The sequence below is a fragment of the Semicossyphus pulcher genome, unplaced genomic scaffold (genome assembly GCF_022749685.1).
Source record: "Semicossyphus pulcher isolate SPU_LCO1_2020_fin unplaced genomic scaffold, fSemPul1.0.p SCAF_8, whole genome shotgun sequence".
In the NCBI taxonomy this organism is placed as follows: Eukaryota; Metazoa; Chordata; class Actinopteri; order Labriformes; family Labridae; genus Semicossyphus; species Semicossyphus pulcher.
In genome coordinates this window covers 3,842,627-3,952,911 of record NW_027211759.1, presented here as the reverse complement: position 1 = coordinate 3,952,911, position 110,285 = coordinate 3,842,627, and the positions used below count along the sequence as shown (strand labels likewise).

At 40.9% G+C, this 110,285-nt stretch overlaps 5 protein-coding genes across 5 annotated transcripts; 1 reads left to right on the top strand and 4 right to left on the bottom strand.

The window, feature by feature from the left end:
- Positions 1 to 2,725: 2,725 nt before the first annotated feature.
- drd4a (dopamine receptor D4a) lies at positions 2,726 to 18,279 on the bottom strand. Its single transcript, XM_069686807.1, has 4 exons — positions 18,019 to 18,279; positions 14,037 to 14,149; positions 7,689 to 8,278; positions 2,726 to 2,943 (listed from the first exon to the last, which is right to left on the bottom strand). Exons 1-4 carry the CDS (start codon positions 18,277 to 18,279, stop codon positions 2,726 to 2,728), a joined length of 1,182 nt encoding a protein of 393 aa, XP_069542908.1.
- A 7,176-nt stretch (positions 18,280 to 25,455) lies between these two features.
- Positions 25,456 to 29,108, bottom strand: LOC138613448 (cytosolic 5'-nucleotidase 1B). The gene is made up of 6 exons (XM_069687124.1): positions 28,976 to 29,108; positions 28,038 to 28,151; positions 27,734 to 27,869; positions 27,040 to 27,162; positions 26,449 to 26,579; positions 25,456 to 26,352 (listed from the first exon to the last, which is right to left on the bottom strand). Exons 1-6 carry the CDS (start codon positions 29,009 to 29,011, stop codon positions 26,128 to 26,130), a joined length of 765 nt encoding a protein of 254 aa, XP_069543225.1. The 5' UTR covers positions 29,012 to 29,108; the 3' UTR covers positions 25,456 to 26,127.
- Positions 29,109 to 29,567: 459 nt separating this feature from the next.
- LOC138613318 (GRAM domain-containing protein 4-like) lies at positions 29,568 to 49,864 on the top strand. The gene is made up of 19 exons (XM_069686969.1): positions 29,568 to 29,736; positions 31,876 to 32,110; positions 33,228 to 33,333; positions 35,708 to 35,828; positions 35,902 to 35,969; positions 36,175 to 36,313; positions 37,342 to 37,367; positions 37,497 to 37,588; positions 37,928 to 38,019; positions 38,592 to 38,640; positions 39,163 to 39,234; positions 39,338 to 39,381; positions 39,467 to 39,576; positions 40,720 to 40,874; positions 42,585 to 42,732; positions 43,017 to 43,110; positions 43,581 to 43,671; positions 44,838 to 44,906; positions 46,216 to 49,864. The coding sequence occupies exons 2-19, from the start codon at positions 31,925 to 31,927 to the stop codon at positions 46,321 to 46,323; spliced, it is 1,770 nt and encodes a 589-aa protein (XP_069543070.1). The 5' UTR covers positions 29,568 to 29,736; positions 31,876 to 31,924; the 3' UTR covers positions 46,324 to 49,864.
- Positions 49,865 to 52,079: 2,215 nt separating this feature from the next.
- cdhr5b (cadherin-related family member 5b) lies at positions 52,080 to 63,978 on the bottom strand. The gene is made up of 14 exons (XM_069685995.1): positions 63,900 to 63,978; positions 61,771 to 61,940; positions 61,065 to 61,154; positions 60,783 to 60,878; positions 60,481 to 60,582; positions 59,915 to 60,091; positions 57,846 to 57,936; positions 57,639 to 57,736; positions 57,227 to 57,430; positions 56,144 to 56,254; positions 55,473 to 55,539; positions 54,444 to 54,620; positions 52,866 to 53,035; positions 52,080 to 52,634 (listed from the first exon to the last, which is right to left on the bottom strand). Exons 1-14 carry the CDS (start codon positions 63,976 to 63,978, stop codon positions 52,080 to 52,082), a joined length of 2,187 nt encoding a protein of 728 aa, XP_069542096.1.
- Positions 63,979 to 71,909: 7,931 nt separating this feature from the next.
- On the bottom strand, positions 71,910 to 87,630 carry LOC138613058 (ceramide kinase-like). The gene is made up of 13 exons (XM_069686632.1): positions 87,324 to 87,630; positions 84,827 to 84,970; positions 84,461 to 84,583; positions 84,015 to 84,140; positions 83,850 to 83,916; positions 82,645 to 82,790; positions 80,123 to 80,197; positions 79,176 to 79,328; positions 78,934 to 79,039; positions 78,748 to 78,827; positions 77,881 to 78,086; positions 77,541 to 77,761; positions 71,910 to 77,459 (listed from the first exon to the last, which is right to left on the bottom strand). Exons 1-13 carry the CDS (start codon positions 87,457 to 87,459, stop codon positions 77,372 to 77,374), a joined length of 1,671 nt encoding a protein of 556 aa, XP_069542733.1. The 5' UTR covers positions 87,460 to 87,630; the 3' UTR covers positions 71,910 to 77,371.
- Positions 87,631 to 110,285: the final 22,655 nt, after the last annotated feature.

The window sequence follows — 110,285 nt, the reverse complement described above, 5'->3', positions numbered from 1 at the left end:
TATCCTGTTGTTTGGGGGGGAACTGCGAGGACAGCCGAGCACGCGCTCTGTGGATTGTCACATGGAACCAAACGACAGCCAACCAGGAAGCAACAACCGCAGCCATGGCGGCAAAAGAAAACGCCTTCTGTCTTCATTTTTCTCCTCTTTAATTAGTTAATTTCAGGTATTTTTATCTGACGACAGTCTCAGAGGGAAAACTCTGCGTCCCTCTTGCAGACAGATTTGTGTGTTCAGTGTCAGGATCACGTCTTGAGTTCAGTTTTCGTGTTTAACAGTTTCGCTTTTTAAAAATATTCCTTACAGTCAGCAGTCAGGTGACCTGTCAGACCGGCTTCACCTGAATCACCTCAGACATGATGACATTTGATTCTGCAGCATCGCAGGCCCAGCGGCGCTCAGGTGTCTGCTGCTGCTCAGAGACAGTGAAGTGGACCCTCCCAGGACCAGACATTTCCTACATTTACCTGAACTGTAAACGCTGAAGGACACATAATGTCTCCTTCAGGGTAGATTCACAGTTTTACCTACTTTCTGTGCTCATACATATATACATATATAATCAGATTGGGTATTTTCCATGTGTGAGTGTGTGTGGGCATGTGATACTCACATTCTTGGGACCTAAATCTGTTATCAAGTTGTGGGAACTTCTTGTACTTAAAGGGGTCGTATCTTTTGAATGGATGTTCTCGTATTTTCACATTTTTGGCTGTTTATCGTTCACAGTGAAAAAGTGAAAACTGCATAATTCTGTGTTTTTCCAGAATCACATTTAAAAAGGTCGCCTCTGAAACAGGCCGTTCAGAACAGCTGCAGGTTTCTACATAGAACCTCGCTTTCACTGAAATCAACCAATCATTCACCGTCGTTTACCTCAGGCTGCCTTCTTGCACAAGCTTGTTGTCAAGTCTTTGTCAAGATTTCCACGTACCATTCCGATTCTGGCTCGTACATTTAAGACCGAATAACCGATCCTAGAGCGGCCATGTTTTCTATAACTTTGGAGTGAGGTCTGACCTTTGAATGGCAAAACTGCTGGTTCGTTTCAGGAGGAAGGAGAGTCTCTGAAAAATAATTTGTATACTGTTTTTAAAATGAAGCAGACATCACCAACGTGATTCAAAGACACAGACTTGGTTTAAGGTTAGTGTAACTTAATCTAATATCCTCTGAAGGGACGGGGACACAACTTTGTGTGTGTGTGTGTGTGTGTGCACATGTAATACCTACATTGTGGGGACATAAATCTGTTTACACTCTCTTGTGAGAGAGACTTGCTGTACTGGGACAAAAATGCAAGTCCTTATTCTGATTCAATAACATTTTAGGGGGAAGACTTGGTTTAAAGTATAATTGAATGTAATGTCCTCTAAAGGTCTGACACAACTTTGTGTGTGTGTGTAGACATATACTGACAATGTGGGGACATAAATCTGTTAACACACTCAAACAGTTGGGACTTACTTAAGGAGACAAAGATGCGAGTCCTTGAACTGAAATGAATCACATTTCAGGGGGAGGACTTGGTTTGCGTTAAGACGTGTAAGTCGATGTAAAATCCTCTGAAGGGACAGAGACGTGACCGTGTGTGTTGTCGCTGTCAGTCTGTCCGTCAGTCTGACATCTGCTGAGAAGCTTTTAAAGCTTCACTTCTGTTTGTTTCCTCTGAACATAAAACTTTAATGACCTTCAGGTGACTTTGTGGAGGAACCCTGGACACTGAGGTCAACCTGGGACATGCAGAGGAGATTGTACGTAGTTTAATAATGAGCTTATTGTGTGTGGACAACTCGCTACACATTCATTTCAATCGTCTCTATTAATGTCACAAGTTTCTGTCTGTAGCTGAAGTGACTTTAGTGAGTTTATCCTTCAGACTGCACTGTTCCTCGTGACTGAAGCTTTCCAGGGCTGAAGGAAAGATCTATGTATGATTATTCGGCAGTGTGTGATTTTAATGCTAGTCAGGCACAGGTGTGGAGACTGTCGTGATAGTAACACCTGTTTGCTCCTCTTTGGCATGTTAAAAAAAAAATGCAAAAGAGCAAACATTGGAAGGTCACTTATGTTAGCATTATTTATAAACACGATCTAATTCAGAAACTCGAAAGGTAAGATAAGTTAAGTGTAATAATCAAGCTAGGCTGCATAAGAATTGTGGTTTGAAAATGGTATGGTCCACTTTAGGGGTGTCTGAAATCATGTTACCAGTTTCTTCCAGGCATGAATGTGGGAAATATAATCTAATATTTATGATTAAGGTAAGAAGGATATATAAATCTTTGGACCATCGTGGCCTGTTGTTTTTATTTCTTTTGGCCAAGTCTTTATAAAGGGGTCAGACCACCAGCAACCTCCCTGTAATTCGAACCACGCAGAATTTTCCAAACTGATCGTGTAATTGTTACGTCCCCAAGCAGACGTCTCTTACCACACTTATTTTTAGTGAAAACTTTTATTTTGAAAAGATGAATTTCAACATATAAAACCCTGTCTCGTCGTTGCTGATCCTCTGAACGCTTTGCTCTTCAGACTGAAGCTTCTTTGCAGCAAACATGAAGCTCAAACAAACTTTTGCTGTCGTCACATGTAGAAAAATAAAAACCTCGCAAAGGACTTAAAGAAGAGCAAAGAACATGGACGACAGACACTAAATCCGCTGTCAGTAGCGTCTCTTGCAGCTGTTGTGCGTTTAAAAATCGCCCAGGCAGCAGCGGCGTCCTCAGCGGGGCTGCTTGGAGCAGCAGCCATGAAGGAACTTCTTGAAAAAGTTCCTGAACTCGGTGTTGAAGACGGTGTAGATGACAGGGTTGAGAGCGCTGTTGACGTAGCCGAGCCACGTCACTATGCTCATCAGGGCCGGCGGGACGTGGCAGTCCTCACAGCGAGCTCGCATCGTGTGGAGGACAAAGAAGGGGGTCCAGCAGAACAGGAAGGCACCTGCAGGAGAAGAATCAAAGATCAGGTGAGTTTAAATACTTTGTTTTTCTCTTTCAGATGTTTCAGGTTTATTTCAGTTTCAGCCAAGTAGAAAACTTAGGGGCTGAGGAATGGAGCCAACGCTGAAGTGCCAAAAACTGCAGTTCCTCAAGTGGCCACTTGAGGCTGGCTCCAAAAGTGAGTCAATCTCTATAGAGCCCCATATTAAAATCCCCCAAACTTTACAGCAGAATTCAACATGTTTATCTCTATAGCTCATTTCTCTCTTCATGACAACTGCACAGAGAATGAACTGTAATATAAATCACCTGTTTGAATTATATAAAGCCTTAAAGTTATCAGAGGCATGATCGCTTTGAGTGACATGTGGGTGCTGCTAGCTGTCTGATTGACATCAACACAACCAGTTCAGTCACTGATCTTAACCTCTCTGTTGTGTCTTTGGTACCTTTTATGTATTTTTTCATGCAGAAACCTCACAAATAATTTTGTTTGCTGTGTGAGAAACTAACTTGTCATCTAAGAAGTCTCCAGCTCTTTTGGTTCGTAAATTCTTGTATTATTTTCTTGATATTTTATGGTCTGTTGCACTTGGCATACTTGGCTTGTTAGTCAGCTCTGTCCCTTTAAGAAACCCCGCCCCTACAGGCCCGCTTTCTTCTGATTGGCCAGCTCTCTGAAGCCTAGCGTGTAGAACAAACTGTGTGAAACCTGGCCTTGCAGCAGCCTGCAGACTGAGCTGAGAAGCCTGGGGATTACTCCAACATACTTTTACCTGCAGATCTGAAACTTCACCCACGTTTAGTCTGGACATCCAACATTGTAACATTAAATATGTGTCTTAAAATGTGAAACAGACTAACACCCCCTCTTTAAGCTCACCTGGTACGTGCCGCTCACGAGCTGCTAGTCCGCTACGTTCCACAAACTCTCTTAGCTTCTTTAGTCTTATGTTTTTTAAAGATTATTTTTTGGGCCTTTGATGCCTTCATTTTATAGAGAGGACAGTGGATAGTGTTGGAAACAGGGGAAGACAGAATGGGGGCTAACCTGAGCTAATCGCACTCTGTGGGAAACCGAACGGTTAACTAGCTCGTTCATCACTTCACGAGTTACCACACAGGCACACAGGAGTGGTTAGCTTTGAGTTGGCATTAACAACCCGTTGTTCCTCTCCAGCTCCACCCACTTGTTAAAAATGGTCACTTGTAAAACCAGAGCTCCAGAAAACCAACATGGCGGCGGCCTGTATGCCGAACTCCAGGCTTCATAAGCGCAGTCAAGAAACCAATGGGTGACGTCAGGGTTGCTGCTTCCATTATTCATACAGTCTATGATTGTGTGTTCAGAGAGAGGTCCAGGATGTGTTTAGCCTAGCTTAGCATAAAGATAAGAAGCAGGAGGTATTCTAGCTCCACCAAAAACTCTCACAGGCTTTCAATGTATGAGGCATTCATCAGTTTAAGAACACAGGTGTGAACAGTGCTGTAGTTTAAAACAGGTCATGTATCTGACTTTGACTTTTCTTAGGAACCTTCTAACAGGAGCAAGAACAACTTTAAGAACCTCAATTTACACAAACTATGCTTAAACTAGTTCTCTTTATACTTCCGTGCCAAACTCTGCGGCCGCCTCCTGAACCATCAGGTGAGCACATGATGACGAATGAGAACTACCTGCACACTGAAAAGTGTGTCTGACCAAGCTTTACGTAATAATTGGATTTCAGATTAAGGAGCTGCAGGATTAGCTGCTGTGTGCTAAAGGGAAGCACTTCTGCGCATTAGGACCAACACTGGGTGCTATTAATAGGCCAACCTTTTCTTACTGATGTGTGAAGAGACATCAGAGGTGAAGGTCAGGCGTTCAGATACCTGCAGGGCTCAACACATCACTTTTATTACAGGCATGTGATCGGATGGACGGATAACTTTTTATCTACTCTTTCATCATGAGTTACTTTATTATGATTCATTTAAATGTTTGACGCTTGTGAGCTGTTGGCTGATGATTTTTAGTCCCTTTTTTTTGAAGGTCAAACAAAGAAGAATTTCACATTTTTTGCAGCTCTTGTGAAATAAAGAACTTTTCTTCTTCTGGCCTTCGTCAGGGCTTGAATTTTGAGACTAGAAGTGAAATGAATAAAGTCCATATTTGAGTTGAAGTGCCTGACAATAGAAAAAATGAATCATAGGAGGATTTTTTAAAATCAGAAAAGTCGAGGTGAAATGAAAAATGTAATTTTAATCCTTTTCGATCACATCCCCGGTAATATTGTGCATCTATTTGACAATATAGGTAAAAAAAATACAGAAAATTCATTTCTTCGTATTCTTATATCAAAATCCGATCATTTTTTCTTCCGGTAAAACTAAATTTCACGCGTGCTTACGTAAGTTAGCACCAAACAATTTCAACCAATCAATCTGCAACATTTAGCCGCAGAGCACCAAGAACGCTCGGTCAGTTAGCTAGCTGCTGCGCTGCGGAGAACGTCTGTCTACGCCCACTTCTCAACGATCAAATCAAATCCCTCTAATGATATGTCCCGCCTGCACGTCCTGTTTCACTCGGAAATACGTCACGATACGAAAGCTAGATACTCTCGAAAAGCTGTTTCAGCTCGACTTTAAGTAACACATAACTTTCAATAACAGTTGTTCAAGGGATGATACCTTATAGTTACTAAACTCTTGGACATTTTGGGCCTTGTTCACAGCATAGACTGTATAAAAAGATGGATGACATGACAGCTCCCTAAAAGTGAAGCCAAACCCTCTCTATTGCCCCCTGCTGACTGGCTGCTGTATAGCTCATAAAGCCCGCCTCCTCCATGTTAACAGATGGGACATGAGTCAAACTATAAAATCAAAATACACGTCAAATACATTTTTCTCAAACATGGTTTCTGTTATTATAGTTAGTTCTTATCATGCTGATTTATGTCCAAGTGTTCATTTTTCTGACACTTTTAATTAGTTATTTGATGCTGTAAAAAGGGGGTGTGGCCTCATGATTGACAGCTCTGTGGACAAATGGGGCTCCTGCGGCGTTCTGTTCCCGAGTAGCAGAGTAGAGGAGGAACGGCGAGAGGAGACGTAACTAACATGAACACTATAGTCATTGAACTTTCCATCAGCGTGAATATCTGCTTCAGACCGACACAAGAAGCTGTTCTGCTGCAGACTGAGCCCACCTGAGGGCTCCAACATGGCAAGCACACAAGGTAAAGGTGTGTGTACGTTAGAGGAAGGGGCGGGACGTTGATACCGCGGCTCCACCAGTCGACCTCTACTGCACAGTGTCCAGCTCTTTACATACAGTCTTTTGTTCACAGTTCTTCCAGGTGTTGTCTGTGAGTTCAGTTGACTTTTCCAGGACGTGTTAATCCGGGTGGACAATGCACAGATTAGGCCTCTTTTAACCCTGAATAGGTTGCTCTAATCTGAGGATGAATTTTCCACAATATTGGCAGTTGTTTGATGCTCAGTTTGAGGTAGATCCTTATGCCTGACTGATCACTAATGGGGCTTTTTGACCGTGCTGAAAAACAATATTGCGTGCATCTTCAGAGAACCTGCAGCTAGATATGATCTGAAACAGAAATGCACAAAAGAATACTGGATTTGTTCTTTTATTGTTGAGGACACGGTCGTCTTGTTGGTGGCCAATGGAGCCGGCCTATTTGTGGTCTGATAAGTATTGACTGATCAGGTTTCAGCGGGCTTTGATTGTATTTAGGAAAACCATCAATGTAGAGAGCAGAAGAGGCAGAAATAAGTGGCTGGAATGCAAGAACAGCTGTCATTGGACGACATTTAAGCTCTTTATCAATCTCTAAAATCACACATCTGCATACGAGTGCAGTAACCAGCAACAATGCAGTTGTTGACCGTTAGACACAAGGGGAAGCCTGGAACAAATGATACTAGCTGGCTACATCGGAAGCCCTGACATGTTAGTGGTCTGATCAAAGGCCAAGGCAGACACATGTTTTGTTTGGAATAAAAAAGTTTGGACTCTTGGAAGCCCAGTGGTTCTCCCTCAGGCCTCAGTTTACCTCCCACTCCTTGTGACACCTGACACAGGGCCAACAGCTTTTCTTATTTTGGATCGTTTAATCTCTGGTCCAGTAGCCCAGTTTTTTGTTAATCCAGCCGTGTGTGGCAGTGATGTAGCTGATGGCATTGCTGCAGTTAAACAGGAAGTGACCTCACCGTGAGCTGGTTTAGTTTAGTTGGTGGGTCCATGGTGAGTCCTCACCACAGCGGCTCTGGGTTTGAATCATAGACCGTATAAAAAGATGGACGCCATGACAGCTCCCTAAAAGTGAAGCCAAACCCTCTCTATCGCCCCCTGCTGACTGGCTGCAGTATAGCTCATAAAGCCCGCCTCCTCCATGTTAACAGATGGGACATGAGTCAAACTATAAAATCAAAATACACGTCAAATACATTTTTCTCAAACATGGTTTCTGTCTTTATAGTTAGTTCTTATCATGCTGATTTATGTCCAAGTGTTCATTTTTCTGACAAGTTAACCTTTAATTAGTTATTTGATGCTATAAAAAGGGGGTGTGGCCTCATGATTGACAGCTCTATTGACAAATGGGGCTCCTGCAGCGTTCTGTTCCCAAGTATCTCTGCTTTCTCTTCCCAATGTTTCCTGTCTCTTCTCAGCTGTTTTAACCAATTTAGGCAAAATGGCATAAAAAAAAAGGTCAAATCAAAAGGAAGTGAACTCACCCACAACGACAGGAAGCACCTTCATGGCCTTCCTCTCCCGGCTGTTGATCTTGGCCGTCTTCCTCCGGCGGGGTTCAGGGTTGAACTTGATCTCTGCGAAGCTGACCGTCCGCACGGGGCCGTCTATGTACTCCGTCGAGTTGAAGGGAGGTTCCTGAGACGGGAATGTGGACTGATCCTCCGGAGTATCTGTAAGTTCTCGCTCTATGATGGGCGGCAGCGGCGGTGGCAGTGAGGCCAGCGGGGGCAGCGCGGCGGCGGCCTCCTGCAGCTTGCGGCAGGCCTGGATGCTGTTCCTCAGCTTGGCTTTCCGCGCCTCCTCCCAGCGCCGCAGGCCGCGAAACATGCCGCAGTACAGCAGCAGCATGATGGGACAGGGGATGAAGAAGGAGCACACGGACGAGTACAGGACGTAGTCGTTGTTCTCCAGTTTACACTCCGTGGGGTCGCGTCCCGGCACGTTGTTGATGCCGAACATGACGGGCGAGGCGACGGCCAAGGCCAGGATCCAGGTGGCCGACAGCAGCACAGTCTGCCGCAGGTCCACGTGCTTCCTGTTGTAGTTCAAAGGGATCAACACGGCGATGAACCTGCAACGAGAGAAAATGATGAAGAGGAACAACTTGTGTTCGTCTCATGAACATATTCTTATGATTCAACGTCCCAGCTCGGTATTTCTTTTAATTTATTATCCATAGAATCATTTTTATAAACCTGTTACTTTTTCATGCTTTGAGTTTCTGCAATATATTTGTCTGATGTTCAATTCTGATGTTTTTTAAAGAAGCTAAAAAGACACAGTAGCTTTTCATCCCGCACTGAGAAATGTCTGTAGGTGTCCCAACAACCTTTATCGATAAAGTAGGGCAGTGTGTCCGACACCTGAGAGGTGATACTCAGGGCAAGACAAAAAAAAGCCTGTTAAGCACTCAGTGCTGCCTGTTAAGGTCATGTCTGAGTTTCACGACTCTACTTTACACGGCAGCTTTTAAACCACCATGAAGCAAAAAGTGCTCCACATGATCACAGCCAAAGAGACGGAAAACTAGGACGACAAAAGACAAAGAAACATCAATAAAACAATAACATGTTAAGGACCGGGAAATGAAAGACAAGATGCCAGGGATAAGAAGCAGGTAGAAAAAACGACTGACGCCGTTACTTTAATCGCCAGAAAGGTCTTAAAGACACAGAGAGAAAAGGCACTCTGACTGGTGCTTATGTCGGATATTTGAGGAACATAGTTTTCTGTCTGGCACACAAAATAAAAGATCTCTGATATTTGGAGGAGTGAGGTCATTTAAAGCGTCAAAAACAAGTTAAAGAACTTTAAAATTTATCGCAGCGGTGAAATGTGACTTATTGCCTTTATTGTCGTGTTTTAGACCTTCTAGTCTCTTTTTTAAAGGGGAGTTATAATAGTCTGTACAGTTTGTACTGATAGCGTGACTTAGTGTTTCATACGGTGGCCCTGAAGTGCAAATCACAACGGCAAATCAGAAAACACAACGACATTAACCAAGCGGGAAAAGGTAGGTACCCTCGGGCGACATGAAGCGTTGCTGATTGGTCCGTCCTTTGAACCGGAAGGACATGGTTTACATGTTGTGAAAATATGAGCGCCGCCAGTGACAACGTAGTAAGTTTACTTTGATGCAGGACATAGATATGATGTGATACTGGATATGCTGTCGACAATTTCTTTCTGTTTGACTGGTGGTGTTGTCCTTCCGGTTTAAAGGACGGACCAGCCCAATCAGCGACGATTCATGTCGCTCGAGGGTACCTACCTTTTCCGGTTTGGTTAATGTCGTTGTGTTTTCTGATTTGCCGTTGTGATTTGCACTTCAGGGCCACCGTAGTTTCATCATCTTTCTGAGTTAAACAAAAGGTCTAACTTTGACTTTATGATCTTGTTAAAATGATGAGTAAAATCTGAATGAGAGTACAAATCAATCCTAAGTTTTTTAGGACCTTGGAGCATTGAGTGAAGGTTTCCTCTGGCTGCTTGTGTCCTGTTGTAAGTTTTTCTTTTGTCGTGTAGTTTGAAAAAGGTTTTGGAGCAATAACTGAGCATTTTTATTGTCTTAATTTAACTTCTCTAATGCGGACTGGACAGTAGGAACAATCATCCTGACACCAAAAAGCTGAGGAGGAAAACTAGGAAACATTTATATTTGGCTGCAGCAGTTTATCCCCTGAGGGAGACAAGTTTGACTTTACGTCAGCCATGTTGATATTCTGAATTTACAACAGTTAGTTCTGACCAAGTAATCTAATTGGACTAGAGGCATTCCATGAGTGAGAACAACGTCACTGGGACTTTTCACTCTGTGTATCACTCCGCCTCAGCCACATGTTCTGAATACTGTTAATCAACATCACAGCAGAGCGTGTATGTCTACATTACTCACGCTGGTACCTCTGAATCACACAGCAGACTCTTACTTCACTGGTTGATGATCAATTAAAACAAACAGATAAATGTTCATGATAAAAACAGCTGATGTGTGGTAACCTGTAGACACAGAGTGATAAGGAGGAGAATGTTTGGGTTGCTTGGCAACCACAGTCCAGTGTCTGTTAAGTTGTGGAACTAGTTGAGTTGGTGGAGCAGAAAATAATCTGTAGTTGATTCAAATCTAATTGATGAGTTATTTTCGTTTCTTCTTTGTTAAATCTTTCTATCGTGTCCTTTATAACGACAATGTTGATGATTATAATACTGATTTTGTTTTTGCACCGTTTACTGCAAAAGGTGCATGAAAGACTAAAGACAAAAAAGGAGCAGACAGAATACTTTAAAAGGAAATGGAATAAAAGATAACATCTAACAATAATCAAATGTATAATAAAAACAGGAACAACCACATCCATCAATCATCTTAATTTTCGCAGTCCTTAGAGTCCTAAGATGCTTGTTTTTCTGTCCAAATAAATCTTCCTAACCTGAATCTTGACAGAATCAGAGCACCTTTCCTCTTTATCGTTCCCAAGTGAATCAGACTCGCACACTTTGTTTTTTTACCGCTGACACTTTGATCTTTCATAGCTGGAGAATCACACATGGAACAAATCACATTAAAGATGCTTCCTTCCAGTCTTTATAGCAACGGAGGAGTTAATAATGTTATTAGTTTCACTTGTGATTGACAGGTCAAAGTGTCTGGTGTGACAGTTATTTATTCAATCCTTTATTTGAACAGGGAGTGAGATGTCTTTACTGTCACATCATACCTTTTTTTATCATCTATTTGAATCTAAATGGGACTACAATTAACAAAAACGACATGCTGTGTTCAAGAAGACTGGAAACTAGAGATTGACATCATAAAATTATTAGGAAAATATTCAATGAGGTCATAAATTAATGAGAAGGTGGCTCGTTTTCCCATCTGGTTTCATACAAGCAGCTGCTGGACATCATACACCCCCTGCTGGACATGAGAAAGAATGCAGGTTTAAGGCACTTAGCATTAGCCTAATATTTAAAACCAGAGCCTATGACCACTTCTTTTATGCAGTCCATTATTTTAACACTGTTTTTTATGCAACTGAAATAATCAAAATATAACATGCTATGCGTGTATCCCTACAAAAGTCTAATGTTCATTTATTAGCACGACATACTGTGTTTATTAGAGTTGCAGCTTTTGTTATCGTAAGATAGAGCCAGGCTCGCTGTTTTTTCTAGTATCTCTGCTAAGCTAATTAATAGACATGGATGGTATCAATCTTTTCATCTAATTCTCTGCAAGAAGGTAATGATTGAAATGTAACATGCTAATAACAGAACATTGGAAGTACTGGTAGGGGGTTTTGTTACTGTTGGATGGAGCCAGGCTAGCTGTTTCTCCCGGTTTCCAGTCTTTACCCGAAGCTAAGCTAACCTGCTATTGTCTTTGGCTTGGAATATAATGGAAACACATGGACAGTATAACTCTTATTATCTAAATCTCTGCAAGGAAGCTAACGTGATAATTAGTAAACATGAGATGCGATGGTAGGCGGTTTTGTTAATGTTGAAAAGAGCTAGGCTAGCAGTTTCCCCCTGTTTCCAGTCTTTATGCTAAGCTAGGCTAATAGATAGACATGTACGGTATCAACCTTTTCATCTAACTCTCTTCAAGAAAGCTAATAATTGGAACATAAGAGGTACTGGTAAGCGTTTTTGTTAGCATTAGATGTAGCCAGGCTAGCTGTTTCCCCCTGTTTCCAGTCTTTATGCTAAGCTAAGCTAAACTAATTGAGACACATGGACAATGTCACTCTTCCTTAAAACTCTTTGCAAGAAAGCTAATAATTCATTTGTAAAAAGCTAATTAGCAAACATAAGAGGTACTGGTAGGAGTTTATTGTTATAGAGCCAGGCTAGCTGTTGCTAAGCTAAGATAGCCAGCTATTGGCTGTTGCTTCTTATGAAATGGATAGACGTGTATGATATCAATCTTCTCATCTAACTCTGCAAAAAAAGCTAATAATTGATATATAACATGCTAATTAGTGAAATTCATAGGTGCTGCCAGGCTAGCTGTTTCCAGTCTTTATGCTAAGGTAAGCTAATTTATAGACATGGCTGTCATCTTTTCATCTAAAGATATTCCATCTAATTCTCTGCAAGAAAGCTAATAACTGGATGTTGAAATAGTCCATCAAGGGGCTTAGATCACGATCAGGTCAAATCATGTGATGAGGACAAACAACGAACTATAGTGACCCCTTTGACTTTCAGGAACAAGAATTATTAATAACAGTAGCTTCACTGAGGGGCCCCTCAGCCCTCTGGTCCCTGCTCCTGTTCAGCAATCCATCCATGAGTGGCAGCCGGTCATCATTGAGTTTGTTGATAAAACCATCAAACCTGCACAGAGAGCAGAAGATTTCCCCCTTCAGCAGCAGGTGGACTCTCCGCGGACCTTCAGGATTTGTTTCCTACCTCCTCTGTTGAATTATTCAGACTCTGTCATCCAGTTAAACCTCTAACTGCTGCCGGCTGCCTCAAAAAGCTTCAGATCATCACCATCAGTCCACGTTAGCCTCACTGCCTCCATAAGTCTTTGATGTAATCATATTTCCCAGAGTTTGGACATCAGATTTGAGGAGCGGCTCACGGTTTCTGCTCAGATTTTCATCCTTCAACATCAGCAGAGAAATTCAGATAATCTCATTGAGTCAAACAAAGCAAAGCCGGCAGTTCATCCCCGCAGACGCGTCCTTCATTTGGGACTCTAAAAGCTCTTAATTTGTCTTATTTTGGAGCTTTTACAGGAAACAGACAAATTTAATGATATTTTTTCAGAGTGAATCGTTTTGTGACTGTCTGACCCCAACGACCTTCAGATGGAGCCCTGAAACTCACAGTGAGGCTTCCTCAGGGTTTGATTAATCAGCTGGTTGTTTCTGGGCGACCCTGACCCCAGGCCGATTAAAGCTCTGAGTGTCTGAGTTATGGCTGAACTTTGACCTCTTCATTTTAATCAACTGCACCTTTGATATCCCTGCAGGAGTTTCAGGGTTTGTTTGGCTGCAGAGCTGCGTCTGAATGACTGCATCCTCCTCATTGCAACTATCCCCAACTGACGCTGACTTAAATGACATCACTTGAGGCAGACTCCACACAGCTACATCTGCAGCCATAGAAGGCTTTGTAAGTCTTTTATCACATGTGTAGTATCACACCTCAACACCTGGAAGATTAGCTGAACAAAAGGATGTTTTTGTAAGTAAGGAGTTACTGTCACTTTAAAAACCTGCAGCAGATCAAAGGAAAGGCAATTAAATTCTGATATTGCGGCTTTTGTTAGCATTGGATGGAGCTAGGCTAGCTGCTAGCTAAAATGCTAGACATGTATGGTATCAATCTTCTCATCTAACTCTCTGCAAGAAAGCCAATGATTGAAATATAACACATGTTAATTGGTGAACATTAAAAGGTGCTGGTTGGAGATTTTAAGTTAAACAGAGCCAGGTTAGCTGTGTCCCCCTGTTTTCAGTCTTTATGCTAAGCTAAGCCAATTGATGGACATAGATATCAATCTTCTTATCTAACTCTCTGCATGGAAGCTAATAATTTAAAAATATGCTGATTCATGAACATTAAAGCCGGCTTAGGTTGCTGTTAGATGTAGCCAGGCTAGCTGTTTTCCCCTGTTTCCAGTCTCCATGCTAAGCTAAGCTAACCAGCTATTGGCTGTAGCTTCATATGAAAAGAATAGACATGGACGGTAAAAATCCTTTCATCTAAATCTCTACTAAAAAACAGTTTAGACAGTTAACTGTTTTAAATCATACTTTCACATCTCTGGCCGACCAGCTGTGTTGCGTTTACCTGTGCAGGTGAGCACTGACCTGTCGATGCTGATGGCGCAGAGGTTGAAGATGGAGGCGGTGCACAGCATCACGTCCATGGTCATCAGGCCGTCACAGATGGTGGTGCTGAGGGTCCAAATGCCGTCCTCGAACTGAAACACAAAGAAACACTCTCAGTACGTTCACTCACACTCAGCACATAAACTGTACGAACACGTCATACATCACAGGTTCACGGGGCTTTTATTTTGAAATTTTCAAGACATGCTATGATGTCCTTTGTGTTTACATAATGGTTTATCTATAATTAGATTAAATTTGAATTCTTATACATATATCTTTTTAAATGCCTTTTTCATTTACCCCTGAAAATATGCTATGTCTTATGTCTGCTGTGTTTTGGGTCTTTCGTCTTATTTCTTGTCTTATTTTTATATTCCACTGTTTAACCTCAGCTTGTAATGTTCAGTAATAATAAAGTAATTATATTATTGATTTGGACACCAATAAAAACCCAGCAAAATGCCTCTTCCCTAAATGGAGGCATCTGTGTTTGTCTTTTTCCTTTAATATTTTCCCCGTGTGTTGAAGCAGCTGACCCGCCCTGATTTAATTAGTTTAGTCTCGGTGTTCGGTTGATTTTGAGAGGATAAAAACAGTCACAGTTTTGGTTACAAAGCTGAACTGTGAGGGGGAAACGCTGATGAATGGATAAATGAACAGACAAATAAAATGAGGGGCAGAGGATAGAAGAGTGAACACTAACTGACAAACATGTTTTCATTGTTTTCCTCAGATCTATTGTTGTCGTGGGGCCCCTTGCCTGACCTCTGACCTCAGGAGGAATGTACAGACCGGACTATTTTAGCTCACAAGGACAGACTGTACCAGGAAGTATACGGTACCAAGGTTCATTTACATTTTCCTGCCTCTGTCATGATGTGTGTGTAAAGAAAGGGATTAAAGTAGGGATATAAAACAGGTAAAACAAACACAGGTAGTCCTGAGTCTGTTCCTATAATGTCACAGAAAGGGGCGGAGTTAATACAACAGGGGGCGTGGCTTCATCTGAAGGTCATCTCGAGTTCAGAGCTGACAGTTAAAGGGACAGTTCACAAACATCCAAGAGTTAAGACACTGAAGACCAAAGAAAACTTATTGATCTGATTGATGGATAATGATGGAAAATAACTACAAAAATAAATAAAATATCAGTAATTAAAAACAAATCATACAAATATAAAAAATAAAGTCTAAATATATGCAAAAATTAATAAAGCATATAATGAATAAACGTTACATACAAGTACAAAAATATAATATTTACATTATCTAAACACTGAAATTAAAAAAGATACGCAAAATACATGGACACAAAAAACAAATAAAATACTAATGAATCAATGCAAATCATACAAAATATTAATTACTTAATGAATTAATAATGAAGACACACTGAATGAATAACATACAAGTTATTAAGAATATGAATAAACAATATCTAAACTTTCAGATGTTTAAAAGATAAATAAATATAACAGTTAAAGTAATATAATATATAAATATAAAATAATAAAGATACATTCTCAAATTAAAACAAATGATAAATTAATTTATCATCTAAAAAACAATGAGATGTAACTAAATAATAAAGGCCACGTGGACTGAATGGTTGGAAAATGAACTTACAAATAAATAAAAATATGTATAAACAATATTTTAACTTTGAAAAAGGATAAATAAATACATACATATAAATGTTTAACTAAAAAAACAAATTCACACATTATAGACACATTATTAATTCCAATATGTAAAAACATTAAAAATACAATGTCATAAATAAATGATGCCAATGAAAAAAAATAACAGTTAAAATAGAAATTAATGTCATCAAAAGAAGCTAAACCAGAATAAGTAACTGGGTCATATTGATTGATGCTTACACACCTTGATTAATTTATAGATTTGTGTTTTGTATTAATAATCTGAATTCACAAAGAAACTCGAGCTGTCACATGTTGTGGAGTAAAGTACAAAACTTGTCCCTGAGAAAAGGTGACGAATAGCAGAAAAACATTTTAACATTAAAGTACAAGAACATCAAAGAGGGACGAATCTGACTTTAATTCTGACACACAAACATTTCGTCTTTGCTTCTTGTTTTGTGTGAAATTCTGTAAAATGATTTTTTAAAAGCCTCCAAAACAGAAATAAAAATCTAATTAAGAACAACGTCTCACTCTCAGTTAATAGATTATTTTTACTGTAACTCCTCTTTGTGTGTTAAAGTAATCCAAGAGCATGTGAGCGTCACAGTTTGGTTGTTTCGCATTCATGCGATGAGGCTTTGAACTACACACATTCTAGCTGCTGACCTTTGACCTATATGAAGTCGAAAAGATTAGTGACACAGTTTAATTTGGGTGAAAGTTTCTGTGTTAATCTTTGTTGTTATACTTCATCAGTTCCGGTCATTCATCATAGATAGAAGAGAATATTTGAACAGGTATGGATGGATGGATGGATGGATGGGTCGTTGGTCGTGGTTGGAAGTGCAACAGGACATTGTGTATTTTGTAATAGACTTAATTGGTGAATGCCTCAGCAGGACAGAACAGCACACTGTAATGATTGTATACATGTGTGTTTATTTGTTAATCAATGTTTAATTACACTTTTATTGACACTAATGGACACATGTATAACAGAATACGCAGACTTTCCTCTTTTGCATGAATATAAGAAACAGAGCTTCTGAAAGTGCATCAGGTTCATGTTTTGGTGCAGTTAAACTCTGAGCTCAGCACGTTCTCTCATTGGTGTCGTTTCTCCTCATCACTGTTAATGTCTTTAAATGTGTTTGCTTTACGGCGACGTGTATTTCCTCTTGTGGGACGATAAAGATCCAAACTGAGAGATCGTGTCATAAGATTTGAGCAACAAATATCCTGAACTGAATCACATGACCTTTAAAATCTCCCCTCATGTACCCTCTCAGTACAATAAAGATGTAATTAAGGCGTTTCCAATTGGATTTAGAGGGCATAATTAACGGTCGGATGCATTGTTTGTGATACATTAAGGGGGTTTAATGGGTCATCTGCACAGTTTAAGGTGATTATAAAGGTGTAAAAAATGACAGCCGTCCTTTAATAAAATTCCTAATATAAATTACTTTGATTACTTTTGTTTAATTAACCGTCAAACTCCCGTAAACCACACAGATGATGCTTTAAAACACTCCTAATTCATTATAATTTGTTAATTGAAGCTGATGCTGATTGAGGTAGTTAATGTTATTTAAGGGGAATTGGACCCCTTAACATCTACTTAGTTATAATTAACGTCTCTGGAAATCAAGGTGATTTAAGGAGTTTTGCCTCGTGATGATCTTTCATAAACTAGTGAACAGAAGTTGGGTTACTCACACGCCAATTAAGGGAAAGTCAAGCACCTTTAAAGGCCTTTTAATTAGAGGATATTTAAGGGGCTTTCCTGTTTCCTTCTCAAATTAATTGACACATTAAAGGCTCCCTTTTAATTTAAGGCTTATTTTGGAACTTTAAGGGTTTTTTTGTTGTACTTTAAATAAGATGACAGTTCTAAAATGAGAGAAGGTGAACATCATTTGACTGGTTTTGTTTTACTTTGCTTCAAACCCCTGTAAACCCCACAGATAATCCTTTCAAACACACTTAATTTCTTATAATTAATGGACAAATTAAGGGATCTCTGGTTACCACCTTCATTAAGATTAAGTCTGATGTGTTTAAGAGGTAAATCAAGTTTTTTGGGGGAACTTTAAGAGTTACTTGTACTTTCGACAGTTCCAGGATGAGAGAGAGACTCGACAGACCTGCATCTGGACTCTGCAGCAGGTCTTTGGGGCCCCTGCAACAGCTGGGGGTCCCTGAAGCTCTGGATGCAGCTTTGTAGCAGTTTAAAGTAATGAAAGAATCTCACCTGTACTCACACTAATTCGTAATATGTCCCCACAGTGTGTTCCGGTTGGTCTCACCTCGGAGTAGACGAAGAGCGGCAGCACGAGCACCGCGAGCATCAGGTCCGCCACCGCCAGACTGACGATGAAGTAGTTGGTGGTGGTCTTCAGCGCCTTCTCTGAGAACACGCTCAGACACACCAGCAGGTTCCCGCAGATGATCACCACGATCAGCAGCACCCCGAACACCAGGGCCGGCAGGTTGTGTCCCCTCGCGGCCGCCTCCGGGGCTGCAGCTGCCGCTTCCGCCACCGCAGCCGCGCTCAGGTTGGCCGCCATCTCCGCCGCGGCTCCTCCGTTCCGTCCCGGTCCGAGCCACAGCAGCGCGGCCAGCGGGCTCTCATGAAGGCCGGGCCGGACTCTGGTCCCCGCACTGTGATGTCATCCTCGACTCAAGCTCTACCGCGGAGCTCCAGGGCGCTCCGGTGCGCACTTTACGCAAAAGAATCTGCGCGTAAAACAGGATGGAAACAGGTGAAGTTTGGTCCTTTTTAGAAGGTAAAACACTTTAACTCATAATTATGAAACAGATGCTGATAAAGTTCCGTCTGTCCTCTAGAGGGAGGATCATTTTAAGCCATGAGGATGAACACACTGAGCCGAAGCTGACCGAGAGCGCTTAAAATCCTCGAACCGTCAGAAAGTTGAGGAGGAAATCCATGCCTCCTCAAAGCTCCGGTTGTTGAGATGAAGACCATCCGGAGCGTCTTAGGGGTCAGACCGCGGTGAATGTGTCGGATTTGAGCTCCGGTGCGTTTACCTGCAGCCTGCTAAAGGCCACCGGGCAAAATTAGCCGATTAAAGCCGCTTATCAGCTGCGCTTTGCGGTGTCCTTCAGTCCTTGAGCTCCAGCAGGAGATAGTCTGTCCATCTGTCTGGCTGTATGTCCGCCTGTGAGCGTGTCAGAGAGAGAGAGGGAGAGTGAGAGAGAGAGAGGAGCGGCCACTGCAAAAAATATCCAACAGGTAATTACATTTTTAAAAAGGACAGTAAAGATCACAGAGAAGAACAAACACATTTAAAGCAGAGCTGTATGAACAATTATAACCTGATTTTATTTATTATCAGAATATTTAAAGTAACAACTGAAGCTGGCATATTAATGAAGTGGATTAGAATAAGTCAAGTCAAACTTTATTTGTAAAGCACATTTAAAAACAACTGCAGTTGGCCAAAGTGCTGAACAGGCTCAAAGAATACAAACAGGTTAAGAGAATACAAAGTACAAACAGATAAGAATAAAAGAATGAAAACGAGGTGTTACACTCAACTCGAGTCGTCAGCAGGGACTGAAAGGTTTCTAGGGTCTGAGCAGTTTTTACATGAACAGGTAAACTGTTGAGATTAGGGGCAGCCACCGCTCATAATATAGAATAAAGTAGAGAATAAATATTTAAGTATTTAAGTATCAGAGTAAATGTATTGAGTTACGTTAAGTTTTCACTACGAGAAAGTGATCAATTAAATACCAATTAATCATTAACTTACCCATAAAAATACACTAAGCTTAAAACGTTGAGGTCTGTTGTTTTGTGAGTCGGCCAGAGATCTGAAAATTAATTTGAAAAAGGCAAAAACCTCCTTAAAATCACTTAATTGTCCAGGAAGTAGATTAGAGGCCTGTAAATTCCCCGTTAATTAAAGCCTTAAACTTCTCCTGATAACCGATTTGACTGAATCTGCAGCAGCACCAACTCAGATCAATAAATAAGAAGGTTTAATTCATTTTCTTCACTTTTTAAAAGGTGTAAAAACGCCTGAAATTCGACCAAAAAGAAAACAAAACCTGAATGTTCTCTTTGGTGTTAAAAAAAAAAGAGAAGTCATTTTAAGGTGTGATTTAAGTGATAGCTGTCGTGTGATGTGAAACCATTAACCACTGACAATTAGTCCCCATTAAAATTAAGTTTTATTTCCTTTAATCCAAAGAATCTGTGGGATTTAAGAGTGTCAGAGTAAAAGCCTCAGAGGAAGAGATGTCGGTGTGACATTTTTTACAGTGTAGCCTGAAGGACTGACGGTTACCCTGAGCAGCGGGCTGCAGGGCAGAGAGGAGGAACCCCCCCCCCAGACAGCAAACTCAGGAACTCTCTGCTGCTGTCAAGTGTCAACACCTGCACAGAACACTCACACTTACTGTACAGGTTAGAGATGATGTTTATATTTTTATAGTTAAACTGATTTAATTTGAAACAGGAGTGCTGTTTTTCTTTGTATGTTGAACCTTCTTTGTGTGGCAGGGTGGTGGGGAGACACTCAGCCGTCTAAGGGTAGGCTTAGTGTATGATAAACCAGAGACTATAATAAAACGAACCCCACAACGCCACCCGGGGAATTTCACCCCAGGAAATATAAAAACACCTTAACCAGACAAAGGCAACACAGGTTCTATAACCGAAGTAAGACAGAGACGTGGTTCCAAAAAGACAATGTAAATTTATCAATGATTTAGACTGGAAGTATCTGTGAAGAGAGGGTGTTAGTTATTGCTGTAAGGAGATAAATTAGTCAATTTAGGAAAAAATCTCTTTTTTTAAGTTTATTACAATAATTGGTATATTTTATGCTAAAAACACACTTATAATCCAAGTTAATTTAAAAATAGCAAAATGGGAAGGGAACGTGAGGGGTGTCGGCAGAGGGCAGGCAGCCCAACATCAAAGGGAGTGTTCCAGGAGTGCAACTTACTCACCACTCGTGAACTCATAGCAAACGGCAATCACAGCAAACAGGTGCAAACTATTGTGTTCGGTGCGCTTACCGCTACAAACAGTGCAGGGAACCACCTCGAGTGCCTAGCCTCCACCCGCAGCCGGCAACCACTTCACTATGAGGGGAGATAACAAAAGGATTAAGCAAAGAAAGGCAAATAAACCAGTTGGTTCAGTTTACAAAATACATCAAGTCAAAAACATCAATCTAGGCAAAACAGCAGCCGATAAATATTATAATATTAGCTGGCTTCACTAATACACTGAAACAAGGTGACAGCTAGCCAGACTTCAAGTCTTTATACCTCAGGTAAAGGACCAGCAGGAAAACAGACACTAAACACGAGAAATAAAAGGGGTCCTTTAAAATATCTTCACCTCTCAGAATGGGTTAACAATATTTTAAAAAGACAAACCTTAAACCGGACACCACATGAAGCAGAGAGGCAGGCAGACAAGGGACTCTTTCAAGACAAATAAACTTTGTAAGTTTTAAGTGAATGCAAAATCTGAATCAGGGGCTGGGCCAGAGGAGGAGTTGATCTACTTTCAAGAGGCTGCATTCAAGACCAACAATGAAAAACTCAGGCTAGAACCACTACTCCCACTACAATCGCAATAAAGCCCAATTCTGAATGATCGTATGAAGGTCTCGATGTGTTGCCATAAATATAAATATTTACCCTTACAAAGTAGTGGCACTATAGACTGTATAAACAGATGGACGACATGACAGCTCCCTAAAAGTGAAGCCAAACCCTCTCTATCGCCCCCTGCTGACTGGCTGCAGTATAGCTCATAAAGCCCGCCTCCTCCATGTTAACAGATGGGACATGATTCAAACTATAAAATCAAAATACACGTCAAACACATTTTTCTCAAACATGGTTTTGTTGTGTCAGAAAGGTCCGGCCATGAGGGCCAGATCAAAGCCAGGACCCCCTGCACACAACGTAATTCATGGTATTCTTAAAAATATAGTCAAAGTCTTCAAAAACGGTTCAGCAGACAAGCAGGCAGGAGACTGACAGAATCTGATGCAGAGAGAGTTTATTCTACACAAGCAAAGCAACTCTGAGTCACTCCGGAAAGTTACCAACTAGGCAGTTTACAACTTGGGTTTTTATACCGTGTGAAGCTCCCCGTCTCTACTCGGTCTTCTTTCCCTTTTAGAATCTAACCAGTCCTAAACCTGAAATCAATGGTGTCACACAAATTTGGGATTGTATTTGTCTCAAATTTAAAGTACTGCTTCATTTGCATAATGCTGACTCAGCAGTTTTTTTTAGGATGACCTCAGTTCCTCGGGGCTTTCCAAGTCCGCCTGATCTTCTCGTGGCCTTATGAGGTGTTACATCAGGTGTGATATCAGGCACAGCGACAAGGCTGCCTTATCTTGCAGGTGCAACACTTGGTGTCAGGAAAGATCAGATTTCATAGTGTTCAAAAATAGCTTCTGTCATTATAGTTAGTTCTTATCATGCTGATTTATGTCCAAGTGTTCATTTTTCTGACACTTTTAATTAGTTACTTGATGCTATAAAAAGGGGGTGTGACCTCATGATTGACAGCTCTGTTGACAAATGGGGCTCCTGCAGCGTTCTGTCCCTGAGTAGCAGAGTAGAGGAGGAACGGCGAGAGGAGACGTAACTAACACTAACACTACAGTCATTGAACTTTCCATAAGGACACAAGGTAAAGGTGTGTTTTGGGGTGGAGGAAGGGGCGGGACGTCGACACTTCGGCTCCACCAGACGATCTCTACTGCACACACTCTGGATACAGATGAGCAAGATGGCAGCGCCCGCTCCAGGGGTACTTTAGCTTAATTCTTATACAACCAGAGGAGGTGGAGATGTGTCGTCCATCTTTATATACAGTCATTGTTTGATACGTGGTGTTGATTCATGGCTGGGTTGGTAGCAAACGTGTGCTACAGAGCGACAAAGTGGGAGGAGTTATCTCTGCCCAATACATTATTGGCTGACTGTGTGACTGACTGAGTGAGTGAGTGAGTGAACTTTTTTTGTCATCGGCCTCATAAGGACAGTCCTTCTAACACATTGCCCACAAAAACGCACACTGACCTGATGCGGTCAGCCACAATATATAGCTATAACAATTGTTGTGTGACTTGCAGTTGGACCACTTTTACAGCTCGGCTGCTGCTGAAACCTAATAGTGGAATCGATTATAATATGCGTCGGTAATTATCATTTGTTAACTAAGTTGTCAACAGGAGGCTAAAAATAGTCCTGAGAGTGATGGAGGTCACCGAGTCCCTGAGGGAGACGGCTCAGGCAGACGGGCTGCTGGGCTCCTCCTCTCTGTGTTTCCTGTTCATCAGACGTGTGAACGGGTGTGACGATTCAGATTCAGACAAGAAGGCAGGTAGACTAAACGTCTGACAATCAGTTTGCCTAACAGGAAAGGTGAGGTGAGGTCCGCTGACACGATGCAGTCACATGACCTCAGGTGACACATTCTCAGTGATGTAAAAATGTCATAACTAAACAAAGAGAAGTCCATCCTGTAAATTACAGGTTTTTTATTTTAGCTTTTTGCTTTTTTTAAATCAAATATTAGGGGGACAGTACAAGAACACGATGGGACTCCATGAGGTAACGTTGTTGAGGTTTTTATTTATACCGAACGTATAGTAAACATGACTTTGATTGTTTAAGAATTAAAGGATATGATAAAAGAAACGGTCATAAATCTCACTCAGTCAATCCCTTAACTTATGTTTATAATAGATTGTAAGATATGTTTTGCTTTTAATGTTTTAAGTTGTTTTTAAAATATCAATACAGCGATATATCGTCGTCCCGACTCGTGCAATACAATTAAAAATAGGCTGGCACCAAATATCAATATTTTAATTTACAAATATTTGGCACTCTGACAGATTTCCTTACAGTTAGCCTCAGCGTGTCACAACTTCATGACTCCTCTGGAGGGTGCTTATGACGTAAATGAGGGTAACGTGAACGGAAAAGAAGAAGACAGCGTGATAATGTCGGACAGCGGTGAAAAGAAGTTAAGAGATGCGTCAGCCACTTTCAAATCCAAAGTCCTAATTTGTTCTATAGTTGTGTAAATGTAATTTACAGACTGAAAACACGTTGATTCATCTCATCTCCACGGCTGGGCCTGTCTGCTTTTAACCTGCAGCGCACCAAGGACAGGCTGAACAACACGTGTTCAGATTGGCAGGTTTGAGACGTCACAAACCTAAGGAGCCAATCCTGTTAACGGACGGGGCGACGCTATGCATATCATTATGTGTAACCTATGGCAACCACTTGGGCGATGCTCGAGCCAGCTGTAACCGCAATTATAATTTTTGCAAACTCACTACTGACTGCTAACGCTAACGTTTCTACTGCTAATTACTACATTTCAAGCTAGCTAAGTTTCAACAAGTTGCCGCTAAACGACGGCGGAGACGCCCCCTCCGTCGCAAAGACTCTGCCATCGTTCAGGTTGGACATTTACACAGTGGGCGGGGACTATGCAGATTTGTGAATTTTTAATGAGGGACAAGGAAGAGAGGACTTGGGAAGATTTTCATAAAATAATTACGTATTTTACTTACTAAAAAAACATATCAGTCACAAGCAGAACATTTTATATGTCTGAAAACAGACTGGAGCTGCTCTTTAATAACACCTTTATGAGTTAAAGTCCATTCTTGCAGTACTTTCAGACACCACGTGTTTTATCGCCGTCTTTTTCTCACTGCAGGAACTCTCCAACTTGTGATAAAGTTCTTGCCACATCCTGAACTTGAAATTTGAAACTTTTTCTACTTAAATGAAAAAATCTGGACATTTCAGATGATTGAAAGGCGACACACCGCCATGCTTGTGTTCCGTTTGGTAGGAGTGTGAAGTCAACGGTTGTGGAAACAATGAGATCAATGAGAATATGTGGAGCTGCTGTTGTTATTGATTTTCCATCACGTTTAATTCAGGGCCCTGTTTAGAACAACACAAGCTGGTGTGGATTCATCCCCTCGTAGTTTCACACTTTGTTTCACTGCAGCTTTGTCACCCTTTATTTTATATCCTCTGGTTTATCTCTTCTTCTTCCTGCTCTCCACAAACTCTCTCGTCTAATCTGGTCTGAAGGTTGCGAGTTGTGTTTCTAATTTGTAACTTTAAGGCCATGTCTGCTGTGATGATGGATCATCTGAGCAGTCATGTCAGCCAAACCTCAGGGGACACCAGCGCAGACACACCTCCTGTCTGTTTTCAAGATAATACACATCTTCACGGAGCCTTGGAAACATGTGAAGGAGCCCTGTAACCCTGTAGGACTTCTGGAGACTTTTCCAAGGCCCCTGGAAACTTCTCAAGGACCTCTTGAGAAGGGACCTCTGTCGTGTCAACTACATATATGACTTGTCCAGCTCTTCTATTTCTGCTCAGAGGTGCATTAAGGGATAATAGACATCCTAAAACTTCCTGAAAAACACCAGGAAACTTCTCAAGAAGCACTGTGACCCCTCTGTGAAACAAGGAGCCTCTTCAAGGACCCCTGGAGCCAAGACCCCGACAATAGAAAGACAATTCTAGCTCCATTCTGATGTTTAGGACTTTCTGCTTCTTTTAATGCGTTTGTATCTTAAATGCTCTTTTTCTTAACTAAAGCTCTCTGCTGCCACCTGCAGGTCCTCCTTAAATATCACAGAAATAAAACAAACAAACACCAACAATATTCTCCCTTTTCATTTTAATGATTTAATGGCCGAGTTCCATAACAATTAAGACCAAAGCTGGGAGGCCGGCCCTCTGTGTGCACAAGATATTAAAATACATTTTAGAGACTTCGGTAATATCTTCCTGCATTCAGGGCTTCAGAAAATAAAGATCAGACACTGAACTCTCTCTCAATATAGACAATTATCTGCAGAATAGTGACTGTAACCAACTGAGCAGCTCTGAGTCTAAGAGACGGAGCAGCAGGCGACATGAACAGGCCTAAGAACAGTCGGTAAACACACATACAGCTGCTGCAGGTAAACACAAAGAAAAGGCAGAGAGGCACAAAGTGTAATCAACAAGTTAAATTGATGGTGTGCCCAGCAGCTTTAAGGGTCAAAGGTTAATGCTGAATTTATATGATCTCATTTTAAAGCTATTTTTCTCTATAATATGCTAAAATTCAAGTTTCTTAACATTAAATAAACCATTCTACTGCCGTGTAACATCAACCAATCCTGTGGTTTATATTTTGGTGGTGGGCGGGGCTTCACTCTGGATCTCTGATTGGCTCCCTGAAGCTAAAGGCGCTGTAACGGTTTGTTCAAGCTGTTTAACTTTAAGTTCAGTCTGAAGGTTTGGCAGCTTCTTCAAGAGACACGGTGAGATTTTTGTGAGGTCATGTGACAGCACGTCCCGTCATGATGTCATCACTCCTCCAGCATGAAGTGAGGTTGGAGCAGGGACAGGATGGGGCCTCGGGGGGCCCCAGCCAGGCAGTACGCCTCGTCCACGCTCACACCACTGGAGTGCAGAGTTAGCATGGAGCCGACGCAGCTTTCCCTGCCGCCATGTGAGGTCAACAAGACGAAGCAGAGAGGGCTGTCGTTCAGGCTGAACCTCCGCTGCATCTCGCCCAGCTGAGCCCAGAAACTCTGCAGAAGAACAACCAGAATTCGCCTTAATATATGAATGAATGAATATGAATAAAAAGTAAAGTTCATGTATCAGCAGGATGTTGCTGAGTGTACCTGAGCAGCCCGTCGGCTCGCCAGCATTGTGTCAGTGTCGGGCTGGATGGCGGCGTCCCCGCAGAACACTACACGGAGCTGATCTGACGGACACAGAGCTACCTGCTGGTCCAGCAGCGCAGAGAGAACACCTAGACCAGTGACAAGGAGGATGATTCAACTTCTAACATCACAAACACCTGAACTATCAAAACATTATCAATTATTATTAATACATGTTGAATTCTGATTTGACTTTGAGCTTTTGGGAGGAAACAACACAGGTTAAATGACCGACGTGCTTATAATGACGTTCCCATCAAGCTCAGCTGGACTTTGAGTTCAGTGCTTAAAGCCTGCTGGCATGCTAAAAATGTATATTAAGGTGCTTTACACATCAGTACTTTAGCATTAACCTCAAAGCAACACTGTGTCTAAGTACAGCCTCACAGAGCAGCTGGGGGGACTTCAGAGAAAGTCTATTCTATTCATGTGTCTTTTTTTATGGCATATTTTGTACGTCTTACTCCAGAACCTCAAACATCTCTGGAGTGTCATATTCATCACACATCAGCCATCATTAATGACAGAGAAGAATAAACCTGACCTGACCTTTCTGTGATGCCTGCGACGCCTCGTTCTTGTCTGTCGTCAGAAAGAGCTGCACGTTATTGTTCTGTAAACTCTCGATAAAATCCTCCTCGCTGGAAAAACAGAACCTGCTGATTTCAAGACCTGCAACAGGATGGGAGGGGGGGGGCAACACTGTCATCAGGACTGCAAACACTGATCAGCAGCTGACTGTTATAGTTAAATTACCGTAATGTCTGGCACTGCTGGTGGTGGTTAAAGGTAAAAATTACTATAATGTCTGGTGCGGCTGGTAATAGTAGAAGAAATTTACCATAATGTCCAGTGGTGCGTAAACCGGTTAATGTAAAATGACCGTAATGTCTGGTACCAATAATCAAGGTTAAGAAAAATTAATGTAACATCTGGGGGTGCTTAAACTGTTAGAGTTTAATAACCGTATGTCTGGTAATGTTGAAAAAAATTACTGTAACGTCTGATAGTGCTTAGAAACGTAAAATATAAATTACCGTAATGTCTGATGTGGCTTAAACAGTTAAAGTAAAATTACTGTGATGTCTGGTTTTGTTGGTAATGATGGATTTTATAAAATTATTGTAATATCTGTTGCCTTGACTGATGTTTAAATTTCAACCACCGTAATGCCTGGTGCTGCTGAATGTCAAAGTTAAATTACCGTAATGTATGGTGCTGCTGAATGTTAAAGTTAAATTACCGTAATGTCTGGTGCTGCTAATGATGTTGGAGCTCTGCTGCTGTTGCTGACTGTCTGTGGTAATCAGGACGACATCAAACAGAAGCGACTCTGCAGGATTTTCCTCCAGCAGACGTTCATTGACTCTCTGCAGTGCCTGAAAACAGGACAGTGTTCATTTGTTAGGGACTATTTTCAGAGGCGGATAAATCCACATTTAGCACTCAGGGTGGTGTATCGAGTAAATAAAAATAGGGTGTATGTTTGTGTTTACTGAGAATTATTTATGTATTTTTATTGATTCTATTAGTTTTTTCATTTTGACCTTCAGCAGCTGGAAAGCCACGCCTACTCCGTACACGTCATCGCCATCACCAGCTCCAGATTCAAACACTGCACGAGACGTTATTGCGACAACCACCGCCCGATCAGCATCTTTCTGCAGAGGAGACACAGAAACTACATCTTTAAACGCACTTTTTCTTGAACATTTAAATCATACAGGACACAAAACCCACACCGAACGAACAGGAAACCGAAACAGAACAAATATGAGCTAAAAAGAAGAACAAAACAACACCAACAGGGATATCTGCGTACAGTATGTTAAAAATGAAAACATTTTAAGTGGAACACGGCATCTCATTCTCTGTTTTCCAACAAATATTAAAAAAACGTTATACATTTGTACTGTACATCTTGTTTATGTCCTAGAGAATAGTTTAGTTTCCTCTGAGCAACAAGATTATTTTCTGTCTTTCCAGACATTGCCCTCCTTTTGGACTTAAATTTAGTGTTCAAAATGTTCAATTTAAGAGTTTGGTCGCTAATTGGGGAAATAATTACACAGTTATAACATGACCTCGGGCGTACTTTTTATTCTTTGGTCCCGCTGATCATTCGGATTCGTTGTATACAATATACAGCCATTCTTCATCTAAATTAAACTTTTAAAAAATGTTTGTCACTGCAAGATCAAAGAGTTAAAATTTAAGTGCAATAGTTGGCTGCATGTTTTTATTATGAAAGAGCTGAATTTGCCAGAGGACAGAGAAGTCTGGAGTTATAGGATTTGAGTCATGTTCATGTGTAAACGAGAAAAATGCATTAAATCCCACATTATTTACATGTAGTCTGGTGAAGAACTCTGAAAAAATGGTCCAACATACATTGTGATCTTTCTATTGTATGCCAGGACTGGGTGGTATATTCTGCAGGCATGTCTCTCGTGGAATGAGGCAGCCCTCCTCAGGTGAGTCTTACCTGTTTCACGTCGGTGTTCTGAATCGTGAAGACCATGGCCGCCTCTCAGATGTAACTCTGCAGGTTATAATCTGTTTTTAACTTTTAAATACACTGTTTTTCACCGTCACTGCCACTGAATCTGCTGTCAAACTAAGTTACTTCAAAGTACCACCAGAAACAGAGAACTGCCTGTTTAGGTTCCGCCTAATGATGTGTGATTCGCGAACGAGTCGGCCATAAGAGCCTACTCCTTTATTTGTTCAATGGGATTTGGCTCCCGTCTGAGAGACTATTTATTTTCCTTTTTTGTAGTTGTTATTATTGGAAGCCGTAATAAAAGTGATGAATATGCACATAATAAGTCAAAACATGGCTAAGTATGACTGAAATAGAGCCAAATATGAGCTGAGCCAAATGATCTGGCTCACTGAAAAGAGCTCAACTTCCCACCACTAGTTCCGCCTTTCTGACCCGCGTCGCTCTCTCAAGAGCGCTGCGTGATGGCGTCACTTCCTTGTTTGTCTGCCGCTAGCCACCCCGCCCACAGCAGTGATTATTGTGTCAGGTAGAGAAACTCCGTCCGGTTTTTACCCCCTTTAACCCCCAAAGATCTCTGCGAGCTGTCGGGGCAGAGCAAGGAGGCTGGTCTGGAGCGTATCTGAGAAGGAGCTGGACCCGGTTTGTAGCGGATTTAACCCGGTTTGGAGCGGGTATTGTAACGGATCTGGACCGCTGGGAAACAGAGAAGAAGGGAAAGTTTGCTTCAGCTTATGTTCACGGTGAGAAATCCTTACTCTGCTACCTCGTTCCTTACTTCTTTACTCCCTACGCTCTTCACCTTGGTCTCCTGAGGTCTCCTGTGTGTTCAACCTGTACCCCGCGGACCGGTCGGGTTCCTGTGAATCCTCCTTAAGGTCTGCAGGTGAACAGCAGGTGATTGGCTGTCAATGTCATCGCCTCAGGTAGCTAACAGAAGCAGGAGACTATTTCTGTTATCAAAGACAAAAAAAGTTTAATAGCCTAAGATCAAACAGAGAGTCAGTAAAACAGTCAGTAAACTGTCAGTCAGGAGACAATTAATCAATCCTCTGACTTGTCATACACGTTAATTCATCATACCAAATAACCTCCCAGATTACACACACACACACACACACACACACACACACACACAAACTCTCTTACAGGGCAACAATTGGATAATTGATCGTAACTAATAATGCCCTCCAAAATAGAACCATTCAATAGAAATGAAATAAAAACAGGAAGTGAGGAAGCACTCTTTCACGCATACATTTTTCATAAATCTTTAATAAATTTTGCAGTGAGAAAAAACCAAAGAAAGAGTGTGAAAGAATTTAAAACTCTTACTTAGTATTAACCTTTACATTCACAGCAAGAAGTCAAACATAATACATACGTTTGTGGACAGATACATGTATAAAACTCAATTCTAAGCCATACTAACAAGCTGAAACAAAATATATAGGAAGATAAATGAAATGAAAGCTCAATGTAATGGACAGAATAAAAGGTAAAATACAACAGTAACATTTAAATAGGTAAAGCTAAATTAAAAGACTTCCTAATAAAGTAATTATAAAATGACAGATAAATAAATAAAGGTCAATTTAAAGCCAGACTAAAACAATAACATAAAATAAAGACCGATTATAACATCTGATCAATAAAAAAGACCACTTACAACTTTTTCAGTATATAAAAAAAGGTTAAACAAATTCTGCAGCTAACAGGTAGCCTGTGCAGAAACTTTACCAATGGTGTAATGTGTGCTGTCTTTCTGGTCCTTATAAAAACACATGCAGCTGAGTTTTTGCAGAGACTGTAGTTGAGCTACATTATAGGCATACATTATATCTCTGTATTGGCTGCAGGCAGACTTAGTCAGTTTAAAATTGCTCACTCATTGTGGCAGTAAATACTCAGTGGTTCAGTAAACTGTCAGTGTAGCGGTAAAGACTTTAGAAGCAGTCACACCGGTCTCTCTCTTTGTCCATCAATCAGTCAGTAAGCGCAGCGTGATTGCATTCAGCCTTTACAGTCAGGTCCTGCACGTTCAGACCGCGTCGGAGACTCAGATGGAAATCATTAGAAGCAGTCAGACCAGTCAGACCGCTCAGTGATCCTTAGATTGAACGACACCTGCAGTATAATCCACATCAAACAGTCCACAGTGAGAGTGTTTCAGACCCGGGCTGCAGCTTTCACAGAAGATGCGTCTACAGACAGCCGATCTTCTTCTATTGTCACTTTCAGGAAAAGTTTTAGAATAAATGTTAAATTAAGATTTGAAGGCTTAAGGACTAGTCCAATATTTCAGGTGTGTGCTTATTCTCTTACTGACCAAGCAAGATTAGCTTAGCTTAGCATAATGACACAGGGGGAAAGAGCTAGCCTGGCTCTATCCAAAGGAAAAACTGTAAAGAACCAGCACCTCTAAAGCTCATTAAGCAACATATTACCAGTATATATGTTTTTTTAATCTGAAATTAACATGTCAAAATATTTTTTGGGATTTCCAAATCCTGATTCATCTGATCCTGATTAGATTAGATTAAAAACTGGACCGAGAAGATGAAACACGAGCCGAGGGAGCATCAAGCAGCTGATGAGACATTTCCTCCACCCTGAGCAAACAGTGTGATGAAAGCACGGAGGAGCCTCTGATCGGCTGCGTCTGTAGTTTGCAGGAGTTGGCTGTAGTGTTGATGCTCCCTTTATAAATAAAGCTTATAATCATTAAGTGTTGAAGGAGCCTTATATTCAGGTGAGTAATGAGATTCACTAGAAGAAGATCAAACTCCAGGTTCAGTTGATCTGTTTCCTCACAGTCAGATTTCTGCTGATGTCACTGTGGAGGTTTCATGTGTCTTCCTCTCCACTTCCTGTCTCTGCAGCACCGTCCTCAGTCATGTTCAGGTAGAGATCGACTGCACGACGGCCACCATGAGGAGGCACCTGGACAGGATCCGGTTCAGGGGCCAGAGACGGGACGAGTTCCTGGATCTCGCCGAATCGCCCAACACGTCCGACACAGAAAGCACTGAAGACTTATCGATCAAGTCTCGCGTCTCCGTCAGAGAGCTGGAGGATCTGAGGGAGGCGGAGGGCGAGCAGCAGAGTGATGCTCAGGTACAGACACACCAGTCTTGTCCTGTAAGAGCTGCAGGTCCTCCTTCTGGCTGAGATGCTTCCTGTTTCCTGATCCCCAGTGCTTCTGTTTATTCACTCTCTTTCCTGTTGATCTCATCTGTTTGTGTAACAACTAATAGTTTTCAGGCTGCTGCCTGTATCATCATGATCCCTGTGTTGTGGGAATGTTTAGATTGTGTCCATCCTGCAGTACTTATGATTTGGTAAACTTAAGGCAGTGGAGCTAAATGACGATCAGAGACGCTGCTCACGCTTTGTTCAGTTATTGTTTGATAGTTCAGCTTCTTTACTTAAGAGCGAGTCCCAGTATTTTTTTAGCTTGGTCCTAATTTTTACATATTTCACTGCTCATAATGGAGCATTTTATTCTTGAATGATTTAGCAACCAGGTATCACTTTAATATTTTACTTGATTTCAGAGATTTAAGTTCTCTGTCACTACGACGGAAATCTGTCCACTGAATAATTTAACTGAAATCCAGGGGCCGTGTATGCGTTCAGTGCAGGCAGGGAAGAAAAATGGCGGTGGAAGGAGGGTGACACTTTAAGCTTTTATTTTGGTAGGGAATATTACCGTGCATTGCTTTTGTCATGTTAGCTGGCTACAGAGCTCTGCGTTGTGTTATATCTACAGCAATTTACACGTGAATTATCCCTGTGGCTAACTTCACGGCGATTTGCTCGATATTAGATGTAGCTGGAATTTTGTAATTTATAGAGGCACGAGTCTGTTATTCCATTTTACTGAACAAAATTAGGATGAAAAATGTTTTTGTTGTTAAGTGTTTTTTTAATTTAACTTTTTAAAGAATGGTGATATCCTGAGACATAGGGTCAAATTCTCTTGATACACCTGGTAAGTGTTGACATTCATAATGGTAAAAGGTTCCCACCTGTTAAATATTAATGTAGAGTGTGAAAAGTGGAGGACCCAGGATTGAGCCCTGTGGCACTCCACATAAGAAAACCCATGACCCAGGTCACTGTCGCGTCTTTGACCTGAAACAGACGACATGTTTAGTTTAGTTTACTTCTTTGTAACTGATTTTATTTCAGTGTTTTTGTCTCATCTTTTCTGTCTGTGTTTTTCTCTTAGGCTGGTCCTGGTTCATTTTCCGCAGCTCTCCCAGACGACCCCAAGACAGATCTCAACGAGGTCAAAGGTCACCTAGAAATCGCCTTGTTAGAGAAACACTTCCTACGTGAGTAGTTTGACGTGAACTACAATCTGTGCTTTGTTTCTTTGCTTTCTTAAACTTGTCATATACATAATATGAACCTGGTTTTGGCCTTATATCAAACAACTTTGACGTGTCTTAAAGTTTGGATAAAATCACTGATGTTAAATATTCTCAGGAGTTTTTGGTCTTGGCTCATGCCAATAGAGAATTAAAATATAAAGACATAAACACTCATTTTCATATTCTATTATTTCTGAAATAAGTTTTTCTGTGTGTAGTTTTATTCTGAAAAACTGTTCAAACTACCAAAGCTCATCCGTCTTATATTTCCCCGTAGTGTCAACATTTTGACGGCCAAAATATTAATTATAAATAAAAAAGTAAAGTGTCCCCTTTAATCTGTGCAGTAAGAGATTATGTCGATTGGGTCATTGTTGCTCCTCACATTAGTGTGGAGTAAAACGTCCCACTGCACAACAGCATGCTGGGTAATCCATCAATATGTGCTTTATGTAACACACACACACGCACACGCACACACACACAGCTATTAATAACCCGGCTAAACTCATTTGACACCCAAACATACTCACACGTACTGACTGGTTAAATAAGGATCTGTGTTTCCTTAAATAAAGAATTGAAAGGAGTCCTAACTTAATGTCCTCAGTCCGGTCACTGTTGGATGTTATAAAACAGGCACAAGAGTTTCTTTAATAAGACATGAGACTGAATATGAGTCAGAGGAGGCCTGTGTGTCTTTGCTTGGTTGTAAACTAAGAATCAACTACAAATAACTTTTAATGTTGAGGCTGCATTTTATGTTCACGAGCTCTGCAGCTTTTAAAGGATAACTTCCGAAGTTTTTGTGAGAACAATATTCTATATGTCCATATGTACATTAAAACAGTATTCATGGGGGCGCTGGTTTGGTTCGACTCCCGGTCTGCCGATCCACTTGGTTCATGTCACCCCCCGCTCTCTCCCCCCCACGTTTCCTGTCTCTCTTCAGCTGTCCCTTCCTTTAAAGGCAAAAATAATCTTATGTAAAACAAACAAACAGTGTTTATGCATCCCTTATCTTAAAGTCAGTAAGACTCTTCATAAAGTATGTGCTGGAGCAGACGGTCCTCCGTGTTGGGTATTTTCAGGTTGTAGTAGCTGCGTAACGCCCCATGCTGCAAAAAGTGAAAGTCCAATTAAATATCTATAATTAAGGAAATATATAGTTCTTTAGTAACTTGTTTATGAGATATATTTTTACTGTATTTAAAGTGAAATTTTCTTGTTCTGTTAACAGATAAATTGCTTGTTTTAAACCTCCTGTGAGGAGTTTTTCGCTGGTTACGAAACAATCTAAATTTGATACAGACGCCTCAATTTGATCAGCAAGAATATTGAATATTTCTATATCATTTTATTTCATGCCTGTCACTGCTGCCACTGGCCGGTCAGTGGAGGTGATTTACAGCAGGCAGACCGGAGGTGCCTTTGTTTACGTTTTCCACTGCACAGTTTCACAGAGACTGATATGTTTGGCTGTTAACAGGAGGCAGGATGAGATTTATTAGAAACACTTTGCCCTTTGCCTCATGTCTTTCCAACTCTCTCCTCCCCTGTTTCTGGCACTATCCACTGTCCTCTCTATAAATAAAGACATAAAAGGCCCAAAAAAATATCTTTAAAAAAAAGAAACGATACTCACGCATGTGCAGGACAGAATCCGCAAAGACATAAGAGAGCGGACATTTTGAGAGCGGACTTTTTTCCGTGTCAAACTCTGACATACTTTAAAGGCTGCTCGTTAATCTGAGACAAAACATCCACAGATTCTCTCTGAAACTCTGCTTCAGTAGCTGGGTGTTTTATTCAAACACATTATGTCATCACATTATCCTATTTGTCAGGAGCGTCAGCCAGTGTCGGACCGGGCCTGACAACTCTTCAAAGGGAGGCTCTGTCATTGATCTGTTTGCAAACAGCTGGTGGAGAGGCACCCAGCTGTGGTTTCTGTGGTTTACATGATACATCCGCCAACTGACGCTGATATGAGATGTTATTAGATTTCTTCCTCTCTCTATGGCTGACTTAAAATGTACTTTTTATTGCCTAATATCATAAATTAGCCACAAGGCATCAATAACAAAACTCCATTTATTATTAGACCTCTGATCCGTAGAGAAAAAAGTCCCCAAAAACCCTCAAACAGAGAAAAATGAAAGACACCTCAGGTACATCAGCAGAGAGTAAAAACACACTTTGGTCAACCAGGTTGTAAAAACAGTAATCATAATCATTTTAAGTATGATTTAAAGAATAGGAATCTAGGAGGAAGTTAGGTGTCGTCAATCATCAGTTTGTCTCCTCTGATCATGTGACCGTCCGTCCGTTTCAGAGGAGGAGCTGAGGAAACTTAAAGAGGAGTCCAACGTGGATTCACTGAAGCAGGAGCTGGAGAAGGAGCGCAGCAAATGTCTGGAGCTGGAGCAGAAGATCAACGACGTCCTGAGATCCAGGTGATTATTAACGACACACTTTCAGATGAGACAGCGTGTTCGTGTGGTTTCATCTGTTTGTTTCTGTCTGCAGCCTCGAAGACTCACCGTCTCAGACACCCAAAGCCCCGCCCCCTCCTCCACCTGCAGTCAGCAGCACAGGTGACCACTGCCTTTGAGTTCATTCACTGTCCTTTAAAACTTAAACTATGACTGCTAGAAAGACTACAGACTACAGACAACACTCCTCATGCTTTTAAAAAGGGTGGAACAAACATGAGAAGAACCCCTCAGCTCACAATGACTGAGCTTTTTATTAATGATATAATCAGAGCACGTCTTCTCTCTTCTCTGCTCCGTTCCTCAGACAAACAAAAAGAAAAGGACTCTCTGTCCGACAGCTTCCTGAAGTGGCTTTATGACCGTTTTGGAGTTTATATCGAGGACTTCCGCTTCCAGCCGGAGGAGCACACGGTGGAGACGGAGGAGCCGCTGAGTGCCAAGAGGTGGGAGGAAAATCCAGAACCACGACCTACACAACATCTTAAAGCAACCAAGGAGGGAATTCACTAAGAGTGAATTGCAGCCGCTGATAGCACCATAAATTTGCGCCCGCTATCTGCTCCGCCTGAAGGTCCGATTCACAAAGAGAATTGCACTGATGATATTGAAGCACAAACACGGCCATAAAGCTCTGTGCAGTTTGCTCTTGTTTTGTGTCTGATTGTGGAGAGAAGCTGTCTGCACCGCCGCTCTCTGCTCTCTCATGCATCAGTTGAGCTCCACTCTGACGGAGCTCAACTCCATGCACAGATCGATGATGAGCAGGGAGAGGAGGAGGCAGCTCTGTTAACAGTTTATTGTAATGTTCAGACTCCACAGGTGTTTACTAGTTTCATTCTCTGTGACGCAGCTTCATTCCTGTAGCGAGCCCGCAGGAGCAGCTCGTGCAGATAATAATCCCCGTCATGCGTAACGGCTCCAGACTGTCCGCACACTTTTGGACAAAGTGTGCTCATGTGCCGTGGTTGAGCCTCGCACAGCCTCGGACTGATTGATCTCCTGATTATAACAACAATGACAATATATTATTAACAGATTGTTTTAACACACAAATACATGGACTTGTCGTCATGATCCGTGTAAACTCGGAGTGTGACAGCCCTTATAATACTGCGCTGCAGTTCCCACCAGCTCTCTGCAGACGGTAATACTTTCTCTCTAACTGCGCGCTGCTGTTTGTGAATTAGACACTTTTTGCCACGAGGGTCAGTTGCATAGAAAGAAGTAAATTTCCCCCGACAGTCTGCATGATGACTCATTTAAATACATGCAAACGGAGCACAGAGACGCTGTTTGCTCTGCAGCACACTTGGGGTGCATTAACCCTCGGCGTGTGCTGCTTGTGTCATTTGCACAGGTTTAGCGGGTGCAAACGCTGCGCAATGCTTTAGTGAATTCCCTCCCAAAGTTGCTGTTTTTTTTATTGTTTTAAAGCTTAAATCTAAATCAAAACCTGTTTTTTGATCCACAGGTTGACTGAAAATATGAGACGTCTCAGTGAGTATGAACTGAGGATGTCCACAGACTTTGTATTTAACAGTTTATTATAAATATACACGTGTCTCTGTCATGATAATCTCTGGTCTCGTCCGTGATCGCTCAGTGTCTCTGTCGTCGTGTTTCCAGAACGAGGGTTCAAACCTGTGACCAACTTCATGAGGAACCTTTCTGCCTTATCCAGCTGGTACTCCGTCTACACGTCGGCCATCGCCTTCATTGTGAGTCCACGCGCAGACAGTCAGAGCGTTAATGATGTTCGACAGCATCTTTAATAAAACATTTCTATGGTTAAAGTTAGAAATGTTGTTTTTGTCTGCGGGAAACTGCAGGATTAATTTTGACATCTGACAAAGATATTTAGTAAATTATTGTAAACACACTGTTGTTATGTGTCTGTCCCATCTAAACATCTATAAACATGTACTCAGTTGTAATTAAGGGTGGGCGGTATACAGATTTCAATACCGTCATTATCGAGATAACACCATGAAGTTTACTATAAAATAGTTCTGAAGTATATAAAGACGCGTCTCTAACTTCATGTGTGTTCTGCTCAGGTCTACATGTATGCAGCGTGTAACGGCTGGGCCGTCCCCATGTTCCTGTTCCTGGCCATCCTCCGCCTCTCCTTGAATTACCTCATTGCCAGGTCAGTGCAAGCCCCGCCCACGCTCTCTGTCAGCCAATAGCAAGCAAGGATCAGGAACTTTTCTGGCTTGTGTTTGTAAAGCAGGTCTCACATCGAGCTTACAGTACAATTTTATTTATCAAGTACAGTTTATTTGATCGATGAATTTTTGTCACACCTTTTTGACAAACATCTCCATAACTACAATTTCCTCTTTTTCTTTTTTTGGTTTGGCAAAATATACAAACCCACCGTTGATGACTTCAGTGTCTCTGTAAAAGAAACAAATGTAATGTAAATTTAGGACATTTTAACACGACTCAAAATGGAAAACAACCTGTCCTACATCCTGTCAGTCTTCACCAGGGTGTAACATGACAGCCTCTGTCTGAGGAAGAAGCTGAAAAAAAATCTCGTTTCAGTTTGAAATTCTTCTTAAACATTATTTTATTTCAGCGCTGACACACAGACGAGAGTTTAAACCCCCCCCTGGTGATCCTGACAGTTTGAAACCTTTGACACACAGATGTTTCTGCTGAGTGTTAAATGATCTCCTTTGTACCTGTCTGTTCCCATGATGCACTGCTCTCCAGAGGCTGGAGGATCCAGTGGAGTATCGTACCTGAGGTCTCCGAGCCTGTGGTGAGAAATCTCTCTTCACACCTGCTCGTTCTTTCCTGTTTGTTTTCTTCTTTAACGATACGATACGAAGTATTTGATATAAAGTTACAGAGCTGTAATAACAACTGACTAAAAACTGACTTTTACTTTAGTAACATTTAAAATGCAGCTCTCTGTTTTGCAAAGTCTATGCAAAATTATCTGACAAAAATCTGCCGCCATATTAGTAGTGTTGCCCTCTCTAAAACTGACATCGGTATGACATTTTTACATCCAACAAAAGGTGTTAATAATAACTTGAACAATGGTTCTGTTCTATTCAGGTGTCTGAGAAAGCGACAACAGGCAGTCAGCATGCACACAACCAGAAGCTTAATGGAATACAGCTATCATTAATGCTGCTGTAAACACCTGCGCTTCTCCTCCTGTTGGATGTAAAAATGTCCGCTGTGAAAAAGGCCTGTTGCACGATGGTGTGCCGATGATTAACAGGTGATTGACAGGTGTCGTGATTAAAGCGTAATTTCCTCCTCCGTTTTCCAGGAGCCTCCTAAAGAAGACCTGACCGTGTCTGAGAAGTTCCAGCTGGTTCTGGACGTCGCTCAGAAAGCTCAGGTGAGGCGTGACGGATAGTCAGAGGTGGAGACGCCTCCCGACAGGTTTCACAACAACAACAACAACAACAACAACAACATTTATTTATTTATTTTTCTCACAGAATCTGTTTGGGAGGATGGCCAACATCCTGGAGAAAATAAAGAAGTGAGTTTTTCTGCACGTGCACACAAACTTATGGGCCATATACAGATCTTTAACTCTGCGTGTGTGTGTGTGTGTGTGTGTGTAGTCTGTTCATGTGGGTTCAGCCTGAGTTGACCCAGAAGCTCTATGTTGGTCTGTGGTTGGCCTTCATCTCCTCCTGCCTGCTGCCGTACCAGCTGCTGGGATTCTTCATAGGTACGCCATATACTGTGCAAACACTCACATTCTGTAGTAGTAGAAACAAAACAATACAATATGGGACCAATGAAGACAATAACAATAAAGATGGACGACGCGTCTCCATCTGCTCTCATTGTATGAAAGTGATGCCAAAATAGCCCCGTGATAGGCGCTGCCATCTTGCGATGGTGACGTCATTTGGAGCCAGAGTCTGCCCAGTAGAGATCGGCAAGTGAAGCGGCCATAGCCGCTTCCACTAACCCAAACACACACTTAACTTACCGAACAAACACAGCAAGGATCCCGCACGCCGGCGTGTTTAACAGCAGAACAGCTTCTCTGTGTTGGTCTGAGGTTAACGTTCACAGGTATGGAAACTTCACTGACTGTAGTGATTGTTTTAGTTACGTCTCCTCTTGCGGATCCTCAGGAACTGATTGGCTGCAGGAGCCGGATTGGTCAACAGAGCTGTCAATCATAATTTTTACAGCATCAAATAACTAATTAAAAAATAAACTTGTCAGAAAAACGAACTCTTGGACATAAATCAGCATGATAAGAACTAACTATAAAGACAGAAACCATGTTTGAGAAAAATGTATTTGACGTGTATTTTGATTTTATAGTTTGACTCATGTCCCATCTGTTAACATGGAGGAGGCAGGCTTTATGAGCTATACTGCAGCCAGTCAGCAGGGGGCGATAGAGAGGGTTTGGCTTCACTTTTAGGGAGCTGTCATTTCGTCCATCTTTTTGTACAGTCTATGCATGAGACACTTCAATAGTTTTGGACACTTTAATCTTATAAAAGCTGTTTGTTATCTCAACAAAGAGTTACGTTTTTGACATTTTCTACAAATTTGCACGATTAAAAGTACGCCGAATTAGCTGTCAGCGCTTCATGTTTCCAGTTTGCACATAACAGTAAAGACGACTATCACTGCTTTACTTTGAAAAGGAGTTAAAGTAAAAACTTGATTATTCTCAGGCCAGTTCTGAAGTCATAAACTGTGACTTTTTTGTGTATTTACGAATGTATTTATGCTAGGACATCGGAGATTATTATGGTAATTTAATAGTGTAGGTCCCAGCGAATCTTATACTTATAACTATACAAAGAGATACTGAGATATTCTTCTTCCCCCTCCTCCTCCTCAGGTGTGTACGCAGGTATAAAGTTCTTCATCATCGACTTCATCTTTAAGAGTTGTCCGAAGCTCAGGCAGCGCTTCGACACCCCCTACATCATCTGGACCAACTTACCCACCGACCTGCAGCTGAAGGAGCGCAGCAGCACGGCTCTGAGCAGACGGGTCAGTTCAAACATCTCTCTTCGGTTCCAATCGGGTTTTTTTCCCTTGAAATCCATCTGAAAAAGTGTGATCGACTTATATTCGGGGTCTGGACTTTTATATGCCAATATACGTTCACAACAAGTAGACGGTGCCACTTCTCTGTAGAGCCGGGGGGATGAAAGACGGAGAGGCACGGCGATCGTCCGGAACAAAGTCGGCCGAGTTAACCGCCAACTGAGGCGGCGTTATGATGCTAACTTTAAGATGATGTTGTTTTTCTTCCTCAGCTGTCTGAGTGTGAACAGGTAGGAGCCTGATGTGTGTGCGTGTTTTTACAGGTCATTAGTGTGTAGCTAGACATCACTGAGTGTAACCAATCAGCTGCTGTTGCTCTCTCAGCAATGTGATCGTGATCGTGAGGTATCCCAACACTTCCTGGTCGGAGTGTCAGTGAACGTCCCGTCCCGTCCTCCAGAGGATGAACCCTTTAGATTTTAATGAACCCCTCGTCTTCCTCTAGCGCCCCCTTCAGGACAAATTTCAGTCAGATCTAACTTGAAGTTTTATTCGAGTTAATACCTGAATTTTCAGGTCAGAATTTAAAGTTGAATCGGACTTTTCTTCCTCAGTATCGTGTCTGTTTTTGAACTTACCTGAAAATTCAGGGTTTTCTGTAGTTTATAACTCAATGTTCAAGTTGGATGTCGTCTGAATTTGTGCATTTCTTCTCAGCTTTCTCTGAACAAAGTGCTGTAGAGTGCGACACCTTGTCATTGTCATGGATGTTTGCATTATTAACCCCCACCACAGACCTCAAACGCTCCGCACAGACAGAAGCAGTCAGGGTCAGAAGCTGGGATGTCTGATGGGAGGAGTGATTGTTTTTCTGCTGCAGCTGTTTGTGGCCTTTTAGCAAAAGTTATTGATTAAATTGATTTCACTTTGTTTTACTGTTTATTATGGTAAAGTTTTTGTCTAATTATTTAACATTTAACGGGCCTGTGTCCACTTGCAGTTCAGCATCCTCCCTCGTCGTCAGCTGTTTTTTTGTCGCTGCGCTCTCTCAGTTGAAAATAGTTAAACTTTTGGAACACCACCGGGCTCGTCAGTGTCACTTCTCCCTCACTGACCAATCAAAATCAAAACAGGGCGGGACTTCTGATATCAATGAGCTTTGTCAACAACAATGGCGAGTAGAAGCTAGAATCTTTGTGTTTTCTAGAGCATGTGTAGAGCTGCTGCTAACGCCAGGACACGATCCCTTTCTGTCGTTCGTTTTATGTTTGTTTTCTTTGTAAAACTGAATAATGATAATAGTTAATACAAGTTTTTGAATAAAAGCAGACAGAGCTATTTAAAGCTGACTTAACGGTCACTACCGAGGGAAGTGGAAGTTTTTCTCTTTTTTCTTTTTACATGAAAGTCTGTTGTTTTTTCGTCCAGCGCCTCCCTCAGGAAAAACATTTTTATCTCTCTAATGACGAGACTAAAAACACAAGTTGAATCCTCATGATGTTGTTTGCTCATATTGTAGCTGTAATTAAAACTGGAGTGAAACTTTAAACATATCTGACAACAAAGTGAACATTTTTAGAGTTCTGACCCAATCCATCAAGCTGGACAGGTAAGTTGCCTCTGATGGCGACACTTTGGGGGTCTCACTGCCGGACCGTCTCCGCTGCTGATTATCTGAGTCGGTGTTTTTAACCCTTCTGTCCACCTGCTCAGGTTACCGCCTCGGGAACTCGAGGCAGCGTCGGCGCCGCGGCTCCTCTGGGTGTCGGCCGCGACGAGGACGGAGGACGGAACTACAGCACCAAGAGAGGAACTTTCCACGAAGTCTTCAGCCTGCCGGAGAGTGAGCGCCCCCTGACAGGTGGGGAGGACGACTCCAAACAAGTCTTTACATGTCGGGAACTTAACTCTAAGGAGAAATACTGAAGCCTTTAGTCATCTATAGCCCTTAAAGTATGAAATCTAACACTGGGATCTGTCATATATTCCCTGTGTTATGTAAACTCCACCATGGTTGTTAAAAATCCCAAATATTTCTGTGCATGACTCTACTCGCAGCTACAGCCCGTCTCCAGGGAAAACTGTTGAATCTGCAGCTGCAGCAGGTGATTTATCTTTGTTGTTTTCTTTGTGTTGTCGTCTCAGTGTGCGAGAACGGCTGGCGCTGCTGCCTCATCAACAGAGACAGGAAAACACCGACAGACTACATCCGTAACGGATACCTCTACGTCACTGAGAAGTAAGTCCTGCACTTCCTGTTAGAGTTCAGAGGCAGCGTGATGGTATACAAGGTCAGTTACATTTTAGGTCTAACCGTCGTCACTTACATTTTACATGTCCTGAACTTTAGTAAAAATATATTTTCCAGATAGTCGCAAATGTACAGGTGAAAAACACCTCAGCACCACACACATATTACATCCTACCATCTTTTTTCGCCATGTCGAGTTTGCAATCCTGCTAGCTGCCTGTGCGGTAGTCGAGCTCAGCCTACGGTAACGTTGGTTGTTGTGAGGCCGGCAGCTGCACTGGCGTTCATGATGGCGAATGTCCATGACGAAGCTTAGCTACTTTTCCTTGTCAGCATTTTCAGTGAATTTTGCTTATTAGTACAACTGGCAGTTCTGGTCGACCAATCAGAAGCTACCATGTCTGATTTTGCCTGCTGGACTTGTCTCTATATCAACTGAACTTCCTCTGTCTCCTCAGCTACCTGTGTTTCGAGAGCTCCAGCTCCAGGTCTGGATCCTCCAAGAGGAACAAAGTCATCAAGCTCACTGAGATCACCGACATCCAGAAGGTACGCAGAGTCTCTGAGCACAATTTAGTGTGAAGCGGTTGGTACGAGGTTCAGCACCTCCAAGTCGGAGGCCGTGGTTCTCAGGCCAGAAAACAGTGGATTGCTCCCTCCGGGTGGGGAGTGAGTCTAGGCCTCAGGTGAAGGAGTTCAAGCATCTCGGGGTCTTGTTTACGAGTGAGGGTAAAATGGATCGTGAGATTGACAGATGGATCAGCGCAGCATCAGCAGTAATGTGGCCGTTATATTGGACTGTTGTGGTGAAGAGGGAGCTGAGCCTGAAGGCAAAGCTCTCGATTTACCTGTCGATCTACGTTCCAACCCTCACCTGTGGTCATGAGCTTTGGGTAGTGACCGAAAGAATTATGTTGCTGATACAAGCAGCCAAATTGAGTTTCCTCTGCAGGGTGTCTGGGCTCAGCCTTAGAGACTGGGTAAGGAGCTCGGACATCTGGGGGGAGCTCGGAGTAGAGCCGTTTCTCCTTCGCATCGAAAGGAGCCAGTTGAGGTGGTTCGGGCATCAGATTAGGATGCCTCCTGGGCGCCTCTTTGTGGAGGTTTTCAGAATCTGTGTTTATTGCCAAGTAGGTTTACACATACAAGGAATTTGTCTTGCCGATTTTGGTGCAGAACAATTAACACAGAACTAGAATAAAATTAAGTAAGAGACTTAAATAGAATAAGAATTAAAATATAAAAAGCAATACGTATAATACAAATAGTAAAAAATATGAACAACAGGTGTGATTAAAAACTGTACAGGGCACGTCCAACTGGGAGGAGACCCCGGGGCAGACCCAGAGCTCGCAGGAGGGATTTTATATCCCCTCTGGCCTGGGAACACCTCGATATCCCCCAGGAGGAACTGGAAAACATTGCTGGGGAGAGGGACACCTGGGTCACTTTGCTTAGTCTGCTGCCACCGCGACCCCGGATAAGCGGAACAAACACATAACAGAATCTTAAGATCTCAAAAACAGATGTCCTTGCATCCAAGTCATTTAGAATCACTTGAATGTGTCCAGTGAGACCAGCAAACTCAAACAGTTTTTCCCACCTCAGACTTTAGAGACAGCTGGATACAACCCACTGAATAAAAACAAGAATAAAGTGAAAAAAAAGTAGTTTAAATGTGGATTTAAAGCTTTTTTCTTCTCTGTCCCTCACAGTACAAAGTCTTGTCTGTGCTGCCCGGGTCTGGGATGGGGATCTCTATAGCCACGCCATCCACACAGAAGGTAAGAAGAGCCTTTACTTCAGTAGAAGTAGCAATACTCCGGTGTGAAAAGTTGCTGCATTCAAAATATTGATTTTTTTTTTAAGAAAATCTGCAAAAGAAAAATGCAAATTTACGCGTGTTTCCATCCACTACGGTTGTGGAAAAATCAGGCGTTTATTCATCAGGATAAACAGCAGGTGGAGCTAACTCTCCGGCCACTTGCCATCTAACCATTAAGAAGAAGAAGAGGACACGACCAGATGACTAAAGCCCAATCACAGTCTCCACCCTAAAGCCTAATCATTGAACCCTCACTGACCTTAATGACATCAGGCGTGCAGTGCGTGAGTCAGTGGTTTTGAGAACTGCACAATAATCAGGACACACTATGATGACATCACACGTTGGAAACAAGATGCATTGGTAACATTGTGAGATGCGAGATTAAATCTAATAAGAACAAGAGCCGACCTCCAGTATGTGTTTGTGTCTTGCATTACAGTGTTTAAATATTTAGCAAACTATCAAAAGTCAGAAAGGCGTTAATGTTAATTCTTTGTCATTATTTAACGGGATAACATCGCCATCGTCCATGATCACCGATATGCAGATTCAAATAAAGTCCGTAATTTGGCGTTGAAAACTCCGCATCACGCACTTGGTGATTTGACAGTGGGACAGCACTAACACACTTACCGGCAGGGCGCCTAAAAGTCTGTGAGTCCCGACTGTGGAGATTGGGATTGGGCCTAAATGTAGGGAGCTCCAATGGTGGCATCAAAAATTACATTTCCATGCAAATCTGATGTTTCTGTCTGCCGATATCTTCGGTCTCTTCGGTGGATGTTGAAGTCACTCTCTTATTCGCCAAACCTGTTTCCATTGAAGTTTGTAGCTCTTTCATTTTATTATAACACCAACTTATCACCTCTGGCAGAAGTAGAACTTTTTTTTTTATAGTATTTCAATTTTTTCTTTTTTAATTTTTCCACTCAAATTTTTTTAACTTTTAGTTTAAAATACAAGTAAAAAGAGGGTTTGGTGACAAAATATAATTCCCACAATACCTCCATCAATTTATACCTTTCAAGAGTTCAAGAGTTATTTACTTAAAGCATCTGGTTGGGTGTGCAGAGCTTTTAATTTGCAGTGCAACTCCATCTGTGCAGCTCCATCTTTAAAGTAAAAACTGTTAAATTAATATTTGAATCTGAAATTGATTTGAAATATTAAGTTGCATTTCATAGAAAAAAAACTAACTATAATTTCAAATAAAGAAATAAAGTCACAGGCTTCTTCTCTCACACGTCTCTTCTGTCCTGTTGCAGCCGATGGTGTTTGGTGCGATGATCCACAGAGACGAGGCCTTCGACGCCATCAACACTCAGTACACGAAGATCAACGCCATGACAGCAGCCACCAACCCAGAGACATAGTAACACCTTTGCAAGACGGCCGCCTTCACGCGGACACTGAAACTGTTTCACTTCATCCAACAGTGACGTCTTTAAACCGCTGCTGATTCGATTCACCTCTTAAGAGATTAAGTGGCATTAAATCCCTGATTGATATAACACCGGCCGAATCCAACAAATCACAGCCAAACAAATACCAATCAACGTCAATCCTGAGTGTTAATTAACTGAATATTCTCACGTTATGTGATGGTATTTAGGCCGATATAATTGCTCAAAATTAGGCTGCACAAACAAATAAAGGCCTCGTAAAAACGTTAAGGAGCAGAAGTTTCATCTCCTTAAATGTCACTTGTCTTACTTCCTGTTTTTCTGTAGTTGCTTCCACTCTGCCGTTTTTTATAATCCCTGTTGAGCACCAGTCATCAAAACTCACTTCCTGCACAGATACTTCACATTAAAAGTCTTCTAAGAGCACAATCCCTCCTTTACTTGGCAGGCTTTTATTTTCATTACGCCAGACGGTTTACCGCACAATGTATTAGCCCTGAAATTATTACCTGATTAGCAGAAATTTAATCAACATCAAATATTACAATGGATTAACTGTTTAAGTCATTTATAGTCTAACACCCAAAACTTTTGTTGCCGCTTTTCTCTTTAATATCGATATAAACTGAATATCTGTAAGTTTGGGACACAAAACAGAACATTTAAAGACGACGGGGGAGGTTGATTTTTTGGCCTTTTACTGTTTTCTGACCATTAATTATGATGGACATTTGTTAATGTTGTTATAAATATTATGATAAAGATGAAAAAATGACATAATTCAGGATGTCTTGGTTTCCTTGGTAGATTTAAAGACTGAAGGGAAAGAATTAGATCTATCATATAAAGAGAATCAAAGAGGTTTTAGTGATTTGAGCTTATTAGCAAAGGACTTCTATAAAATATATTTGCAGATTACAAGCAGAAAGTTTGTCAAAAAAGGGGAACTGCAACAAACACACCCATTATTGAACTAATAATAATCTGCTGATGCTTTCTAATTTGTAAAATACAGTTAAAACCCACAAATATTCAGTTTACAACGATATATGACAGAGACATGAAGCATATTCTTTAAATAAAATATTAAATTCAATTGTTTTTACAGTGTTATAAAGCAGCTAAACATGTTTAAACCTCATTATTTGCATTAGTGTCTTCAGGGAAATGTAAAAACTTCATTATCTGTATTATACTCAGCAGTTAAGCCTTACAGTCTGTTATTATTACAGTATGTTGTTTTTTATGTGGTGGCAAATTCTTCTATTCAGTATGAATGTCCTGAAACTTGTGTCTGTGCAACATTTAATCTGCGTTAAACCACAAATCTAACCAGTTTTTAGGGTTTCTTTTGTCTTAGCTTAAAAGCTAAAGCTAACCAAACAGATGCAATCTGTTTTAGTCTTTTGTCTCATCGACGTTAATTCAGCTTATGCTTTCTTTCTCAATCCGTCAGTGAAGCTAAAAGACAACAGAAGCCGTGCCATGTGTTTTAACTTTAGCTAGGTTAGCCTCAAGCAAGAAAAAACCTAGCTTGAGGCTAACTGAGCTAAAGTTGAAACAAATTCGAAATAACACTGATCAATTGCAAGTTTTTTTTCAAATCAGAGCCCTGTTATCTTCTAGTTTTAGCGTTCTTTTATAATCAATAAGCTAAGAGGCTAAAAAAGAGATAAAATGTTAGGTTTTTGTTCTGATCTGATTAGATTCTGTTTACCTTTAGCTTCTTTCTAAGCCTAGCTAGTCGGCTAAAGTAAATGAAGTAAAACAACAGAAAGAAATACTGACTACATTTGTTTATGCTTTAGCTTTGTTTTTCTTTCTCAATCAGTAACTAAGAAGCTAAAAAAACAACAGAAGCAACTCTATTTTCAAAATGTTCAACTTCAGCTAGGTAAGCATCAAGCAAGAACAAAAGCTAGCTTGAGGCTAAGCAAGCTAAAGTTGAAACAAATTAGAAACAATACTGACCAGTTGCACTTTTTTTCTAATCAGAGACCTGTTATCTTCTAGTTTTAGCATTCTTTAATAATTAATAAGCCAAGAGGCTGAAAAAGAGATAAAATATTTGTTTTTTTGTTCTGATTTGATTAGATTCTGTTTACCTTTAGCTTCTTTCTAAGCCAAGCTAATCAGCTAAAGCTAAGCAAGTAAAACAACAGAAAGAAATGCTGACTAAATTCTTGTATGCTTTAGCTTTTGTTCTCAATCAGTCACTAAGAAGCTAAAAGACAACAGAAGCTGCACGTATCCAATTTGTTTAAACTTAAACTAGGTTAGCCTTAAGCAAGAAAAAAGCTAGCTTCAGGCTAACCAAGCTAAAGTTGAGATAAATTGGAAACAACACTGACCAGTTGCAAGCTTTTTTTCTAATCAGAGCTCTGTTATCTTCCAGCTTTAGCGTTCTTTTATAATCAATAAGCTAAAAGGCTAAAAAAGAGATAAAATGTTAGGTTTTTGTTCAGATCTGATTAGATTCTGTTTACCTTTAGCTTCTTTCTAAGACTAGCTAATCAGCTAAAGCTAAGCAAGTAAAACAACAGAAGACTAGATTCTTTTACGGTTTCTTTTTCATTTTTTCAGACTTGAAATGTGTCTTTAGTATAATAACAAATAATAATTAGTTCACGCAAATATCCAGCTGTTGCTGTCAAATTAAGTATAAGTGCTCTCTAATTGCTATCAATCGGATCTAAATGAGCCATTTGGATTTAAAATGTTTTTATATGTGCTGAAATACTACACTAGATTATCCTTTTAAATCCTAACATCCATAAACATCAGTAGGATTATTTTTTGTCATAACATCTTAAAGGCTATTTAAATGTAAAACTGAATGAGGTTTAAGTGCGGCTTTGTAGTTTTTAAGTGTGTCTGTTCCTGCTTATCACGTTTGGTCTGTAACTGTGGTTTTCTGAGGAAATGAGTGTACTAACGGTCAGTCTGAAGGCTGTCACACCAGCATTTATTACTTTGATTTCAACTCACTCCTGTAAGATAAAAACATAACAAATTCTACATTCCGACCAGAAACAATGATCAAGATGGAGAATCTTTTTAAGTGAGTGAAGATAAAATTAAAAATAATAACTTCATCCAATTACAGTTTTGATGAATCTTTTGATTTTGCCTCTTTCGTTGCCAAATCTTTTCTCTTTTGTAGTTTTTCTTTTGTTTCTTCTACAAACACTGTTTAAATTTAGCAGTATTGATGCCAGCCGTTAACGCCATGTTGCCTCATTCAGACTTTTGTAGTTCTTCTTGTTTCCCGACTGTCTTTGCTTTAACTTCTAATCTTCCTGAGTTTGTTTCCGTGGTTTCTCAGGTTTCTCCTGTTTAAACGTCAACTCTGTGAACATTTCTGTGTCGAGCTGTTGTGTCTTTTGGATTTAAGGGTTTTATAAAATGGTGTCATTGTACAAACAGGTGTAATGTTTTTAACCGAAAAATGGTTTCTGTTGTAAAAATTTGATTTTGAACTTTTATTTAAGTAAAATCAAATGTCAAACTCTGACAGTCTCATGTTGTTTTTTCAGTGCAGTACCTCCTTTAGCCTGTTGGCGTCGCCACCTGATAGCTTAATATTTCCTCTGTGGTTTGAGAAGGAAAGTTTATCTTCTGTCTTCTGAAAACACCCAAATAATAACTTATAATAACTATTATTTACAGTAATTTCTCTTTAATAAAAGTCATTGAGAACTCTTTCGTTAAGGAAACTTAAAACAATACTAAATGTTGAAAATCAGGAATTTTAAACCATCTTATTCCTCAGTTTAAAGCTTTATTATAATTAATATACAATAGTTTATATTCTGGTTTTAGACACACATCTCCAGGCTTCTATGTACATCATCTTTCTCCTCTAACTTCAACATGGGCATGAATTCTTTCAGTGAAACTGCTGACAAACGCCTCTGATCACCGCTGTGGATTATTTAAAGGAAGTTCAAAGTTTCGGTCATAATGTTTTACAGTCTTCTGTATCAGCAGGGAGGGTTTTATTACCACTGACAGTAACAGATGATGTTATTGTTTTTATCACCTGCAGTTTGCGTCTGTTCAGTTTTAAACGATATGATCATCTGTATGCAAAGAACAACCAACAAAAATCCAGTAAATAATCAACCCAAATAACTAGAGTTCACTTGCACGACTGCAAAGTAAATAAAAACTATTGAACATTTGGAGGGAAATTGATAACCCGTAAGCTGCTGTTGAACAACGTATGTTAGCATTCAACCCCTTTTTAGCTAATGGTAATGTTAGCAAGCTAGCGGTAGAAATTAGTTGATTTTCTTATCTAACTGTTGTGTCTTAGCTGTTGATATTATTGAGTTATCAGTTAACTCAGTTATTTTACCTTAAAACATTGCCCTCTTTAAAATAATATGAGGAGCCTTTTTTAGTCTGACATCACGCTCAGCCTTTGAGGCTCAAATGCTGTGATAATGTCATATTTCTGTGTTCAAAGCTGCAAGTTACTAATCATTTCCTCCACTTCCACAATTGGACAGCAAGTAAAAACAATTGATAGTGAAAATTTGGAGGGACATGGGGCCATATGTCAAGTTAAAACCACATGTTTGATAACCTGTAAGCTGCTGTTGGACAACAACTTGTGTTAGCATTCAACCACTTACCAGCTAACGGTAATGTTAGCAAGCTAACAGTAGAAATTAGTTGATTTTCTTATTTAATTGTGTCTTAGCTGTTGATACCATTGAGTTATCATTTATGTAAGGTTACCTTAAAATATTGCCCTCTCTCTCTTGCCAGCATTGCAGGGGATCCATGGATGAGATTTAAAATAAATACCTGGAGGCGTTTTTACGCTGACATGACATCATGCTCAACGGCTTTTATTTTCCTGCTTCCACTATTAATCAGCAACTTAAAAAACAAATAGTGTAATTTTAGAGGGACTTTGAGCCATAGTTTAAGTTAAACATCTGATAACTTGCTATCAGAAAACAACGTTAGCATTTAACCCCTTTGTAGCATATAAAAATGTTAGCAGGCTAACGGTAGGAATTACTTGATTTCCTAATTCAATTGTTGAGACCTAGCTGTTGTCACCTATGAGTTACCATTTATATTATATTTACCTTGAAATATTACCCTCTGTCTTATAGGGGATCCACTATTAATCCTCTTTTACCTTGCTAAGTAATGGGGAAATGGTTAAATGATGGTGATTGTCCCTACTTTTATGTCATTTTTAATCCAGCATGATGAGAATATAACAGCATTTTATCTTACAAGTGTTACTGCTGATATTACTTAACACATAGCTATAAATCCACTTGAACTGTGAACCATAAATCAATAAATGCAAATATTTGTTTCATTAAACCCCTGCAATACTTGCGAGGACTGCTAAGGATCCATCTATCTCTATTTCCTCGTCAAACTCTCTTTATACATGAACATAATACTCTTTCAATAATCAGGTTACAATACATAAATTATGACATTTTTTGGTATTTACATAAAGAAGAAAAGATATGAATTATTTAATTGACTTAAAATATAAACCTTCACACACAGGAGACGGTTTGTGAATTCAGATTCATTCTTATCTTTCCCTAAGGTGTGTTCAGTCCGGGGTCTGTGTTAGTGGACTTTTGTTAGACACTGATACTTACAGGACTGACTGCTGATAAATCATCATTAGATTTTATTACTGGTGGTTACTGCCTTGTACTCGTCTTTCCATTCGGTGCGTTTCACAGACTAAGGGTCAACGCTTCGCCACTCTCTCGGTCCTCTGCTGGATCCTCCATGTTCACCCCCATTCCACTGTCCAGATCTGAATCATTAAAGACCACCCTTGGGGCTTTCATCCCCAGGTTGTCGTCTTCGTTGTCCTCTTTGTCGCTGGATGACTGTTCCTCCTCGTCCTCATCGCTGTCGTCTTCTCTGCTCTCCGGAATTATGACCACCTCCTCGTTGGCGTCTGGGACGATGTCCTCCTTAAACCAGACTGACTTATATCCATCATCCATGCGTCTCTCCTTGGTCAGGATGGGTTTCACATCCTTATCGTCGGTCTTGTCCGAGTCTGCCTCGCTTACATCATCACGAAGGAGAGCATTAAACGGCACCGTAGACTTCACAATGGCCTCTTCAAGCATAAAGTTCCCAGCTGCTTTCTGTGGCTCTACACCAGCTTTACCGCTTCCCCCATCTGGACCGATGGAGCCATCTCCATCTTCATCTTTCATGAAGGCGTCATTAGTGAACTGGATGCCCTCCTTAGGCCCACCTGAACCTTGACCCAGCTGGGGAAGGACAACAAATTCAGGGAGAGAAGTAGGTTAAAAACAGGCCAAAGTCCTACACTAAAAGCTGTAGGGTTAATAACATTTTAAAATATTGAAAATTAACATTTTGTTATGGCTTCCAAGGAATTTTTGCTTGCTGAGTAAATCCTAAAGACAACAGTACTTCTTCTATACTTGTTGTTTCTACACAAAGCTCTTCCCAAAGCATCCTTTAAACTCTGAACTTACTGTGCTTTTAAACATGCTGGTTTCATAGATCTTTTTCCAGGCTTCTTTCCCCCTCTGCACGCGAAGGGCAAGCACCACGATGACCACCACACAGATGAACAGAAGGACACCCAGGGTTGCACCGAGCGCTGCCATGTCAGCTGGCCCAAAGCCACCAGATGGTACAATCACTGTGAAAACAAAAGTATTAGTTTTACTTGTCACCAAAAAACAAAAACTCTGACTCAGTATAAATCATGAGATTAAAAGGCAATAGCAAAGATTGGGTATATAAAGAATAGCCATTATTTCTCATGTCTCTTTCAATTACAATTTTTTTGTCTTGGGGCACATGAAAATAGGTAAAACCTCAAAGACATCAGAATATGAGAAGTGATAAATTTGAACTAAATAGGCTACAAAAGAACCAGCTAACAGTTTAGAAGCTAGCTAACAAGTCAAGGCTAATAATCCAGTCACGAAACTTCAAGCAAGCATAGCTAAATTAAATTAAACTACAATACATTAGCTAACTAATTAGCCAACTAATGTTGAAGGGTGTGGCTTGTGTAACTTTACTCATAACCATAGACAATATATATGAAAGGCTAATAGTCTATTTACAAATCAAAGTTGACACCATCGACCTTTATTATGAAAAATTTAACATACCGCCCATGGTTGAAGCTTTAAATTTCCAAGCTAACCACTGACCACTGTTAGACTGTTAGCTAATAAAAGCTAACAGTCTTACTGAAATTCAGTATACAGTCAAGCTAAGCAAGCTAACAATTGAGCTTGTTGAGTTTCTAACATCGGCTTCTAGTCTACAATAATTAGATTTCGTAGAATGACTTCCTGACTTAACTTCAGTTTAAGACCAATGTAAGTCAAAGCCACATAAGGAGCTTATACTCTAGCTAGTTGCTAACAAATTAAGCTAACAGTTTTGTAGCTAACCAAATTCGAGCTCACAGTCCAGACGCTAAATAAAGATTAAGATTTCATGTTGATTCAGTCGTAGCTAAGAAGAAAACCTCAGTTAAATATCCAGTTAAGCTAGCAGAGAAGGAAACAGTCCCGCTGTAAAGCAAAGCAGAAGCTGGATCTAGTAGCTAAAGCAAAGTTTTCACACCAAGATTTTCACACCAAGTTAATCTGGTTTTACAGTTTGTGATTGTGTAAGCGAAGAAAATAGCATGAAATGAGTAATAAGCTGTGTCACATGTGAAGAGAGAAACTTTACCAAAAATCTTAATGTTCTTTTAACTTAATAGCATAGAGCTAGCTTAGCATTGATGTGGAGGACAAGTTTTAGGTAGGCCTTTTAAATGTGGTAGCCCTTTTTCAGACTGGACAACTGTCACTAAAAGACAAACTATGCTCTGTGGTTGGTCGCTTTGAATGTCAACAACAAGTCACCTTTTCTAGTCAGAGTAGGCAGCTCTTGAACACAATGGAAACTCCAAATTTACAGGAATTTCAACGCTTCTGTGAGAAAAGCACCTGTGTAAGGGTGAGCTGTGCTGGTTGTAGAGACGCTTCCCTCACTGGTCATACCGGGACTGGTGGTGGAAACACTGCCTTCAGTGGAGATACTGGAGGCAGTGGTGGAGATACTGCTTTCACTAGTCGTGCTGGGGATGGTGGTTGTGACGATGCTGTCGGTGGTGGAAGCAGCATCTTCAGTGGTCTTGCTGTCTGTGGTGGATTCCCCTATGGACGTTGTAGCTGTACTGTCTGTAGTGGTCAGAGGCAAACTGGTGGTGGTGACACCTGGGAGAAGAGCACACTTTTACACTCCTGCTCCGAACCTTTAAGGTGCTTCTGACTCGACGCAAAGTGGGATTTCCACTATTTGTGCAAATCTGACTGCTGGAGGTTTTTTTGACGTGCTCTACCTAGCTAACGGAAATCCTGTGTTTGTGTTTGGTGGCAGTGATAAATGTGACAAAGTGATATATGACGCCATGACTCATAGTCACAAACAGAATATGAATGATGCACCTGGAAGGATCTCGAAATATAACAGGAACCAAATCTATTCCCTTTAGTTTCTATTGTTTTATTTGTCCTGTCTGTAAACGTTCAGTAGGAAGTGTACAGCTTCAGTTACGCACTAATCTTTTGCATGAGTTAAGAGACGCCGATGTGTCTTCACCTCTATTCACAAGACCTGCAGCAAACCAGCTTTGGGTCACAGTACGTCTCCTAATTTACAGCAGCTGATTATGCTAAAGACGTGGCTAAAATTGAATGTCCTGTTTTTCTTTGCAGTCCAGTTCTTCTAAAATCAAATCTGGATTCAAACCAGATACGGCGAAAAAATCTGATTGGGGCTGTCAGTCTAAACAATTCCCAAACCTGCTTGAAAAGGCGAACTCTATGGCTTCTTCTAGGGGACATCAGAACAGACCAACCACATGACTGTGACTGTGTTTCCCATGCAATGGATGAGACAGTCTCAGCAAAGCTACCCAGGTACTAAATCCACACCTGGGTTCCTCATTTAAAATGCTGGTAAATTTTCTGACTTCATCAAAAGGTTTCCAAAGCAATAAGCGTTTCAGTGATTATGCTTCAATCTTCAGCAGAGAGAGTAGAGCAGTACGAAGGTTTTCTTCCTACCTGATTTCACCTCCACTGAGAGCTGGGCTGTAGCTTTTTCGTCGTTTGATGTATCAGTTGCCTCCACCTGGAAGAAAGAAGATGAACTTGAGTGCTTAAAGGAGAAATTCGCCCCTTGATAAAGCCGCTATCAGCCAAAGCTGGTGTTCTCTGTAATCAAGAGGAGCAATAATATCTGAAATTGGCGGTTGGTGGTTTCGCCCATTCTACAGTCCACACCCAGCGTGCATTGTGGCCCTCAATCTGAAAGGAAGGGTCCAGCGAGAGACACTGAAGTGAAATACTACTGTTTCACTGCAGGCAACGGCTCAGAGCGGTACAGAATCTGAAATACGACGAGAATGTACCGGTGGATAGTCTTCAGGTCTGCAGTCTACATGTCAAACCTGACGATTTTGAACGAGACATGAGATCGGAGGCGGGCGTCCTAGATTGAGGTAGTTTAGTGAGCTCCCTGGCCTCCGCCAGATGACGCATTTTGTGCAGTCTTGTGGAGGTTTTCCAGGCCCATTTAAACAGAGTGCAATTGCATTTTTTCCATAATAATGGAAACCATAATGGCATTAGCTCCTCATAAAAGCATGACAGGACTGAGCTTGAAAACTGGCCAACTGGCCCTTTAAAAATAAAACAAGAAATCACTCTAAGTATTTCAATATTTGTAAACTCACCTGCAGAGACAATGTGCCGTCTGGGACATCCTTAGTCATAAATAAAAATCTGTTAATGACCGAGAAATCACTGCTCCCAACTATGGAGTAAGTGATGTGGGGATTGAGACCCTGTGGGATCAGAAATGAAAAGGTTAGTGCGAAACATCTTCTAATCTTTTTTCCTATGTTTATTCAGAAGCATGGTCTTTTTAAGAGCATAACTTTTTGATTTCATATTCAGATTTTGTCACGCATCGCTCAAAACCCTGCCCTCGCCTGAGAATAGACCCTGCTTGTGCTGCAGTTTGCTCTGCTTGTGCTCAATGCCTGCACTGATTTCCTTCACTCCTGCTTCAGCATTTGCCCTCGCACTCAGGCTGTTTCTGTGTGCTCGTTTGGACATCAGCTCTGAGTTTGAGGCCTGAGTCTTCGGTTTGAGCACATGCAGAGCAAATCTAAGCGAAAGCAGGTATTTTGGTGCGAGAGCAGGGTTTGGAGAGAGAGCATGACAAAATCTGAATGTGAAATAAATGAATAAGGCTCTGAAACGGAAAGACCACGCTCCAGAATAAAGACAGGAAAAAATGCATATTTGTCAAGTAAAACAGAAAATTTCAAAAAAGTTTTTTCAGTCATATAACACACAAAAATAATCAAATTAAAGCTAAAGGCCCACGTCCTTGAGTTTTATAGAATTATCGCCCATAGAGTGATGGACTAAACGTTGCAACTAGATTCAAGTTGTAATAAACCAAAATTTCCCCTTTTATAAAACGGATGTCTGAAGTTTCTATCCAAATTAATCAAATATTTTACCACAGTTTTGAGAACATTTAGCTAAAGAAAGCAGGCTTTCCTGGATAAGAGCCTCCTTCTTGGAAAGCTGCTTGTTTCAGTCTTTTACGTCTGATTTTTTTATCTGAAGCTGTTGTTGGTTTCTCCAATGAATGTTTAATGTGCAGGTTCCATTTCTCAAATGATAATTTACCTTAATTATGTTGCATCTTGGCCAGGAATTAAACCTTTTTGCAATATATCAACTTTTGTGGATTTACAGTATTTTAACTTAGAGTTATACAAAGTTTGAAATAAGTGTGTTACCGCAGTGGCATTGTAGTCATAGTCCGTGGCGAGGATTTGCAGCGGCTCGCTGGTACTGCCCGAGTCCATCGCCATCATCCCCACTGCAGAGATGATGCCTTCATACCGAGGCTTCTGAAACTTTGGAGGGTGGAGACTCTCAACCTGAACCTGAATGGTGATGGTGGTTGTCGCAAACTGATTTCTGTTAATCTTTTGGGCAGCCTGGGGAGAGAGAAAAAGATTAAAGGTTTAAACATGACACAGAGGAGCTTGTTGGCAACAGCAGAACTCAGGTTTGGTGAGTTGTATGTGAAAGGCAGGACCGTAGCAAACCAACCATAGTCAGTGAAATAACAAGCCAACAACAAAGAGTTTGGACAAAGACACAAAGAACAAATCGGATAAAATCCAGTGAAGAGTTTCTCTTTACCAGAACAGTCAGACTGATCAGACCCAACTTGTCGGCTGGCTTCAGCATGGTGACGTTTCCCGTGTTTGAGTTGATTGCAAACAGACCGCCAGCATCTCCTAGAATACAGACAGGTTGAGTTACTTCTGTCTGCTAATAACCAACAACTCATTCCTGGGAACATGAAAAACAGACCACCGTTTTCTTATTATAATCCGGGATGCTTACCACCCACAAAGGAATACACGATCTCCTCGTTTATTCCAGAGTCTCCGTCGATGGCATGAAGCCGTCCTGGTTTTAGTTGTAACGCTCCGGTCTGCAGAGGAGGAAACACTTCGATCATTATCATGTGTTTAACGCAATTGGGAAAAAAGTCCCTAAGAGAAATAATAGAAAGCCTGCTTCAAAAAAAGTGCTGTGCAGATTTTCTAGCAGCGTCTGAAACCTGAAACCTCCTCCTGCGTGCTGGAATCGGCTGCAGCAGCATCTTTCAATTTATGAAACTTTCTGAAACCGACAAGCCAACAGTCATGCAAACTTTAGGAAGTGACTGGTCAGATTTCCTGATGTGTAAAAGCAAGGGCTTTGAACTTATCTTTCAGGTTTTCTTTGTGCATATTCAAGAGTGTAACACTATGAATGCCCTAAAGAGATTTGAGATTAGGGTTAAGGGTTAGGGTTAGGGTTAGGGTTGGGGTTAGACAAGAATGTAACACCATGAATGTCTTGAAGAGGCTGAAATCCTTAAATTCACAATTCATCGCTTTGAGTCTACTAAGACACACTTAAGACACCTGAGGGTGGTTGGAGAGAGACATGGGAGGTAACAGGATGCTGCCAGTGGGAGGCTACAGTAAGGTTCCCATCCAAATGTAGAACAAATTCTTCAAGAATTTACAGAAAATAAGCAAACTTAAATGTGCATAGATCATGTAAAGTTTATAGTCTGCAAAATGATGGACGTAGCTACTGTGATGTCATTCATTGGTTGTATAACTGCCTTTTTGAAGCTTCGAGTTCAGTGATCTGTCCGTCGCCATGTTGGTTTTCTAAAGCCAGAAGTGACCATATATGGACAAGAGGGTGGCAAATGCCAAGTTGTTCAATCTAAACAGTCTGTCCCTGTTAACCATCATCATCCTAATGAAATGAGATTCTATGGTATCAGAAAGAAGTTATTTATTGGAGTAAAGAAGCTAGGCACACACGTGGGAGAGGGAAAAGCAGGTAAATAGCTTAAACCAGGTAACTTTCACTGATGAATTTCACTAAGCAAAAAAGCTAGAGCGGACTTCTAGATCGGCCTGTAAGTACAATAAATTGGACAGAAAGCCAAATTATTTGTCTGATATTTACAGGAAAAAATCTCTACCAGTCACTCAGAGCACCCACACCCCTAATGAGGCATAAATCTAAGCCTCTATATGATCATAATCAAAAACATTTTAACATGCGGGTATATGGGGACTGACTCGCTTTTGGAGGAAGCCCCAAGTGGCCAATAAGGTAACTGCAGTTTTTTGCAACTCCATGTTGGTGCAAATTTTCAGCCTTGGTTTGGATCCACTTTACAAGTATTAGAAGTTAGGTGCTTTGAGATAAACAGCTGGTGGCACTCATTTAATAAACTATTGGCAATAAACTATTTCATATAATTATGGTACTTAAGTTTGTTCCATGTAATAACTTGAGGAAAGTTAAAGACACCTCATTACTCTTCATATCGGATGTACTTCTCGCCGATAATTCAAGACATATTTTTTCAGTTACATACTTCATTTAAGCCATGATGCATCTCTTTTAATTTATCTTTTTTTTTAATGGCCTTATTTAGAGAGAGAGGAGAGTGGATGGTGTCTGAAACAGGGGAAGAGAGAGTTGGGACGACGTGTGGCAAAGGGCCGAGGGTGGGAGTCGAACCCGGGGCCGCAGCATCGAGTACAATAGCCTCTGTATATGGGATGCATAATTTAGCCGCTGAGCTAAACTGGGCACCCGATGATGTAACTCTTAAGTCTGTTTACATTGCACTTAGCTGTACTTGATAAATTGCTCAACCTCAGCCAAACATAAAAACGTTATTGCAACATTTCAACTTCCTTCAACTTCCTTAGTTTTTCAACTTAGGCTATTTTATGTGCTCATAAAAATAGGCTTTTGGAAACCAGTGTTGAGACACAACACGAAATTAGAGAGGATTACAGATTCTGTTTTTAAACTTGCATCCCTTCATTTCATCTACATTTTTCACCTCACAGTTCTAAATCTATTCTGGACCACAATGGAAACGTCACCTCTTGTTCGTTTAAGACGACCCTGCCGGTGTAGCCCGCGCTCTGGCAGACCAGAGACCCTTGCGTATCTTGCGGGGTGCATGGCTGGAACCACGGCGGTCTGTTATCCACGTCCAAGATGGCGACATTGATGGTGGTGGTGGCGGTACTGCCACCTTCTGATGTAAACGGTGTGTCCTAAAAAAATACATCACAACCTGATTATTTTAGTTAAACATTCTGTAGATACAGACTGAAGAACTCTGATCTGCATTTATTTATGCATGTTCATCCAAAGTGAACAGAAATTTACTTCTAATTCACACACCAGCGGTGGCAAGCTAGCATGCAAGCAATACTAGCCTGACCATCGAATCTCAAGAGGGTTCAGAGTCCTGCTCAAAGACCCTTCGACTTATGGACGGTTGGAACCAGGGACTGAACCCTTAGATTGTTGGACAACCTGCTTAACCTTCTAAGTCCATGTTAATTTGAGCTCTAACCTTCAGAGACTGATATAAATACTTGATTTCACTGAGTTGGAAAAAGTAAATCAGTGTTAACAACCATTAGTAAGAAGTACTCACCTGAGCCTTTAATATCAGTTGGACATTTTTGACTTTGTCATATTCAAGAGGTGTCTCAACAAGGAGAATCGGGCTGGTAGAAGACTGCAGTTTAAACGCACTCTGCAGAAATCAAACAGGACAAAATAAACTGATTAGGTCCGTCTTTGATAAACAATGCAGTTGCAAACCATCATGATGTCAGCGATTGGTTTGTGAACCCCCTTTTTTCTGTGCAGACTCTGGACAAGATAACAACAACAGGGTTTATCTAAATAAATGGATGCACGGAGAGACATAAAAAAATAAACATGATTTCTTACAGACTCAGACGTCAGTGTGTAGAATAGAATATCCTCATCTAAATCTGTTGCAGGAAAGCCGACGGTGGGGCCCGCTGTTGTGCCAACAGGAGACATCTAGGACAAAACAGCACAGTCAGTGTCCTGAACTAAATTTACAGAAACTTGTGACAGAGAATCACGAAAACCACAATTTGTCATCAGTCAGCCCAAAAAGTTTGCAACTTCTGCATGGCAACAAATAAACATATAAAAACTAAACTTAGTATCAAAAATCTGTGTAGTTATTTAGAAACCTCTTACCTCTTCGACATTGATGTTGTAGAGGTTCTCAGCAAAGTTTGGAGGGTTATCATTTATACCAGTCAAAACTACAACAATGGGGAGGACATTCTGGAAACAAAGGGATGCACAGAGTTGATTATATTACTGTTTGTTAAAATCTCAACTTCATTTTTAATTACAATTTGTTAATAATTATTGATAAAAGATAATTTGAGATAAATCAAAGACAAACTTCCAACCAATATAAATATCTGTTGCATTCTTGTGCAACTAGCTCGCTAGCACATGGAAACAGGTAATGCAGGCAGGTAAGCCATCCAATTATTTCATTCAGGACTGGTTTTTCATTTTTTATCTCCTCCTCCTGTCAGAGAATTTAATTTGTTGATTGCTGTTGGGATGTCATATTTTCAACAAATAGAACAGAAACGCTTCTAAGACCTACCCTAGCATTAACAAAAGAATCAGTCATTGAAATAGTTTGAATATTCAAAAAGGTAAAAAGTTCAAAGAATAAATTAGTACAGTGTAAAACAGATTACACAAAACATGTTTAGTTCATAAAGATTATTTTACCGTGGTGATGGCGCTTGTGCAGGTGACCCGGACAGAATAAGATGTATCAGTCTAACAAAACAAACGTCATGTTCAGCTGTCAGGTATTTTAACAGAGTAGAATGAACTGAGACATAGGATTGGAACACTTAGACATGTTATACAGTACCTCAAAGTCAAACACTTTATCAGCTATCAGGTTGTTTCCTTCGAGCCTGAATGAGTTGTCAGGGTTTGTTGTCAAGGCGAGGGTCACCCCTGGTTGGACAGTGATCGACGTGACTACAGCACCAGCCGTGTTGTTTTCTGCGAACTGCAGATTTGTAGCAGCAGAACAAACTGTCGAGAGAAAACACAGGGGTCACAATGAAACAGGCATTATCCATGTTTAGGTTTCCTCTCCACGGTCAGATTAGTAAGAGGATAATCAGTTTAATCTCTGTGTCCAGAACAGCGACTGAGGTGCTAGCTTAAAAAACACAAAAATAGAATCAAATATAATTTGTAGAAACAGGAAATTAAAAATAAAAGACTCCAGACTGTTGCATGATGTTTTTAAAATAAAACATTTTTCCCCCCCCCAATGTCATTAAGGTATATTTTTGAAGTAGGCCCACTGTTCCGGCAAAGCTATTTTGAGTCCATAAGTGAATTTCCAATGACATTTATGGCCAAATTAAGTTCACTTTGCGTTTCCTGACGTAATTTCCTCCTCAGGTAAGACAGAGAACATTAAAAACAGGTAGAGTTTAAATAAATTCAGTTTTTTTTTTTTCAATATTAATAAAATAAATGTAAGCATTTAAGCAAATAAACTGGCAGATATTTTGGAAGATGACAAAAGGTGTATTTTCTTTAATTAGGAATTCTTGTCATGTAACACTATTAAATCCTATGTTAGGCAGTATTTTTCTGAATACCAATCTTAGCTCACTTTAGTTAATGTAATGAAATATTTGATCTGAAAATATATCCTGATGTCACACGTGATCTGTAAATGACCTAAATTATTTATTGTTTATGTTTATGTATTTTGAAGGTAGTTGTCTTAAGGCTGAATATTTCCCATTCATTATAATATTATATATATTATTATTATATTATATTATAATAAAAAACGCTCACTTATTTATGGTTTTAAATCTTATGCACATTTGCACTGTACTGTTTTTGCACTACCTCCATACATTTATTTTGTCTCTAATTGTAAAGTATCTATCTAATATGGGGAGCGATGCTTTTATTTTGAAAGGGCAATGCCGGTAGGAGAAAAAGAAGAGACACGGTAAATAAATACTACGGTACTTTTTTTTGATTAAGCACCTGGCTGATAATTGCAAAATGTTTGTAGATATTTCGTTTCATATTAAGATTCAAATTGAAACTTTTGTTGTTAGAATAAGTTTGAAAATGTGTGTGTGTGTAAGCTAGCAAGAATGCTGCATTAGCTCTATGAATCGTGTTTCCGGTTATGTTAAGCAATTAGCGTTCATTAGGTTGGCAACAACTGGACTAAACTAAGACAGTGCTCTTAACAAGTGCGTATTTTTTATTTACAATTTATGGGACAAGCTTAAATAGATTAAAAAATGCATCTTATGTTATGTTATGTTGGTTTAAAAACGGCCTAATTATTACGTTAATTATGCTGACTTGCGGAGCTCATGTCAATACAATTGTGAACCATCAGTTGGAGAGTTAGACCTTTACTCAGCCAGGGATGCTTAACAATCTTTTCGCTAATCATTCAGGATATTTTTAAAATGTTAATTAGTCAGATTACAAATTGCAACCTGGAAACAGCAGTCTGAAATTATCGTTTTGATAATGAATTTGAGCTTCCCACCTTGAGCGTGATGTCAGAGGAAAATGGCCGCTGTGTGAATATGTTGAGTTGAGAAACTATATAAAACAAACTTTATACGCTGCTGTAATTGCTCCGGGTTATTTACAAACACTTCTTGAGAGTCTTGTATTATGTATCTTTTTATATAAACAATTCTACATTTACTAAAAAATTAAACGTCAGCACTTCTGGTCTCCGCCCCTTACATCTTCTAGGCTCGACAGACTTTTTGGACTACTTCCTGTTTCAGTCACCTGAGCTCTCACTCTGGTTTTATTCCAATTTAACATTATTTACCTACATCGACACACTGTGGAGCAGAACAACTGGTCTTTCTGTCTCACATGTACCAATTAGCACACTGTTACTGAGTCCATTATTCTCTGACAGGTGACACCGTCAGGCAGATAAAAGCAACGCGCGTCAGGAGAACCAGTAGAATCTGTACTCACTCTGGGCCTCAGCGGACGATTGAAGCAGAATCAGGAGTAGAAAGCTGAAGCCCGTCGTCACAGTGAAGTGCGTCTCCATGTCTCCGTCCGTCCTGTCTGAACTGATCCCCGTGTGTGTCTGTTCTCTGCTTATCTGCTCGGCTTTATTGCTGCAGTGGACTTTTCCCCGTCATAAAAACATAACACACACGTCTGTTTGCTGGGAGGTCATGTAAGATCTTATTTCATTTCCAACTATTCGTCCTTAATTTGGTTGATTTGACTTGAAGCATGTCATGGTTACATGTTTACGTGTGGAAAGTATTCACAATAACCTTAATGAAGTTTTCTATCAGCTGTATTGCTGGCATAAGCACGACCCATATGATCCTCTCCTCCCACTCTGCTTTTATCAAGACTTTATTGGTTTCCAGCAACATGACAACAACGCTGGAACAAACAAAACACAGTCACAGTTCCAGTGTATTGTTCATGAGGTGCTATGCTTTGACCTGGGAAGGCCAGAGGTCACAGTCCAACTTTATATTAAAAAAAACAAAAAACGCTTCCTAGTAGTTTTAAATATAGTTTTGGAACCTCAGTTTAAGAGGACACAGTCGAGTTACACTGTAGTTTCTTTGTTATTTCACCACCTGTACCAATCACCTATAAATAGTAGTATATTGTTTATTGACTGTATTGAACTTCTAGCTCTGTTGTGTCTGTACACTGAGAGCAAACCCAGAGTCTTATTCCTTGTAACGATGTGTTTGCATACTTGGCCAATGAAGCTAATTGAGTTTTTTTTTACAAATTAATATTTATTGATTAGTAACATTTTTACTGTTGAAACTTTTTAGATTTGAAAAATGATCTAATGTCAATTTTTGTTATAATTTTTTGTCTGTTTGTTCTCATGTGAAGCAGTTTGGGCGTCATGTTTGTTTGCAGGTGCTGTTTAAATAAAGTAAAGTTGAAGAGTCAGAGGATGCACGGATGAGAGCAGGAAACTTCTGGATCAGGTGGTCAGCAGATTAAAAAACATTTAGAAGAGCAGGTTATCCTTATTATGACCTAAATGAAATGTTTAAAATCCTGAAATGTTTTGGTGCACTTACGACAACAAAATGGAATGGTTGTTGAGCCATGAAGAGAAGGATGGTTCATCTCTTAAATTTTACTTAAAATCTTGAGCTGTGTCAAAATCCAGGGGCTGCAGCCTTCGAAGGAGGCGGTCTGCGGAGGATGAGCCGTTCATAGCCTGCGTAGACCGTTGAAGACAAACTGAAAGGAGACGGTCTGGTCTACGGAGGATTTCCTGTGTGCATCATCAGCTGTTCCCGCCCTTATCTTTGCGTCACCAAACGCCGCTCCTGTTGCCTGGCAACATGTAGCTAGCGGGGTAACTAACTAGCATAACTAACGTCACGTAACTTAACCAATTATTTTAAAGATAAATTGTTTCAAGGCCCCTTTCATTTTTTTTAAACATGTGTAACGCTAGTTATTCGAGTGAGTTAAAACCAAAAACTTTTACATTTAAAGTGTAGTCCTCGGCTGTTCAAGAGTCCGCCATCTCGTTTGAATTGGCGCGCAATGAATCTACGTTGGGTCATGAAGGATGCAACCGATGAGTCCTTTGTGGCCCGGGAAAAGGAGGACGCATTTGTCGCATCTGAAGAAGCCTTCAAATTAGGACAGCCTTCGACACGGCGCTGTGACGCACTCGGCCTTCAAAGGATGCAGCCCCTGGACTGGGACACAGCTGATTGATTTAACTCATGTCTTATAAGCCTATTTTGGGTTGGATGCATGACACAATAATAAAATCAAACCAACCTAAATTAGAAAACTGAATGTAAAATGGTGAGAAAATGTGAGTCAGATAATCACACTTACGTACTTCACAAAACTTATTTTAATAACAAAGATTTCAGTTTTTCTACATTAAATACGTTAACAGCATTTATTCAGAACATCAGTGACTTGTTTCTTCCTCTAAAATCAGCTCTCTCTCCCTCTTTGTCTGTGCAGAGCGCCCCCTACAGGTCGGCCGGCCAGCTGTTGTAGACAGACGGACACATGTACTGTTTGAGCAGCAGGTTCACTTTGTCCACGTCTCCTCCGACCCCGCTGAGGACGGAAACACAGACGGTTAAACGCTGTCTTCATAAATCAGGTTTTCTTAATAACAACACATTTTCTCAGTTATGACAAAATGTTTTATCACTTCTAATATTACACCTTCTCAACTTGTTGTACAGCCAGAAAAAAAACATTGTTATTCCATCAGGATACATTTTATAACCATATTTGATTATATTTTAATAAGAAGCCCCCCTTTTTTCCTCCGTGTTTCCTCCCTCAACACGTCTTCCATGTTACCCGTTGTCTTAATAAATCCAGTGTAAGCTAGTATCAATAAAAGCAGAGCAGCTCAAAGGCTGCTGAATCTCTTCCTTTCCTGGGAGGCTTTTATTGTGAAACACCTTCAGGAAGTGTTGACTTTTATTTCCAATAGCCAAATCTGAGCAGATAAAAGCGGCAAAATAGATCTTTAAAATAATTGGTTAAGAAATCAATTTTATTCACTAATTTTTATCCATTGTTTCTAATTTGCTGCTTTTTCCCCCACAATGAACCCTTTCTGCAGATGTTTCAAATTAAAAGCATGCCAGGAAAAGAAAGGATCATAACTTTCAAGCCACTGCGATGCTTTTAATTTGAAAAACAAGAAATAGTAAGTTGAACTTTGGAGTGATGAGTGTAACAGGATTGTTGTTATACTGATGGAGTAAGTGTGTTGAAATGGACGTGATGCTGAATTTATTAAGCACAGAACAGATACATTGATTAACTGGTTAAATATTCATGTTGTTAAATTTAAAGTTGGATTGTCATAGTAACACTGAAATTCTGTTTAGAGGATTCAGAATATAAAGTGTTTTGTAATTTCCCCCGGTGGTGGAACGAGCTACCAAACTCCACTCGGTCCGCAGAGTCCCTTTCACCTTTAAGAAGAAGCTAAAGACCCAGCTCTTTATGACCTCTGACCTTAATGATATTGATTATATTGATGATGATGACATCGAGGATGTAGTTTATACTGACTAGGATTTTCATGATGATGATGATGACTATACTGATCTTGTTGATGTTGCTGATGAAGTTTTTTTTTGTACACTGCCTGTCGGCTCCAGCGTCCGATCACACTTGAAGCTGTTTGTTGGCTCTTCCTGCCTTCGTTCCCTCCTCTCTCGATCGCTGCTTGTGTTGTTTTAACTCTCAGCTGTACGTCGCTTTGGACAAAAGCGTCTGCTAAATGAAACTGTAACACTGTAACATTGTTGTATATTTTGTGTATTCTTTTTAACATAAAACTTTGCTGGTTTTTGTGTTTCTAAAGGTGGCAGCAGTGTGATCCTTTAGTGCTATTTCCTGTGTTTTTATATTTGTGTTAATCTAACAAATAAAATATTATAATGTAACGCCACTTTAATTTTTATTTGTACTAAAAAAGAGCCCTGTCCTTTAAATACTTATCTGATTCATATTGAAACACTTTTTTAAAGGGGGAATCAAATAAAACAACATTTTTTACATTGAAAAAAGAAGTTAAGGCGTGTTGAAGTGTTCTTACTGTCCTAAATGTTTCCTCAGAGCAGGACAATCTGTGCTGCCTGGGGCAAAAAACGCTCAGCCAATTACATGCTGCAGTTGAAGCTATAAAAAGGCGCAGTACTAACTAAGAGCGACCTTGTTGAACATATCAACACCTCTCACTTCTGGATTTAGCAGCCAGACAGTTTCAAGATTTTAGTGGATAAAAAAACAGAAACCTTCAAAATAAGAGCGTCACGTCCAAATGGAAATCCCTCCTTTGACTGTGTCTGCATGTTATATCACAGTTTTTACACTTCTACACGTAGCCTATCACGTTAAAATCATTGTTCAAATGTGTCTGAAGTCTCCCACCTCTTCCTGACTCCCTGAATGCGGCGCAGGAAGGCGCAGATGGAGCTGTGCTTGGCCTTCGATCGCAGGAACTCTGCGTATCTGTTGGAGAACTCGATGTCTCCCAGCTGCCTCCTGCGGTCCAGACCTGCCGACAGCAGCTGCCTGAAACACACACACACCAACACCTGTTCAAACATTTCTCAAGATTGTTAACCACACCCGTCTCAATGTCAGGAAAGTTTAGGGAATATTTTCATGATCAAAGCTGCTTTAAGGGTTTAAAGGGCTTAATTTCAGCATTTGTGCTTCGTCTTCTTTTGCTGTAAACTCACCTGAGTCTGGCCTCGAGCAGAGCGTCTGCAGAGTTCACCTCTGACAAGGACCACGGTGCGTTCAGGGGCTTGATCTGAGTCAGGAAACTCTCCAGCTCATCTTCATCCCTGAGGTCACATGACAGGAAGACATACAACATTTAACAATACAAAGACTTACATGAAATGAAAATGCATAATAATAATAATAATAATACTCTTTTACTACGAGCCATTGAATGAAGGATTTATCTGTAATACAGCCGACATAATTTAATTCAAATAACTTTGTTTATATGATTTCCATCGATAACATTGATTGGATCATATTTTTACAAAGAGATATATTTTAAAGATGTTTACCTGCTTAGTAGTTTTTGTGCGTAAATCAGATTTTTGACCTTTCTCTAGTGTCTGTGAGGTGCGTTCAGGTACCTGACAGGAAGTGATGTGGCGACATAGAGGAGGGCCAACAGCAGGAACATCTGGGTCACGCTGATTGACGGCATGATGATGAAGATGAAGATGAGGATGATGGTTTCCAGACCCCTAAAAACTACATTTGCCAAACCAGTTATTGTGAAAGAGAAAAGTGATGCATTTGCAAGCTTACAGAAATAACATCACTTTGACTAAACTTTATTGTTCAATCCACCTTTTACAGCAAAGTTCTTTGATCCCTTAGAAACCCTTTAAAGTAGAGAAAGGCTGAAGATGAATGCCACCATTATGCGTATTTATTCTATCCATTACCTAAACAGCTTATCCTGTTCAGGGGGCTGGAGCCTATCCCAGCTGTCATTAGGCGAGAGGCGGGGTTACACCTGGACTGATCACCAGTGAGTCACATGGCTGACACACAGAGACAGACAATCTTTCACGCTCACACTCACACCTACGGGCGATTTTAGAGTCACCAATGAGCATGTCTTTGGACTGTGGGAGGAAGCCGGAGTACCTGGAGGGAACCCACGCATGCACGGGGAGAACATGCAGACTCCACACAGAAAGACCCACTACGTCCCAACTGGGATTCGAACCAGGAACCTTCTAGCTGTGCAGCCACCTGTTATTAGTCATCGTTTTTCATTTATAACATGAGGATTTTTTTAACATTACTTTTGATCACGACATTTTAATGTTTTTACTATAATTTATTTTCGTAGTATTTCATTTGATTTTATTTCATTGTTATTTTTGTCGCAGGTATCATCTTTTATTATTTATCTTTTGTGTATATTAGTCTTGTTTTTTTCAATCCTGTGAAATAAAGTTTGTTTTTGTTTGAAAAATGTAATATAAAAAAGTTTGACTGATGACTAAAGTTTCATATCCATCATCATAAATCTCAAACTGTTCAGACACTTTTGGATTTAAAGTTTTGTGCTCCATGATCCGCCATTGCGATGTTGCGACTCTCTCTCTCTATGGCTCTGAAAGTACCGTCACTCAGTCACTCAGTCCGTCAGATACAGACCCGTGTGTAGGGCTGACCCCGGCCATCAGCCAAAAACAAGAAAAACTCTGATCTGAGTTTGATAATCAACCTGAAGTTAAATAAATATTAGTTTTACAAATGCATAAATCCTGAAACAGCAGCGATTATAATATAAAGAATATAATTATCACAAGTTTTGTACCTACACTCTGTTTTATTCTTGTAACTCGAAATGACAGAAAAAAAATGGATCAAATCAAAAATATAAAAACATTTAAAGATTTAAAAGCAGATTTTTTTGCCTAAAGATAAAACGAGGTGAAAAACGTTTTTCCTACAGAGACCTCTAAACTGAGTTAAAGCTTTCTCCAGTAGAAGAATGAAGAGACTCACCTGGACAGATCCTGCTCAGAGACCAGATCAGATGCAGACTGGCTGTCGGGGCTCGGCCGCCTCCTTTTGAAGCCCCCTCGGGGTTCGCCCCTCCGACAGATTTTATTGTTCTGATTATTTGCCGTGTCAACATATCGAGTTAGGAATCGTATCCTCCTGCAGCGACTTCCTGAGATCTTCATGGAATTATAGGATTTCTGACTTCCCTAATGAGCTCTAATCACCTGTGAGAGCTGCCGGCTGTTTGCTCACATAGTAACCAGCATCAGATCGATGCAGAGTATCGATCCTCAAACACACCTTTATATCTTTTTATAACCACGATCCCTGCGTCTGTTTGCTCTGTTACAACCGGCCTCAGAGCGTTTATCAGGTTTCTTTATGTGGAACTAATCTGATGAAGGAACCCACGATGTGTCATTGAACATTTCTGTGTAGACTCCTTTAATATACTACATTATTGACCTGTGCAAGCCTTAAACAAAACAACTTCTCAAGTGATGTCAGTGACGCAGACAATTTTCCAATGTCGGGATAAAATCATGAGACTTCCCCTGAAGTTGTGAAGTGTTTTCATAACTTTTTAGTCTTGGCCCACGCATATAGTCAAACTCAGTGACGTGAATATTGTCAACAACCAATAGGAGCGCTCCTTCCAGCTCCAACAGGAAGCCTTGGGAGAGCTTCTGTAACTCTGTTCTTTCTTAATGTGATGATACATACAGTTTAAGTGCACGTCAGTCAGCAGTGAATCACTTAAAGTGTGAAGTATTGAGGAAGTAGCCAACTAGCTTGTAATGCTAACCCAGCTAACATTATTGTTTGCATGAAAACAATTACAGGGGCCACAGGTGGGTCTCCAAAATGGGCCGAACAAGTAGCACCAATTTGAGCCCCACATGGGTGTGTTGTCTGGGGGATGGGGGGACTTTTTTTTTCCGCACAGGACAGCTGAAGAGAGACAGATAATATTGGGAAGAGAGACTCGGGGATGACCTGCACAGAAGGGCTAAGAGCTTGAGATGAACCCGGAGCCGATGCAGCCTCTGTAGATGGGACGTGCTCTACCGGCTGAGCTAAACCAGCAACATACTCAGCTATTATATCAAATGCGTTTTCATGCGCATTAATATCTTGGTTTTGAGCCTTATTAGTGTACTGATCGAGTTTTATTGAATCTCATGTAAGGCAGCGATTGAGCCATAGCCAAAGAAACAAAAGACAACCCTGTATCTTTGGGTAAATATGCTTCGACTCTTTCTGTACCGTCTTTGATCCATAATTAAAGCTAAACTTGGGAAAACTATCCTCCATTACGTTGCTCATGACGATGATGAAATGTAATTTACTGAGGATTTTCTACCTTGAAAGTTTGATCTCATTGACAGCCTTTAAACTTTTAAATTTGACTCTCTTCCTCATATCTCGATTGTGCAAAATATGAAGATATTCCTCCAGGTGTTCCCGAGATACCAGGATGGGATTAATGGCCTGAATTGTGTTTTCCAGAACATTACGATGTCACAGGGAAATTGACCTTAGGATAAATTTATGAAGTGATGACTTCATTTAACCACTAAGTGTGTTTGTGTGTGTGAAATTGTGTCAACATTAGCTCATGGAGTCGTGGCCAAAAACGTTGGACAGATCACAGTGACCTTTGACCCATAACCGAAAAAATAGAATTAGCTCATTACTGACATTTGGGCCAAATTTAGAGGTATTTCCTCCAGGTGTTCACAAGAATGGGATGGACAGAATGTAAGAAAGTACTTATGGGCATAAGGAAAACCTGACACCTCGCTTAGTTTAACTCCTTAAGGACTTCCTGTTTGAGATAAAAATGAGTCAAAGTGAGTGCAGTTCATTTACCTTAAAAATTAAACACTGAGAGGTCAGATGTTGAGAATAAAACACCACTGTGTACACGGAAGAGTTGAATATGTTTTATTTCCTGATAATGAAACAGCTACAGCAGAAGGTAAAGATCAGTTACAGCTCAGGTAACAGCTAGAGGTCGACTGATTCACTAAATCAAACTACTTTTCAGCGTCACATTAAAACTACAGCGTTGAAGATAAATAATAATCATGTTAGCTGGAGAGGTTTAAACTGGGAAAAACTAATACTTCAGAGCTAAAGTCATTTATTCAGTAAAAAAAACAAAACAAAGAAAGACTTTAAAGAATCACTGGACTTTAAATTTTATTTTGAAAGTTTAGGGATAACTAATCAGAAAGATTAATTAGTAATAAAAATAATATTTGCAATGCTAATCCTTCATTCTACATGTTCTACATGTTAACCTAACACAACACTAAAGATTTTCTCACTTATTATTGTTGTTCGGTTTTAAAATATGTTATAAACACTTCATTCTGCGCCGCTTTAGGTCCCGGTCAGCAACATTTATAAATAAAATCAGTACATTATAATTTTAGCTCAACAATTAGTTTTAACTGACGGGAGTGTACTGAAGTTTTTAAATCAACTAAAACATGCAAAGCTGTGTTGTGACCTTGTGTTGTTGCCCGGTTAGCAGAAAAGCTAGCATGCTAACTGGTAGAAAGTCGCATGTCGGTATATCAGCAGAATGTGAAGGACAAGAAAACTTCACGTCTTGTTTTTTCGCCAGCAGTTTTTTAATGCTATGCAGTTGTTTTCACCAGGTAGGAGATACCTTAGTGTCATTTCTTATTTTGTCACCTCTTACTCTTTTAATTAAGTAGGATTGCTGTTGAGCGACAGGCACTGCTAAATTAGCTTAGCTGTTTTTCTGTTAGCCACAATCCAGTTTTTCTAAACTTCCTCTGTCTGAGTATAAACTGCTTTTCAACAGAGACATGGTTAACAGGAAAATTACAGAAGTCAATGATTTTCTGTGTGATGTCATTTTTCGGTTAGCACCTAGGCTAACTAGGTTCCCAACAGACAATGCTGTTTCCACTCTGTTCAATAACTTGTTTTTAATGAATTGAGTACAGAGCTGAGCACAGAGAAAACAGGAAGGAGCTATTATGAGTGACTACAGCTAGCATATTTCCAGCTTGCTAGTTCTATAACGTTAGCTTGTGAGATACAATAGTTCCCCAACTAGCCCTGCGAGTGGTCACAACATCACCAAGCTTTTAGCATGTCCTTTTTTTGTGAACAGAGCTGATGAATTTCTGCAACTGAAAGGAAGGAGCTATTGTGATTCACTAGAAGTCTTGTATTCCTAGCTTGCTAATGTTAAAACAGCTAGCTTGCGTGATACAGTAGTTACCAACTAGCCCTGCGAGTGGTCGCTACGTCACCAAGCTTCTAGCATGCCATTTTTTAGTTCTGAAGAACTGGATGGATTTTTCTGAACAATTGTGTGATATGACTGCACCTTTTCTGTCTGTATGATTTTTGTACCCAACACTAGCTAGTAGCATGCTAGCAAACGTTAATGCCTGCTGCTCTGGCTGAAAGAGTTAGCTCCCGCCTGTAAGCAAATGAGCTAGCTAGGTGGGCTTTTTTGACTGAATAGAGTCAACTTGTTCCTGGCTAATTAGCATTTTAGCAGTCAGCTTGTTTGCTTGATAGCTCGCTTATTAGGTCAACAAGCCTCCAGCGCTTCGCATTTCAATAAACATGCAAATTAATTTGTCCGTTTAAGGTTTTCCAGCAGGAACTACATTTACACAAAGACATTTAATGACTTATTTCAGCTGGCTTAATGTAAATAAATATCTTTATCCTCTCCAGATTCAGAATCCACTTCAGTCATCTGTCATCAGTCGACCTCTTTGAGTGCATGCGTCACACATTTGGTTTGTTGTTCGGGGGTTTTTACAGCAAACATTCAGACTCTGATTGTACATACTTCAAGAGGTAAATCAAAAGGTCTTCACAGGTCCATTCAGCTGCAACAAACCAGATTTGACCTGAAACCCAAACTGGGCCAGGTGGTTCACATTTTTGTCTGTTGATGTCTGTAAGGGTGCTGTTGTACTGTTCATGTTTGCATGAAGGGTTCTGCTAGGTTTTCCATGTTTCAATTGGGTCCAATATTTTTGACTTGTGAAGACCTCTAGACTTAGCTACAACGGTAACAAACAGACAGCTACATCGTTAAACTCCGGCTGGTATTTGGTTGGATAAGATTCAAGAGAAAGCTGATTGGTTGGTGTTTCTGAGCACCATGAGCTGCTACTGGTTCAATCCACTGTCATTTAGAGTCCAGCTCGACAACAACAGAGAGGAAACAGAACTGCTGGACAACCAACCAACAAACAAAACAAACAAACAGCATCTATGGTCTGATAGTCCAGTGCTGACACTCTACTTCCTGTCCGGCTCAACGTAAGATCAATCATATGGAAGATAATTATCGTTTTCATATTAGTAGAAGAGGGAAATGGGGTTGTTAGACTCGTAGTCGGCCATTTTGTCCAAACTGTTGGATGGACTAACATCGCCATCCTGAGGTTTAGAGAAGAAAATGCAACTTCACTAAGAAAAATATCAGAAAAACATGAATGAGGGCGCTACATGTTGATTGAGTATGAAGAAATTCTCCCCGTGGACACAGAGAGGAACAGCTACAGAGACAGAACAGCAGGATACAACATGCTCAGCGCTGCGGCGGTTTGAGATTGTACTGTGAACATGTTCTTTGTGAGCAGGCGGTTGCATATCAACACTGGACCTTACAGTGCGGCTTCCTTCAGCAACACCAGAATTCATAAAACTTCAGATCAACAAGAAGAACCTTCCACAAATGCAATAAAATTCCGATAAAAAATTAAAGATGGATCATTTAACGTTTTATTTTTGGAATCATCTGAGAATTTGTAGACGCCAAAGTATTTGTAGATTAACAGACTTTACTGTCTCCCACCTCTTTGGCTTGACACCCTAAAATAAGACTATAGTCCCTTTCACGCTGCCAGGTCAAGGCGCCTTTCACGCTGCCAGGTCAAGGCGGGATTATTACGCCTCTGTTACGTTCCGTCGTCTATGAATGGTGGGGCAAAGTCATTCCGCCTCTGAGTCGGCTTCGGAGGTAGTAAGCGCTTTTGTTTGTTTACAACTCGCGCACGTTTTGCTTCCACAACGCCGCGGAAACGTAGGAAACCTATTTCCCTACTCGTTTTGTCTTTTTGAATCTTATTTGATTTGTGGAAGGTTCAGATACGTACAGCTCTGGGAAATATTAAGAGACCACTGCAAAAATATGTTTTTCTCTGGTTCTGGTTTTCTCTGGTTTTCTCTGCATGCTCTCCTCCAGTCTGTCACAGAGCTGCTGGGTGACGTTAGGCCGCTCTTTGTTCGATGGCTTGTGATTCCTCTTGATCACATTCAGAAGGTTTTCAATGGTTCACATCTAGACTCGGGCAGCCATGACATGTAGAGAGAGATGCTGATTTAAGGAACATTTGAAGTGGTCTCTTATATTTTTCCGGAGCTGTATATTTTGAGGTTTTACGACACAAGATTAACACATTTCAGAGCATCACGTCAGACTGAGTAAAACAAGTTACAGCTACAACTTCAGCTCATACTGAAGACAGAAAATCTGCAGTTTGAGTGAAACATTGGTGTTACATCAGCAGTTATCAGAAGACTTTGTGTTGAGTTCGTTCAAACTCAATTTACTTGCATATTGTGCAGAAATGGAAGATTAAAAACGTGCTGTTCACCTCACTCAGCTACGCCTCGCTTGGCTCACACAAAACTTTATTGACTAAAATTTGATTTTGAGATATTTCATTGTTTTTTTCCCTAAATTGCTGGGAATTAAAAATAAAAATATTCATAGGAATGGTTGAGGACTGGAGAAAAGTATAATGGACCCACAGAGGGTTCAGCAGTGGGAAGTAAATCTCCAGTCAGCATTAGCACTGACCATGTGAGGGGGATTTACTGTCTACTTATCATGAATGGGAACCAACTGCTGACCCCCCGATGATCACATGACCCTGTGAATGACTTGCAGGTGTCTGGCATCCTTAAAACATGTAACAGATTATTCCAAATACAAGATCAGTTTGGAGAATTTTAAATAGTTAAAACTAATATAAAAGTGCATGTTTGTAACAATTTCTAATCTTTGCAAAGTAAAATAAATACAAGAAGTTTGCAGCTGAGACGAGTCCGAGTCAAAACTCCAACAAGTCAGAGGACGTCTTGAGTCCAGACTCAAGACAAAGACCGGATGTGTGAACAACAATACTTTAAAAAAAGAAAAACAATTAGAAGAAATAAAAGTTAATCTCAGACAATAATCAATATACTGTTTGTGTCATGTCCAAGACAAGTCCAAGTCCAGACAGGGTCAAGTTCATAACAAGAATGGAGTAACAGTCGAGAAGTACTGGTGGCCAAGTCACGACAATCCAGAGTCACAACTCCTGCGAGCACAAGTATTTAACGAGACCGAAACGAGTCCACGAAAGGAAACACCAAGTCACTAAGGAATGTAGGAAAACAACTGATACATTAATCAACAGACCACTAGTCAAGTCTTTGACGGGTCCAAGTCCATGTAGTTCTGGACTTGGTGTAACAAAAGTGTGTAATGTGGGGCTGATGGCAGACACCGACAAAGAGCCGAGTCAGAACACCCAAGAGACTCGATGGAAGTGTAATTAAAAACACACCCATGAGATTTGACATAAATCCAAGTAAAACAACCCCCAACACCAAGACAAGTCCATGTCATGACAAGTCCGAGTTTAATGACCAACAGGTTTGTGTCCAAACACCCAGAAGACCGAGTCATATCACTCAACAGACAGAGTGGAGTCAGAGTCATGACAAGTCCAAGTCAAATCACTCATGAGACAAGATAAGACACTCACTGTCCAGGTCCAATAACTGAGATAAGATCGAGTCAATGCAAGTCAAAGCCAAATAACTCACAAGACAAAAACAAGTCCAAGTCAAATCATGCAGAGTAAAGAAAGTTAAATTGCTCACAGGACTCAGAGAAGTCATATCACCCAGGGCAAGAGTCAGTTACAGAACTGAAGATCAAGATTAATTCAGATGCCAGACACCCAGCAACCATTAAGTGTTCACACTAAAACTCAAACAGTGTCACCCAGAACAAATCCCAAAACTGAGGGAGAAGCTGTCCTCTCAGGATCAATCATTTCCTGATCACTTCCTAAAAACAGAAACTAGTTTCCAGGGAATTTTTGAGAGCTATTCAGGATGTTACGACACCTCACTTCCTGTCTGTGGGAACTTTGGGATTGTAAGCTAGGAAGTTAAGTTTTGTTTATATCCATACTGAAGATCTTTGTTGTGTAACAGCCAATGTGATTGGTATTAAATGATGGCAGCAACAGCAGTGATGTAGGCAGAGGCTGAAAAACAAAAGGAGACTCCAGTGTCTTGCAGGGAATAACGGGGGCTTGGGTTTATATTGCACAGGGGTTGGTGAGATCCTCAAACACCGGCGGTTCTTCGATCCCTCGCGCAAACAGCTTGATCAACTGACAGTGCACTCTGAAAAAAACACAAAAGGAGTAAAGTGTAGGAGTGTGTAAAAATATAGCAAAGTAGGAAACACCCAGAGGGTCATGTTACCTGACATCTATGGCTGTGTGGGTCAGGATCTCGCCATCGCAGTTCCAGCTGCTGTAGGCGGGGGCACAGCCGCAAGCAGGATGGTCTCTGCATATCTGGCTGAAGATCTGGTGTTTGCCGTTCTCGCGCAGATCCAGCTCCAGGTCCGAGTCGCTCTGGCAATGACGCGGTGTGAAGCGGAAACGATGCACACGGTGGACCTCGACAAAGGTCATGTCAAACTGGAAAACAGAACGTGTAACTCCACCAGGTGTAAACGAACTGGATCACAATGTTTAGCCAACGAGAAATTTGGGTTCTTACTGAGGAAGGACCATAACCTTCACTACTGATTTAATACCTGGTCGTCTTTGCTGGTGTGTCTGAGGAGGTGTCTGAGGAAGTCAAAGCGGGAACATTTTCGCACTAGGATGAGGTCAGTGGTGCCGTCAGCAAGATGAGCAGCAGGTGAGAGGCCTTTGGGGCTGCGAGGACATGCGCAGCTCATACTCGCAGCATTTATAGCCAGGAACTTCCCTCGGATTGTCCTCCACTCGCCATCACTCTCTGCAACCAGAATCCCCAAAACACTAATTTTCTTGAGCTTTGAAGTGAAGGCAAAAAACCTAAAGAACACCGACTTAAAGACCTTGAGGTGAGATTGTTCTGTCAATTGCTGTTTCTGAACTAGAAATCTTTTTTTAGCTAACATTGACGAGAAGTGTTTTGCAAGAATTTGACATTTACATCTGCAATTCCATTACCTTTGATCAAAGTCTTCTACTGCTATGGAAGCTCATAGGATATGATTGAAAGCTCCAGAACAGCTACTACATGGGTGGATGTTGAGGTGAGGATATTTTGGATATAACTATAAGGAGGTATTAGATGCACCCTGGGTCTTTTTTGAAGTGTCTTGTGTAAACTGATCCTGTGGCGTGCCCCAGGGCTCCTTTCTAGGACCACTTACGTTTTCCAAATAAACTCGAAATATATTTTTAGACACAACAAAGATCAACGTGCAAGTAAGACAGCTTTTGAGTGGTTTTAAGGTGTATTTGGAAACACTTTTGATCAAGCCAGGCTAACTGTTTCTCACAGCTTCCTGTCTTTGTGACTTTTTTGGCAGAAATCTATTTACTTAACAGGGCATGTAGCAAAAAGATGGTTCAGCAATGTTCATATTAACTGTGTTTTTAGGCTCCTGATGATGACTTGTTGGACTCACCGCTCTCTGATGCTTCGTCCATCTCGTACCTCTCAGCTCTCTCTGAAAGGAGCTGCCCGTTGTGCTGACAAACCGCACAGCTGGAAAGTTACAGAAAGAATAAAACAAGAATAGGTGACCTGATCCCAACTGACCCAAAGGAATGAATTGAACAAAATTTCACATCCATACAGCCCTCTCTCTTACCCGGACCGACACTTGCCGACGTCCCGTGGGGTACCTATGATGCCTTTGGCCGGCAGGTAGGACACTGTTCCCTCATAGTAATGATGAGTCAGGAACATCTTCAGACCTGCAGGAGTCAGAGCATCAACATGAAACTAGCTCACACATGAAAGTAACTAAACAGGACAACCAAGGAGCGCAAGCATCTCTTCATACCGTGTTATACTTAGTTAACTTAGCCGTAACTGTGATTGTGTTTCTACCTGAGAGGTCGTATCTAGCCGGTCCCATCCATCTCTTCATCTCACTGTCAGTTAGCACGTCGCCATAGAAACCGTACCCCAGAAGGGAGACGGAGTACCGCAGGAAGGTGCTGTTGTGGTGAACCGAGCAGACGTCCATCGGCTGAGAGTCTCCTGAACACACAAACACACATACGATCAACATACTCACCTGGAACCACCTGAAACCACCTGGAACACTACGTGGCGGCAGCAGACTATCCAAAGGATTTTCACTCAATTTTGTGAGGCCGTTATGGACACATTAATCATAATTTTAATAAACTGCTGATATTTAAACAATATGATCCTAAGATAAAAGGTTTTCATTACTATCAGTTTCTTCACTATTTATTTGATAAATCATTAAACCTATAAAGCAGCAGAAAACCAGACTTCAAGGTGACGTCATCTTATGAGTTGTTCAGTCCAAACCACAGACTGTATAAAAAGATGGACGCCATGACAGCTCCCTAAAAGTGAAGCCAAACCCTCTCTGTCGCCCCCTGCTGACTGGCTGCAGTATAGCTCATAAAGCCCGCCTCCTCCATGTTAACAGATGGGACATGAGTCAAACTATAAAATCAAAATACACGTCAAATACATTTTTCTCAAACATGGTTTCTGTCATTAGAGTTAGTTCTTATCATGCTGATTTACGCCCAAGTTTATTTTTAATTAGTGATCTGATGCTGTCAAAATGATGATTGACAGGTCCGTTGACAAATACGGCTCCTGCTACCAATGAGTTCTGAATTATGGAGGACGATCCGCGAGAGGAAACGTAACTAAAACAATCACTACAGTCACTGAAGGTTCCATACCTGTGAACGTTAACCTCAGAACACCTAGATGGGTCATTAAATTGAATCACTGCAGCACAAAGGTCATCCTCTGTGTTCTTTTGTATTCACGTGTGTTTGACTGACCGACAATGATGTGCAGAGCAGAGGTCACGGGGTCGTTGGTGCCCACAGTGGCGAAGCAGATGCAGTCTGTTGAACCTGAAACAAACAGATCGTCCATCAGAGGAAACCACGTACATCATTACACCTCCAGTTGAACTTATTCATGTTTACCAGTGTAGAACGATCAAGAGCTGAAAACATCAAAAACTCCTGTTCTTATAAATGTTGCCTGTAACTTTAAAAGCACCCACTGAGGTGAGCTGCTTTTTCTTTACTGCAGCTGCAGAGAGAAATAACATCTCTCTGATGACTGACCGTGTGTGAGAGTGAGTCTGTATTTAATTCTATTTAATGTATTTTATTTATAGAGCACTTAAAAGACGGAACAGAAAACAAAAAAACATGCAGAACAAACTGAGAAACCAGGTCACGGCCATAACCAGCGTTTCTTTATACCTCAAGTGTGTGTGTGTGTGTGTGTGTGTATAAGATGAAGAAGGTCTAACAGTCAAACTTATATGAGCTTAAGTTAGACTAAGAGCCGAAGTCTTGGCCAGCTATTACGAATAATCCAATAACATTATTTCCTTCCTAATAAGATTCTGATGCCAACCGGAAACCAATCCGATTACAGCGCTATGAAAAATATATATCATAATTATTCAACAGCAGAAGGCATTTACTGCTAACCCTGTGTGACAACACTTGTGCTACTCGTTGAGACTGTGTAAAGGAGGTTATTGGAGGTTATTTTCTGGAGTCGCGTGATAAATGAAATCCGCCCTTCTTCTCTGCTCTAAAACAAACTGTTTTTGAGCAATTAAGAAGAATTGATTTCAGGTGAAATGAGTTGATTTTTTTAAAGCTAATACATAAATGGGACGGGATAATAGACTGTGGTTGTCCTGTGCTGCATTTTAGGCGATACAGGAGGCATTACGATGCTGGTTTCGTACAAGACTGACTCGGATAAAATCATATCAGAGTTCACTTCAAACAAAGTTCAGGCTGAACATCTGCTTTACATCTGAGCCAAAAATATATGATCCCTCTGGAGTCCTTCGATCAGTGAACATTTCATGCATTTTCTATTAATCATTACATTATTTATACATCAGCTAAATTCAAGAAGAGACAACAAACAAATAATCATTAAAAGGGGATGGTAAAGGAACTGATAAACTGAGACCTTCCTCCATCGGCCCGAACAACCTGTGGCTGATTTGAGTGAGAGAGAACAAGAGGACTTGATGTATCTGCCGAGAGCTCATTCTCCTTCACTACAGTCAACAGTGTGCAACACGAGACAACGCAAGCTGTGAAATTGAGATGGATAATGCCAACAAACAACCGGCACCCACAACAACACCAACACAAACTACACACAAGAATAAAAAACAGAAATAAGTTTTATGTAGTGAATCGTGATCGACGTCAGGGGGGAAACTAGAGCATCGGCAGGGCACGTGAATCATGGAGACCTTCTGGGGATCAAAACAGACCCTCAACTTATTGTTGTCATAGAAACAAAACCTGCGTGCAGCGTTTTTTCTCTCACAGCACAAGTGCTTCATCCCAGCTCCCTCCAGCCGCCCTGCCCTGCCTGGCTAATGTTCGCTAAATGCTTGTGATGATTTGTTGGTTCGCCGACGTAATTTGCCGTTTGGTTACGAAGCACAATGCTGGAGTCATGCAGTGTAGTTATGTTAGAGCTAGTTGGCTAGCCTTAGCATGCTCGCTAACGTTTTTACAATGAAAATACCATCTGATAGTGTATGTCAACGCTGTCATTCTAGCTTGACAAATAACTTCGCCAGCTAACATGATACTAACTTAGGAAGACAAACAGTGTTGATTTTGGTCAACATGATACCGATCGATAACACGTCTCGTCAGCGAAAAGTAAACAGAGCCGGTGAGTTCTGAGATTGAGCATGCTCAGTTTCGTGTGTCTTCGGCAAAAACCCTGGATGCCCTCAACGGCCGACCGTGCCGCTAGGAATGAGGATTTTCTGAAGGTGACATATAGCACCTTTAAGACATTCAATTCCCTTCACCTTTAAGTGATCTATTGGCCTGCATAGACTCACATTTAAAGCCAGAAAATGTGGCATAAAAACTTCACAAACCAGTTCAAATATTAAGCGTGATTATAACTGCAGATTTGTTAGTCTTTTATAGGCATCTGTCATTTTTCTGATGTCTTTGGTTGTGGGCAGCGTTTCAGTGCGGTAAATGTATCTCATGAGTCAGACTTCTGCAAAATATGTTCATTTGTTTATTCATTAAAGGATCCTTTGAGCTTCTTGAAGGACCTCTCCAAGCTGTTCAAAAACCTCTTAAACTTTTTTAAGGGAGAAACAAAATTAACCTCAAAGACCTCGTTAACCTCCTCAAAAAGCCCCAGCACCTCCTCAAGGGCCTTTACAACCTGCCCAAAAACCTCCTCAAGATCTGCATGTTGTTGGTACACTTTTAAGTGAATCATTTAAAGTACAGAAATAAAAGCAGCATGTTTTGGAATCCGTATTAGTGTTTCCTACCTGCAGGAATGATCCCGATGCGTAGTGAGCAGGGGGCAAGAGTTTCATCCGGACAGTTTGGATCGACGCCGCCGTCCATCTGTGTCCTCCAGATCAGGCCGTGGATGATCTCACTGAACATGCCGTCCCCTCCGACACACACCACCCTGATGTTCAATCATATGTAAAACCCGCGGTTACCAACCTTGATGTCAAATGGACTGTGATTTTAACTTGGATAAACAGATTAACTCTGTTGCTCAATCCAGTTTGTATCATTTCAGGCTTTTATCGAAGATGAAGTCGGGTTTATCTTTTAACGATTTTGAGCGAATGAGTCATGCTTTTATCTCTACTCGTTTGGGCTACTGTAATGCTCTACCAGTTAACCAGGCCTCTCTCGCACGCTTACAGTTAGTCCATAATGCTGCTGCTCGTCTTTTAACAGGCACCCGAGAACACTTGACCCCCATCCTGGCCTCCCTACACTGGCTCCCTGTTCGTTTTAGGATTCATTTTAAGATTTTATTGTTTGTTTTTAAATCTTTAAATGTGTTAGCACCTCAGTGCATTTCTGACCTCCTGCCTGTTTATAACCCCTCGAGGTCTCTGAGGTCCGCTGATCAGCTGCTTCTTGTTGTTCCTAAGACGAGGCTGAAAACCAGGTGACCGTGCTTTTTCAGCAATGGTCCCCATATTATGGAACGAGCTCCCCCCCATCGTCAGGATGGCCCCCACCTTACCTACTTTTAAATCACGTCTTAAAAGTTACTTTTATTCTTTGGCTTTTAACCCAGTGTGAGAGTTTTTGTGCTCTTTGTCTTTGTGTGTCATTTCTGTTAATTGTTAATGTTCTGTGCATTTTACTGTTAGTTATTTTAAATTTAATTGTGCAGCACTTTGGTAAACTTTGATGTTTTTAATGTGGACTGGATGTTAGCCAGAGATTTATAAAGTATTATCTGCGTCAGCTCCAAAGTAAGCTTCAGAGGACAATCAGTTGTATGACACTGTTCAAAAATTCTTCAGTAAAGCTCAACCTGACAGACGTGTTCTCTTTGGTGCTTTTATTTTGAAGGTTCACCTGTCTTGGAGTTATTTTTACAAAAGTCAATAGTTTTTACCATTTTTATTCGGGCTTGTTTTTATTCTGTATATAAACAGATATTTGGGCTACTAGCTTAAAACATGCTAATGATTTTATAATTCAGTGACTCGATGCCCACCCATCGAACTTCTTCAGCTCCGCCTCCGTCTTCAGGTGATCCCTCGCATTATTGGCGTACTGCGTCACTATGACAACAAAACACACAGACACAACATGCTTTAAAAAAACGCAGTCCCTGACACAGGAAGAGCAACAACAGGAAGTGAGGGATGACAGGACGTACCGATGACCTCTGTGGAGACGCCTGCCTGGGCGAACAGCGGCGCCACCTTCTGCTCGTAGACGTGTTTGCCCTGCCGCTTCCCGCTGTACGGGTTGATGTAGACCAGCAGGTGTTTGGGTCGGCCGGCTATGGGCGATGTAACAGCATTACTGTCAGTTTCTGGCAACAATCACGTGTCAGTGTCACAATCCAAATTTCCACCCTGCTTAATTATAGAAACACTGTAGTACAACTAAAACAGAAGCACACTGAAGCCGTGACTGTCTTTCGTGTTTTCGTAATGGTAATGCATCGTTTCCAGGCAATAAGCGATGTGGCCATCACCCCTCTTATACCACTTCGAGCCCTCAGCACTACATGCTTAACATCGGATGAATTTTGATGCACAGGCTTCAGCATGGAGATTTGGATTGGACCAGTCCTTGTGTTTTGTTGTAAAGTCTTACTGATCGCGGCGAGCTGCTCTCTGATGCTGCTGACCCAGCGTTGACACAGCGCCTCCTCTGCACAGGTGAAGGTGACCTCGGCACACCGCCAGCGGTGCTGCCGACTCCTCTCCACGTACATCACTGAAACAACAGAAAAATCAAATATAAACATTCTCAACATTTAATAAAACTTAACACATTAAAATAAAATCGTGTGTAAACAAATTAGTGCTTTTATTGAGAAAGAACTACAGACAACAGCATGTGTTCTAGGTGTTATTACTGTATTGACAGGCGAGTTGTTTTCAGGTATGTGTACAGATGTGTTGTTAAATGTGTTCACGGCGTATATGTGTGTGTAGATTTATTTCCAGGTGTGTTTACCTGTGAAGGCCTGCCAGCAGTCCTTTCCGTCTCTCTCCTTGATTTTCTTCCAGCTGCCATCGTCTTTTCTTAGTCTGCTGCCGGTCTCCTCCTCTTCCTCTCTGACAGAGATGATCTCTGACACTGACACGCTGTGACACACACCTGACCAAACACACACACACATACACAATGTCTTAGCTTCTAAATCTAGCGTAGTGAAAACACAGATGTTTCAGCATATATATCAGATCTATTTGTCTGTTTTAATCACTGTTAACAGAGGCTGCAGTCTGCAGTTTAGTTCATCATTAGTGGCCACTCCAGACGCATGTGTAGATGCCTTTTAATTGAAGGTTTGAACAGCCAGCTTGTGATCGCATCACACAGGACGCATGTTAATACCATGTGTAAACATGGCCTTAAAAATCAGACTGAACATCCAACTCTCACAGAGAAAGAGAAAAAAAGGATTTCCCAAGGTGTTTGATTAAACAGGATTTCTATGAAAGCAGCAGTTAATCTACAAACTAACTACAACTACAGCAGATGAGTTTCTGAGACTATTCAGCCAAACTACACATCAACACCTGATCCAGGAGCAGCAAGGAGGACAGCATGTTTCTACTGGATCTGATGTAGATGAAACCAGCACCACAACTAACTCTACGTCTCTGAGTTCTATTCCAAAATGTGAGTTTTTATCATTAATTAAATTAAGGTTAATTAATGAGAAAAAACAAAGGTAATAGTTTGACCATAGTCTAGACTTTGGAGAGTAAGAGTTTGCATCATTTTGGAACATAACCTCAGGTTCTGTTTGCTCAGACATCAAACACAGAAACATGTTCTAACAGCAGCACCACAATCACTAAACCTGCAGCCGGCAGGTGGAGGTGGCCCACTGCATCATGGGAGCACAAATCTCCTACCTGAGTTTGGTCGAAGAGGGAACGAAGGGACACAAAACCCTGCAGGAGAACCGCAAAATTACCAAACACTGCGTGGAGCTAGCAGGGTTCAGAAAGGGGTGGCCATTTCTTTCAGACCATTTACAAGCGATCAGATGAAGAACAAGCAGCAGATATCTTCAGATTAATCTGCATCAATTTAGTGATAAAAAAACAGCTTTTCAGATACATTTTGGATTCAGGAGGGACATGTTGTAAAAATAGGTGATGTGTAAAACATGAAGAACAGCAAACAGACAGAAACTTAGAGTTATAGCTAATGCACACTGAAATATAACATATATGGCACTAAGGGAAGTATTTAAATGAGACACAGCTGAACACTTATAAAAATGTACTTTTAAACCTTAATGATGCAGAAACAGCAGCAGCTCCTCTCAGCAGCAGGTCAGACATTAAAGATTAACACCTGACATCCAATCACATGAACACACACACAGCTCGGTTGCCCCGGATGGTACATGGACATGAAATTCTCCCAGTTTACTAAGAAAAAAAAAAGTTTAAAGTCCATCTGATTCTGAGATAATAAAGTCAAAAGGTGAAGGTCAATCAACTACAACTCCCAAGGTGCATTTCAGCACAGCACAAATTTTGTTGTGTTTAAATAGTGTAATATTTACCTGCAGGGTCATTTAGATGTTTAACTAAGGTCACATTATAATTCTGGATCAGTTAAGGTGACGCAGCCTGCCATCAGACAGCAGGTCACAGTGAACCCTCAGGCTACCTGGATACTGGGCTGCTTTAGATATTCAAATGACAGTAACCTTAGCTCACCTGTCTGATACACCTGGGAGGGTCTGCTAGTGAAGATGATGCTGATCAGTGAGACTCATTCACAATTATGAGCTTGTCAAAGATTGTCAAACCATGGCCCTACTTATTTTGTATTGGACTTAAATTATTAAGTAGTAAAAAATTAAAGAACTTTAGTTAAGTAAATCAAAACTGTCCTAAAGTACATTACCTGAGCAAATATACTTTGTAACGTTCAACTTTTGTCAAATAAGCAGTTTATGTTGGAGAAAAGGAGGAACAAACTACGTCAATCAGTAGCCTACGAAATCCCATTACCGTTTTCAGTTACAGATATGGTGAGAAAAATTGAAATTATTGTATTTTAATTCTTCAAACACATCTTATCTCTTCCATTTGTACATGTTTCCATGTGTTCAGAATATGTAAAAAAAAAAATTTTTTAAAGAGGTTTGGTGTGTCCCTCTTCCTGCCCGCAGCCTCAGTGTGACCTCCACATATTGTGTGGCAGGTTGGATGATGAGTGTTACGTAACCGGATATAACATGTCTCACCTATTATTACAGTCATTATGTTCTGTTGTGTACAATAACGATTTTTTTTATCTACAGGTCCAGACAGTATCTGCGTGTCCAACGTGTCTTCTCTGTGTCTCCTTTGTTTATCTCACAGGATGTCGCGTGTTTTTTAAGGCCGACAGACACACAGACGGAGAGACAGACACACAGACACACAGACAGAAAGGTAAAGAAGCATAAATACAGACAGAAATATTATCCGGGTCTTACTGGGTCTGAACGGGTGGTACACCGGGCTGGAGACCCGTCTCTTCCAGGTGAGCAAGGACCGGCTCAGGCTCACATCGTACGCCGCGTTTCTGACGCGTAGCTCGGAGAGCAACAGCAGTCTCCCCGGCCTCTCCATCTGCGTTTGTCCGTCCTGCTCCGTCCTTCAGCCGGCTGAAGAGGCAGCAGCAGCTCCGAGGAAGGTTACCTCTGTTCGGGCATGTTCTCTGTGTGTGCCCGGAGAGGCTCCAAACGACAAAAATAAACGACTTTCGAGCTAGAGGGTTGTCAATAAAAGTGCGTCCGTGTAGCGGATTCTAGCTCGGGATGTTTTTTTTCCTGACAGATAGCGGTCTCCTAACCGGAAGTAGGAGGCGCCTGTGGGTGCGTTCAAGGACAACCGGAAAACTGGCAATTCAATGTCGAAATGCACCTATTTCAGAATGTCAAACCTTTTGGTGTGACAGTCCTGACGTTTGTAAAAGACCAATTTTATAGTTTTTGAAACAAAAAAAGGTTGTAAACTCCCGTCTATGAATAAAGTTAATAATTTGTGTCATAATAAACTCTAAACTATCTTGGAAACCTTACAAAGCTCCTGTAAATACTAAATTGTCTAAACAATTACATGCCATTATAATCAAGTTGTCAAATTCAGACTAGTTGACAATAATACCAAAAATTAACATAACAATTAAAAACATTGAAAATTAATATATGTGAATATATATTTTTGTATCTTTATATCACCTGAATAATTCTTCCCCTCGTTGTTTATTGGTTATTTGTGTCCGTGCAAAAATAACATTTCAAAATTTCAACACTTTACACAGCTTATGAAAGCATCTAAAATATGCTATGTGTCTTGTGCAAAACGTCATCACGTCGTCTCCCAGATCCTTTCGCTGGAGAGCTCCTCTCCGCTGGAAACCAAAAGATGCTTTATATGTTTAACTTTATTCCTTGTGTAATTTTATGTGATGTTAGTAACACATACAAAGATCTTATAAAATACGATTTGTGCTATGAATTTAAACCTTAACAACAATACACGTCGTAGATGTGCTGTTTGTTTTCCAGCACCTCCCCCTCAGGGGCAGCAGGGGGGGCTGCTGCTGCACACATGACTTCGCGTGAAGTTTGTCTGAACTGTCTGTTTCCTTTGGTCTGACTAGTTAACTTTGAACCCCAAAGCTCTGAAATTGTTGTCAATTAAAACTATTTTACTGAACAAATTAAAGCAACTGTGTTGAGTTTTAATATCTAAGCTACCTACCAATGGAAAACCTCCCTGTAGATGTTTTACGTTATTCCAAAGTCCACTGAGTCTGCCTGTCTCATGTTAGTATTAACGTTACAATTAATTATTCTCCAAATCTAGGAGGAAAGAAACAGCCCTAGAATCCAGATTTCAGCTGGATATTATAATTTTAAACCTATTGTTGATGATTATTGTCAAGCAGATAATTAAAAAAGCATAATTTACTCTGAATAAGATTGATTAAACCTCTGACTCTCAGGGGAACTCTCTCTCAGTGTCTGCATTACAAATCTCATTTTTTTTGTTTACATTAGACATGGCGAAATAAAACTCTTAACATGCAGCCTGTTTGTCTTTTATAGAGGGACAACAAAGCTGGTCAGGTTTTCTCTTAGCCCCGAGAAGCAACATGTGACAACCTGTGCAGAAGAGTTGGACGTGACAATGACTCATGCCTGTTTTGTTCTGGTGGGGGTTTTGATGACAGCCAGAAAAAAAAGCTCAGCTGTCAGACTGTTCACAATCATTTTTACTGTAAATGTATAACTAGAAAAATTGCATTTCCTTGCAGAAAATGCGTGGGGCTGCTGAGAGCTGAAGGCTGAAATGCAATTGCTAAACGCTGCTGAAAATGCAGAGATGTGAAATAAACTGCTGAAAGCTGTTGAAAAGATTAAAAAGGTGACGAAGATTAGGCAGAATGTGAGGAAAATTAAGCTCAAAGTGAGGAAGAAGAAGCAGAAGGTGAAGAAGGTGAACCTTAAAGTGGGGAAGAAGACGAAGGTGAGAGAGAGGATGTAGCTGAAGTTGAGGAAACTCAAACTGAAAGTGAGGAAACTGTAGATAAAAGTAAGGAAGAGTAAGCTGAAGGTGAGGAAGACAAGCTAAAAGTGGAAGAGAAGCTGAACATGAGGAAGAGAGAAAAAGAGAGAGCAGAGAGAGAAAGCTGAAAGTGAGGAAAATGAGGCTGAAAAAGAGAAAGAAGTAGGGAAAAGAGAGAAAGACAAAGACACAGAAAGAGAGGGAGACAGGGAGAGAAAGAGACACAGAAAGATATTGAAAAACTGCCAAAATAAAAACATTTTTTTATTCAGACTCTATGATACCAAATACTTTGTTGTTCCACATATTAAACCTATTTTGGTTTGTATTTCTGGTTAATAACTGATGCAGGCACGTTTCTGCTGCACATAACAAAGATTAATAAAGGTGTGCGTCTTTATGAGGAGACAGAAACCCGCGCTACAGTTTCCTCATCAGTCCCTATTAATGTTCAAAGCGACAGTGGGAACTGTTTAACCTTTGAGGTGTCTGACTAGTCATCCAGTTTCACTCAGTGGTTCCCACAAACATTCACCCCACAACCTCCTGATTGGGAATGCCAGTGTTGACAATATCCATGACCACTGCAATGCCCTCCTTCACTATGTGGGACCCTGACCTGTTCTTATTCGGCAGGAGGTTCTTCTGATTTTAACAGTGATTACTAAAAACCTCATTTTTAGGGACTCACAGAAGTGCATGATTAAAATCTGCTGCAAATAGTCTGCTTTTTCTTTTTGTGCTTTTTATTCTTTGCTGCTTTGTGTGTAAACACACGATTAACACAGCTTTACACTCGATAACTCATAGTTTAAATTTGACAAACAGAAACGCAGTTGGCACAATTGGGAAACCTTCATTGCCGACAGTTTGGATATCATTTATTAAAAAATATATTTACACTGGAAAAGCTGAAGATAAAAAACATACATTTGTAAACAATACACTGATATGTTAAGTTTATTTAAACCGATTGCATTGCAGAGTCTGCAAGTCTTAAAACAGCTCATATCAATGCACTTATAGATATCCTGAGAATAAATAGAAAACAATATACATGAAATCTCAAATTATTAAGTATTTATTGTCTAATTTTTTATTTTAATTTAAAGGTTGTGAATTTTAGTCTGCAGTCTTTCACAGAGAGCACGCCGCAACTGACCAAATCATCCCGACAGCAAGAAAAGTAAATAATCTAGCCTGCTTTTGGTTGCAGCTAAAATATTTAACTTCTCATGACATCAGAGTCTTTGGGGTTTTGGCACTGTGGCAAGGAAAAACTCCCTTCAGAAGAGCCAAATGAGGAAGAAACCTTGGGAGGAACCAGGCTCTCTGGGGGCCCATCCTCGTATGGGCTGGGGGACCTGCTGGGTCTACTGGGTGTAGTCTTTGTCGGTCGTAGATGGTTGATGGTAGATGGTAAATGGACTGTACTTATATAGGGCTTTTCGAGTGTTGCACCACTTTAAACTTTTACACTACGTCACATTCACCCTTTCACACTCACATTCACACACGGATGGCAGAGGCCGAAGTGCTAGTCTCCAATCAGGATCTATGCCCACTCATATCCAACGGCTATTCCACTGGGAGCTATTCGGGGTTCAGTGTCTCGCCTAAGGACACTTTGACATGTGACTGTAGCTGTCAGGGATTGAACCACCGACCTTCTGATTGAGAGATGACTGACTCTACCATTGTGCCACAGCCAGCCATCGTCCAATATGTGTAGTTTTCGTCAGTCGTCTGCTGTGTAGTTTTTGTCAGTCGTCTGTTGTGTAGTTTTCGTCAGTCGTCTACTGCGTGTAGTTTTTGTAAATTGTCTACTTTGTAGTTTTCGTCAGTCGTCTGCTGCGTAGTTTTCGTCAGTCGTCTGTTGCGTAGTTTTCGTCAGTCGTCTGCTGCGTAGTTTTCGTCAGTCGTCTGTTGCGTAGTTTTCGTCAGTCGTCTACTGTGTAGTTTTCGTCAGTCGTCTACTGCGTGTAGTTTTTGTAAATTGTCTACTGTGTAGTTTTTGTCAGTCGTCTACTGCGTCTAGTCTTTGTCAATTGTCTACTCATCTTCGGGCAGCTGTGGCTCAGTGGTAGAGTCGGTCCTCTCTCAATCAGAAGGTTGGGGGTTTGATCCCCGACTGCTACAGTCACATGTCGAAGTGTCCTTGGGCAAGACCTCATATTGCTCCAGGTGGCATAGCCATCGGGTATGAATGGGCATAGACTGGCACTTAAGCCACCTCAGCCTCTGCCATCAGTGCGTGAATGAGTGTGTGAATGGGTGAATGTGGCATGTAGTGTAAAAGCAGCTTCGAGTGGTGGAAAGACTAGAAAAGCCCGATATAAGTACAGTCCATTTACCACTTAGCATTTACCATCATATGTAGTCTTTGTCTGTGTGTATTTGTATGAACGTCCCTTCGCTGGATGTGTTCCTCCTCCGTCCCTCCTGCTGTCATCCAACGTTGCAACAATACTTAGTCCTGTGAATATCAACACAACACATCCAGGTGTTAGAGTATTGTTCTCCTAAACTTCCCATCTACCCTACCCTTCCTAAAAATGTTCCCTTCAGTGCACTTGTGATGGTATTTTTATCTCACCAGTCTTTTGTAAAACAGGATGTAGGCACTTTTCTTCCGCAGTTTCGTGACAGAGGACCTGCTGGTTTTTTTGACCCTTGCATCGTCGTAAGTGAACCAGCGGTCGGTTGGGTCCTCCATTTTCCCGTCGGGGTCCACGGCGTCACAGATGTAGTGTCCTACAGGTGAAGAAAAATGGTTAGATAGGCTGTCTTAAGACTTAGTGGATGGTAACAGTGATTCAGTCCATATTAAAGTAAAAACAAAACAATGACTAAATAGGATGTTGTGACAGAAAAACAATTTGTCTGATATTTGGTGCGATATCGTAGACATGGATGGATTATCTTACCATATCCTGGTTTGGAGCCACAGTGATTGATGACGCTGACCAGACTGTAGCAGCAACCATCCTGAAAAGGTAAAGCAAAAATGAGAGTTAGTACACCCAGTCCACACATTGACTTCTAAAGGCAATAGTCTGATTATATTGTTTGTAGTCACATCACTTAGTTTTTACTTACCTGGTTTGATGAAACCACCAGTTCGCTGTTCAGGTGGATGGGATCACGGACCTTCTTCAGCTTGAATGATGGCGTGAACCTGAAGCGTTTCAGGTGTAAGACCAGCACTCTGTAGATACACAGAAAGAAAAGTGGCAAAACTTGGTTAAAAATGAGGTCAAACACAGGAAGAGTGGAGCCAAGTTTGACACCACTGGGTTAACAGGTATCATCATTTTGCACAGGATTTGTGATGGATGTGATGTTGCATACCTTGGAAAGGTTTCAAAAGAGGACTGCTGGCCTGAAACGGTGGAACCACACTGGCATCTGTACTCCAAATCAGTCTCCTGCAAAACAGCAAAGAACATGTTTTAATTTGATGCTGCATTTACACAAACCAAACAATTATACACATGGACATATTTCATACCTTCAGGTAGTTCTCGAGCATCTGGTCCACCGTCTTACATCCAGGGACCAGGTCGAGGGACAGGTTAGTGAACTCTTCCTGTCTTCTGGATCCTGCTCCACAGCTGCACATTCAAAAGACAAAACACTTATAATACAGGTTACAACAAGTTCTACTGTAGAAGATTCACCTCAACAATTCTATGTGATGATCCAGTTGAATGAAGCATTTCACCAAAATTAATTTAAAAAACTGTCAAAGTGATTCGATGTCAGACATTTCTCATCAGTGTAAATATTTCGCCCTCCCTCAAATGATTTCAGAATCAGAATCAGGTTTATTGCCAAGTAGGCTGACGCATACAAGGAATTTGTTTTGGTGGTTTTGGTGAAGAACAATGAACACAGAACTAGAATAAAAATAAGTAAAAGACTTATATATAAAAAAACTACACGTATAATACAAAATATGTACAACAGGTGTGATTAAAAACTGTTCAGATGTGCAGGATATTAGTGAGTGCAAAAGCTTACAGTATAAAGTTAAGTTCAAAATAAAAATAATGCAGTGTACAGACAATAGAAGAGTCTAGTGTGCGTTCGTGTAACGCATAGTCTGAACTGGAGTCTTAAACATTTGTGGAACGTTGAGTGACTGAGGGGCTGGATGAGAGTCCTGTGGGAGCGTGGTTGTTGACGAGGCTGGCAGCAGAGGGGAAGAGACTGTTCTTGTGTCGGGAGGTTTTGGTCCCGATGGAGTGCAGCCTCTTGCCAGAGGGGAGGGTCTCAAAGAGACCGAGCTGAGAGGGGTCGGCCACACTCTTACCTGCGAGCCTCAGGGTCACCCTCTTCAGACATAGTATTATGGGTGAAACTGTGTTGTCATACCTTCTGCAGGTCCTGGTGTTCTTCATCTTGAACACCATGTGATGTTCAATGGGACACATGAAGCTTTGTCCCATGCTGCTGGCCCTCTTGTGCAGCAGTGGGCCCAAAGTCCTCATGTGCTCGAACACAGCGATCAGGAACTCGTGTGCGTCCTGCAGATACACAATGAAAATAACACAGAGGAGTTTGAGAAGAGATGAATCTATGAGGAAGTGGTGAAACAACAAAGCATGAAACCACTTTACTTACTTTCTGATGGTGATCTCTGAACTCTGGAGCGTAGCTGGAGACTACACTCTTGAAGGCAGTGAGGAGCTGGAGTTTTTGGCGGGAGTCCTTCGAGAAGTGAGCCTTCTTAATTTCCATAAACGACCTGCAAAGATAGGAAAAAGGTTTAGAGGCATTGTCTTTGCGTTAAAGTTTTGGAAATCATGATACAACTTGAGGAAAAAATGTAGTGATTGCATCTGATAGGTGCTGTACCTGAGGAGTTCTGCATCTGGCACAGAACCCCAAAACTGCTCCTGACCAGTGATGGTGCTGATGAAGTCCTCAAGGGTCAGGAGGCTCTGCAGGCAGGAGTTCATGTAGCAGTTGTTTCCTGGGTTGGGGAACCTGAAATACAAAAAGGAGAAATAAAACGCATCAATATGATAATTCTTTAATAAAAAACAACTTTTTAAAACTTTGAATGGATGAATTTGTGCTTCCTGCATGTGTAGATGTACTTACCCAAGACACTTGAACCGCTCCTTCCTGCAGAGCTTGGTGACGATGGTGGAGGGGCCTTCACAGACGTCTATTCTGAGAACAGTTGGATCTTCTCTGGTTTCCTCCTGCTGGTTCTTCTCCAACTCGTCCTGGTGATGGGTGGGAAGGCGCTTCTCCTTCTGGCAGAGTTCTTCTTCCTTTGGTGGTTTGAGCTCCACCACCTTGTCCTGGTGAGGAGCGGTCCAGCACTGCTTCCTCTGGCACTGTTCCTCCTCCAATGGTGCCACCCGACATCTTTTCTGTTGGAGCAAAGACATACTTTGTTTGACTAATGTTCAGACACATGAATCTACTAATAATTATCTAGTTCATGTTAAGTTCTTGATTTTATGTCAAAATACATACCTTGCTGAACCACCAAGGCTTGCTAGGCTTTTTCTTGGCGGTTGGGTTGTCGGTTGTTTGTTTGTTGGTGGTTTTTTTGTTTTGTTGACTCTGAAAACAAAAGCACAGGATTTAGAATCACCTGTCTCAAATATTTCTGTGGACATTTACAAAATAAAGGTCCAAGTAGAGTTCGTACAAACAAAAGTCTGCTTAATATGAAGGCTTGAAACTTCATCAACATACCAAAGGTCGTCCAAAGAGTCGATGCCACCAAGCTGTCTTTGGTTCCTTGTTGGTTGTGGCAGCTGGAGCGTCATGTTGAGTGACACTGGTGATAAAGAGACACAACGTGGGTTCAGTTTGGAGTCATGCAAACGTTTAAATACATACATACACACAAACATGCATACACACAAACATACAGACATTCATACAACACATACATACATACATATATTTATACACATATACATATAAAAGGATGGATCACTGTCTATTTCCTTGTGAATTCAGCTTTGTACTACAAAAAGTATTTTTTTAAGACCAACTGGATTACGTAAATTTCGGTGAGACTTTATTAAATCAAGTTATTACATTTATGTTCCTCCACCAATTATTGTTTTGCAGAATACAAGGCAAATTGCTTGTTTTCAAATATCAGCTGACAACTGAAATATATCTCACAGGAGACATGTCCAGGTCAGCTGTCCAGTCTCAGGTCTACAGCTGTGCTACTCAAAGGGCCCGGACTAAGCTCTGTGTTCCCTGACCTTGGACACAAACATGGAAATCTCTCATGTGTTTGTATAAAATCATTCATCAGACTTGACAAGGAAACTATAACCAGGTCCATGAAGTTAAATACACTGTTAGGATATATGTACTTACCTCCTCGGAGAGCTTTCGATTGGTCTGCTCTCCGCCACCACACTTACAACAGGAACTGACTTCTGTAGAGAAAACAGAAAAGATGAAAATGTTTAATATTTAATGTTTCTACACAGTGGATTTAAACTGGCTTCACACAAGGTTTCTACTAAATACTATAAATGTCATATTAACAGTGGAGACATGAAAGACAATGTCTATTTGGATGGATCTAGAAAACACACCTTTCCACAAAAGAATCGAAACATCTTTGTGATCGTTGGTAAAGTTAAACCTGATGAAGTTTGGGAGCTAACTGCTTCACTGCTGACGGTCAGGTTAACTGAACTAAACTACTTCTAACTTCAAGGTCTGGTTAACTCAACTAAACTGCTTCTCACTTGAAGGTCTGGCGAACTGTACTAAACTAGTTCAACTTAAAGGACAGGGTAACTGAATTCATGATGTCAGAAGTGAGATCAAAGCTGTTCTAGAATGTTTCTGTCATGTTCTCTTGTCATAGTCCAAAATGGAATTTAGAGTTGGAGTTACCATGGTAACAAACATGTTTATTTTAGAAATGCATGTATGTTGAAATGTTACAAGTAGGCCTGTATATGTTATAAAACTGATAAAAACAGTAGATTGGTGGCCTAAAAAAGGCCCAAACTACAATAATGTAAAAATCATATGAAAACAAAGTGAAACAGAAACCCGGTTTAAGCTGCTGCTTTGGGCCCAAACTACATCTCTAAATGATCTTAGTAAACGTAACATTATATTGGTTATTATTATTATATTAATCATTTTATCCCCCTTTTCAAGAACATGAACTGCATATGTGGGTTTTGTAACAGGGACATTTAAAGCTATTTTTCTGAACTACCTTGCTACCGTTTACAGGAGTCAAACACATATTGAAGTCCTTTGTAGGACAACTTTATCTAAAAGTTATGAACACTATGAGGACAGCAAAATTACTCAAATCAGTCCCGGGAGAGACTCGTGAGCGGGGTGAGAGCTCCGCTTGAAGCGTCCAGTTCAGTCGATGGTGACTCCAACCTCTGTCACAGCGTCTCTCTCCTTACAAGCAGAAAAGAGAGCAAGGAGACAGATTGTCTTTACAGGGCTGAGGAACATCAAACAATCACTTAAGAAATAACTTGAGAAGGTTGATGAGACACATGAAGCATAATACATTTAGTTAAAACCCAACAAGCTGCAATTTGCATTTATTGAAGGCGTACTATTTGTCAAAAAAGATACAAACATATGAGGTAAAAAAACGTACGAAGAGTTGGACGTGACAATGATTCATGCCTGTTTTGTTCTGGTGGGGGTTTTGATGACAGCCAGAAAAAAAAGCTCAGCTGTCAGACTGTTCACAATCATTTTTACTGTAAATGTATAACTAGAAAAATTGCATTTCCTTGCAGAAAATGCGTGGGGCTGCTGAGAGCTGAAGGCTGAAATGCAATTGCTAAACACTGCTGAAAATGCAGAGATGTGAAATAAACTGCTGAAAGCTGTTGAAAAGATTAAAAAGGTGACGAAGATTAGGCAGAATGTGAGGAAAATTAAGCTCAAAGTGAGGAAGAAGAAGCAGAAGGTGAAGAAGGTGAACCTTAAAGTGGGGAAGAAGACGAAGGTGAGAGAGAGGATGTAGCTGAAGTTGAGGAAACTCAAGCTGAAAGTGAGGAAACTGTAGATAAAAGTAAGGAAGAGTAAGCTGAAGGTGAGGAAGACAAGCTAAAAGTGGAAGAGAAGCTGAACATGAGGAAGAGAGAAAAAGAGAGAGCAGAGAGAGAAAGCTGAAAGTGAGGAAAATGAGGCTGAAAAAGAGAAAGAAGTAGGGAAAAGAGAGAAAGACAAAGACACAGAAAGAGAGGGAGACAGGGAGAGAAAGAGACACAGAAAGATATTGAAAAACTGCCAAAATAAAAACATTTTTTTATTCAGACTCTATGATACCAAATACTTTGTTGTTCCACATATTAAACCTATTTTGGTTTGTATTTCTGGTTAATAACTGATGCAGGCACGTTTCTGCTGCACATAACAAAGATTAATAAAGGTGTGCGTCTTTATGAGGAGACAGAAACCCGCGCTACAGTTTCCTCATCAGTCCCTATTAATGTTCAAAGCGACAGTGGGAACTGTTTAACCTTTGAGGTGTCTGACTAGTTATCCAGTTTCACTCAGTGGTTCCCACAAACATTCACCCCACAACCTCCTGATTGGGAATGCCAGTGTTGACAATATCCATGACCACTGCATTGCCCTCCTTCACTTCCTGAATGAGAGGTTTGCCCTTTGACCTGAGCCCATAATTTGTTATGGACTGTGAATGTGTTAGCCTAGCCTTACTCAGCGTCTTACCTCTACCTTTCTGATCTCTGTCTTTGGGACCGGACAGGACTGACAGTGCAAGAGCCCAGTGTCCATTTTGAAAGGTTCTTCTTCTTGTGTTGTTTTTAGGGGTGAAATGGGCTGTGAGGGCCAAGGAGGCATCTATGTGGGACCCTGACCTGTTCTTATTCGGCAGGAGGTTCTTCTGATTTTAACAGTGATTACTAAAAACCTCATTTTTAGGGACTCACAGAAGTGCATGATTAAAATCTGCTGCAAATAGTCTGCTTTTTCTTTTTGTGCTTTTTATTCTTTGCTGCTTTGTGTGTAAACACACGATTAACACAGCTTTACACTCGATAACTCATAGTTTAAATTTGACAAACAGAAACGCAGTTGGCACAATTGGGAAACCTTCATTGCCGACAGTTTGGATATCATTTATTAAAAAATATATTTACACTGGAAAAGCTGAAGATAAAAAACATACATTTGTAAACAATACACTGATATATTAAGTTTATTTAAACCGATTGCATTGCAGAGTCTGCAAGTCTTAAAACAGCTCATATCAATGCACTTATAGATATCCTGAGAATAAATAGAAAACAATATACATGAAATCTCAAATTATTAAGTATTTATTGTCTAATTTTTTATTTTAATTTAAAGGTTGTGAATTTTAGTCTGCAGTCTTTCACAGAGAGCACGCCGCAACTGACCAAATCATCCCGACAGCAAGAAAAGTAAATAATCTAGCCTGCTTTTGGTTGCAGCTAAAATATTTAACTTCTCATGACATCAGAGTCTTTGGGGTTTTGGCACTGTGGCAAGGAAAAACTCCCTTCAGAAGAGCCAAATGAGGAAGAAACCTTGGGAGGAACCAGGCTCTCTGGGGGCCCATCCTCGTATGGGCTGGGGGACCTGCTGGGTCTACTGGGTGTAGTCTTTGTCGGTCGTAGATGGTAGATGGTAAATGGTAAATGGACTGTACTTATATAGGGCTTTTCGAGTGTTGCACCACTTTAAACTTTTACACTACGTCACATTCACCCTTTCACACTCACATTCACACACGGATGGCAGAGGCCGAAGTGCAAGTCTCCAATCAGGATCTATGCCCACTCATATCCAACGACTATTCCACTGGGAGCTATTCGGGGTTCAGTGTCTCGCCTAAGGACACTTTGACATGTGACTGTAGCTGTCAGGGATTGAACCACCGACCTTCTGATTGAGAGATGACTGACTCTACCACTGAGCCACAGCTGCCCATCGTCGAATATTTGTAGTTTTCGTCAGTCGTCTGCTGTGTAGTTTTTGTCAGTCGTCTGTTGTGTAGTTTTCGTCAGTCGTCTACTGCGTGTAGTTTTTGTAAATTGTCTACTTTGTAGTTTTCGTCAGTCGTCTGCTGCGTAGTTTTTGTCAGTCGTCTACTGCGTAGTTTTCGTCAGTCGTCTGTTGCGTAGTTTTCGTCAGTCGTCTGCTGCGTAGTTTTCGTCAGTCGTCTGTTGCGTAGTTTTCGTCAGTCGTCTACTGTGTAGTTTTCGTCAGTCGTCTACTGCGTGTAGTTTTTGTAAATTGTCTACTGTGTAGTTTTTGTCAGTCGTCAACTGCGTGTAGTTTTCGTCAGTCGTCTACTGCGTCTAGTCTTTGTCAATTGTCTACTCATCTTCGGGCAGCTGTGGCTCAGTGGTAGAGTCGGTCCTCTCTCAATCAGAAGGTTTGGGGTTTGATCCCCGACTGCTACAGTCACATGTCGAAGTGTCCTTGGGCAAGACCTCATATTGCTCCAGGTGGCATAGCCATCGGGTATGAATGGGCATAGACTGGCACTTAAGCCACCTCAGCCTCTGCCATCAGTGCGTGAATGAGTGTGTGAATGGGTGAATGTGGCATGTAGTGTAAAAGCAGCTTCGAGTGGTGGAAAGACTAGAAAAGCCCGATATAAGTACAGTCCATTTACCACTTAGCATTTACCATCATATGTAGTCTTTGTCTGTGTGTATTTGTATGAACGTCCCTTCGCTGGATGTGTTCCTCCTCCGTCCCTCCTGCTGTCATCCAACGTTGCAACAATACTTAGTCCTGTGAATATCAACACAACACATCCAGGTGTTAGAGTATTGTTCTCCTAAACTTCCCATCTACCCTACCCTTCCTAAAAATGTTCCCTTCAGTGCACTTGTGATGGTATTTTTATCTCACCAGTCTTTTGTAAAACAGGATGTAGGCACTTTTCTTCCGCAGTTTCGTGACAGAGGACCTGCTGGTTTTTTTGACCCTTGCATCGTCGTAAGTGAACCAGCGGTCGGTTGGGTCCTCCATTTTCCCGTCGGGGTCCACGGCGTCACAGATGTAGTGTCCTACAGGTGAAGAAAAATGGTTAGATAGGCTGTCTTAAGACTTAGTGGATGGTAACAGTGATTCAGTCCATATTAAAGTAAAAACAAAACAATGACTAAATAGGATGTTGTGACAGAAAAACAATTTGTCTGATATTTGGTGCGATATCGAAGACATGGATGGATTATCTTACCATATCCTGGTTTGGAGCCACAGTGATTGATGACGCTGACCAGACTGTAGCAGCAACCATCCTGAAAAGGTAAAGCAAAAATGAGAGTTAGTACACCCAGTCCACACATTGACTTCTAAAGGCAATAGTCTGATTATATTGTTTGTAGTCACATCACTTAGTTTTTACTTACCTGGTTTGATGAAACCACCAGTTCGCTGTTCAGGTGGATGGGATCACGGACCTTCTTCAGCTTGAATGATGGCGTGAACCTGAAGCGTTTCAGGTGTAAGACCAGCACTCTGTAGATACACAGAAAGAAAAGTGGCAAAACTTGGTTAAAAATGAGGTCAAACACAGGAAGAGTGGAGCCAAGTTTGACACCACTGGGTTAACAGGTATCATCATTTTGCACAGGATTTGTGATGGATGTGATGTTGCATACCTTGGAAAGGTTTCAAAAGAGGACTGCTGGCCTGAAACGGTGGAACCACACTGGCATCTGTACTCCAAATCAGTCTCCTGCAAAACAGCAAAGAACATGTTTTAATTTGATGCTGCATTTACACAAACCAAACAATTATACACATGGACATATTTCATACCTTCAGGTAGTTCTCGAGCATCTGGTCCACCGTCTTACATCCAGGGACCAGGTCGAGGGACAGGTTAGTGAACTCTTCCTGTCTTCTGGATCCTGCTCCACAGCTGCACATTCAAAAGATAATACACTTATAATACAGGTTACAACAAGTTCTACTGTAGAAGATTCACCTCAACAATTCTATGTGATGATCCAGTTGAATGAAGCATTTCACCAAAATTAATTTAAAAAACTGTCAAAGTGATTCGATGTCAGACATTTCTCATCAGTGTAAATTTTTTGCCTCCTTCATATGGTTTCAGAATCAGGTTTATTGCCAAGTAGGCTGACACACACAAGGAATTTGTTTTGGTGGTTTTGGTGAAGAACAATGAACACAGAACTAGAATAAAAATAAGTAAAAGACTTATATATAAAAAAACTACACGTATAATACAAAATATGTACAACAGGTGTGATTAAAAACTGTTCAGATGTGCAGGATATTAGTGAGTGCAAAAGCTTACAGTATAAAGTTAAGTTCAAAATAAAAATAATGCAGTGTACAGACAATAGAAGAGTCTAGTGTGCGTTCGTGTAACGCATAGTCTGAACTGGAGTCTTAAACATTTGTGGAACGTTGAGTGACTGAGGGGCTGGATGAGAGACCGTGACACGTGGGGGCGTGGTTGTTGACGAGGCTGGCAGCAGACGGGAAGAGACTGTTCTTGTGTCGGGAGGTTTTGGTCCCGATGGAGTGCAGCCTCTTGCCAGAGGGGAGGGTCTCAAAGAGACCGGGCTGAGAGGGGTCGGCCACACTCTTACCTGCGAGCCTCAGGATCACCCTCTTCAGACATAGTATTATGGGTGAAACTGTGTTGTCATACCTTCTGCAGGTCCTGGTGTTCTTCATCTTGAACACCATGTGATGTTCAATGGGACACATGAAGCTTTGTCCCATGCTGCTGGCCCTCTTGTGCAGCAGTGGGCCCAAAGTCCTCATGTGCTCGAACACAGCGATCAGGAACTCGTGTGCGTCCTGCAGATACACAATGAAAATAACACAGAGGAGTTTGAGAAGAGATGAATCTATGAGGAAGTGGTGAAACAACAAAGCATGAAACCACTTTACTTACTTTCTGATGGTGATCTCTGAACTCTGGAGTGTAGCTGGAGACTACACTCTTGAAGGCAGTGAGGAGCTGGAGTTTTTGGCGGGAGTCCTTCGAGAAGTGAGCCTTCTTAATTTCCATAAACGACCTGCAAAGATAGGAAAAAGGTTTAGAGGCATTGTCTTTGCATTAAAGTTTTGGAAATCATGATACAACTTGAGGAAAAAATGTAGTGATTGCATCTGATAGGTGCTGTACCTGAGGAGTTCTGCATCTGGCACAGAACCCCAAAACTGCTCCTGACCAGTGATGGTGCTGATGAAGTCCTCAAGGGTCAGGAGGCTCTGCAGGCAGGAGTTCATATAGCAGTTGTTTCCTGGGTTGGGGAACCTGAAATACAAAAAGGAGAAATAAAACGCATCAATATGATAATTCTTTAATAAAAAACAACTTTTTAAAACTTTGAATGGATGAATTTGTGCTTCCTGCATGTGTAGATGTACTTACCCAAGACACTTGAACCGCTCCTTCCTGCAGAGCTTGGTGACGATGGTGGAGGGGCCTTCACAGACGTCTATTCTGAGAACAGTTGGATCTTTTCTGGTTTCCTCCTGCTGGTTCTTCTCCAACTCGTCCTGGTGATGGGTGGGAAGGCGCTTCTCCTTCTGGCAGAGTTCTTCTTCCTTCGGTGGTTTGAGCTCCACCACCTTGTCCTGGTGAGGAGCGGTCCAGCACTGCTTCCTCTGGCACTGTTCCTCCTCCAGTGGTGCCACCCGACATCTTTTCTGTTGGAGCAAACACATACTTTGTTTGACTAATGTTCAGACACATGAATCTACTAATAATTATCTAGTTCATGTTAAGTTCTTGACTTTATGTCAAAATACATACCTTGCTGAACCACCAAGGCTTGCTAGGCTTTTTCTTGGCGGTTGGGTTGTCGGTTGTTTGTTTGTTGGTGGTTTTTTTGTTTTGTTGACTCTGAAAACAAAAGCACAGGATTTAGAATCACCTGTCTCAAATATTTCTGTGGACATTTACAAAATAAAGGTCCAAGTAGAGTTCGTACAAACAAAAGTCTGCTTAATATGAAGGCTTGAAACTTCATCAACATACCAAAGGTCGTCCAAAGAGTCGATGCCACCAAGCTGTCTTTGGTTCCTTGTTGGTTGTGGCAGCTGGAGCGTCATGTTGAGTGACACTGGTGATAAAGAGACATAACGTGGGTTAGGTTTGGAGTCATGCAAACATTTAAATACATACATACACACAAACATGCATACACACAAACATTCATACAACACATACATACATAAATATATTTATACACATATACATATAAAAGGATGGATCACTGTCTATTTCCTTGTGAATTCAGCTTTGTACTACAAAAAGTATTTTTTTAAGACCAACTGGATTACGTAAATTTCGGTGAGACTTTATTAAATCAAGTTATTACATTTATGTTCCTCCACCAATTATTGTTTTGCAGAATACAAGGCAAATTGCTTGTTTTCAAATATCAGCTGACAACTGAAATATATCTCACAGGAGACATGTCCAGGTCAGCTGTCCAGTCTCAGGTCTACAGCTGTGCTACTCAAAGGGCCCGGACTAAGCTCTTTGTTCCCTGACCTTGGACACAAACATGGAAATCTCTCATGTGTTTGTATAAAATCATTCATCAGACTTGACAAGGAAACTATAACCAGGTCCATGAAGTTAAATACACTGTTAGGATATATGTACTTACCTCCTCGGAGAGCTTTCGATTGGTCTGCTCTCCGCCACCACACTTACAACAGGAACTGACTTCTGTAGAGAAAACAGAAAAGATGAAAATGTTTAATATTTAATGTTTCTACACAGTGGATTTAAACTGGCTTCACACAAGGTTTCTACTAAATACTATAAATGTCATATTAACAGTGGAGACATGAAAGACAATGTCTATTTGGATGGATCTAGAAAACACACCTTTCCACAAAAGAATCGAAACATCTTTGTGATCGTTGGTAAAGTTAAACCTGATGAAGTTTGGGAGCTAACTGCTTCACTGCTGACGGTCAGGTTAACTGAACTAAACTACTTCTAACTTCAAGGTCTGGTTAACTCAACTAAACTGCTTCTCACTTGAAGGTCTGGCGAACTGTACTAAACTAGTTCAACTTAAAGGACAGGGTAACTGAATTCATGATGTCAGAAGTGAGATCAAAGCTGTTCTAGAATGTTTCTGTCATGTTCTCTTGTCATAGTCCAACATGGAATTTAGAGTTGGAGTTACCATGGTAACAAACATGTTTATTTTAGAAATGCATGTATGTTGAAATGTTACAAGTAGGCCTGTATATGTTATAAAACTGATAAAAACAGTAGATTGGTGGCCTAAAAAAGGCCCAAACTACAATAATGTAAAAATCATATGAAAACAAAGTGAAACAGAAACCCGGTTTAAGCTGCTGCTTTGGGCCCAAACTACATCTCTAAATGATCTTAGTAAACGTAACATTATATTGGTTATTATTATTATATTAATCATATTATCCCCCTTTTCAAGTACATGAACTGCATATGTGGGTTTTGTAACAGGGACATTTAAAGCTATTTTTCTGAACTACCTTGCTACCGTTTACAGGAGTCAAACACATATTGAAGTCCTTTGTAGGACAACTTTATCTAAAAGTTATGAACACTATGAGGACAGCAAAATTACTCAAATCAGTCCCGGGAGAGACTCGTGAGCGGGGTGAGAGCTCCGCTTGAAGCGTCCAGTTCAGTCGATGGTGACTCCAACCTCTGTCACAGCGTCTCTCTCCTTACAAGCAGAAAAGAGAGCAAGGAGACAGATCGTCTTTACAGGGCTGAGGAACATCAAACAATCACTTAAGAAATAACTTGAGAAGGTTGATGAGACACATGAAGCATAATACATTTAGTTAAAACCCAACAAGCTGCAATTTGCATTTATTGAAGGCGTACTATTTTTTTTAAAAAGATACAAACATATGAGGTAAAAAACGTACGTGTTACATGTTTTTTACATGTCATCTGGACATTTCATGGGAAGGCATTTTCCCTTGGTTTTCTGTGAGCAAAAAAATAAGCACTTGCAGAAATTCAACTGAACCATCTTTGATAATTCCATCATTAAACAGTCCTTTCCCACATATTAGATAACCATAACTACTACTCTGAATTCTGTGTTATAATTTCAGCCACTTAATACTTTACTGCAAATACTTCAAGCTGCAGTCCTCAAGTGGCGACTTGGAGCCCCCTATTAAAATGACCCAACGGTACAGCAGCATTTTTTTACAAGTTTACACAACAAAAACACAACATTCACTTAGTTCTCATCAAAGACTTTTATTGTGAAAGCCTTGCTATTGATTTTGACCCTGTGACCTCTGAGTTTCAGGTCAGAGAGCTAGCAGTCGTCCCTCTCCTCCCCTGAGAGTTGGAGCGCAGAGATGGATGAGTCTGACAGGAAGGTCCTCTCCGGCCTGTGATGGATGCCGCTGGCTCCGACGCTCCGACCGCGGCGAGGGAACAAGAAGGCTACGCGGCGAGGAGGAGCAGGAGGGTGTAGGTCAGGGTTATATATAGAAAATAGATGATGAGGCCTTTGCCCCGCCCTCTCTGTGATGCATGATGACAGTCCCTCCAGCTGCGTCCACTCAGGTGATGTCATCTGAAATGGACGATGGGTGAAGTGGCGGAGCAGATGTCCCAGCACGGCACTCAAACACCGCCGACCCACCGTGTCAAGTTGACTCTGCTCAGCACAGCGTGAAGGACCAGAGGCCTGACAGGTCAGACTGAAGGTCAAAGGTCAAAGTACATTAATGGAGTACAGGGGCCACATTCACAAACACCCAGGCTGCTCCCCAAGTCTCTTAAATTGCATCCATGTTTCCTTCACTTGCGTCTTAGTCCCTCCCACCAGAGATGCATGGAGAGACGTGAGGAAACCAAGAGAGGAGAGAGGAAACTTGTTTTTTAAGAGACATGAGACGTCCTTTCTGATGAAGCGTCACGTGCTGCGACGTCTGTTTGTCAGCTGATCACCGCTGGATCAGCTGTCAGTCTGCTTTAACAGCTGTTTGTGTCTGTACACATGTGCACTGTATTAATTCTAATAAATCACACAGTAACAGTGTTTCCTCTCTGTAACCTGTTACCTGTGTAACAAACACCTGCACATGAAGAACAGGATGCAGTCTGTGTTCCTGCTGCAGAGACATACGGACATTTCTTACCAGCACTATGTCTTTATCACAGATAATCTGATCTGAATTAATTATTTAATAAGCCCAAATACTGTCTGTTCATGAACTATGAAAATGATTGATTAGGCTAAAAGTTTCAGGATAAATAGAAATCACGTCACGCTGATCAAACCCGACCTCACTGATGATCACGCTCACACGTAAAAAGTGTTACCTGCTGACAGAGAGACTCTCCTGCTCCCTCTGAATTTATTCATTCATCTGCAATAAAAGTTAGCAGGGGAATAACTGATCATGACAAGAGGTATGTTTTTAGATTAAATTTATTAGAAATGAATCTGTTTTTGCCACTTTTGATTTTTAGACAACTTATTTTTACTCAGATGTTGACTCAGAAAACAAATCAAATTGTTATGATCAATATTTCGTTCTAAACGATATCAGGTTGTCAAATACCAACTCATTACACCAACGTTGTTTATAGTCGGTTTCAAGGCGCCCTGTAAAGTCTGTTTTAAGGTCCACTTCTTCCTCCCTGCGATATGAAACTCCGGTGGTGTTTCACATAAGTCCGATCTGCTGCAGCGTCCAATCACTAACTGATATCTAATAAGGGGGCGTGTCGGCCAGTAAAAGACTTCCGTGGAGGCTGGTCTCGTGTATCCTCGCTTAGCTTTGAGACGGTCCTCAATATGGCGGCTCTGGAACTACTTCTGGTTCGGGCGAGGAGCTATCAAATAAGAGACTTGGGAAGCAGCCCCAGATGCCAAAAGTAGCTCAAGTATCCAGCCAAAGAGTAACTCACGAAACTGTTTATTTTTGGGAAAATACTTCTATAGTGAACTTTAAAATAATTTTAATGGAGGCAGGTTCATGAAGTTACATTTATGCCGCCATAAATAGATTTTACGGAAAAAATAAGAGATGGAAATAAACTCACTTAAATTATGATAAGGTATCTTATTGTGAACGTTCTATGAACTATAGGTCACAGGGAATAGGAAGTTAGTCAGCATAAGTGGAGGGAACAAACATTTCTTACCGTAAACATAACATCGGAAACTCTGCTGCAGCAGCATTGGGTATCATCACTCATCTCGAACGCTAATCTCTACCCGTTTCGTCCTTGTAAATAATGAATGCGTGTCAAGACCTTTTTATACACTTATACAGAGTCGGTCGCCTTTCGATCGGCAGGTTGGAGGTTCGATCCCCAGCTCCCTCAGGCTACATGTCGTAGTGTCCTTGGGCAAGACACTGAACCCAAATTGCTCCCGGATGTAACGGCAACAGGTATGAATGTCATAACTGACAGTTTCACGTAGCAGCTTCTGCCATCAGTGTGTGAATGTGACATGTAGTGTAAAACCAGCTTTGAGCAGTCGCAAAGACTGTTCACTTACCGAGTCAGAACATTGGCTGCAGTCTTCATTCATTCTGTCTTGACTGCTCTTTGTAAGTCTTGCACGTCTCTTATGATAAATATGACAGGACTATAGTGTCACAAATCACACAAAGTATGAGAGTTTTATTTTCATTCATTTCATAAGAAAAATAAAACTTTTTGTTTTTCACTTCAGAGGTCTCTCCGCCACTTTGATCGGTCCAACAACGGTTTCCTGTTCCCACTGAGCACCTGTGACACAGAAACAAACCCCTCAATGTTTAGAGAATAGAATTACACTTACTTATGCATTAATGTCTTTGTGGTATTTAGGTTGTTTAAAGCAGCATGTACCATCTGTGTGCTAAAACGGAGTGAAAACAACCCCCGACAACCACAAATAAGTTTGAGTTTCTTTACCTGTTCCTGTCAGGTGACTCTGACTTCCTGTCCCACAGTCTGTATCACAGCAGGTACACACATCATGGCTGCCACCGGCCTCCCCCCACCTGTCAATGAAATGTCAACCTCTTACAACAGATACAAAACTCAAAATAAAAAGTTTCAGATTCTTTATTTTTTTACGTTGGGAGATTTTTTTTTTATCACCTGTTATTTTACCTGCACAGCAAATTTTAAAAAGAATTAAACTTTATATTTCAACGAAGTCATTTAAGTCCACTGTAATTGTTGGTGTTTGTGGTGTTTGCGGCAGAGAGGATGATGGGAGTTGTAGTGTTTTAGTCTCACCCGTTGGAGAACGAACAGGCCTTGTTTGTAGCATCAACGGCTGCAGACGCAGCTGTGGCTCGCACATTGCAGGTGATGTAGATCTAAAGAGACACACAGCAGGTTCATTTATTAACAGAAACTAACAGCTGTACAGGAGGAAATGTAACAGTTAATTTAATGTCAAACAGACTGAGTGTGCGTTTAAAGACTCACCATGCCGCTGTCTTCCTGCTGGAACCTGAACGCCTCCAACTCAAACTGCAGTCTGTCGTCCTGAGAGCGAGGCAGGAACCGAGAGCTGGAGCCTGTTAGCTGACTGTCAAACAGGCACCTGAACGCAACACAGAGGACACAGGTCTGTTGTATTGTGATAACAGGCGATGGAGCATTTCTGAGTGGAAGGGAACTTTAAAAGAACAAATAAAAAACGTGCGTTCAGGAAACCGACCCGTTGTTTCCCAGGAAGGCGTATCGAGGGACGGTGTCGACGTGTGGGACTACAGTAGCCACGCAGCTGTCCACCATCACTCTGAGAGGAGCGTGATGAAACTGTTTGGCCGAAACTTCAAACCTCATCATGTCTCCCAGCATGAACTGAGCGGACGGACGAGAGAACTGCCAATCATCTGGGGGGAAAAAAACATGTTATAGATTACATTTCCAAAAGTAATCGAACACTATTGATTTATGTTACAGACCGTCTGACTGATTTTCATAAGTTAAAGGTTTTGAACAAATTTGAACAATTATTACTGATTAAAAACACCAAAACTATATGAAAGTTAAAAAAGGCTCCACTTTGATTTTTGATCATTTAATACTTCTTACACAAAATACATTAATAATCAGATTCTAAAAATAACAATATAAGACGGCATAAGTTCATTTTGTACTTTAAATTTTGAGTGTATGTACGGAAGCCCTAAGCGGACATTCATCCATTTATTTAATGTACTCAGTTTTCCTGTGATAAGTGATTTCTGGTTGTTTTCTGGAGATCTAGACTTTATCGAGATAACAAAGCTGGTTTTCTCGTGATAACGTTATAATTTTCCGACAAGCTAGCAAACCAACAGGCTGCTCACTGTGATGTTACAGAGCAGGACATGCTGCCATCGCCTACACTATTGAAGTTAGTTAAGCCTGTTTGTTTTGTGCTTTTGTAACTCTGGAGATACGAGTTATGGTCATCTGACATTACGGTGCTGCAGCGTTGTTATCTCGAGCGAGGACGTACAGGGACGTGTCAGACAAGACTGAACCAAATTACACTTGTCGTGAGACGCGTCACTTTGAGAAGAGAACAGAGAAAGAAACAGAGGTCAGAGTTCACACTAAAATCATTCTTCTCAGTCTCGAGCAGTGACTCTGCATAAGGCAGGGAGAGCAAAGTTGTTGTGCCCACCAATGTTACAATGAAAACTACGCCCCTGAGATCAATAAGTCGAGATCTCGAGGAAACGACCAGAAATTACTCGTTATCACGTAAGCATGCATGTCCGCTTAACTTTTTCCTCTGCTGTGGTATTGCTTCTTTCACCCTAGTAAATAGTTTATTTCCACCTAACCTAATTTGGAAATAAATGCACAAACAACATCACAAGGATCCTAAAAGTTTGCCTAATTAACTAAA

What these genes read in the sequence shown, in the direction of transcription:
- drd4a (XM_069686807.1), bottom strand. Translation starts at nt 18,279, where the DNA reads ATGGCGGCCAACCTGAGCGCGGCTGCGGTGGCGGAAGCGGCAGCTGCA. An exon ending in CGCTCTTCGTCTACTCCGAG is followed by an intron (nt 14,150 to 18,018) that starts GTGAGACCAACC and finishes TTTGTGTTTCAG; the next exon opens with TTCGAGGACGGCATTTGGAC. An exon ending in TGCGCCATCAGCATCGACAG is followed by an intron (nt 8,279 to 14,036) that starts GTCAGTGCTCAC and finishes CTCTCGTTGCAG; the next exon opens with GTTCATCGCCGTGTTGATCC.
- LOC138613448 (XM_069687124.1), bottom strand. Translation starts at nt 29,011, where the DNA reads ATGGTCTTCACGATTCAGAACACCGACGTGAAACAG. An exon ending in GTCGCAGGCATCACAGAAAG is followed by an intron (nt 26,580 to 27,039) that starts GTCAGGTCAGGT and finishes TCACTGGTCTAG; the next exon opens with GTGTTCTCTCTGCGCTGCTG. An exon ending in CGAGCCGACGGGCTGCTCAG is followed by an intron (nt 26,353 to 26,448) that starts GTACACTCAGCA and finishes GTTCTTCTGCAG; the next exon opens with AGTTTCTGGGCTCAGCTGGG.
- LOC138613318 (XM_069686969.1), top strand. Translation starts at nt 31,925, where the DNA reads ATGAGGAGGCACCTGGACAGGATCCGGTTCAGGGGCCAGAGACGGGAC. An exon ending in ACGTCGCTCAGAAAGCTCAG is followed by an intron (nt 39,235 to 39,337) that starts GTGAGGCGTGAC and finishes TTTTTCTCACAG; the next exon opens with AATCTGTTTGGGAGGATGGC. An exon ending in AGATCACCGACATCCAGAAG is followed by an intron (nt 43,672 to 44,837) that starts GTACGCAGAGTC and finishes TGTCCCTCACAG; the next exon opens with TACAAAGTCTTGTCTGTGCT.
- cdhr5b (XM_069685995.1), bottom strand. Translation starts at nt 63,978, where the DNA reads ATGGAGACGCACTTCACTGTGACGACGGGCTTCAGCTTTCTACTCCTG. An exon ending in ATCGTCCGCTGAGGCCCAGA is followed by an intron (nt 61,941 to 63,899) that starts GTGAGTACAGAT and finishes TTCTCTCGACAG; the next exon opens with TTTGTTCTGCTGCTACAAAT. An exon ending in ATGACTACAATGCCACTGCG is followed by an intron (nt 56,255 to 57,226) that starts GTAACACACTTA and finishes CTGATCCCACAG; the next exon opens with GGTCTCAATCCCCACATCAC.
- LOC138613058 (XM_069686632.1), bottom strand. Translation starts at nt 87,459, where the DNA reads ATGGAGAGGCCGGGGAGACTGCTGTTGCTCTCCGAGCTACGCGTCAGA. An exon ending in TGCTCTGCACATCATTGTCG is followed by an intron (nt 79,329 to 80,122) that starts GTCAGTCAAACA and finishes TTGTGTGTTCAG; the next exon opens with GAGACTCTCAGCCGATGGAC. An exon ending in GTCGGCAAGTGTCGGTCCGG is followed by an intron (nt 78,828 to 78,933) that starts GTAAGAGAGAGG and finishes GTAACTTTCCAG; the next exon opens with CTGTGCGGTTTGTCAGCACA.